At 48.0% G+C, this 119,522-nt stretch overlaps 3 protein-coding genes and 1 non-coding gene across 7 annotated transcripts; 2 read left to right on the plus strand and 2 right to left on the minus strand.

The window, feature by feature from the left end:
* Positions 1-9,452: 9,452 nt before the first annotated feature.
* Positions 9,453-13,578, minus strand: FOXJ1 (forkhead box J1). The gene is made up of 3 exons (XM_055331423.1): positions 13,540-13,578; positions 12,310-12,979; positions 9,453-10,615 (listed from the first exon to the last, which is right to left on the minus strand). Exons 2-3 carry the CDS (start codon positions 12,805-12,807, stop codon positions 9,845-9,847), a joined length of 1,269 nt encoding a protein of 422 aa, XP_055187398.1. The 5' UTR covers positions 12,808-12,979; positions 13,540-13,578; the 3' UTR covers positions 9,453-9,844.
* Positions 13,579-14,830: 1,252 nt separating this feature from the next.
* Positions 14,831-96,061, minus strand: RNF157 (ring finger protein 157). Of its 4 annotated transcripts, XM_055331089.1 has the most exons (20): positions 95,902-96,061; positions 74,117-74,235; positions 43,033-43,121; positions 37,994-38,140; positions 37,415-37,532; positions 36,897-36,963; positions 36,567-36,610; positions 36,162-36,209; positions 33,763-33,834; positions 33,100-33,259; positions 32,841-32,953; positions 29,895-30,133; positions 29,058-29,217; positions 27,334-27,445; positions 26,701-26,888; positions 26,357-26,422; positions 25,079-25,127; positions 23,190-23,300; positions 19,404-19,444; positions 17,542-17,643 (listed from the first exon to the last, which is right to left on the minus strand). In XM_055331089.1, the coding sequence occupies exons 1-19, from the start codon at positions 95,987-95,989 to the stop codon at positions 19,404-19,406; spliced, it is 2,031 nt and encodes a 676-aa protein (XP_055187064.1). In that variant the 5' UTR covers positions 95,990-96,061; the 3' UTR covers positions 17,542-17,643. The 4 variants fall into 4 exon arrangements, with proteins under 4 accessions (XP_055187045.1, XP_055187054.1, XP_055187064.1 ...); XM_055331070.1 differs by lacking the exon at positions 19,404-19,444 and having other exon boundaries at positions 14,831-17,643; XM_055331079.1 differs by lacking the exon at positions 19,404-19,444 and having other exon boundaries at positions 14,831-17,643; positions 29,058-29,166; positions 95,902-96,060.
* A 3,441-nt stretch (positions 96,062-99,502) lies between these two features.
* Positions 99,503-99,575, plus strand: TRNAK-CUU (transfer RNA lysine (anticodon CUU)). The gene has a single exon. It is a non-coding gene; the product is annotated as a tRNA-Lys (tRNA).
* Positions 99,576-111,893: 12,318 nt separating this feature from the next.
* UBALD2 (UBA like domain containing 2) lies at positions 111,894-117,444 on the plus strand. Its single transcript, XM_055337307.1, has 3 exons — positions 111,894-112,270; positions 112,564-112,626; positions 116,325-117,444. The coding sequence occupies exons 1-3, from the start codon at positions 112,151-112,153 to the stop codon at positions 116,640-116,642; spliced, it is 501 nt and encodes a 166-aa protein (XP_055193282.1). The 5' UTR covers positions 111,894-112,150; the 3' UTR covers positions 116,643-117,444.
* The last annotated feature ends 2,078 nt before the right edge of the window (positions 117,445-119,522 follow it).

Genomic DNA, 119,522 nt, shown 5'->3' on the forward strand with positions numbered 1-119,522 from the left:
GCTGGCGCTGTCACTGGTCTGGGTACCAGCCTGGGGGCCCCCCCACATGTGCAACCAGCTGCCTTCTCAAGCAGAGGGCGACAGAGAGGATTGGGGTGAGTTCTCCCAGGATGGTGTTCTGCCAGCGAGGGGACCCCAGCGGGGGACTCAGCCCCTGGGACCCTGAACCTGAGTCATGTCGGGAGTTACACACGCGAAGGGGGAGAGTGGGAGGGTGTTCATTCAGGGCAGAGGGCAGTGGTAGGAGATGGAGGGTGGAGATGGTGACTCTGAGTCACGTCGGTGAGACTGCTCCCAGGAGGAGGGGCAGATGGGAAGATGAGTGGGAGCAGGGGCAGACCTTGGTCCTGCTCTGAGGGCCTGTACGTGAGGGAAGTCAGTGCTCTCAACATGGAGACACGTGACATAGCCAGGAGTGCTCTCGAGAAGAGTCACACTAGCCAATCCCCCCTCCCGTGGACTGAGCAAGCCAGGCGGCTTCCCACCTCCTCTCCTGCATGTAACTCCTTTCCTGTCTGGTTTCTGCCACATACCCAGGTATACTCTTTTTTATTTTTTTTAAGATTTTATTTATTTATTTGGGGGAGGGATGAGGAGCAGACGGAGAGGGCGAGAATCTCAGGCAGATCTCCTGATGAGTATGGAGCCTGATGCAAGGCTTGATCCTGCGCCCCGAGATCACAGCCCCAGCAGGATACAAGAGTCAGACATTAACCAACTGAGCCACCCAGGTGCCCCTATCCAGGCCTAGTCTTTTTATTTTCTTCTTAAGATTTTATTTATTTATTTATTTGTAAGAGAAAAATCATGAGCAGAGTGGGGAGGCAGAGGGGAGAGGGAGAAGCAGATTCTCCAGTGAGTAGGGACCCAGACGAAGGGCTCTATTCTAGGGTCCCAGGATCATGACCTGAGCTGAAGACAGATGCTTTACTGACTGAGCCCCCAGGTGTGCCTACCAAGGCCCACTCTTACGAATCAATTCATGGGGGCACCTGGGTGGCAGGGAGTCTGCTTCTCCCTCTGCCTGTGTCTCTGCTTCTCTCTGTTTCTCTCATGAATAATTAAATAAATAAAATCTTAAAAAAAAAAAGAATAAACTCAGGGTAGGGGCACCTGGGTGGCACAGTTGGTTGAGCAGCCAACTCTTGGTTTCGGCTCAGCTCGTGATCTCAGGGTCATGAGATCAAGCCCAAGCTCAGCATGGAGTCTTCTTAAGGTTCCCTCTCCCTCTCCTCCCTCTCCTTCTGCCCCTGCCCCCCTGCGGGTGCTCTCTCTCTCTCTCTCTCTCTCTCTCTCTAAAGTAAATAATCTTTAAAAAGGAGGGAGAAAGAATCAACTCAGGAAAGACCAGTCAAGCATGGCAGGTGGATCACATGTGTTTGTCGTCTCTTCCTGAGGCCCATCCAGGTGAAAGGAGATTTTAAAGAAAAGCTATACACAAAAGCCTTGTCCAAGAGCGTTCACAGCAGCTGTAATCACAGTGGCCCCACACTGGGAACCGCTCAGGAGGGGCCTGGATAAGCAACCCCCGGAGCCATCCGAAGGAATACCGCTCTGCCGTAAAAAGGAACAAACCACCGATGCTCGCAGCAGCATACATTTCAAAAATGACACACTGGGTGAAAGAAGCGAAACACAAAGTACAAACTGTTTGATGCCATTTGTACAAAATTCTGGAATAGGCAAAATTGACATAAGGCGATAGAGATCAAATTAGTGGTGGTTGCGTGGGCCACAGGGGTCGGCTCAGAGAAGGGCATGAGGCAATTTCCCAGAAAGTAAAACAAAAAGATGAAGTGAGAGAAAGTAGCAGAGAAAGGACAATACAATGTATTGTTTATGCTCTGAAAATAGTCACCTCAGAAAAAACAAAGGAGGGGGATCCCTGGGTGGCTCAGCGGTTTAGCGCCTGCCTTTGGCCCGGGGCGCAATCCAGGAGTCCTGGGATAGAGTCCCACGTGGAGCCTGCTTCTCTCTCTCCTCCTGTGTCTCTGCCTCTCTCTCTCTCTCTCTCTCTCTCTCTCTCTCTATGTCTATCGTGAATAAATAAGTAAATAAATAAATAAAAATCTAAAGAAAAAACAAAGGGAAAGAAAGGATCACACAAAGACCAAGACATCGTCTTAGATTAAAAGGTCCCACCATGGGGCGTTGGGGTGGCTCAGTTGGTTAAGCGTCTGCCTTCTGCTCAGGTCATGATCTTGGGGTCCTGGGATCGAACTCCACACTGGGGTCCCTGCTCCACAGGCGGCCTGCTTCTCTCTCTTGCTCTGCCTACTTGTGCGAGCTCTCTCTCTCTCTCTCTCTGTGCCAAATAAATAAATAAATAAATAAATAAATAAATAAATAAAATCTTTTTAAAAAAAACAGGTATTTGCAGAGAATAGTATTGGTAAGGATTTGTAAGACTTTCTAAAACATTTGTGAAGAATTAGCCCTAAGTACACAGAGAAGTAGGTAAATGATGAGAATTAGGGCATGTGTGACGTTCCACGTCCTACACGAAAAGGACGATTCACGGGACACTCTCAGCTCCGCGGTGAGCAGTACATGGGACACTGTAGCATCGCATCCCTGGCTGCTCAGCGGAAAACCCCAAACCCAGGAGGAGGAGGGGACAAGTACACCTTCATCTAGGGCAGAAAGCCAGGGCGTGATGTCCACATACACTGAAAATCCAGGGCTGGTAGTGTTACCTGGAAATGCGGCAAGGAATATCTGAACAGCTGGAAAAATCGAAGGTGGTCACGGTTACTTCTGAGGATGTGCTTGAAGGACAGAAGAATTTTTGTTGTTTTTACATAATAAGTCTATTTATTTATTTATTTATTTATTTACTTTCAGTTTTATTGAGATATAATGGACATATCCAAATCAGGAGAATTTTTGTTGTTTTTACATAATAAGTCTTATTTATATTTATTTACTTACTTTGTTAGACTGAGATATAATGGACATATCCAAATCTTTTTAAATACTTTTTCTTTAAAAAAGATTTTATTTATTTATTCACGAGAGACAGAGAGAGGGAGGCAGAGACACAGGCAGAGGGAGAAGCAGGCTCCCTGCGAGAAGCCTGATGCAGGACCTGATTCCTGAATCCCGGGATCATGCCCCGAGCTGAAGGGAGACGCTCAACCACTGAGCCACCCAGGTGCCCCTTTAAAAATACTTTTTAAAAGTCTTGGCTCTGGGGAATCCCTGGGTGGCTCAGCGGTTTTGCGCCTGCCTTTGGCCCAGGGCATCATCCTGGAGTCCCAGGATTGAGTCCCACGTCGGGCTCCCTGCATGGAGCCTGCTTCTCCCTCTGCCTATGTCTCTGCCTCTCTCTCTGTGTGTGTCTCTCATGAATAAATAAATAAAATCTTTTAAAAAATAAAATAAAGTCTTGGTTCCATGCCCAATATGGGGCTTGAACTCACAACCCTGAGATTAAGAGTCACATGTTCTTCTAAGCCAGCCAGGGGCCCCCATTGTAAGTCTTTTTTATTTTTATTTATTTTTAAAAAGATTTTATTTGTTCATGAGACACACAGAGAGAGGCAAAGTCAAAGGCAGAGAGAGAAGCAGGCTTCCTGTGCGGGAGCCGAAGGCAGATGCTCAACCACTGAGCCACCCAGGTGCCCCAGTAGGTCTATTTTAAACTTATTTTTTTGAGGGGCACCTGGCTGACTCAGTCAGTAGAGCATGTGGCTGTTGATCTTGGGGTTGTGAGGTTGTTTTTATTTTTTATTTAAGATTTCATTTATTTATTCACGAGAGATCTAGGGAGAGACAGAGACATAGGCAGAGGATGAAGCAGGCTCCCTGTGGGATCAATCCCAGGACCCCAGGATCACACCCTGAGCTGAAGGCAGACGCTCAATGGCAGAGCCCCCCAGGAGTCCCTGGGTTGTGAGTTTGAGGTCTATGTTGGGTGTAGAGATTACTTAAAAATAGAATCTTAAAAAAAAAATTGGGTCGTCTGGGTGGCTCAGTGGGTTAAGTGACTGCCTTCCTCTAGGGTCATGATCCCAGAGTCCTGGGATCGAGTCCCACATCGGGCTCACTGCTCAAAGGGGAGTCTGCTTCTCCCTCTGCCTGTGTCTCTGCCTCTCTCTCTCTCTCTGTCATGAATAAATAAATAAAATCTTTAAAAAAAAGAAAGAAGGAAAGATCCACTGGCTACCAGCCGGAGAACTTACTGGGATGAAAAGACCCCGCCAGGAGTTCCGGCGAGAGGGGAGGTGGCCGAGTGGCTGTGGCGCCGTCATTCCCTGGGTGGGGAATGCAGCGGGAAGGGAGCTGTCAGGGAAGGTGGGCCGTCGGGGTGGGGGTACGGAGAGTTGGAGGTGCCCCTGGCACAGATGTGGGGTGCTGGAGAGGCTCCTGGGTGAGGCAGGAGGGTTTCAGGAGCGTCAGCTCAGAAGAGGCACCGTAGTGTGTGAGCAAACCCCGGAGAACAAAGTTCCTACCCTGACACAGATGCCTCGAGCCCTGAGCCCCGAGGGAGCCACTGTGCCTGCTCCTGGGAGTGAAGTCAGAGGTCGCATCACCAAGGCCCCCTGCTCCCCAACTCAGTGGGTCAGGGACAGTTTAGGAGAGAGGCAGGTGGAGAAGGAGGAGAAGCGGAGGAAGGGACAGGAGGGCCGCTGACACCCGCAGGCCTGGCTGTGCACCACCTCCCTCGCCCCGGGCGGCAGGGCCCGGCAACTCCAGGGTCAGGGATGAGACCACACAGGTCAACTTCCTCCTCTGCAAGATGAGGGCACTGGGCCAGCTCGCTGGTCCGTGCTACGTGGAACTGGGTGTCACTGACCCTCCTGCCTCCCCCATCAGATTTTCTCCCCATCTCTTCCTTCAGGCAAGAGCTCCCGGGGCCAGAGTTGCTGAAGTGTGGCGTGGGGGTCAGGGCGGAGATTGCTCTGTCTTCTTGACCCACTTCTTTGTGTGTGGAGGTTGTCAGGCCTACTTGGTGATTTCTCCTCCCCCACGTGGGTTCCTTCCGGGGCTGGGGGACCCTCAATGTCCTTCTGTCCCAACACAGGAAGTAGGGAGCGTAGAGAGTCCCGGGGAACATGGATGGGGCCTGAGTCCTGGCTCCCTGTGAGGTCCCCCCCTCACGCCCCCGACACCCCAACCCCTCCTCCAAAACTGGCCCTGCCTGGCCTCCTGGGAGAGTGCCGGCCCCTGGCCCAGCCTCCCAGCCAGTTCCCCGCAGGCCAGGGGGCATCTTTAAGCCAAACACTGGGGGCTCCCCGCCTCCTCGCAGAGCTCCAGGCCTCAACTTAGGCCCCGAATAGCCCAGCTCTGGGGTGTCAGACTCAGGGGCCACATGGCCCCCGTCCCGGTACGCGGGGACAGCTGGGACAGCTGACTGGGTGCCGCTCCATTCTGGAGCCAACAACAGGCAAGAGGCCGGTTGACACTGTGGGCTCGGGTGGGGTCACGAGGGGTGGAGAGCCCTGAAGGCCGCACCAGTTTGTCCACTGCAGCCCTGTCTCTCGCCCTCTGTGACTCTCCTTCCTGGGACTGGCCCCCCGGTGGGGGAGGGGGGAAAGCTGGGCCTCTTCTTTCCTCTGCCCCTTCCTCCTACAAGGGTCCCCTCTCCTGCCTCACCGGGCTCACAGCAGTCACACGTCTGCTCAGTCTCGGCTGGCGCTTCCAGGACTCCAGCCCGACCCACAGGGTCAGCAGAGGGGCCTCTTACTTGTTTCCAGAAGGGTGGCATAGGGCTTTCTCAAAGAGACCCCTGGCCTGAGCACTTTCACCCCACCTCTGTACCCTGGGGCCTTCAGGAACCTCCCAGTCCCAGCCGCCCGAGAGCCCTGATGTTCAGGGGGTTCTGCTACCCCTTAGCCAGCCACCGAGCCAGCTCATTTAGGCATTCAACACTTAAGAAGCGGGGTGCCGTCTTCGAGCCTGTGAACATAGGAATGAGCGAGGCAGGTTATCTGTCCACAGGGGCCCAGATGTGGGGGTTCGGAGGCTGAAAACTGAGGCAGGGTCTGGGTGCCACTCTGCACCCTGCCTGCCCCCGCCAACGTGGGCCCACAGTTCTTTGTAAGCAAGTTCAAGGGAACTGGGATGCCCTCTGGGGTGAAGATGGGGTTTAGTGCCCAGAGTGAGGCATGAAGCGGGGCAGAATGGCCTGGGGGTGAGGACACGGCCTCCACAGAGCCATGGTGGCTGTGAGACCTCTGGCCCTGTCCCTCCCCCTGTTAATGTGCACCCGCCTCACCCTGCCCCGTCCACACAGGCTGGTTGGCTTCTGGGGGACAGTGCCCTCCAGCTGGTCCCTGCCTGCCCCTGACACACAAGGGAAGTCCAGGCCTCAGCACCTCCATCATGGTGGCTCTGACCTTGCCCACCTGGGAGCCACAGACTGGGACAGACACATGTGCCTCAGGAGGAAGGTGACTCCCCTCCCCCAGGGCTTCCATGCAAGTCTTCACCTCACGCTGTTCAGGGCACGCACACACCCCCGGCATGGGTGGCCTCACTAAGCCCTGGCCCCTACCCCAGGGTCCTCCCCTCCCTTGTCACCTGTGTTTTCCTCCTCATCCCACAAGACTGTGTCAGCAGGACCTGGGGCCACTCTGACACCCCATTGTTAATGCAGGCCTCCCAGCCACATCCCCACCCCTGACAGGCCCAGGCCTGCCCCATGGGGCCAGCCCACTGCCCCCTGCCAGGAGTCCAAGTACACCTGTTTACCTTTGGGCCTCAGCCCAGGATGGAAGTGCACCTGACTCCTGCTCACCTCTCCCCTAGCGCTCACGCTCATGCTCTTCCTTCTGCAAGTGTGGGTCCCCGAGTGGGGGTGGGGTGCAGAGCCAGTCCTGCCCTCAGCTCTGCAGGAGGCCTGGCCTGTTTGCTCCAGGACTGCGGAAGAGTGGGGCTCGGGGAATCCCGAGGTTCTCCAGACACTGAGAGTCACTGGAGTGTGCATGGGGGGTGGCCTATCCATGGAACAGGATGTACTGAGGCAGGGACAGCAGGGCTCCCAAGGTCTGAGCTCCTGTCCATCCCTCATCACGCTCCTGGCTGGGAGGACGCTTGGGGGAAGGAGGGAAGACAAGGCGCGTATCTGGAGACAGAGGCTGGCTCCTTGCTTTGGGAAGACGCCATCCCCACACTCAAGCATGAAGTGTTCCGGGGGCTTCTCACCTCAAAGGTGGGGATCAGAGGAGATGAGGAGCCTGCTGGGAGAGCTTGGGTCATGGATCCAAAGCCACACAGCTCAAAAGAGATAGGGCAGCTCAGTGCAACGTGGGAGCCTGGGGGTGGGGCAATCTGCCAAATCTGAATGGGGTCTGCGGTCAGAGGGATCACCCACCTGCATTAGGTTCCCAGTTTCCTGGCTGTGGGGTTGGTGCTAGGCTTAGAGGGGCGTGTCCTTGTTCTAAGGAAATACAGGCTAAAGTATTTAGTGTTAGGACATCAGATCTGCAACTTACTGGCAAATGGTGTGAAATCTATTTAGATTGGGATTACACTGAATTTATAAATAAATGTGAGGTAAATAAACACCTTTGTTAAAAACCCACACAGCTGAGGGTCAGGGCAGAGATGGATCTGAGGGATAAGCTGGAGGTGCATGCTTTCTCCACACTCCCGGATGCTGTCCGCTGAGTGTGCGTGTGTGCGTGTGTGTGAAGCCCCATGGTAGGTCCCTTCAGAGCAGGCCTCTGAGTTAGGCTGCACAGTGGATGCATTCAGGGACCCTCCAACATGCTAATGCCTGGGCCCCACCCCACCTGTCAGCCCAGGGTGTACCCCTCTGTCCAGGGTTGGAGCCTGACCCCAGGGGTCACTGGAGAAGACTGGAGACCCCTTGTTCCCCTCTCCTGGAGACTGTGGAGAGCAAGGCTGGGGGTGGGGGGAAGGAGTCACGTGGGGGGTGAAGGGAGACTGGAGGGCAGATCTCCTGGGCCTGGGCCTGGGCCTGCGGTGGGGAGGGTGGGCTGGCTTCAGGGCTGGCAAGGCCCCATCCCCGCTGGCCCTGCAGTGTGCGCGTCCTCCTGAAATATTTGGAATAATTAGCAAGTGAAAGCAGCAAGTTAGCCCTGAGAATGCCAGGCTGGCCCCGAGCCAGGCTTGAGAGAAGGGAAAGAAAGGGGCTTCTGGAGAAAGGGGTCCGTGGAGGCTGGGCAGGATTGTGCGAGACAGTGCCCATTTGTGCCCCGCGTGTGGGAGGGGGCCGGGTGGAGAGGTGGGCTCCACACAAAGCTGGGCTGAGGGGAGAGTGCCACACACATTTCCTGTGCCTCAGTTTCCCTATCAGGGCTCGGGTCGGCTGTTCTGTCACGGAGTGCACTTGCTGGTGTGAGCGAGTCGGGGAGCAGGGTCTGGGCACCTGGGCTTCCCTGGTGGCCTTCCTCCTCCTCCTCCTCCTCCTCCTCCTCCTCCTCAAGCCTGCCCTGGCCCTGAGAGGGAAGGCGCCAGGCAGGGCGAGCACGCGCCAGGCTGGGGCCCTCTGGCCTCACACCCTGTCCCTCCAGGAGAGGACGGAGGGAGGGTGGTGCTGGAGACAAGCCCAGGCTGGGCCCGCAGACTCCGGCAGGCGAGCCCGGGCAGGCCCTGGCGGTCAGGGACAAGTGAGCTGAGCCCTGGGCCCGCTCGGCCCCTGCGAGTCCCCAGGGCCAGGGAGGGGGCTGTGCCTCCTCGGTCACCCACTTCCTAGGGCTGTGGGTGCAGCTCTCCCCACTGTGCAGACAGAGGTGCTGAGGCTCGGGCTGGAGGGGACCCCTGGGGGCCACCTCTCAGCCCCTTTCTCCCTGGGGACACAGAGGTCATGGGGAGTTCATCAGGGGGCCCCCTTGAGGCCCTCAGGGCCCCCACATCTTCCTCCCAGACATTCCACCTCCGCCAGCGAAGAGAAAGACCCCCACCCCCTCCAAAACTGGCCCTTGCCTTTTTCTAAAGTTGCAAGCAGGTCCATTTTCAAATTTTTTAAAATTTTATTTTTAAAAATTTTTTTTTATTGTAAATAACTTTCCATGAAAAAGGTTAAATTGACCCATAGGGCAGGAGGGTGGATGCGGGACGCAGATGTGGAGGGGCTCCGGGTAGAGCGAGACACTCCCCCCCAGCGCATGCAGGCAGGGATGCAGCCGTCCTGGCCTTCCTGTTCCCAGAGGTTCTAGCAAGCTCTGCCCCCTCCCTGTTAAGCCTCAGCTATGCTACACTCACTACATTAGTCTGTCCTCCTCCCCGCTGCAGCTCGGCTGCCCCTGTCCCCCAGCCCCTCCTCCCCGCTGCGCTCTGCCTCAAGTCAAAGAGTAGGGATTTGCACTCCCTGCCCCACCTCCAGGGAGGGGGCCAGGAGAAGACCCCCAAGGCCTCGGAAAATCTCCTTGCCCACCAGGCTCCCCGACCTCATTCTGTCTCTGCCCTCGGCCCCCTCCCACCAGCCCCCCCTCCTCCTCCCCTTCCCCAGCCCCAGGGAGGCTTTGCCCTGGAGAGGCCTCCCGGGGGTTAATTTGCTGTCACCTAATTAGCTTTTGTTGTACCTGGGAACTTTCTCTGAAAGAGACCTGGGGAGGACAGTGGGAGAGGGAGAGGCATGGAAGCCGGGGTGCCCTGGGGCGGGGCGGGCCCCCCCAGGTGCAGCTCCCACAGTGCAGGGCCTGAGCCGACCCTGGGCAGGCGACAGGAGGATCAATGAAACACTGTGTGTAGGGGGTGGGGGTGGGGGCCCCGTTCTCAGCCTCCTGGGCCGGAATCTGAGGGGCGGTGGGGGGCCTCGTGGGGCGCGCCTCCGGAGACCCGGCCCGGCCCCTGCCTGGGCCGTTGCGCCAGGGTGGGGGGAGCAGTCTGGGCCCCGACGGGGCACGGTCCGGAGGTGGCGCGGGGCCGCCTCTTACAAGAAGGCGCCCACACTGGCCCAGTCCTGCAGGTCGGCGGCCAGGGTGGCGTCCCCGGCCTCGAAGAGGGGCTCCGGCGGCAGGCAGCCACTGCCGCCCTCGTCCCAGGGATGCTGCAGGAAGGACGTGGCCAGGAAGGTCTCCTCGAAGTCCAGGCTGTCGGCCGCCTGCTCCCCCGCGGGCCCCCAGGTGGCGGGGCAGTCGATGTGGCGGCCGTGGACGGTCAGGTCCGCGTCCCCGGGCGCCGCGGGGCTCAGCGGCGGGCTCAGCTCCAGGCCCTCGAGCGCGCCCAGCTCGCCGCCCAGCGCGCCGGCCTCGAAGACGGCCTCCCAGTCAAAGTTGCCCTTGAGGGGCTCCAGCTCGCCCTGCTCCTCCTGGGTCAGCAGCAGCGTGCTGGGGGCCCGCGCGACCTTGGCCACGCGCTTGGGCAGCGGCTGCTTGCGCTTGTGGCCGAGCCTGCCCTCGCCCGCGCCCCAGGCCGCCTCCCCGGTGGCCTCCTCGAACTCGCGCAGCAGCTGCTGGGCGTCGGGGTTCACGGTCAGCGGCCCGGCCCAGGGCGCGGCGCGCGGCTCCTGCGGGGACGCCTGGCGGGCAAAGGCCGGGTGGATGTGCACCGGGGGCAGCCGCCGCTTCTTGAAGGCCCCGCTCAGCAGCCGCTCGGCGTACTGGGGGTCGATGCGCCAGAAGCCGCCCTTGCCCGGCTCATCCTTCTCCCGCGGCACCTTGATGAAGCACTTGTTCAGGGACAGGTTGTGGCGGATCGAGTTCTGGGCACGGGGGAGAGGGAGAGAGAGGTGGGCCGGTGAGTGGGCAGGGCCGGCCCTGGGGGGCCACACGGCTCTGGGACACCAGCCACCGGCGCGGGCGCGGGGAGCCAGGAGTGCTGTCGGGGGCTTTTGTTCCCTGTTGCCGGGATATGGGCCTGCTCAGTCATCCGAGCCCTGAGCCGCAGGGTGGCTCTCAGTGCCGCCCCGTCCCGCCCTCCCTCCCTTACCCCACCGCTTGCGCTTGCGGCCTCTGGCCAAAGGCCTCAGCTCCCCCAGGGCCTGGACAGCCATCTCACCCGGCCTGGGCCTGGCCGGCCCTCTCTGTTTGTGAAGTAAGTGGGTGGGTGGGTGGGTGCTGGGCTAGCCAGGGTGTGAGGGTAGGGATGAAGTGGGAGGGTCTGATGACTTTCCTTGTTTGTTGAGTGGGCTGCTGGCCAGCCTTCCCCCCCCACGGCCTCCGCCAGAGCCTCCTCCTCCCACCCAGACTATGAGGCCTCAGTTGATAATTACCCAGCCTAGAGCACAGCGCTCATTTCTGAGGCCCACTTCCTGCAGCCTGAGCTTCACAGGTAGGGTGTGTGTGTGGGGGGGTCTCTCTGCATTCTCATTAAGGGTACAAATGGCACTTGCCCCAGAGTCAAGGCCCAAGCGAATGTGGAATAGTTTGGGACTGTGTTCTCCTGCTTCCTGGGGGTGCCCCAGGGAAAAGTCTGGACGTTCTGGGGCCTCTGTCCCTAGGTAGTCCCTGATCCTGATGGTGGAGGACTCCTGTCTGCCTGGCCGCAAGTCACCATCCCACCCTGTTCATTCCTAGGTGCACAGTCTTGTTCGAACCATGCTGGGGGACAGGGCTCTAGGGCCCAGAAGGCAGGGTGGTGGGCAAGTGGTGGCCCCTGGCAGGGCTGGGGTGTTTACACGGAGGCTTGGGCCCCTTGGCTGCTCTGTGCCGGTTCCGGAGACTTGGAACACGAAGCTAGTGCGGCAGGGAAAGCCCCTGTGGAAAGCACCTGGCGCAGGTAATTGTCCCCCCAGGGAGGCTGACTGGGAGGAGGGGGAGGACAGGAGGCAGGAAACTGGGGAGGAGTTGGGGTGAGGGGCTGGGGCAGCAGCTGTACTTTAGGAAGGCACAGCCCCACTACGGGGACACAGCTGGCCTTCACACCCCACTGCCCTCCCCTGCCCCCAACGTCCACCAGCCAACTGCACCCAGACAGGATGCAGAGCCTGGCAAGGGCGATGCTCCAGCATCCGACTCGGAGTCAGGCCTTGACAAAGTGTCCTTTGGCCAGGGGGTGTCTAGGAATTCTAGGACTTGGGACAAAAATGTGTCCCCTGGTCCATCATCCTCTCTTAGGAGCCCATGTCCACACACAGTCTGGCCCTGGTCTTTGGGCTGGGTCTACTGGATGAGTGACAGGTGCTTTCCCCATGAATTTCGGGATCCGCACCCTTTCTAAAGCCCTCTAAACATCCTTCCCTCCTCCTCCTCTGAAGTCACAGGAGGGCCAGTTCCCAGCACTAGGCTCCCTTGAGGTCCTTCCTCGACGGCCTTCCTCCCTTGGGGCCCTGGCTGCACCGAGCCTGAGAGCCTACGAGGCACGGCACGCGGACCTGGGGCCCGAGTCCGGTCCGCCTCGGCGTGGGGAAGGGGGAGGGGCGCGGGGAGGGAGCGGCCGCCACCGCGCCTCCCCTACCTGCCAGGTGGGATCCGCGTGGCGGAAGTAGCAGAAGTTGTCCGTGATCCACTTGTAGATGGCCGACAGGGTGATCTTGGTGGCCTTGCTGGCCTGCATGGCCATGCAGATGAGCGTGGCGTAGGAGTAGGGCGGCTTCACATTCGGGTTGGTGGCGTAGTCCACGTCGTCGGGGGGCGGGGCCTGCAGCCCCGGGGGCGCGCTCCGCGACGTGCACGACGACGTGGGCTTACCCGGGGTGTGCGGCTGCCCCAGGCAGGCGGGATCCGCCGCCAGGGGGGACCCCGGCGCGGCCGAGCCTGGCACCTGGTGGTAGCTGTGGGGGTCGGTGCCCCCCGGCGGCAGGGCGGGGGCCTTGGCGTTCAGAATGGAGAACTCCTGCAGCCACTGCAGGCTGGTCAGGCTGTCATCCAGGGCGTCGGGCTCCTCCAGGCCGCCCTCGGGCCCGGCCTCCTCCGCCGCGCCTGCACCCGAGAGGCGCAGCCAGCTCTCCGCCATGTCTGCGGGGACTCCCCGAGGGGGCGGTCAACATCCACGGGCTGAGCCGGAGGTGGCCCGCCGCGCTCTCCGGCCCGCTGGCTCCCGCGGCTCCAGTTACAGCGCCCCCCGGACGCGCGCTTCCATCCCGCGACCCGGGGGTCGCCTCCTCCTCCGGATACGAATGCGGTGCCTGCCGGGGACCACAGCGGGAGCTGAGCACCTTCCCCCGCCCCCGGGGACAGCGTGTGCGAGCGAGGGTGGGGGGCTCTTCTAACACCGTCCCCGCTGCTGGGGGGACCTTTTCTGGCCGAGGTCTGGGTAACAGAAGCAGCGCCCACTGGGCCGCGTCTCTCTTTTCCTCTCGGAGGTTTTAGAGAAGACTTTATTAGTAGCCAAATGAGGGAAGAGGGTAGGGGCATCCGAGGCTCCCACCTTCTCCCCAAGAACGAGAATTCAACACTCTCCCCGCCCCCCGACCCCGAACAAGTGAATACGGGGCGAGGGAGCCCAGGAGGGCAGTATCACGGGGCGGGAGACGGGGAGGTTGTCTGATCTTTGGAAAGAGATATCAGGATGGGGGATAACGGGGAAGGAAGGGAACAGGATAGGAGTTATGGGGGGACGAGAAGTAAGTGTCCCCCAAACTCAGATGTCACTCCTGGATCCACCACTTCCGTCGAGGACGGATGGGAGAGCGGGCTGCTAGGACACCCTCCCTTCCCGCCGCTCGCAGCCGGCTCAGTCCCTTACCTGGCTCAGAGCGCAGCCCGGGCCAAAGGAAGGTTCTGGAAGAAGTTCCTCCCACCCCCCGCGGCTCTCTGTCCCCAGCTCGAGGGCCCCGCCAGCGCCCCTTGTCGCCCCCCCGCCCGACGGCGCCTCTCTGAGCGCCGGTGGCCCCGGGACCGGCATTAAGTAGCCGCTGCAAGGGCTTCTTCTGCTGCCATGGCGACGCTCCGCCCCCATAAACAGCTTCCGCTGCTGCTATTGGTCAGCACGTTTCCAAGGAGACCGCGGGCTCTAGCCACTCTCTCCGGCGGCAACTCTCCTGGAACTCCCTCCTTCTGCCGCCCGCTCCCGCGCCACCCAGCCCCCTACCCGCCACCGCGTCCCGGTCCGCGCATTCCCGCCCAAGGCCCGCGCAGGGCTCGGGGAAGCGCGCGGCTCCCGCCCGACGCCCCGCCCGACGCCCTCCCGCCCTCCCGCCCTCCCGCCTCGCTCCCTGCCGGTCCCGGCTGCGCCCGGGCGTCTGCGGCTCCGCCGACCGAGGCTGGGAGCGGGCGCGGGCTCCGGGGGCCTGGGGTTTCCTTTCGGATCTGGGCTCACGTTCTGTGCCCTGCCCCACCCTCCCGACCCTGACCCTGAGCGTGGCGTCGGCGCCCGCAGGCAGGTCCGCCTCTTCGGGGCTGCCGGCCGCTCGGGTCCGCAGCGGGGCTGCCCCGATCCCCCACGCCCCGAGGCCGGTGGGGTTTCCCGGTAAGCGGCTCCCTCCCCACCCCTGTACTCAGCAAGGTTCCCGGAAGCTGACTTTCCAGAGGCTTCTGCGGAAGGGCCCTCCTCCCTCCTTTTCAGATAGCTCAGGAAACCGAGCGGGTGAGTGAAACTCAGAGAAGCCACGGACTTGCCGAATTCTCCGGAATTCTCCTAGCAGGGTCATTTGTCCGGTTAGTGTCCCCAACTTTGAAGTGGCAGGGACTAGGGGTAGGAGGGACACCAGGGCTTCCTCGTCCCTTCCCCTGGCCTCCCTCCTGCCGCCAGCTTTTCTGCTCTTCAATTATTGAGGAGCTGCGGTTGTGGAAGTTCTCCGGTTTAAGGGTGAGGGTGGGGTGAGGGTGCTCTCAGGAGCAGGGGGGCAGGCTGGGAAGCCGGGCCCATGGAGTGGGACGTCAACTCCCACCTCCCACCCCGGACCACGTCCTTCTCTACCCCTTGCCCTCTCCCACTCCTCCACTTCTAGATTCTCTTGAGTAAAAATACTTGAGCGCTGGACAAAGTCGGCCAGAAACTTTTACAAATAAGCCAAGAGTACAATGAACAGCTCTCCTTCCCTTGTAAACAGTTTTATTCGTTTTTAAGAATCATGCAGCAATCCATAAATATTGCATCCTTGATGTCCTCACTGTAGTGTGCCCATGAGTGTACTCCGGGGAGTGAGAGGGGTACCCAGATGGCACAAACAGTACACACACACACACACACCAGCACACACCAGGTGTGCAGGTCCTAAAGTGAAGTGATCAACCAGCATGCCGAGATCAGGCGGGCGGGACAGTAGCTCTCCCCAGGTGAGACGGCTCAAAGTGTGTGGGTCTGTGCCCAGGAGATGCCCCGGTGTGGGCATAAACTGCTGGATGAAGTGGGTGAGGAAGGGCAAAAGGAAAAAGACTCTGTGAGGCCAGGATCACCACACCACCTCGAGGCCATAGCAGCACTCAGACCCGAGACGGGAGTTGGCAGGAAGAGCCACGGGCCTCCAGGTAGTCTGTGCTCTCTGGTGAAGAGCCAGGCCCGTCCCATTCTCTCTGGGTCACTATCGTCTAACACCATGGTCTCTAGATGATGGACTGGGGCAGTAGGGTTGGCAGCTGCCCTGTTCCCTGGTCAGGCTAAAGACCGGCTCCTTTGGATGGGATATTTCTGCTTGCCTACGAGCCAAATGAGAACAAAGGAGAGAGAGAGAGAGAGAGAGAGAGAGATGGGAGGATGGGTCTGAGAAGCAGGAGTGAAAGGGCCATTTCCAACCCAAGCATGTCTTGGTTACGGAACCAAGGCCTTTCAGAATCTTTCTGAGCCTCCTGCTGGAGGGAGGACCCAGCATGTGCTGTGAGGAAGCACTCGGGTCCTCCTCAGAAGAGGGTGATAATGGTTTCCTCTCAGGGTTCCTGGCCACTGTGGCTACTGTTTACCCTGCATCTCCTTCATCTCAGGTGACAGCACACTGTGAATGTGACCTGCCAGGAGAGTAGGGGAGGCTGTGTGCTGCCGCCCTGGGCTAAGGGAAGCTCCCCATTCCCTGGCGCTTAAACTTCAAGGAAATCAGGAAGTGGGGTTATTGCTCCGACCGCAAACATGAAAGGGGCTGGAAGAAAGCTGGGGGAAAGAAGGGACAAGGAGTCAGGCCTGAAGCAGCAGAGTCCACGGCAGGACTCAAGACAGAAGCCTAGATTCAGGCTTGGTTCATGTCACATCTGTCAGGACAATGGGCCTTCCCCCAACCAGGGCAGGACCTGAGCCATAACCACTGGGCCTGGCAAGGGTCACCACCACCTGACAGTGCAAAGAAGCCACACAGAAGGTGCGAAAGATTCCCTGGGCACCGGGCTCTCTTTGGGGTTTTGGAAATGGCCCTGAAAAACTCTTTCAGGGTAACAATTCTGAATACGAAGACAGGCCATCATGATGGACTGGGCCTAAGGCTCTACTGCATCTCAGCCTCACAATGGCTGTATCCAACTTTGCTTCCCTATCTCATGTTCCCCCCAAAGACCACCTTTTCCCAAAGCCAGTAGACAACACATCTGTCCAAGAACTATGTGGAACCCACTGGCCACACCAGTGTTGAGAGCAGAGGAGTAACTCCCAACAGCTTGCAGCCTGGCCTTGCTGTTTCAGACTTTTGTCTACAGGCCCTACACTGGGCTGATGAGGGCTGGGGGGCACATGATTTGAATGATACTTCTGAATCTCTAAAGAGCCTAATGAAGGAGTACCCCCCCCCCCGCCCCAGCCCCCAAGGCTTAGCAGAAAGGCAGGGGAGGACAACACATGGAGCGGGGAGACTCTCAGATCACCGCTGGCCCCAGCTCTGCGGGCTCCGGGAGCCTCCTGGGCACCAATTTGAGAATCACTGTTCCACCCCTCCCTCAGCCTATTTCTCAACTATGAACAAAAAGGGGTGGAGACAGGGACAACGGATATAAGAATACTACCTGACAGGGCGCAGTGGTGAAATATGAGAATATAAGACAGCTAACACAGTGCCTGGCACACAGAGGTGGCCAAAGATGTGTTTTTTGAAAAGTCACCTTAGGATGGAGTCCCAGGCCTTCATGAATGCACCTGATCATAACCCTCCTGGGGTGACCACATAATTGGGAGATTCTGGGATTCAAGGCCTCCTTCCTAAGCAGACATCACGTGAGGCACAGGAGACTAGCTCTGTGACCAGAAGCAAGAACTGTTTTTTCACCCAACCTTTTGGTTGCCACCTTCCTTGAGAAGGAGCTCCTCCTAATGCTTTCTGAGGGAAACTTGACAAAATGGCCTTCCTTTCTCACAGAAGCCATCCCCCAACCCCACCCTAAAGTGCTTATGATGTTCTAGAGACCAGATAAAATGCCGATGGGTGTTTGTAATGAAGCTGCCAAAACTCCAGGCCTTCTTGGAATGCCTCCTAGGGAGGAAAAGATGCACGAGAAACAACCAGCCTGTGGACCTCGACTCCACCTGAGGTGGATACATTCCAGAGTCTCTGCAAAGGGTCTCATGAGCTGTAGTTCATTGAGAGGCTCTGGCCCACAAGGAGAGAGGAGGCTTCTAGTTCCTTCTGGGAGGGGAAGGGTGATGGTTATGGAGGAGGCTGGGCTGGGAGCAGGAACAGGCTGACCTCCACGTCCAGCGCTTGTCTGGATGTAGTCTTCGTGGTCTTGCTGAGGACACCCAGGGGGCCAGCAGTCCCGTGAGGCCAGGATGGAATGTGGGGGCAAGAGGGAGCCCAGTTGCAGGGCTGGGGCTCTCAGACGGCCAAAGGACCCCACACACAGGGTCTGTCCTCAAGGTCCTCCAGGCTGCCAGATGATAAGCGCCGGTGCCGTGTGTTCCGACGACTGACAACGTTGTCATCGGCCTGCCAGCTCCCTGGATAAGAGAAAAGGAAGGGTATAGAAGCAGACCCCTGGCCAGGTCCAGATGGCATCTCCAGCAGGACAGCCCAGGAGTTCGGCACGGATGCTAGCAGGATGCGTGTTATCTGAAACTCCCATGTGTGTGTGAGCCACAGTGAGGGAGGGAGAACAGGGCGAGATGGGCGCCCGTGGGGCCAGGGGACTGCTGCTGTCCTGAGTACAGCCATGGCCCCTGTGGAGAGGAACATGCAAAGGTATCTAGTTGCCCTACAATCCACTCTTGTATCTTTCTTTGTTCTGAAGTTTGCCTGTATGTCATGGTGGAGGAGGACAAAGAAACCCAGTCTAGCTGAGGTTTTTGCCAGGGCAGGAAGCAGCAGAGGGGGGTGAGAAAAGTGTGTTAATTTGGGTCCAGTGTCAGTGTTTGCTGCGGGGAGCAGGGGGGGAGCAGGAAGGGGCTGGTAGCCCAGCAGGGTGCCAGGGAGAGAAGGGCATGGGGGGGGGGAGCCGGTGTGATGGCTGCAGCACCCCTCTTGCACACCTGCTGTTCTTCATCTCTCCCGCCCCAAGCAGCCTGCTGAGGTCACCAACTGCCCCAGGAGCCAGCGGCCTGAGAGCCCTGGGATCCCCCAGGCAGCATGCACTAAACTTCATGTCCTCCCCCAAATCTGCTGCTGCTTCTGCAGGATGAGCACCAGCTGCAGGTGCTGGAAGCCCATCCTGGGCTCTCCCCCCCCCCCCCCCCCCCCCCGGCCCTAGGTGCTCTGTATTTAATCCATCACTGCCTCCCATTTGTCTGCCTGTGGTCAGAAAACCCAGGCTTCACTCCCGAGTCCTGACCAACTGGCTGCGTGCTCCTGGGTAGGCCCCTCACTGGGAGCCTTGGTTCTCCCACCCATCCAGTGGGAGCATAGTGCTATCCTCACAGGACTGCTGTGAGGACAAAAGGAGGAGGCAGTGGGCGCTGACTTGTCAGATGTGCTCAAAGACCAGCCCCCGTTCTTTGTTCAGGCCACCCTCATCTCTCCCGGGGTCTCCCCTCAAGTGCCCTCCTGGCCCAGACCGGCTCATCCAATCCCTTCGTTTCAGTGCAGCGCAAAGCTCCCTGTGAGTCAGAGGCTCTGGGTGAAGACCTAACTCCATGGGGTCCACGACCCTCCCCGCATGGCCTGCCTTCACAGGCACCCCTCCCCCCCAGCCCGGTGAGGTGGACTTGCTTCGCAGGGGCCTCCCAGTCTATCCAGCTGCCACAGTGTGAGTGAACCAGGAACCCCTGGTTCCGGGGCAGGCCTGGCCCCTCAGGACTCATGCAGGGCAGACGGAGCAGACTGAGTGCACAGGGGGCCCGAGGCTCACCGTGCTTGTGTTTGAGGGGGTTGCTCTCAAACATCTGAGGTCAGCCTCATGCTAGGGCCAGCCCAAGACCCTCCAGTGGTCCGAATGCTAGGATTAAGTAGGTATAAACTGCTTCTTCCCATAAGTGTCCTGGTGTGATAATCTGGCCTAAGGCTCTAATAGCGGTCTGTGGAGGTGGGCCCCTGGGGGAGACAGGTGAGCAAAGCAGAAAACTCATAGGTATCTCTCACACCCAGATGGAATTTGGAGATCTCTCTCCCCTGGAGTCTGGGACATGGGTCAAAAGTGCTTTCTCCTCTAAGGCCGGCACTCCTGAGTGTGGCAGGATGAACAGAAGGCAAGACTGCCCTCTAGGTCAGGAACCCCCAAAATGCAAAGAGTTGTTCGTTCACTTATAGAATTTGGTAGATCTCATACCTAGTCCTCAATGTTTATGGGACAGGACTCCGGAACGGCGGCTGTTTGATGGGAGAGACCAAAAGCAAACGGTGAACAAGAGAGAAGACACACACGCACGCACACAATACAATCCACGCCGCCGCCAACCAGCGCGCCACGAGACGCCGAACCAACAGGCTGTCCCGACTCTGAATTCACACGAGTCCTTGCTACCAACTCCACCACTCTAGAATCCTTAGCCAGGGCCAAAAACCGTTCCTTCTGGAAGAGCCTTAAGACTCAGAGCTGAAGCATGTGTTCTCCCTGGCGTCTTGATTTCCCTGGGTGGCGAGAGGAGGTTGAGCAGCAATAATGAGGTACCCCTCTCCCTGCAAGGAATCTGATGGGCCCTCAGCAAAACCCTGCTGCTGCCCTCCACTGGCTGCAGAGGTGGGCCGGCACGGTGACAGGGCTTCCTGAACAAGTGCTGCCACTCTGTCCCCTCCAGCCAGACACCGGAGCTTGAGCGTGGCAGTTCAAAATCCTTTGTGGAGATAGATCAAGGTGACTTCCCTTCAATTCCCATCTAGAGGAGGAGAAAAGGGAGAGCAGAGAGACCTCTAGAGGTAGATTTGGGGAGCATACTTAGGGGAATTCCACACACCCTTTTCCTGTCTCTACACCAAGCCACAGATTAGATGTAAATGCTCTAATGGTTTGATTGTCTCAGAGAGTTTCCAGTGGAAAGAGAAACCTAATTTAGATTTTCCCTTTGTGTCTATGCGGTGCAAACTTTCCTAGCGGCATCTCCGTCTTGGGTTATGGGGCTTGAAGAGAGGAGTGAACTGAATTTCAGGTTTCTGTAGGCATTGCTCGGTTTCATTGGGTATGTCCACTCCTACAGTGTGGTCATTCAAAAACATATTTCTATTTCCACCAACAAACCGAAATGATTTTTGCTTTTCTTCCATCACATACATACTCTACCCACAACCTGTTCACAGACTTATCACTGGTTCCCTGGCCACTATGCTGCCACCTGTGTCCTATTCCACCCAGTTCCTTAGAACCATATCTACTTAGCCTGGCCTCACAATTCTAACCTGCTCATCTCGTGTACCTGTCAACTTAGACTTCCTCCCCTTGAGACCTTTTAGAACAATCTCAGAACATGCTACCCCCTTGGTCTTGGAGCCTAAGAAGGCTCAGAAGCTTCTTAGGGGAAAAGAGGCTAGCTAGCAGGACACAGGTGCCCTCTCAGTGACACTCCCATGAGTGTGATGAGAGTGGTGAGGATGGGGACCCGCATGGTCTTCCGTCATCAGCTGGGTCTCCCGGCAGAGCACGAGTGAGCACCGGGAGGGCGGCATGTGCCACAATGGAGAGTGTGGGATGCCCTCCTCGGCTCTGCTTCTCCTCAGCCCTCCATGAAGGGAGTGGCGCCACTTGGAGAGGAAAACAGACTCAAGCAGAGACCAAGTGCCTGAGAAGCTGTCCTGATGGGTGCAGAACATGGAGCCGAGCCAGCCTGCAGGTGTCTCAGTCACAGGATGGAGGTTTGAACTTACAGCTGAGCGTGAGGAAGCCTATTTATTCCACAGGACCTACCAGAGTGGATACTCCTGTTATTAACCCAACAGATGCTTCCAGAGAGTTCTCCATCCCATTGCTACCAGTGTGATGTTAACAGCGGAACCAGAGAAACATTTTACCAAGAAAGCAGACGCGCTTTCCATCTCCTGTAAGAGCCCTGTGACCTCTGGGGAGGGTCCGAGGGGACATCTCAAGTGCTTATACCTGAGTCACTCTCCCAACAGGGGTCATAGGCATTTGGTTGCACCACTAGCCTGAACTGTGAACCTAGTTTCATCTCAGCCCGCTGGCTCTTGAGAGCACCATAAGGAACCCCAGGGGTTCTTTCCTCATCCCGAGCAATCCCATAAGTGGAATAAATATTAACAAGCAGGTTGGCTGGAAGGAGTCAGGAGGAGGAGGAAGCAGAAGAAACAAGCTCAATTTCCACCAGCATGTTTGGCTAAAACAGTTCCCAGCAGCTCCCTGTGCCGAAAAATGAGGGTGGGCGGGGGAGCCCCTCAAGGGAGATGGGAGCCTAGCAAAAGGATGGTTGCTATAGAGCGGCCACAGACACAGGGCAGAGAGGACAGAGATGTCATCTTTCCCAAATAGTGACATGGGATGCTGATGCAAATCCTTCTCATAATGCTTGCCACAGAAGCATCCCCATTTTTTGTGGAGCAGGGATTTATATATTTTCGCAAATATTTTTTCTCAGAAAATCTATTGAATACAGGCCCTTGCCAGTTAGGACTGGAATCATAAGCAGGAGCCTCTGGGATGTGCGCACGCCCAGCAAGCTTGGTGTCGGGCATAGCATGGCCGGGGGTGGGGGTGGGGGCACAGTGCTGGCGCGGTGAACATAAACTTCCATACGGAGTCTACATAACATAAATGAGCTTCAAAAGAAACAAACCAGACAGACAGATTTACGTGTGGCAAAAAGACGTGAAAAACAAATGGACAGACGGACGCGAGGTGAGGAGTGGGAAGGCAGGAAGTGAAGTGTGCCCGGGCCCCACAGCTCCAGTCCAGGCCTGACTGGGTCCACGCTCCCTCCTCCACCCGCAGGCGGGAGAAGCAGGAGGACTGACATGGCATCTTTTGGCCTCACTGAACGTGAAGCGTCCTGGGCAGTATCTTCAGGACACACTAAATAGAAAACAACTGGAGAGAGGCCTTTGAAAGGCTGGAGAAAGCATCTTCTAGGAATTATGGCTTCCTTGCCACCAGCCTGTGCGGGGCCACGCAGGCGTGTGAGGCCCAGTGTCTCTCACAGGCTGACGGAGAGCGGCCACCACACCAGGCTGCGCCGCTCCAATGCCTCTAGCCGCTTCGCTGAGCGAGTAAAGCACTGGACCCATGATGTGACATGGCTGTTCTGAAGTTCAAATAAGTCTTCATCTCAGGGGATGTTGGAGAGATTACAAACACCACAGTGTGGATGACAATCTCTGCTGTGAAACCAGGAGGGCGTTTTTGACCTGGTCCACCTGGGCAAGACTTGGCTTTAGGGAAGCTGTTTGCAGAGCCCTTGAATGACCATGTGCAGTAGCAGGAAGTGAGTGCTCACAGTGTGATTAACACAGTTCCTGCGTTCAGGTTCAGCTTAGTATCAGGAGGAGCAAGGGGCATAGTGATAGTCCTGACTAAATTTAAAGTTAGGGCTCCAGGGAGCATAGTCACCCTTGACTCCTGACCTCTCCTTTGGGATCCAAGTCTAAAAAATACAATGAGACTCGTAACCCAAAGCTCACTGCCTCACAGAGCCATGTGCTAATCTAAACCGTGTAGGCTTTCAAATTCCTCCCTGCTCCTAACTAAACAAATTCCTTCCGAGGAGCTACACATCCCCTTTTTAAGGACTCAGGCTATCTTCCCAAGACCTTCTTGAAGATGGGGTCTGCCTCAAACGTCCTGTTGAAAACAAGACCAGGCCACCTGTCATGGGGCCTGCAGGATCGGGGTGGAGGGCGGCGCGAGCAGGCCAATTTGGAAGGAGAGGGCATTTTACTCCCGTCTTCCTGTCCTAATAGTCTTGTTCAGAGCAGGGTTCGCTCTCTGCACAAAGTTCAGGGGCTCTCCCGAGGCCTCCTCACTTCCTTCTAGCATCTGGCTTCCAGCGTCCTAGCACAGCCCATGCCTTCTTGCAGGAAGGGCAGGGCAGGAGATGAGTGTCCCAGGGTGAGAGCAGGGGTGCGAGCAGGGGAGCATCTCCCACCAAATTCATGTTCAGCAGCTGCCACTCACCCGGTAAGCAGACCTCAGGGCACAGCTTATTGTCCAGTGCTTTCACGCTGGCGATGCCAAAGTCATTGTTATTGTCACACTCCATACCTAGAAATGCGCATGTCCTCTGGCCTGTAACGGAGTTAACGCAGTTAGAGAGGGGCTGGCTATATTTTTCTCTACTTTGCTGTCCTTAAAAAAAAATCTTAAGGATGGAGACAAAAAAATCAAATCATATGTTAAAGAAAAGACAGTAATTAAGTGGGTAAAGAGTGGACAATAAAGGAATCGAACTGAATCAAACTGTGTGGGCCTGTCTGCGTTCTTGCCCTGTGCTGCCCTGTCTCTTGAACTGGCCCCTTCCCAGCTGGTGTAGGGACCACCAGGGAGGGTGTGGGCCCAACAGGGAGCCGCGTGGTGCGTGGGGCGCGGCTGGGGGATGTGAGGGAGAGCTGCCACTGAGGCTGCCTCTGCTCCTGCCTGGGTCTGCCAGGGCACATTGGGTGTTTATGACCACGAGGCTCTGTAAAATGATAGATACATAAAACAAAAACTAAAGGTCTCAGGTTCCATAATTTTGCATATTATTCAGGATCACCACGTTCACAAAATTATGTGTTATTTTCCTATGAAACTTAGTTTGTTACTTCAAGTATGTTTTAAGGGTCTGAGCAGAAACCTACAGACATGGAAGGGGAAGGTTTCAGATGTTATTTTTTTCTAGCTTCCCCCAAACCTCTGGTTTTCTCTTGATGAAAGGGAGAGGAAAAAACATAAATCCATCGTGTGGGTTATGGAATGTCAGGCAGAAACTGCCCGACACCCTGCATTTTTCAGAAGCAAAGATTCTATAGGGGGGAAGCGATCACAGAGGGTGACTTGGGAACCCCGAGCACTGAAGGCATCAACCGAGTCAATGAAGCACCCGGCCCTGTCTTGGGCTGGCGTGCAAGTGTGGCAGAGACACAGCCTTGGTGGCCAGGCCCTCCTTCAGGGCTACTGGGTCAGGTGAGAGTGGTCAGGCCAGCATGCACACCCCTGAACTCCCCAAGCAACGGCCAGCGCTAAAGCAGAAGCAACTAGGATGACATCTGCATCCAGGCTGGGGTCCAGGTCTGCTTTGGAGGTGCCCTTCTACGAGAGGCACCTCAGAGCAGCACAGGGCAGAGATGCTGGCTCCTGGAGCACGTGGTGTTTCATTCCCAGGGGGGCTCTCCCAGCCCCAACTCCACTTCCCTCCTTCCTTGCTCTGTAGATCATCCTTTCTGTCCCAGCCTTCCTGGAGACAAAACATTTCCATATGAAGATATAACGGAGGCCTGAGTTACAGCAAAGAAAGTCATTACAATAGCCTACCAAGATCTGTCTATGCTGAGCGGCTGATGTCTCTTTCTCGCACCTTCTCTGTGGCCGCTGGCCCCTACGGTCCCTCTGCTACTGAAACATCAGCTGCCATCTTTGCTAAAGCAAAACCAAACCAATGCCTAACAGTCCTTCCTCCCAAGTGAAGAAAATTGTTTTTGCTGCTGCTGCTGCTGCTGCTAAACATCAAAACTGCCAAGAGCAGCTCTGAGGGATTCAGTTGAAAAGCGGAAGCGGGAAGGAAGGTGATGGGGGTTGCCCAAGAAGCTTCAGAACCTAGTCCACGCAAATACAGAGCTCTCTGTGTGCCTTCTGCAGCAGCTTCATCATACATCCTTGGCGCTGAGGCCTTGAGAGAGCCAGGAAGACCTACTGTGGCCCTCAGATACCCTGCCTGCTCTGATAGTCCATCAAGAAGACAACCTTTCCCCAACAGCCACACAACTGAGTAGTGCCACCAAGTCATAACCGGTACCCCTTTCTCTATCCATTAAAGAATACCCAGGAAAGAAATCTAGTAAGAGGGAGCAAAGGACCAGGTCTTTTACCATCTTCTTGGGTGGGTGATCCATCCTCTTCCTCTATAACATCATTTCCCTAGGACAGAAGGAAGGTGCTATGAGTATAAAAACAGTAAAATGAATATATTGATCAGTTAAAGACAGAAGTAACTGGGCTAATGGTATCTCACACTGGGGCCTTCGTCAATAGCATACATTGTCCATTGTGTTTGAGAAGCCTAGGAGGCCTGGAAGATACAGATTTTGCTTGGGGAGGCATGGTCTGCCCGCAGGGACCAGGTCTGAGGCCTGTTACAGACGTACCCAGGGAATTTCAGGAATAGCTTTGGCAACAGTTTATCTCATACTGTTTCTTGAAGGTGGAAATAAATGTCAAATGAAAAAGCAGCTAGTATGATCATAACACTTCCAGAAATTCCTTAGCATCCCAAACTCTCTCCAGATACTCCCATGAGAGCATCACGCTCAAGAAAAAGTTCTAGTCGGGCAGCCTGGGTGGCTCAGCGGTTTAGCACCGCCTTTGGCCCAGGGCCTGATCCTGAAGTCCCGGGATCGAGTCCCACATCAGGCTCCCTGCATGGAGTCTGCTTCTCCCTCTGCCTGTGTCTCTGCCTCTCTCTCTCTCTCTCTGTGTGTCTCTCATGAATAAATAAATAAAATCTTAAAAAAAAAAAAAAAAGAAAAAGTTCTAGTGCCCTCCTTGTGACCTGAACATTTCATGCATTTCCTGAACATCTCCACCAGGGCATCCTCATGCTGAATTGTAATCCTGCCATGGAGCTCCTGGATGAATATATAGTTTATTTATTTTTTTAGTAATCTCTATATCCAACGTGGGGCCTGAACTGACAACCCTGAGATTAAGAGTTGCATGCTCTTCTGACTGAGCCAGCTAGGTGCCCCTGGATGAATATATATAGTCAGGGGGAGGTGGAGGCCAAAACCAAGTCACTGGGGTCTTTATGTCTTCCAGTGCCAGGAGGTGCCCGTGACACAGTCCTTCTGAGTAAATGCGAAGTGAACGGAGGATGATCACATTCTCAAGTCTAGGGTCTGGATGGGAAGAGCTCCCTCTAGGACTCACTCCACACCTTTTACACAGTGACCAGTACGATGGGCTAAGGGACCATCCACCGACCAGAATGCATGGCTACTCTTCCCTCTATACCACAGCCCGCCCCTAACTGAGCCAAGCACACCACCTTGGAAGGCTTCTTCCAGAACAGACCCCAGCCTACTGTGTCCCCCGCCAGTGCCAACAGCCCCTCTGATGGGAGGGAGCCCTGCGCCCGCCGTTGGCGGTACCTCTGCATCCTGCTCTTCAGCGGCGAGGCCAATGAAGTTGCTGTCTGGAGATGCTGCTGGTGTCACCTGCGGAAGAGCAACAGAAATCAAGGCACAGACATCACTGCTCTCCTACCCAGCCCACAGGGCAGCAAATCCAAACCAAGTCCTTGGGACAGAAGTGGCACCAAACAGGAGTCAGACATGAGGGAGTCTTTGATTCAACGGCCCTACCTTGTTTTCCAGGGCACTTCTGGGCACAGCAGGGGACTTGGCAGTATCCCTGGCAGACCTTAGGTTGAGCTACTTTGGACGCGTGTGCAGCGCACAAAGCAGCAAAGACAATCACTGTGCTCCTCCCTTACCTCTGCTTCTTCTGAGGGGGCCCTGCTGGCGGCCTGGGGTGAAGGGAGGGCCTCTCCCTCTTCTTCAGTGCCAGGGGCAATGTAGGAGCCAGACATGGAGGAGACTGTGTCGGTGCTGATCTGGGAGTGCTGGCTCTGGGAGGACACCATGGACATGACCGACTGGGCCAGGCTGCTGCTGGCAGGGTCTGTGGAGTCAGGGGCAGAAGGAAGGAGCCGGGAGGTCAGGTATGGCTTCTGTGAGCTGACCGAGGAGCAGAGCAACCTCCCCGTGCTCACGCAGCGAGGACCACAGTGGCCTCACCACAGCCTCACCAATAAAGGTCTAGGTTTAAAATTTTCCAAGGTTCTGCTCCTTTACATTTTAGGGCTCAGAACTCAACCCAGGGAGCAAGGATCTGCTTGTCCCTGACCCAGCATTGAAGGAACCCATGGTGGCAGGGCCGGGTAGCGGGGTGAGATGAGCCCTCCCCCCAGCTGTCAGCAGGACCCCCTGGCCTCTGAGAGGGGCCTGGTTTTCATGCAGCTTCGGTATTGACCTGCTGGTCCCAAGTCTGCCCACAGGAGCTATCAGGAGTGCCACGGACTAGGCTGAGCAGAAGAACATGCAATGGTTCCTGCTCCCTCATGTACCTTCTGGGGAGGAAATTGTGGAAGAGAGAGGCGTCCCTGTGCAAGACGACTGGTCAATAGCTCCCGAGGATGACAGGGTAAGATTTTCACTTTCTGGGGTTACATCACATTCCTGGAGGGAAGCAGAGGAAGGTGTAAGGGCAGGGGACTGGGTAAGGAGGAGGCGGAGGACACTGGGAGGGCCCTGGGCCCCATTGTCAGGACGTTGCGTGCAGAGCAGGGACGGTTTCTCTTTTGTCTTCCCTCCTCTGCAGCCCTGGCCCGGAATGGCTGCCTCCCAGGGGAGGTGAAAACTTCAGTCAGCACATCCTGCCTGAGGCTCAGCATCTGCTAGGGCCACACAAAGACTGCAGCTCAGGTGACACAGGTCACCCAGCAGCTGTGACACGGGAACCACCCCGGGTTTCCCAGGATTATAAACCACTTTCCTTCTGAAGAACACAAAACCAGCAGAGGCCTCACTGCCTGCAAGGCGTCTCTAACTTGGATATCGGGTTAGTCCCAGCTCTATGGACCTCACACAAACACTACCTTTGCCTCATGACCCACTCCTGACACCCAGCTATCGGCCACCTGGGCCAGTATCCTCACCTCTCCCAGGCAGATGGGGATTCTGTCCCCATACCCTTTGCTCCATGAGTTTTTTTTTTTTAAGTAGGTTCCACACCCAACATGGGGCTTGAACTCATGACCCTGAGATCAAGCGTCACAAGCTCCACCAACAGAGCTGACCAGGTGCCCCAGAGAGTTCAGGCACTCCCACCTGCCTGGGCCAGCGGAGCCATCCCGAGGCCTCAGATGCTCTCTGGGGGACCATGCTGCAACCGTGTCAGATGGGCCTTTGTGGGCAACACTCTTGCATACCACTGGTCTGCTCAGAGCCCCAGCTTCTGCTCTGTGCCTTTGCACGGACTGCTTCACCACCTGGAATGCTTCTCTCACTTTTTTCTACAAGTCTAAAAAAAGCCAAGATCCAGCTCATATGCTACTCCTCCACCACACTTCCCTGGTTTTCACTACATAACATAATCTCTCGTGTCTCTGCCACAGCACCGTACTGTCCTTTTGTGGGGGGCAGTTCTCTATAGTTAATATTCACTCATTCTCTATAGCTAAGATTCATTCATTCAGGGATGCCTGGGTGGCTCAGTTGGTTAGGCATCCACGCTTGGTTTCGGCTCAGGTCATGACCTCATGGGTCATGGAATCAGGTGCTGCATTAGGCTCCATTCTCTCCAGGGAGCCTGCCTGAGATTCTTTCCCTCTGCTCCTCCCCTCATTTGAGCACTCTCGCTCTCTCTCACACAAATAAATAAATAAATCTTAAAAATAAATAAAGAATCATTCATTCATCCAACAAATACATACTGAACAACAACTATGTGCTATACATAGTGCTGTTAGTTGTATGTATGTCTGGTCCTCAGCTAGACCCCGAGCTCCCAAGGTCAGGGGCCACTTTATCATCTTTGCCTTTTCCAATCTACCTGGCTAACTGCCATACAGAGACAGTTCTGCCACTGTTCTTGGCGTACAGAACAGTGCCTGGCACATAACATAGGCTCAATATATTGTTGAAAGGATGAATGGAATGAAGCTTTGGCTCCTGTCTCAAAGAATGTTCCATAGTACCTGAGGAGCAAATGAAAGCAGATGGACCTGGAGAGGCTGGTGAGACAAAAGTACCCGCCATCCAACGTCCGAGAAATGGAGACTGAGATTACCTCTTCCAGATGCTGGGCTGATGGCCTCTGAGAGAGCTGGGTGTCTGACTCACTGCAAGAACGCTCATCGTCCTCTTCATGCAACACAGAAGAATTCTGGGAAACAGACCTGCAGAAGTCCAGGGAGAGGAGCATCTGAAGCCAGTATCCCTGTAAAGAACTGAACCGGCCTGCACTCTCATTAGCCTGCTCTCACAGGAGGAAGAGGACCCAGAGGGCTGGGTGGGGGACACCCAGGTCTTCTGAAGGAGGGCGTGTTGAAAAAGAACACTAAGAAGGGAGTGAGCTTTTCTGGGGGTCAGAAAATCGCAGTTTTGCTTTGAACTCCTTCAATACCTTGGGTCTGGACTGGGGGAAAAAAAACACTGACAGTTTTAGGGTCTCAATATTTTTACCTAAAAACATGCTCCTTAACTCTGCCACAGAAAGCTTTTCAGGACTTGTGCCCAATTGGGTTTCAATGCATAAGAGGTACAGGTACAGAGCACAGGGTTCCTTCACTGTTTAGACTAAGCGGTGCCCACCATGGGGTTCCCTGATCCCAGGGATGTCCTCTTTCCCCACCCCGTCCCCCCACCCAAGAACACCTGCGATTTGCCTGCCTGGATTCTCCGAAGTACCCACATGCTACCTTATCTCCCTCTCCTAAAGGATGGGATAACCTCCTGCCTGAGGGGTAGCCCCAGGTCTTCAGTGAAACCAAGCTGGGAACAGCCTGGAGGGTCTACACTGCTCCAGTGACCCAGGACGTGAGCCAGTACCGAGGAGGCAAAAGACAGAAGAAAAGCATATCATCAGGGAACCCAGGGTAAACACTGTTGAACACCAACCACTCACTTAGAGAGACTCTTTTTGAGTTTGATTCCTTGGCTGCTGCAATCAGACAGGCGGTCGAGCGGGGAGAGCGTCCTGACTGGGGGCAGGTGGCCATCGCTGCCATAGGAGGGCAACAATCCTGAGAGGTGGCCATCTCCAAGCACGTGGAGTGCAGGGACCGCTGGGGATGGGGTGAGGGGCCCATTGAGAGCTTCCAGAAGAGACACCACTTCATAACCTGGTGGAATGTTCTCTGAGGACTGGGGGAATCAGAGACAGGTTGAAACATAATTAAGTACTCTTTGTTTTATGGCACGATCATGTTTCCTACTCTAATCTGAAAAAAATGTTTTCTTTTACATCTGATCTGGCAAGAAGAGCTTCTGTAAAATAAGCCAAAGGATAATAAAATGTCAAAGAAACACACAGTCCTAGATTCCACTTATAGATGAACTTTTTTTTAAAGATTTATTTATTTATTCATGAGAGACACACAGAGAGGCAGAGACAGAGGCAGAGGGAGAAGCAGGCTCCTTGCAGGGGATCCTGGATCCCAGGATCATGCCCCGGGCCAGAAGGCAGATGCTCAACCACTGAGCCACCCAGGCATCCCTACAGATAAACTTCTTCCTTGTAATATTTATTTTTCTAACTATAATGGAAATATATGTTCATTATAGGAAACTTTCAAAACACTAAAAGGTAAAAAATATTAAAGGTAGAAAAGGGGGGTAGGGGTGGAAATAATCAATAATCAAAGTAAAACTTTTATTACCATTTTGGTATGTGTTCCTCCAACTTTTTTCCCTGCTCAATTTACACAGTTGTACTCTGTAAATAACAATTTTATATCCTGCTTATGTCAGCAAACATAAGTATTTCCTTTCATACATGTCCCCTTTTCATAGAGTCCATGTTTCCTACTTACTCTATTTGTGCTGGGGATTTAGCTGCGTCCAAAATTTCCTACTGCAGACCACATTTTGAAGAATATCCCTGTGCACGAATCTTTATTTTTTTTGAAGATTTAATTGGTTTTATTAAATGATTCGTGAATTGGGCAACATTCATCTAGCAAGTAGACAGATGCTCCCACAAACCTTTTCTTTTTTTTTCAGATTGTCTTCTTGGTATTAAATTCTTAGATCTGGGCAGCCCGGGTGGCTCAGAGGTTTAGCACCACCTTCAGCCCAAGGTTTGATCCTGGAGACCTGGGATGGAGTCCCATGTCAAGCTCCCTGCACGGAGCCTGCTTCTCCCTTGGCCTCTCTCTCTCTCTTTCTGTCTCTTGTGAATAAATAAATAAAATCTTTAAAAATAAATATAATAAATTCTTTGATCTTAGATTACCAGAGATAAATGTTCTTAAGGCTCTTGATGTATATAACTATTCTGTTTTGTTTCTCCAACAATCCTATAAGTAGTACAAAGAACCTATTTTAACTGCTTCTCTGCCAGCATAGTCTCTCTCTTTTTAAGATTTTATTTATTTATTTGAGAGACAGAGTGAGCACCTGTGTATAAGTGAACCAGGGAAGGAGCACAGCAGGAGGAAGAGAGAGAGAATCTGAAGCAGACACTGTGCTCAGCGCTGAGCTCAATCCAAGGCTCTGTCTCATGACCTCAAGATCTTGATCTGAGCTGAAACCAAGAGGCAATGCTTAACTAACTGCACCACCCAGGTACCCTTCATGGAGTCTCCCTTAAAAAGCTTTAGAATCTGAAAGGTGAAAAATGGTATCTCATTTTAATTTGCATCTGTGGGTTTTTAATGTGGTTAACTTAAAAAAAAAAAAGATTGTTTAACCCACTAAACAGCCTCTTCTGAGAACTTTTAAAAGTATCCTTTGTCTATTTTCTGTTTGATTCATAGGAGCCATGGCAAAGTTATTAGCTTTTCCTCTGATATAAATGTGAAGATATTTTTTCTTTAAATTATTTGTTGTTTGCCTTTTATTTTTTTTAAAGATTTTATTTATTTATTCATGAGAATACACACACAGAGAGAGAGAGAGAGAGAGAGAGAGAGAGAGGCAGAGACACAGGCAGAGGGAGAAGCAGGCTCCACGCAGGGAGCCCGACGTGGGTCTCGATCCTGGGTCTCCAGGATCACGCCCTCGACTGAAGGTGGTGCCAAACCGCTGAGCCACCCGGGCTGCCCTGTTGTTTGCCTTTTAATTTTAATCTTTATACATCTGAATTTTAAAGTTTTTTATGTGGTAAAATCTACACATTTTTTTGGTAATGTCCCTCTGCCTTTAAGCTTAGAGAATCCTCTCCCATTGAAAGTCAACTAAAGAATCGTCTAGAATTTATTCTGTCTTTAATGTTTGGTTTGCTTTGCTTTAATATAGTTAACTAGTTACTCCATCTGGAATTTATTTGTTAATCTGGTAAGGAGTGAAGTGCTAAGCTGATTTTTCCTCCCTAAATAGCTAACTAATTATGCTAATACCACATACAGAATGAAGGCCCTCCTCTACCAGTGTGTGGATCTGAAGGCGGAGGCAGCTACACGGAAGTGAACTATGTCATCCACTTGGTTCCCTGTTGCTGGAGCCATGAAACAGGGTAAAGAAAAAGTTACCTTTTCCAGGACTTGGATAAACACAGTACATTGTATTCAAATACAAAATAATCACCCCTTGTTCCTGCTTGGGGGGAGTTCCCACTGGGATGAAGCTGCAAGGGGACTGACTATTCCAGGCGGGGTAAATATTAACTGGATGCCAATGCCGAATTCCCAGGGAGGAAAAGAGGAATTTAATGATCAGTATCCAATTTTCCGTTGTAATGCTGGTTGGTTTTAATACAACATGACCTCAGCCAGCTTACTAAATACTACAGCGTGCCAAGGTTTAATTACTTGTTGCAAAGTCAGGTAAAGAAGGATGAAAGGTGCAAAAAGCCAGCAAGGAGACCAGAGCGCTTGCTTCCTGGGCAGTCCCCGTGCTCAGCCCAACTTACCGAATGCTCTTCCGAGTCAGACGTCTGGGATGAGATGATGGGGTTAAAGCTGGTGGGAGACAAGGGACCCAATTTTTTCCTCATGGCCCGGATCTGAAGCAGTGCCCGAAAGGCTAGAAGGAGGAAAAGGGTCATCAGACCACCCTGATGCCAAAGTCAGGGTGAACAAGAGCCCAGGCAGAAACCACAGCCCCCCTCCCGGTGCCGGTCAGTCTGCAGACCCTCCCGTGGGGTCTGGGCCTGAGGCTCTGGGACTCACGCAGTCGGCAGATGGGGCAGTTGTTTGCCTGGTAGCGCAGCGTGTCAGCGCACGTGTTACAGAGGCAGAGGTGGCGACAGGGCAGGATCAAGGTGTCCCGCACATCTGAGAGACACACCACACACTCAGCACTGTTATCGCTTACTTCATCCTCAGCCACCTGTCCCAGGAGACAGAAATGTAGCCAGTGATACAAAGACCCTAGCGTCCTCTATTTTCTTTATAAGCAGCTTGCCCCAAGAGCCGAGACAAGTAGGAAGAACAAAATCTGACACTCACTTTGGACTTTACAGTTTAGCAAGTGAATTCGCATACTCGGTTTCTCTTATTCTGGGAGCTGTTTATCTCCAGCTCATCTGCGGGGGCTCAGAGTGTTGGGGCGAAACACTGGGAGACCACACAGGGAAGGGCAGGGGCCAAGGGAGAACCCTACCGGGTAACCGAGTGGCCAGGGCTCTCAGAGGAACTAATCCAAACCTGCCAATGCTTTTCATTTCCAAAGTGATATAAGCATAAGCATCTGGAATGAGGAAGAAAATACCCTCTTCGGACCAAACTGATTCCAGAGTTTGGCAGGCTAAATCCCTAGATCCTAGCTTTATCGGAGCATTTCTCTCTCTGCCTCCCGGGAAAAGCACATCCAGAATTTTGGATAGAACTTGCCTTAGAATCTTGTGTGTTGTACTTGTTTTCAATTCCATAGATCTCCTGAAGGAGGTAGCTGACACCATCTACCTGAAGAGCAAACAGCAAAGTTCAAGGGCAGACTGATTCACCCCAGAGAAAGTGGGAACTCGCCCCTCAACCTTCTCTGGTAACCAAGGACTACTGATTCACAATGAAAAAAATCAAAGGCCTAGACAAATAAAGGATGCTTTTATTTACTTATGTTTTCTCTTTGATGGGGGTGGGGAGGGGTGTAGAAAATCAAATGTTTAATTCACCCACCATTATACTCAAAAGGGAACATAAAAGTTCACAGTACAACGCGTACTGCAGCTCATGGTTACAGATAGTTAAGAAAGCATAGTTAAGAAAGGCACAGACCAGCAAAAACGGTAGAGGAATATTCATCAAAATAAGAGCCTTAACAATGTAATAGAAGTTAAGTGTGGACCTTACAAAAATAAAGGAGTGGAGGGGTTCCTGGGTGACTCAGTCAGTCAAGCATCTGACTCTGGGTTTTGGCTCAGGTCTTGATCTCAGGGTACTGAGATCCAGCCCTGCACGGGGCTCAGTGCTGAGCCAACAGCCTGCTAAAGTTTCTCTCTCCCTCTCCCTCTGTCCCTCCCCACCTTGCTCTCTCTTTCTCTAAAGTAAATACATAAACCTTTTTAAAAAATATTTTATTTTTCTTTAAAGATTAATTAATTTATTTTTAGAAAGAGCGAGCACAAACAGCAGGAGGGGCAGAGGAAGAGGGAGAGAGAGAATCTCCAGCAGACTCCACACTGTGCACGGAGCCCGATGTGGATTTGATCCCAAGACCCTGAACTGAAATCAAGAGCTGATGCTTAACTGACTGATCCACCCTGGCACTGCATAAATAAATCAATCTTTAAAAAAAATTAATAAAGGAATGGAAAAGAAAAAGAGAGGAGAAGAAACAGGCAGGGGAAAGAGGTGAACACATTACAAGTATAGAGGAACAGTAGGACCTTGAAGGGGAGGCTAAGCCCCTCCACCTGCACGAGCCACCCCACTGCCCAGACAGCCAGGGACCCCTCCTGGCCCTATTCCTTAAAATCCCAACTTTAATGCCCACTTGCCCTACACTGGGCCTTTCCTGTTTCTTTGCGTGAGCCCATTCCACCTTCTGCTTCACCTGTCTCACTGGTCCCCTCCCCTAAGACCTAGCTTGTCACTGATTTCATATCTCACGATCCAGCTTGACAGACTCTGTTGCTAATGCCAATTGAACAACAGGAAAATAGATAAACTGTTTACCCTGAGCTACCCTAGCCTTTCCATCCTATCTAGTTGTCCTAGAGAATGAGGCCTCTCCACAAGACAACTCACCAAGGCCTGGCCTTCCCTGGGCTCAGGACGTGTTTTCTCCTCTGCTTCTTACAACTCTTTTTTTTTTAAATTTCATTTATTTATTCATGAGAGACACACACACAGAGAGAGAGAGAGAGAGAGAGAGAGAGAGAGAGAGGCAGAGACACAGGCAGAGGGAGAAGCAGGCTCCATGCAGGGAGCCCAATGTGGGACTCGATCTTGGGTCTCCAGGATCATGCCCTGGGCTGAAGGCGGCGCAAAACCACTGAGCCACCTGGGTTGCCCTCCCTCTTACAACTTATTTCAACCTACTGATTGATTAGATTGGAAAGGATATTATCAACAAATTCATACTAAGGTGTTATTGACTGCTACTGACCTCATGAAGAGGGGAGAGCACTTAACTCCAATGAATGAATAATGCAGAATTTCAGACATCACCCATCTGCAGGGGGGCCTACCAATGCCACTGGCACTACTCTTCCCTCCTCAGTCTCCATGACTGCTCCCACCCCTGCAAGAGTGGGAAAGAAGGGCTGGCACACAGCAGGGGTTAGGACTTCAAGCAGACATACACATAACTTGCTGGTCATTCTGGAAGAGGGCAGATGGCCAGCAAACCTGGGATGTTAGAAAAGCAGTAGTGGGATGAATTAAGCCAAGGGCCCTAACTGGCTCTGAATTGGAGCCCAACACTTTATCCTTTAGTTTGGAATGTTTCTCACCCTGGCATTTTGAATAAAAGAAGCTCTCCCTAAACCTAATGTCAAGAGACAAATCTTGTCCTTTCATTTCTCAAGTCCTTTGCTCAGATAGTGGCTGCCTCAACACCAACAATTCTGGAACAATAAAGACACCAAAAATCAGTATTCCTTTCAGGCCACCCACAGAGTCTCTAACACAAAACCATTTTTTTTTTTTTTACTTTTCTTTGATTTAAAAAAAGGGGGATGGAAGAGAAAGAAGGGTGCTTAGCAAAAAGGAAAAAAGAGAAAGAGAGATTAAAAAAAAAAAAAGAAGGGTGGGGGGACGCCAAAGACCCCTGGCCATCAAATACTTACCACTTGTTTCTGTTTGAGGGGCTTGACACAGAAGGTTCCATCAGTGTGCTGAAATGAAAAAGGACAGTTATGACCGGGAAGGAGGGGCAATAAGGCACCAGGTGTTCTCGTTACTCCTCTCAATTACACTTGCGGGCGATTACAGACTCCTCATACCCGCGGGGTCTTCCAAGTACCCAGTCGGACCCTTCCACGTTAAGAAGAGGAAACCAAGGCTTTGGGAGCTGCAGGTTATGCAAGTTGACAGCAGGGCTGGAACTAGACCCAAACGGAAGGAGCCCCCCACAGGGGACCCTGGCCTCCGAGCTGGACTCATCCTGCTGTGCTCAGGCAGCCAGCTAACAGGACTGCACATGGCCCTGCACAGTTAAATGTAATAAAGTAAGGCCCTGTAAAGTTACTCACCTTTTCAAAAGTGCCCAGCAGTACATGGCAATGGCCAAAATACTCTGAAAAAACAAAAAAATAAAGGCATAGGGATGAAGAGGAGAGCCCAACATCACACCATGATGCCCGTTTACCTTCCCGGATTCCCTGCAACTGGCAAACTAACGCTCTGGGCTGTCAGGAGAAGGGGTGCATTCTGTAACCCAGTGCTGCTCTAGTCAGTCTAAGGAGACTGCCTGCCGGGACACCACAGAGAGGGCATGTTGGTCCAGGGCCACAGTAGCTGCCAGGCCTGTGCACCACAAAAGGGCAACGTGTACAGCAAAAGAAGACAGAAGGTGCCATTACCATCTCCTTCATCCACCACGGCGTGGACCACTAAAGGGTAAACCTCTCGGTCCAGATCAAAGCCAAGCTGAAGACAAAGAAGAGGGATAAAAAAGAAAAAAGACTTAACATGTTGAAATGGCACAGTAGTCCACCAGAGAGGGAGGTGTCGTCAAGAAGCATTCATTTCATCTCTGCTCTTACTCATCAACCTCGTGACCAACTAAGTCTGTTTAATGGAGGCCACCGTTTCTAAAGCCTCGTGGCTATAAAGCCCTCTAACTTGCAGGTTCATTTCTTTGAACGCAGCTTTCTCCAAGTATCTGAGGTGAATGGGCTACTTGGGAGCAGAAAAATGAACGACATTAGGTCCATCTGCTTAAGGGCACGAAGGGGAGCATGGCCTCCAAGCATCCAGGCAGCCCGGGCACTGCTGGCTGCAGTCCTGATGAGGCCCTAGGCCACTCTAGGTCTCCATGAGGAACCTGGTCCTGTGCTTCCTCCCAGCAGCCTGTCACCTCGTCCAGGGGGCAGCTCACCTCCTCCTCTGCCCACTCCGAGGGGTCCACGGTGTGGGAGGGCAAGCAGAACTGCTGACACACCCCTCGCTTATAGTGCACCGTCTCCGACTGGAGGCTGTTGTCTCTGGGGATATAGCTGTTGAGCAAAGAGGGAAAGCAAAGCAAAAGTCAGCATCTAGTCCAGATGGATGGGCCGTTTCCTCTGTCCCATGCCTGGTCCCAATATCAACAGGCTCTAGGTATAAAGAAGAAAAGGAAAGAAAATATTTCCTTTATAATCCATTTCCTTTGCTCTTGCTTGGTCAGGCCACTAAACTTATCTATTCCACCCATATATCCACAGAAATGTAGCTTAATAGATTTTTTTTAAAATAGTATCTCGATGAAATGAAAGGTTTTGGTGCCATCTACCACAGCACAAGATGGCACGATTTGAAGGGGAAAGGTGAGGAGGTGGGGGTCTGCAGAAGAAAATCCAAATTCAGGAGCCAGATCTCACCTGGTGGTAAAAAAGGTTTTCTTCCATGGGTGAGTGTGGAAGGCGTGGACTCTCACGCATCTGGGAAGGATGCGGCTCCCCTGGGCTCTTGTTCTTACCTGGCAATCCCATTCTGGAACTCTTCCGTGGCCTGATAGTAGATGGTGATGGCCACCCGAGCATCAGTGTCAAAGGTGAACTCCACGTTGTAGTGGACTTTAGCTCTGCTGGCCTCTTCTCCAGGGGTCTTCACTTCCTCGGCACACCTAGAGAACCACAAAGACTCAGCATTTTGGGGATTGCAAATCAGTATTTTTAAATTCATTTTTTTACTTTTTTTTAAGATTTTATTTGTTCATTCATGAGACACAGACAGAGAGAGAGAGAGAGAGGCAGAGGCACAGGCAGAGACAGAAGCAGGATCCCTGCAGGGAGTCAGATGTGGGACTTGATTCCAGGACCCCAGGATCATGCCCTGAGCCAAAGGCAGATGTTCAATGGCTGAGCCACCCAGGCGTCCCATATCTCTATTTTAAAAAAAGATTTTTAGAATTTATTTGAGAAAAAGAACGAGAATGAGCAGGAAGGAGGGGCAGAGGGAGAGACAGAGAGAGAAGCAAACGCCCTGTTGAGCAGGGAGCCCAACATGAGGCTCGAGCCCAGGATTCAGAGATTACGCCCTGGGTGGAAGGCAGACACTTAACCAAATGAGCCACCCAAGTGCCCTCTCTCTCTCCTTTTTCTAACTTGATTCGTTGTGAGCTCTTCTCCATGGCCACAGGCTTAGGCCTACATCTTCATTCCAAATGATGGCCAAATACCTCAGGACCACTGTTGTGGAGCATTTAGGTGGTATCTGATAACTTCGAGGAGCTACAATGAACACTTGTACATTGGTCAGACCTTGCTTCCCCCCCCCCCCCCCGTAATCAGAGTTACTAATCATAGTTTACCTAGTTTCCACAAGGCTTGTCACAAAACCAGCAGGCCCCTTCCTCTTCCTCCTCTTCAGAGACCATCTCTACCTCTTTTAGCTGCTCATTTTGGCATTTACCTGCATGTTTCTATAGAACATGCTGGATGATTCTTGACTTTTCAGTTTCAGGCATTATCCACTGACTTTCTACCATGGGAGCCAAGATTTCTTTCTCTTTCACCACGCTGCCCCATATAACTACCCCCCACCCCACCCCACCCCAGCGAATAATGAGCTACATCATGATTCTGGTAGTTCATGTTTGTGTCTGCATTACTGCGATTATATTAATGTGATTCCCAGCTTAGCCACAGAGTAATCTCTGATTATTTTTATTTTCCTACATCAGTTTTTCTTGGGAGTTTATGCTCATTTCCTTTCTCAGTTGCTCAGTTTTCTGTGTCCTTTCTCACTGATCCAAACCCTAGCCCTCAGTTGGCTGGTTAAATCTCTCTGTGTTTAGAGGCTCTGGGTGCTCTGTACATTTAGTCTTCTTGCAGAGGTCCCCTCCAGACCCCAGGCACTCTCTCCCTGCACACAGCCGCCCAGAGCCACCCTCTCCTGTTACCCTGGGGAGTCCTACCTCTTTCCTGCATCTCCTGTCTTCTTCCTCATGATACACTTTCATTGTGGCTGGGCCCCCCTTCCCCACTAGCCTCCTGGAAAAGGATGTGTTGGAGGGATAAATTTTTTGAGATATTTTATTCTATAGTCACACTGCATTGAAAATTTGGTTGAGTAAAGAGTTCCAGGTTATAAATACTTCTAAAAGGCCATTTGAAAGTACTACTACATTATCTCTCAGCTTCTAGTGTTGCTCTCAAGAAGCTATTCCAATTGCTGGTCCTGTTTTCCTTTGATGTAAGATGTCCACCTTATCCATTGAGGTGGGCATTCCAGTGGTCCTTGCAATTTAGCAACTCAGGCCCTCTGGTTCTGGGAAATTTTCTTAAAATTAGTTATGTCATTAATGATGACTTCCTTCCTTCTATATTCTCTGTTCTCTTTCTAGAATCATTAGTTGGATGTGGGGCTTTGTACATAGGGACTCTATTCTTTCTACCTTTCCTTTTCTGTTTTCTGTATCTCAACCTTTTCACCCCACTTTCTGGAATATTTCAACTTTTCCTTCTTCACCCTATTGACTTTTTCATTTCTGCTACCATGTTCTTAATTTCTGAGTCTTTTTTCCTTGTTGATTTGTACTGCCACTTGCCACTATCTTTCATGTATAGGCATCCTTACACATCTAAGAATCTTTGGTTGTCTGCTCATATGTAAGAAATTTAAAACCCCAGAGTCACCTGGGTGGCTCAGTTGCTTGAGTGTCTGACTCTTGGTTTTGTCTTAGGTCATGCATGATCTTGGGGTCCTGGGATGAGCACTGTGTTGGGCTCTGCACTCAGCAGGGAGTCTCCTTCTCCCTCTCCCTCTACTCCTCCCCCTGCTTGCATGCTCTCTCTCTCTCCCAAATAAACAAAATAAAATCTTTAAAAAAAAGAAATTTAAAACCCCTGATTGGAACTCTCCGTGCATGGTGTGGTATGGGGACCCTGGGCTTCCGTAGGGTCTTTGGAGGAATCTTCAAGGCCCATTTCTTTGGTCTTCCCATCTAGGAGGCTCCAATTCCTCAGAGACAGCGTTCCTCTCTTTGGATGAGGGCCTGGGGAGACAGGCTGGAAGGTTCAGCATCCAGTGTACCTGGATTTTTAGTGTACCCCCCCTTTTAGTACTGAGATCAACCTTAGCTGTATCTGGGTCCCCCAAATCCAGAGTCTTTGTTTTAACTTTTCCATTGAAACTCATCTGTCAGGGGAGCCACTGAGGGTGGCTCAGTGGTTTAGTGCCTGCCTTCTGCCCAGGGCGTGATCCTGGAGTCCCGGGATCGAGTCCCACATTGGGCTCCTTGCATGGAGCCTGCTTCTCCCTCTGCCTGTGTCTCTGCCTGTCTCTCTCTCTCTCTGTGTGTGTCTCTCATGAATAAATAAAGAAAATCTTTAAAAAAAAAAAAAGAAAGAAAATCATCTGCCAGCCTTCCATCGGGGTGTGGGGAGGGCAGCTCTGGCTGTGCGGCCTAAAGGAGGGGATCTGATGGCCTCCTCAAAAGGCTTCCTGCCAATCCTCTTCATTTTAGCCATCCACTTCGGCGTCCAGAGGTACTGATACTGCCAATTCCTGAGCCTTTAGGGGCAACAGTTCAACTGGGTGACTCTTGGCTTTTCCTTCTGCTTGCTCAGGATTCTGACTCCGGGGTCTGCTAGGTTATTTAACACTTGCCTTTGTTCTAGTCCCTAAACCACATTGGTGCAGCTCCTTTCCCATCTCCCCAGTTCTTTTGGATTGATGCTTTTAGTGGCTTTTGCTGGAAGCAAAAGATGTTCAATCCTCCATCTTTACCTGGAAATCTATGGATCTGAATCTACCCTATTCCCATAATCTCAGAAAAAGACAGCAAGAACACCATTCACTCTAACAGTTATTGAATAGCAGGTGTTTTTCCTATTATCTTGTTGGAATTCTGACCATGGCCATGAAAGGTGAAGTGTGGTGTCGCTCTCTACAGATGGGAAACTTGAAGCTCGGGACTTATGTGAGCATGGTGCTTGCAGAGCTGGGAAGCAAGCTTGTTTTCGGCTTTCAGGTGGGGTTCTGCTGGCTCTCTGCTGGAGCTGTGGCCAGGCTGCCAGGCTCAGAGGCCAGGGCCAGGACCTCTCTGCAGCTCAGGCCTTTGAGCCATAGCTATCAGGCCATGTGTGATTAAAGAAACAAGGTGCATAGAGTGACCTCAGGAGCCTCAATCCATTCTGCTGCCACAGGAACTGCCCCAGGGAGGAGGAACTACCCTAGGGAGGGCTAGTGCCAGCTGCAGGCTGCTCCTTGGTAGAGCACCTCCATGGCCGCCTAGCCCCCAGAGCAGACTCCAGGGCTAGGGGAATAGTTGGAGAAGCAGTCAAAACTTCTGCTTTGACAAATGAAATATAAAAGTTAAGAAGAAATACAGAAAGTAAATCAGTGGTTGCTTAGGTCTAGAAGAGGGTTTCAGGGAAAATGTGGAGTCATCACTAATGAGTTTATGATCTCTTTTAGGGGTGATAAAATGTTCTCAATTTCTTTTTTTTTAATATTTTATTATTTATTTATGAGACAGAGAGAGAGAGAGAGAGAGAGAGAGAGAGAGAGAGAGAGAGGCAGAGACATAGGCAGAGGGAGAAGCAGGCTCCATGCAGGAAGCCTGACGCGGGACTCAATCCCAGGACTCCGGGATCACATCCTGAGTTGAAGGCAGACACTCAACCACTGAGCCACCCAGGTGTCCCAAAATGTTCTCAATTTCAATGGTAGTGATGATTGCACAACTCTGAATATACTAAAAACCACTGAATTGTACACTTTAAATGAGTGAATTGTACAGTATGTAAGTTGTATCTTAATAAAGTATTAAAACAATGTGTAGAGAGAAGTAAACTTCCTAATGCAAATAGGACTGACCTATACAGGCATAAAATGGACTCAGAGTCATCTTCCTTGTCCATTTAGAAATATCTGGGACCTGTGATTTGCCCTAGCCAAATCTGTCTTCCCAGGGGACCAATGAGCGCATTAGCAGACTGGCGTACTATCTGGAGGGCAGCCTCGGTGTCAAAATTACACTATTTTAGAGCCTACACAGAGAACGCAAGTGTTGATAATAATATTGATGATGATGATTAACCAACCAGCTGAAAGCACAAGTTCCTCAGAGGAAGGACACATGAGGTGATGAGTAAACATAACAATAAAAATAAGGACTTTATATTCCAACTTCAAATATCCCATTTTTCCCTAGGCTTGCTGAAGCATCTGCAAGATTTACTTTTTCCCTCAATAATTCTTCTTTTTTTTAAAAAAATAATAAAACAAGGATAATAAGGACTGCTTCCAGGAAAGGGAAAAGTCCTTCACAAACACAGATGCCAAGTTTTGAATAATCTAGATGTGGGAAGATCTAAACTCCATGGACGGGCGGGGGGTGGGGGGGGTGGCGGGGGGTGGCGGGGGGCTGCTCCATCAGTGCCAAGGCAGGTCACATCCCTGAGGCCCGGGGATCAGACTCCAGACTCTGGGTCTGCCAGGAACAGCTTCCCATGTCTCTGGATCTTGTACCCAGAACCTGGCCCAAGCTCCGCCCCGGTGGGAACTTACTTTACAAGTCTTAGTGTGTCCTTCCGGATGTTGATCAGGCTTCTCAGAGTCTTCACGGGTTCTTGGGGAGGCGGGGCAGCATAGGGAAACTGTCAGAAACAAAGTGGGAGAAGGTAGTGTGTTTAGAGACCAGTCACTGTTCCCCGCTGGTACCAAGCTTCATGGCTGACAAAGAACAGCCTTCTGTAGTTAGATGGGAAGGCACCACACTCTCTTAAGTGAGGACACTGGGACCCGACATGTTAAGTGAATTTGCTCAAGGTCACAGCCAGTGGCAGAATGGGGGATTCGTTTTGGCATCAAGAGGGCTAGATTTATCTGCTTTTTCCATTATAGGCAGCTTATTTGAGTCAGCATTCAAAATGTGGATAACTAATAAAAACTCCTACTGAAGTTCCAAATACCAAAGGACACACTGTGGCCGAGTTAATCACAAAAGGCTTTTCCATCTGACCTGAGACAACAGGGGAGCCAAGACCCGCAAGGGTTTTCCTTCAGTGAAGCCACATGGTGTCTTCGGAATTTAGGAACTGCAAATAAAAGAGCACCCCATCATGTGTACAGAGCTGAGGCTGCAAACAGTGAAGAACAAATTTTCCCTGCAGCTGGTTATATAAAGCAGAGTTCTTGAAAATGTGAGCCAGGAGCTATTTTGAGGTCATCAAAGGTTTATGGTCGTCTGCCGTTTCCCTTACGTTTTCACTCTTTCCCCATTGAGATGTGGAGTTCTGCATGATGATAATGAGATAAGGAAGGGGACATAGTACAAAATTTAAGTGTGTGTGGGGGGGCTTTCAGACACTTAAGAACAATTTTAAATGCCGCCAGTATTCTTCTAGTGTTATCTGGACAATGAACATTCTTTACACATAATTTACAGAAAACCCACCCACCAGTCTTTGTAGCTTGGCAAAACTGCAGTACTCCTAGCTCTAGAAGAGTCTACCTCCTAGTGCTGGGATCAGAAAATAGGACACCCACATGATACTCTAATTGCGCCTTCATAGATTTTTGCTGAATATGGTTCTTTTTCTTGGGGAACATAATTTAACCTATGGTACATCTGATTTTATGTATTCAGTATGATTGCTGATAATTCCCTTGTATGAATGTGACCCTTAAGCACATACATTCAGTCTACCTTATGAGCGTTGGCTTTTCTAATTACAAAGCAATACATGTTCGAGCAAAAAATCTGAAAAACACACAAAAAATACAAATCAGCCACAATTTCACCGCTCAGCAATACCAAAGTTAATACTGCAGAATGTGTCTCTCCCGATAGGAGTCCATCCCCTCATCCATCCATCCATCCATCCATCCATCCATCCATCCAGCTACTCACCTACCCTTCTCTGTATCTAGGCACGGTTTCAAACTGTGCCCACTATTTTATGTTCCTTCTCACTTAGAAAGATGTGGTAAACGTTTCAAGAGTCTACAATCTGGCAATAGGACTACACACATTGGAGAAAGGAGCATACTTTATTTAATTAATTCCATAGTATTCAATGTTTTCCATTAGTTTTACTCTTTTTAAAAATTTTTGTTTTTTGGGGTTTTTTTTGGGGGGGGTTGTTTTTGTTTTTTGCCGATACAAATGTTATGGTGAGTGCCTTGTCCTGATATTTCTGTGTGCTTATTTGATTACTTCCTTAGGACAAATTCCTAGAAGTGGAATTACTGGATCAAAGAGTAAGCATATTTTTAAGACTTTAAAAAATATTTTGCCAAATTGTTCTCCAGAAAGCTGATTCCAATTTTGCTCTCCCACTGGCAGCATATGAGGAAGCTTTTCTATAGGAAAGCTACAATTCTAGTTCAGATCCACTCTGTGGCCCATTTCCCCACTCCCCACTTCCCTAGGCTGTCACACTAAAGGAATTTAAAACAATTTTAAAATAAGCTTAAGCAAAAAGTAATTAGGCAGGAAAATCCGACACAAATGCTAGTCTATTCTAAAGCCAAAATAAATGACTTTGGGATTAAAATTTTTTTCTGGAGTAGCAAAGTTAATCACATTCATTTGCACAGGTACTTGGGAGTTATCCATAACTCCTACCTGAGTTTTTTTCTTTTTTTTAAGGCAATTCTTCCTTCATTCTTCACCCTTTTCCCCCCAAAGAGAAAAATAGAAGGAAAATGAAAAAGAAAGATGAGTGTTCCTCATCTTCCACTTAGAATAATCCCAGAGTCTCAATTCTCTGTCAGAAAGGAACTGACCTCAAAGGTTTGATCCAGTAGTCCCTGAGCAGTCCAAACTTTATTCTCTGCCTGCTAGTCTTTACCTAAAGCCTGTCTTCATTCTGAAAATTGAAACAGAATTCCAGAAACTGCTTTTAGGATCCTTCATGAGGCTGTTCAGTTATGTACTCCAGAATGATATTTGAGAAATGGGAAGGAGTTCCATTAGGCCACCTTGAACTTGAAGCAAGAAGTCAGGATATGCCTTACAGAAGGCTTGGCGGCCTTCCTCCATCTGTGGGCCTGGTGGCATGTTTTGTACTATACAGAAAAGGCCATTTCTTCTCATTGACTGGCCTGGTTGTGCCAGGGTACTTGTCTCTAAGAGAAAACACTCTGGCCCTTCCTTGTCACCACTCACTCTCTAACTCAGTGGATGTTTACAGAGTATCTACTATGTGCCAGGATCAGGCTGGGTTCTTTAGATAAACATTTCTAAAAAATTTTTACTTAATTGTGGCAAAATACACATAATACAAAAATTTTCACCCTCACCACTTTAAGCACACAGTTCAGTGGCCTTAAGTACATTCATATGTCATGCTACCATCACCACCATCCATCTCCAGTTTAGACACATTCTTTTGGGGCACCTGGGTGGCTCAGTCAGTCAAAAGTCTGCCTTTGGCTCAGGTTATGATCCTGGAATCCTGGGATTGAGCCCCATGTCCGGCTCCCTGCTCAGTGGGGAGTCTGTGTCTCCCTCTGTATCTGCTCTCTCTTATAAATAAATAAATAAATAAACAAATAAATAAATAAATAAATAAATAAATAAAATCTTTAAAATAAATAAGTAAATACATTCGTATTTAATATGCTTAACACTAAAACATGCATACAAAATTGTCAGGTCCTTGAGGAACTAAAAAATATGTTGGTTGATTAGACAAATGAAGAGTATCAGTATTAACAACCTTATTTTACAGATAAAGAAACTGAATTCATTATATTTGTGTAATTATTGAAGATCCAGGGCTATTGAGTAGTAGCATTAGGATTTGAACCCAGAATCAGGAGTTGACTCCAAAGCCACATTCATTACCTTGCAGCTGTCTCAGCTAGTGAGAGGCAAGTCTACAGGCTGCTCTGAGCCCCGGAGAACTCTAGAAGCCCAAGGAGAGTGTAGAGTATGACAGTCGTAAACACTTGCTGCAAAAGATATCAAATCCTGTTCAGGTTCTGGAAGCTAGTCGAAACTCTGGATTATATTCTTTTGCTTAGCCAGCAGTACATACAAAAGCTACCTAATGCCACACTCCTTTTAAATTTCAACAGGAGTATCTAAGGTCTTAGAGAAAAGCTTTCTTGGAGCACAGCATGACAAAATCCTTTTGTTTGCAAGATCTAATGGCACCAGCAGAAGGCATGAACGTACATCCGCGGTAAGGCAGTGCCAGAGAACACTTCCAGCAGCAGAAGCAGCCACTGTTCACCTGCTGCCCGAGGTGCTCAAATGCGTGGCACTGACAATTTCTAGAACACAGTGGTTTCTCCTCTAAACTATTTTCAAAGAACAAAGATGTGTACCCATGCATTCAACACTCTCACTTTGCCCTGAATCCCAAGCTGGGCCTGGGATTCAGTGAAGGACTGGGCTCACCCTCTCCTGGTTCTGTCTGTAGGGGGACCAGAGCTATGACTCAGGTACAGCACTCTCTTAGGACTGACCTGCCATGTCTGTACTGAAAATAGCCCAAATCTCAGAATCATTTAATTCCCAAACACCTCAAGTCCAGGAGTAAAGAAAAGGTCAGCCAAATGAACTCTTTCAATGGGCCCCAGGGAACTCCCCATCGAGATTCTGAGTGAATACTGACCAAGTTCCTCTTTGGCCTTTTATCCTAGCGCTCATCAGTTTCCTTTTACTCTTGCCTGACACTGGCCAAGTGCCACCTAGTGACCAAATGAGGAACTGCCAGCTTAGACTGAACGGAAGAAGTGTGGCTGAGTGTGGCTGTGTGTGTACACACACATACAAAATATGTGTATAGACACATTTATGTGCATATATATATCAACCATATAGCCTAGATTATTTTAAACCATTCTAATTTCAAACATTTTGTTAAACTACCCCAACAAGGTGCACTCACATTTTGTTGTAGAAAATATGGTCACAATGCATATGTGGTCATATCTTATTTTAGTTGCAAATGATTGGGCAATTTCCAGTAGTCTATAAAAAGGACTATAGTCATTCAGAAACATAATTAATTAACTTGAATAAAAAGTGTTTTTTTTAATAAAAAGTGTTTTTGTAAAAATATAATTTGCTAACATTTCCTATTAGCTTCAGGCCTAGCCATATGCACACAACATCCTAAATTTGGCCGTCGGGGGCTCTTTGGCATTGGCTACTGTGTCTTTTTGTATGCTTCCATCATTTTTTAGCACTTTCTTACTTTCTAGCACCACAAGATATTCCCATTAATCTTATGTTTTTCTCCAATCCCTGGAATCGATTATGTCTCCAAAGAACCCTGTTTTTGTTTTTATTTTTTCAGAGAAGTCTACTTCATACCATTATGTATTCACTAATCTTTCACTAATGGTCTGTTTCTAGTTTTCACTATTAGAAATAATGATGCCATGAACATTCCTTGAAGGGAATCTTAATAGGAGAAAAGGGGAAAAAATAGGAGAAAGAAGGGTGGAGGAGAAAAACAAATTAAAATGCACTAACTCAGTTTTTACTTAGAAAAGAAAATGCCCCAAATGCCAAATCTCTGCTTCCAAAGAGAAAGGATATTATTTTAGAGAATCTATAATTAAAATAGAAAAGTACTCATTTTATACATTAGCAGACATGTAATATTTGTGCCAAAGAATCAAATAATAGTTACTATGGAAACCAACATCTGGGGTCATATGAATAACTCATTTACAGCACTACACAAACCTTTTCTTTTATAGATTTTAGGGCTTTTATATTTAAATTTCAGTTCCTTTTTATTTGATGTCTGCTTATTTTCTCAGCTTTCTCTACTTCCCCTCTTCTCAGATGTGTAGTGTGTCCAAGACTTACCAGTGGGTATTTTTAGACTGGTGATGCTTTAGAACATTTTCTTAGATCAGTGTCGGGAGAACAGTTTAGTCTCGGCTTGAATGCTGTGAAATGAATACAGATTTGCCTATTTAACCAGCTGCAGCCCTGAGACAGACTGTATTGTGCCTGCTGCAGACCAGAACATCAAATGAGCTATATTTACAACAGTAAAACCCCTTTTCACTCATTTCCCATCCAATCCTCATGGGGAGTCAATCAATCACTAGTGTAGAAAGACTGGTGATCACAAAGCTGACAACACGCAAGACACTCTTTTCACTTATATAAAGATGTGAGGGAGACACTAGGAGGGTGTCACAGGATGACCTTAACACAAAGATGCTTGGTGTTCAGGTTTGGTTACCAAAGGAATCAATCCAAGAAGGCAGTCTATTTATAGTCTGTTAACTCCCTGCAAGGTTCCCTGGCAGGAAGCACACAGGGCCAATGTCATGGCTCTGTGACATCACATCTAATGTTGACCTTTTTCAAAATATTTAAACCCTAGGATGAATATACCCAATTAACCAATTCTCTCCAATCACCCTAATAGGTGATAAGAAAAGCATGAAAAAATCCACTGCAGAATAAAGCATCCACCATAAAATCACACAGATTTAGGTCAATGACCATTGCTATGTACCGCTTTGGTGACAAGTGAAACTTATTCAACTTTCAGTTCCCCACTGATAGAAAGCTCTCACCAAGACACAGCACCCTCTCCCCACCTCCAGCAGGACCAAGATAAAGCACAACCCACTCATACTGTGCTTCTAAAATAAAAGTACCTTCCTGAGGATGAGCTGTTTTTAGATATAAAGGATTTTGCCTAACACTACCTAATTTTAAGGGGGGTTAAAAGGGAAAAAAAGAAGTACTTTTATTAAAGCGACACAGTCATCTTTTTCCTTCAGCAAGTTGGTAAATAATGACTAATGGTCAGAGAAACTATTCCTTACAGACAAGCACTCCATTCTAGACGTCTGACTTCCGGATTTCATCTGGTCAGAAGACCCACAACCCAGCACACAAATAAGAATCCACTTTTCATTTAAGAGAGTTTGAAATTCCTGACACTATCTGTAAAGAATGTGCCCAGAGAGACAAGCACCAGTATTCGTCGAAACAGGTATTTAAAAATATACAGCACATATTTTTTCTTTCCCCAAAGAAGCGTATGAATGTTCTAATGTCACCAAGTGTTAGTTTTCCAGTCATTTTTCAACAGGCCAATTACTAAGACGGGCAAGGGGAACAAAGTCTTCTTCATTCCATATTTCAAAAACAAAAAACCATAAGCTAGTCTTCAAATTGAAAAACTGCAAGCTGTCTTTCTGGGCTCGCACTGAAATATACTGACTCTAAACAACATAAATAAGGTCCAAGATTAATTATAAGAGCTGTTAAGTCTCCTCTCATAGTCCTGGAAAGAAAATATGCTCTGGCTTGAGAAACAGAATAACAGTATGAAATACAGAAAGTTAAGTTTACAAGCCAATCGACTGCAGGATTCTCAGCCCTGGCAAGGTCTGGTCACTTTGGCTAGGCTCTCTATTTGCAGATATAGCCCTAGGGAGAAAGCCATTATTCTGAATCAGTAACCTTATTGAGATTTTATTTTCTTTAGCTAACCATGAGATTCGGAAATCCCATATAATGAGAATAAACTAGTATACAATAAAAACCTATAGCATATGTCTTGGTAACTTTCATTTCTAAGTTATTAATATTATGATCTGTATTCTGCAGCTAATTTAACAAGGTGACATTTGTTCCACCTTGCCCTGCAAAACTTCTGAGAGCTCTGATTATTCTTTGGTCACCCTTTAATAGCAGTAAATACTCAAGGTTATATAACCCAACTGAGCTACTTTATTTGGTTCATATGAAAGCGTAAGCTCATTTAAGTTCTCTATATAGTGAAATCTAGCAGCTAGAACTATAACCTTTATGTCCTAAGATGGTGAATCTCAGAGACAAGATGCACATACTACAATATGCCATGTGCAGAGTCTGACTCCAAGGTTGATTTTTGTCACTGGCTTCCCTGCATCCTGTTCCAGCACTTCCTTGGCTCCCTACCTGAGATCTCTACATCTCCCCATGTCTGCCACCTGTTACCCCTCAGCCCATCCTTGCAAATCTCCACTCCTTCAGCCACATTCTTTAACACCTCTAATTTTCCTAACCTCAGCTACTATGTCTCTATGGCTCTTCCTCTTTTTACTGATTTCCCACATGCTATTAAGACTTGAGCTTCTAGGCAGCCCGGGTGGCTCAGCGGTTTAGCGCTGCCTTCAGCCCAGGGCCTGATCCTGGAGATCCGGGATCGAGTCCCACGTCGGGCTCCCTGCATGGAGCCTGCTTCTCCCTCTGCCTGTGTCTCTGCCCAGCCCCTCTGTGTGTCTCTCATTAATAAATAAATAAATATATATATATATATATATATATATATATATATATATATATATAAAGACCTGAGCTTCTGATCATCTTTCAGGCCTTATCGGGTGATTCCAGCTCATGAAGAATAAATAGGTCTCCAACCACTAACCATAAACCTTCTGAGACTATAAATAGCCAAGTTCCAAGTTTAAACAGGGTACAAAACAAAGATAGTACAATGGATAATAGTTCCCTAAGAAGCAATACATGGCCACATCTAACATAATTAATTTGCGTCCTAGGATTGTAATTCCTGGCCTTTAATGCAAAGATTCCTTTTTTTTTTTTTTAAGATTTTGTTTATTTATTTGAGAAACAGAGAATAAGAGAGCATGAGCGGGGTGGTGAGGGGCAGAGAGAGAAGCAGACTACCATCGAGCAGGGAGCCCGACGTGGGACTTGATCCTGGAACTCCCAGATCATGACCTGAGCTGAAGGCAGACGCTCAACTGACCAAGCCACCCAGGCCCCCCAATGCAAAGATTCTGTAAGTGCTAGTTAATGATCTGTTAAGAAAGTATAGCTCTGTAATTAAGCGGGATGTCAAAAGTTCAGCAAGAGGATTTAGTGACTGGCTTCTAACAAATAAATTATGGAAAAGTAAAGATGTATAGTGGGTAAGCTTGACAGACACCACCTTGACCAAGTGATCAAGGTCACCATCAGCAGTAACAAGTCACCAGCTATCATGGACCTCTGAGATGAGGCAATCAGAGGAGCACTTACCTCTGTGGTATTCTTCCCCTAAATCCCTGCTCTAATCGCAAGAAAACAGCAGAAAATCGAAATCAAGGGAAGCTCTACAAAATACCTAACCAGTACACTTCCGAATTATCAAGGTCATGAAAAATAAGGGAAAACCAGGAAACTGCCACAGATTAAAGGGGGTGAGGAAATGTGACAAGAAAAGGTGAGGGGGAATCCTGGATTCTATTCGGAGCTGGAAAAGAGAAATGAGTGGAAAAACTAGTGTAATCCTAATAAAGTCTAGTGTGGGCTTGGGTTTTTTTGTTTTTGTTTTTGTTTTAGGCTTTTTTGGGGGTTTTTTGGTTTGGCTTTTTTTGCGTGTGTGTGAAAAGAAAGCTGAGTAAAGTCTGTAGTTTTAAAAAATAGTAAAATACCTATGCTAATTTTTAGTGGATTAAATGTACCATAGTCGTTTAAAAGGTTAACGTTAGCAAAAGCTGGATGAAGGGTATATGGGAATTCTCTACTACCGATGCCACACAATTATTAAAAAAAAAAAAAAAAAAAGAGGTTCAGCAAGAGAAATGCTGAGATGCAATGGAAAGCAGAAGATCTCAAAATAGAAGGCGTAGGTCTTGGCTCTTGTACTACTGGTTGTATAATTTCTGACAAATCACGCTACCTCACTAAGTCCCCACTTCCTTGCCAGTAAAATATGTTTAATATTAGCTACCTCATTATTGGAGTGATTAACGGCTGTCCAATTAGGAAAACAGAAACCACATTGGTCATTTTAATGGAGAGAATTTAATATAAGGCCCTGATTCAATAGGCATAAAACAAGAGAAGGGGATGCTGAACATCTGAGGGAGTGACCTCAGGAAGCAGCTCCCTCCCCTTGGGGCTGAGGGAATAGAGGGGAGTGGTGGGGGTTTTCAGATCCCAGAGGCTGGCTGAAGCTAGGGCTCAGAATTCTTCTTTTTGAATATAGTTGACAGAAAGAAACTGAAGAGGACACAGATAGATGGAAAGACAAATATTGCATCCTCATGGATTGGGAGATTCAATTTTGTTACAACGTCCATATTACCCACGCAATCTACAGATTCAGTGCAGTGGGTCTTTCTGAGGTGGGTCCTTCTCCTACTCCAGCTCTTCCAGTGTCCCTGTTGGTGGAGCCTGGTGGGGAGCAGTGGGTGATGGAGAAATATGACCCCTGGGCCCCAGGCCCAGCATCTGGGGGTGGTGAGGGGCCAGGAGACAATGGCTTAGCTATTTAACTGTGAAATAACTTTGTACACCATCACCTCTGCCTACTGGTACTTATTACTATCATTACTTCTATGGAGTGCTGAGGCCAACCGCATGCTTTCCTCTTTCTTTTAAACATATTTTAAGGTATGGGTTAGCTGAGGGTATACACTGCTGGTGTTTACAGCATTTAAAATTTTAATAAATAGAATATATGGCTAGGAACTACATTCTCTTCTATTATTATGGCAACCTTTACTGCAAAGCTCGTTTATTGGTATACTGCCTTCTAAAGATCAAGCACCTATCTGATTGACTTCTGTAATCATCAGGGCTGCTATTTTACTCAATGGGCCTGGCAAGACCATTTTATTTTTTATTTTTTTTAATATTTTTTTAATTTTTTTTTATTTATTTATGATAGTCACAGAGAGAGGGAGAGAGAGAGGCAGAGACACAGGCAGAGGGAGAAGCAGGCTCATGCACCGGGAGCCAGATGTGGGATTCGATCCCGGGTCTCCAGAATCACGCCCTGGGCCAAAGGCAGGCGCCAAACCGCTGCGCCACCCAGGGATCCCGGCAAGACCATTTTAGAAAATGCAATAAGTGTGCTTCTTGGGGACACTATTACATAATGTAATGAACTGTTATTTGACTCAGAAGTCTTGGTTTTTGGGGAATCCCTGGGTGGCTCAGCGGTTTGGCACCTGCCTTCAGCCCAGGGCATGATTCTGGAGTCCCGGGATCGAGTCCCGGGATCGAGTCCCAGGATTGAGTCTCACATTGGGCTCCCTGCATGGAGCCTGCTTCTACCTCTGCCGGTGTCTCGGCCTCTCTCTCTCTGTGTCTCTCATGAATAAATAAATTTTTTAAAAAAGAAGTCTTTGGCTTTTATAGAATTTGTAGAACAGTTTCACTACAAACTAAGGCTACTATGCATATCTTTAAAAGCTGAAAAAAAATTTTTTCTTTGAAATGCAACAGCAATAAGCATAGTTTCCCGTAAGGTGGCGTGTATGATGACAACAGGAAGCAGAGGTGAGAGTATGTACATTTAGCTTCAGTATGTTTCAAAGAAATTTCGAGGAAATTCCTACAATACAGATGCTTTAGTTTCACTGCTGAATACCACAGCAGATCTTTGTGTTCTGGTTTAAGAAACAGCATTAAACAACAAACCACAAGTTCAAGTGTTTTAGTGCCACTTTCCAAGTCAGCAAAACTTAAGGTCATAAAGTTCCTTTCTCAGAGCTTCTGTGAAACTGTGCAACTCGTGTATCATGTCCTCCCCATGTGTGTATATGACTGATCTTCCTGCGAGATTATAAACTCGAGGAAAAAATTCATGTCAGAGTTGTCTTTGTTTCGCATAGAGTGATTAGAACAGAACATGTAGAAGATAGAGATAGATATCTGTAGCATGAATACATGAATAAGATCTTCAGAAGAGCACAGCATGTGGCTGCGATGACTCTCAGGGTTCTGAATAATTGCCCCTCGGGCAAAATGGCCAGCTGGGACTAATAATGTTCACAAAATAACTGGAAAACACACACTAGCAAGTGTTTTTTAATAAAGAGTTTGTGCATCAATATGTATTAGCTTTAACTAGAAGCTAAGACCCACTGGTCTTGCCAGTGAACTGCATGCAATACCAGAGAATGAAAATGAGATTATTTAATAAAGTGGTGGCACTACCAGGGTCTGGAAGACCCAGTGTCGGGCCTCAGTTCTTGCACTTACTGATAAGTGAGACTTCGGTGAGTAATTTATCGTCTCTGGGCATCAGTTGCCTCATCTGTAAAATGGGATTTATAGCCTTTATCTATCTACGAGAGTGGTTAAAATCAAATAAGAAATGTTTTCTTTTAAGATTTTATTTATTTGAAAGAGAGAGATGAGCCAGAGAATGAGAGCATGAGCAGGGAGGAGAGGCAGAGGAAGAAGCAGACTCCCTACTGAACAGGGAGCCAAATGTGGGGCTCAATCCCAAGATCCAGGATCATGACCTGAGCCAAAGGCAGACACTTAATGCACTGAGCCACTCAGGCACCCCAAGAAATGTTTTAAAGATCATACAGTGCTATGAAAATACTGGTGATCATTTGATTATCATTAGTGATAATACTATCTTCTTCTTTTTTTAAAAGATTTCATTTTATTTATTCATGAGAGACACACACAAACACAGAGAGAGAGAGAGAGAGAAAGGCAGAGACACAGGCAGAGGGAGAAGCAGACTCCATACAGGGAGCCTGACGTGGGACTCGATCCCAGGTCTTGAGGATCACACCCTGGGCTGAAAGCGGCGCTAAACCGCTGAGCCACCCAGGCTGCCCCTATCTTCTTTTTTTTTATACTTTTTTTAAAATTTATTTATGATAGTCACACAGAGAGAGCGAGAGAGGCAGAGACACAGGCAGAGGGAGAAGCAGGCTCCATGCACCGGGAGCCCGACGTGGGATTCAATCCCGGGTCTCCAGGATCGCGCCCTGGGCCAAAGGCAGGCGCTAAACTGCTGCGCCACCCAGGGATCCCCCTATCTTCCTTTTTAAAAAAGATTTTATTTATTTATGATAGAGGAGAGAAAGCAGGGGGAGGAGCAGAGGGAGAGGGTCAAGCAGACTCGGTACTGAGCACTGAGCCCGATCTGGGGCTCAATTCCAGGACCCTGAGATCATGACCTGAGCCAAAACTGAATCAGACACTCAACCGACTGAGCCATCTAGGCACCCCAGTAGTACTATACTCTTTAAAGAATTCTGCCTGTAATACAGTTGTGAACGCAGGCATACCCCGGAGATACTATGCCTGTGCATTCAGGTCTAGACTGCTGCAATAAAGTGAGTTGAATGAATGTTTCAGTTTCCCAGTGCATACAAGAGTTATGTTCACCCTATGCTGTAGTCCGTCATGTATGTAAGAGCATTGTGTGTAAAAAAAATGATGTGCATATATTAATTTAAAAATATTTTATTGCTGGAGCGCCTAGGTGGCTCAGTCGGTTAAGTGTCTGACATTGGCTCAGGTCATGATCTCAGGTCTCGGGGTCCTAGGATTGAGGTCTGCATTGGGCTCCGCTCAGGGAGAAGTCTGCTTCTCCCTCTCCCTCTGTCCCTGCCTCGCTTGTGCTCTCCTAATCTCTCTCTCAAGTAAGTAAATAAAATCTTTAAAAAATATCTTTTATGCTAAAAAATGCTAACCATATCTGAGCTTTCAGCGAGTCAGTAATCATCACTTATTCCAGATCACATAACAAATACAATAATGAAAAAGTTTGAAATATTGTAAGAATTAACAAAATGTGATGCAAGACATGAAGTGAACAAATGCTGTTGGAACTCACTCAACACAAGATTGCCACAAACCTTCAAATTGTAAAAAACTCAATATCCGCGAAGCGCAATAAAATGAAACGCCATAAGACAACGTATGCCTGTACTTAGAAAAAAGAATGTACGAATGAAATATCAGCAATTAGATAAACCTCTCTTATCTGGGAATCCCAGTGCGCTTGGGGTAAATACCATTAGAATGTATTTCACGGGCAGCCCCGGTGGTGCAGCGGTTTAGCGCCGCCTGAAGCCCGGGGTGTGATCCTGGAGTCCCAGGATGGAGTCCCACGTTGGGCTTCCTGCATGGAGCCTGCTTCTCCCTCTACCTGTGTCTCTGCCTCTCTCTCTCTGAATAAATAAATAAATAAATCTTTTTAAAAAATAGAATGTATTTCACTTTGTTGTGACCCAGAAGAATTACTGTAAATCTGTCACATACTCTATTGGAATATAACCTCTCATGAACAGCAGGCTGCTGGGGAGACATAAATTCCCACCACGGTGACTGGAAGGCTCTTTGAGGTTCTCAGCTTATGACTGGAAGGCGATGGAAGACATTCCATAAAGTAAAATGGGAGTTAAGCAAGCTCCCCTCTTGCTGTTGTGGCCCTAGCGGTGTAACAAACAGCATGACACAAAACAATGAGGAGCCAGTGAAGAAAACCAAGCATCCGTCTGCATGAACAACTTCCGTGCTGCAGTGAGACATATGCCACCACCGGGGAGCTGGGATTAACTACTGTGGCTGACGGCTGCCCATGCAGAGCAAGGCTTGCCCTGCCACCCCTCCTAGCACCATGGGCACACTCAGCTCTGTACTTCTCTGTGGTATCTGCCCACGAACAGGGGCGCCCTTAGCTACGTGGAGACCAGGCTTCAGAGAGAGCACTGGCGTGTGTATGAACCATTCCTCCTTCCCAAGACATATTCTCTCTCTGTTTTTTTTTTCAGTCAGGTTTATTGAGATATAATTTACATCAAAAGTAAAATTCACCCTTTTTAGTGTACAGTTCTGTGAATTTTGACAAACACATAGCTATTAATCATCGTAATCAGGATACCGAGCGTTTCCATCACCCCTAAATGTTCCTTCACATCCTTCTGTAGGCAACGCCTCTCTGCATCCCAGTCCCTGGCAACCATGGATCTGTTTTCTATCTCTATAGTTTTGCCCTTTCCAGAATGACAAGACACATTCTTTACAACACTTACATAAAATACCCAAAGGCCTCTTTCAGTGCGACACAACACTGTGTGTTCAGTTGTCACATGAGCCTCTCGTGTATATTAGGAAGAGAGGGGAGCCCAGGGTTTGAGGGGCACGAAGGGCAACAAAATTCACTGCAGCTTGAGATGCCCATACACCCTCTACTGAAAACAGGACACATTCTGGGGAGATGGGGAGCAGCTCTTTAAAGTCTGAAAACAAAGGCCTCATTTTAAAGACTTTATTTATTTATTCATGAGAGACAGAGAGAGAGAGAGAGAGAGGCAGAGACACAGGCAGAGGGAGAAGCAGGCTCCACGCAGGGAGCCCGATGCAGGACTCAATCCTGGGACTCCAGGATCATGCCCTGGGCTGAAGGCAGGGGCTAAACCGGTGAACCACCAGGCTGCCCAGAGGTCTCATTTTAAACCACCCCCTTATAAAAACATCCTGGTTTCTTCTTCCATGATTGTACAGCACTAGACACAACTAGATTTCCTCCCAGTTTAGATGAACTTCTGGTGTTAAAGGAAAATACGAATTACTGTAGTTGGAAGTGGGTATGGATGAATAAGAAAATTCTGTTAAAAGTGAAAAAGCTTGAGACGCCTGGGTGGCTCAGTGGTTGAGTGTCTGCCTTCGGCCCCAGGGTGTGATCCTGGAATCCCAGGATCAGGCTCCCCTCGAGGAGCCTGCTTCTCCCTCACCTATGTCTCTGCCTCTCTCTCTCTCTGTCTCTCATGAATAAATAAATAAAATGTTTTTTTAAAAAAGTGAAAAGGCTTGAGTTTCAATAGGATGTTCTTCTTGTCAGATCTGGCTTGAGCTCACATTGAGTTATTTGGGCCTCACAAAATACTGACGTTTTGCTGAATTCTGCAGGAAACACTCAAGAGCTATGATGGGCTTGGGTTAGGGTTAGGGTTCTCCACTATGTGACTTGATAGAGGTGTGAGCTAAGACTACAAACACATATAATCACATAAATGTATCAGATCAACACACTGTATATCTTAAATTAACACAACGTTATATGTCAATTATATCCCAATAAAATACACAAATTAGAAGAAAAAGAGATAGTGAAAGGCAAGCAGAGACTGGGAGAAGACATTTGCAATATATTTATCTGAGAAAGGACTCCTATTTTCTCAGTATTTCCTTACCAAGAAAGAAAAACCAAATAAGCTAATAGAAAAGATTTGACCTGACATTTCACAAAGGAGGAATCCAAATGGCCAACAAACATATGTAAAGGTGCTTGGCCTCAGGAATCATTAGGAAAGCGAAAATTAATTCTACACAACCACCAGAATGAAAAAACAAACAAACAAAAAAACAACCACCAGAATGAAAAAGATGGAAAATACTAGGTGCTGGGACGCTAAACCATGCTGGCTGGAGGAAACTGCTTAGGAATACTGTTCAGCAGGATCTATGACAGCATACTCCCATCCCATGGCAATGCCAATCCTAGGAATACTTGGAATGGGGATGCCTGCTTAAGCTCCACAAAATACATGCAATAGGATGGTCACAGCAGCACTGTTTGTAATAGCCCCACGCAACAGAATGCCAAAAGCCATAAACCATAGAGTGGATAAGCTGTGGTATGCTCCCAAGGGGAGCACATATGCAATAGAATACATGGTTATTCTATGTAGAGATAAAGCAAATTTCACAAATATTCTATGTAAAAGGGACCAGACATACATGGGCAAGTATATATGGTTCCACTTACATAAAGATCAAATCTGGAGAGAAGACAAGAAAGCAGTTACCCTGAGTTAGAGGTAGTGATAGGAAGGGGTATCAAGGGAGCTTCTGTGGGGCCTGGCCATATTCTAGTTCTCAATCTGGACACTGGTCATAGAGGTGTGTTTGCTTTGTGAAAATCAATTGTACATGTATGATTTATTACCTTTCAATGTATCTGTTATACTTTAATAAGTACAATTTTTAAAAAGGACAAGCCAGGGGTGCCTGGGTTGCTCAGTTGGTTAAGCGTCTGCCTTTGGCTCAGGTCGTGATCTCTGAGTCCTGGGATTATTGAGTCCCACACCGGGCTCCCTGCTCAGTGGGTAGTCTGCTTCTCCCTCTCCCTCTGCCCCTCTTCCTGCTTGTGGTCTCTCTCACATAAATAAATAGATAAAATCTTAACCAAAAAAAAAAAAAAAAGGATAAGCCAGCTCTATATAAATAGGTCTAGAATGATCTCCAAGATGTGCTATTCGAATAAAAAGCAAGGAGAAAAAAAAAAAAAGGCAAGAGAAGTGGGAATGAATCCTCTAGCGATGCTTTCACACCCCACCTCCACCCCCTTACTTCGTTCTCGTTCTCCAGCTGCTGAGAATGTTGGCCACAAACAGCCCATAGCTGCTCCTTCTCCAGGAATTAGGAACCAGAGCCTCCTGATCCAAGAAAATGCCCCTGATTTCTCCTTCATCATACCACCACAGGGCAGTGAGCAGCCAGTGAGACGTGAGCAGGGCGTACAAAAGGCCAGGCCCCTTGCCTTGAGACAGGGCGACTCTATGGTACAAGTTGTACTCCAAAGCTTTCCCGAGGGACCAGGCTGAAGGGAGTCTCTGCCAGAACCACGTCGTTGTTCAGTTTTGCTCCCCTGCCCCATCTGGCTACTATTACCCTATTCCCAGGAGAGCCTTCCTTCAATAAACAGCTTTCACAAAGATCTCCATCTCAGGTTTGTTTCTAGAGAACCTGGTATCAGGAGTTGCCTAAGGATGTGGACTCTGTGGATGGAATTGGGGGTAGGTTACGCACCAGCCAGATGGCAATGAGGACCCTCCCCACCCCAGATGGTCCCTGGAGTATTGTAGTAGTGCGACACATGGCAGGGGATGCGCTGGTTGGTTTACTGTCTCTGGTACAGGAAGTACAAGAGAAATGGCTACAGTAAAACTGTACAAGTGGGCGGCTGTTATTAAGAGCCATCCATTCATTGAAAAGGGAAAAAACCAGTCTCAGATACAGCAGTCAACAATTTAAAGCCAAGTATGACAGTCAGCCAGCCTCCTGTGGCAAATTTTAAAGACAGTCGTTTCCTATAGGCATGGGACCTAATTTTAAGCAGTGGCTAAACCAAAAAGAAGGCTGAGCTCTCAGTGCAGGTAAGTCAGGGCTCTGATGGGAAAAGAGCAGACTCTAAGGCTTGAGGAGATGTCTATGTATATTCATCTGAGAACCATGAACCCCAGATTCCCTGGGCCTGCAAAGTAGCTGGCTCCCTCTCCTTGGAAGACTGGGGAATTCCCCTTGCTTGAAGATGACACAGCAGTCTCAGACAAGACAATGCTTGCCCCATATGGGAGCTGCCCCATCTTCTCTCCTGGCCATAGACCATAATTAGGGTCAAATCTCAGTATTATTCACCTGGGGCCTGCTAGGCCTGCTAAGAGAGAGGGGGGTGGTTATTATGCCAAAGAGATGCAGGCCCAGGCTAACAGACACAGGTCAGAACTGGAAGCATATGTGGGAGTGGTCCAAGGGTGCTGGCTCATGGGGTGTGGAATATAAAGCTGGATGAGGGAGAGCCTGCTGGTATGGGGACATACTCTCGTGACACAGAACTAACACCTTGGCAAGGGTCCTGGGTCTAACAGGTGCTGGGGAAAATGGCCTGTTAGAAAAATCAACGGACCGCACTAACAGATTCCAGAACTGACACAGCAGTTGTTGGAAGAAATGATCAAAGGGCTTAAAGGAGCCAGTACGCTAGGATGGATCTACCACACAGAACAGGAAAACCCACCAGCTGGCCATGTCCTTTGAGGGGGCCTGTAAGATCGTCCGATTACCAAAACCTAGACTCTGTTGCTCATACTGGTTACCAGCATAAATCCTGTCCCATGAGTCAGGGCCATCTTTTTCATTCCCATTGCAACCTGAGATCAGACTTCCATTGAATCTCATATGGACTACTGGTTCTCTGTCCTTATGACCCTCTAATGCATCCTCTATACTACCGTCTGAGCAATCTCTCAAAATGTGTATTATAGGACACCCAGTCTAAAACCGACTAGTGGTTCCCCACGTCTACAGGAGAAAAGTCCAAAGCCTGCTGGAAGGCACACAAGGTCCCTCCATAGGCCTGACTCCACAGCCCTCTGGATGCTATGCTTTAGTTAGATGGAATCATTGGGAGCAGACCTCACCTAGTTTAGTTTGTTTATTTATTTATTTATTTGTTTATTTATTTATTTAATTTTTTTCCCCTCACTTAGTTTAGACGCCTGTGTGCCTTTGCTGCTCAGCCCCTCCTCCAACACGTTCATGCCTCCTGGCTATTGGAGAAGTTCCTAGGTTCAGGGACTGCATTTTATCTGCCTTTGTATTTCTAATGTTTAACATTAGCCTGGACTATCACAGGTGTTCAATAAAATGGTAAATGAGGGGCACCTGAGTGGCACAGTCAGTTGGGTGTGAGACTTTTTTTTTCCACTCAGGTCCTGATCTCAGGGGCATGAGTTTGAGCTCCATGTCAGGCTCTGCACTCAGCATGGAGTCTGCTTGGGGTTCTCTCTCCCTCTCCCTCTGCTCCTCCTGCTGGTGTTCTCTCGCTCTCAAAATAAATAAATCTTTTTTAAAAAATGGTAAATGAGGGGCGCCTAGGTGGCTCAGTTGGTTAAGTGTCTGGCTTCAGCTCAGGTCATGATCTCAGAGTCCTGGGATCAAGCCCTACATCCAGCTCTCTGCTCTGCAGGGGGCTCATTTCTCCCTCTCTCTCTCTCCTGTTTGCCCTGCTTGTGCTCTGTCAAATAAATAAATAAATACTTTTTTTTAAAAATGGCAAATGAATGAAGGAATGATTAAGTCAATCAATCAATGATTTGTGTAATGGGCGGAGGGGATCACAGTGGGCATGGCCTAATGATTAGTAAAGAAAACTATCTACTTAGCCAGCACAGATGCCAAATTTAAGGTAAGAACAGAAAAGTATTTCCTCCTTCTCCTCCTCTACTTCCTTCTCCTTTTATAATTCTTTCTCTTTTATAAGCCAAACTGATTTTGAAATTCTTATACAGAAAAGGGGGCAACCTAGGTGGCTCAACAGTTTTGTGCTGCCTTCAGCCCAGGGCGTGATCCTGGAGACCTGGAATCGATTCCCATGTTCAGGCTTCCTGCATGGAGCCTGCTTCTTCCTCTGCCTGTGTCTCTGCCTCTCTCTCTCTCTGTTTCTCTCATGAATAAATAAATAAAATCTTTTAAAAAGAAAAAAAGAAATTCTTATACAGAGAAGATAACCCACCAGAGGCCAACAGCTACTAAAAATTGCTCCTGGGGCAGCCTGGGTGGCTCAGAGGTCTAGTGCCACCTTCAGTCCAGGACGTGATCCTGGAGACCCAGGACAGAGTTCCACGTCGGGCTCCCTGCGTGGAGCCTGCTTCTCCCTCTGCCTGTGTCTCTGCCTCTCTCTTTCTCTCTCTCTCTCTCTCTCTCTCTCTCTCTCTCTCTCTGTGTGTGTTTGTGTGTGTGTGTGTGTGTCTCATGAATAAATAAATAAAATCTTTAAAAAAAATTGCTCCTATTCCTCATTCATCTCCAGCAAAGTTTCTTCTCCAGAGAATTTCTCTCCTCTCTCTCATCATTTCAAGTTACACTGCAACCCTTTTCTATAGCTTCTTTTTTTTTAAAGATTTTATTTATTTATTTATAAAATTATTTATTTATTTATTCATGAGAGACACATAGAGAAGGCAGAGACACAGGCAGAGGGAGAAGCAGGCTCTTCGCAGGAAGCCCGATGTGGGAATTGATCCCAGAATTCCAGGATCATGCCCTGAGCTGAAGGCAGATGCTTAATGGCTGAACCACCCAGGCATACCAAGATTTTATTTATATTTTAGAAAGAGAGGGAGAAGAAGAGAGAGAATCTCAAGCAGACTCCTAGCTTAGTGTGGAGCCTGACATGGAGTTTGATCTCATGACCCTGAGATCATGACCTGAGCTGAAATCAAGGATTGGACACTTAACTGATGGAGCCACCCAGGCGCCTCCCTTTCCATAGCTTCTATCCATATAACTATACCCTGAAATTTACACACCAGAAAGAAAACCACGATCTCAAAGCAATGTAGTAAATCTAATATGGAGCATCCTATTTCACTAGACTTGGCCAATGAAGCATATTTAGCTAAAGAAAGGAGCAAACTTAGCTGATGCTTTTCACCATTAAAAAAAAAAAATCTAAGCTGTAGTTTCAAACTATCTTCCCCAAGATACTTATTAACAACAAAGAGGAAGAAGGTAACTCTACCATGGAGAAATTCATGGTGAATTATATCTCCATAAAGCTGTTATTTAACAAAGTAGTACAGATGCAATCAGGGTCAAGCACAGGGAAAACTTCTAAGGTGCTGGCCATGTTCCACTTCTTGATCTGGGTGGCAGGTACAGGGTGTTTGTTTACAGTTTCTTTAAACTGTAGATAAATGGTTTATATTCTTACATATAAATATTTCACAATTAACAATTTTAAAAAGTGAGAAGAAAAGCAATAGAAAGTAAGTTAAAAGGACAGGTTTTAAAAAATGAAAGTTAAAAAAAAAAAAAAAAGGACCAGGTATGGCAGGAACAGCCATATCAAAGGATCTGACTTCTCTCGTAGCAACCCTTCCTGAGGTCTTTGTCACTGGGGATGTCAGGGTGGAGCATAGCTGCGCTCACTGACTTGGCTTGCTGGCCTCCATCACACTGCTGCCTTCCTACAGCCATGGGACTCCTGTCTATCTGATGACTGACCTACTACAGAAACCCAACTCGGTAAAACAGAGGTATCAGGTCAGAAAATTCCCAGAAGAACAAAAATCCCCTTTTCAAAGCAAAATTCTTAAAGTAGCAAATTCTTTTTTTATTTTTATTTTTATTTTTTTTAAAGTTGAAATTTTTTTTTAAATTTTATTTATTTATTTATGATAGTCACACACAGAGAGAGAGAGAGGCGCAGAGACATAGGCAGAGGGAGAAGCAGGCTCCATGCACCAGGAGCCCTATGTGGGATTCGATCCTGGGTCTCCAGGATCGCGCCCTGGGCCAAAGGCAGGCGCCAAACCGCTGCGCCACCCAGGGATCCCAAAGTAGCAAATTCTTAAACTCAACTAGCTTCCAAAGTTGTTTTTTTTTTATGCTATAATTTATTTTATTTTTTTTTTGAAATTATTTTTTTTAATAAATTAATTTTTATTGGTGTTCAATTTACCAACATACAGAATAACACCCAGTGCTCATCCAGTCAAGTGTCCCCCTCCGTGCCCGCCACCCATTCATCCCCACCCCCCGCCCTCCTCCCCTTCCACCACCCCTAGTTCATTTCCCAGAGTTAGAAGTCTTTATGTTCTGTGTCCCTTTCTGATATCTCCCACACATTTCTTCTCCCTTCCCTTATATTCCCCTTCACTATTATTCATATTCCCCAAATGAGTGAGAACATACACTGTTTGTCCTTCTCCGATTGACTTACTTCACTCAGCATAATACCCTCCAGTTCCATCCACGTTGAAGCAAATGGTGGGTATTTGTTGTTTCTAATGGCTGAGTAATATTCCATTGTATACATAAACCACATCTTCTTTATCCATTCATCTTTCGATGGGCACCAAGGCTCCTTCCACAGTTTGGCTATTGTGGACATGGCTGCTAGAAACATCGGGGTGCAGGTGCCCCGGCGTTTCATTGTTTTTTATGCTATAATTTATTTTCCAAAGGTATAGTTGACTTTACACATACTGTTGAGTTTCATATTTTAAGCTCTTATTTACCTCGAAAGAAAGAAAGAAAGAAAGAAAGAAAGAAAGAAAGAAAGAAAGAAAGAAACCCTACCCTGCTCTCCATATAAAAGTAACCAGCTTTTTTCTTGTTATCTCTGGAATCAAGAGAGCTGAAACTAACTCTTGGGGGGGGGCGGGTGGCTGGCCCCATCAGTAGAGCGTGTGACTCTTGATCTCAGGATCCTGAGTTCAAGCCCCACGTTGGGCATAGAGTTTACTAAACAAGCAAACATACCAAAAATAAACCCCACTCCAACTAGAATTAAATCTACAATTAGATTATATTCTCTTGGTATTTGAAAACAGTACTATATTATCTTCACATTGCAAAATAGTTTGTTTACACATTCAGTATTTACTCACTATGTGGGAGGAAGCAACTTCCCCTAAAGAAGGTATTTGAAATAATTTCTTCATCTTTATTAAGGATAAAAAGTAATATAAATGGAATATGTTTTTGGCCAAAACATAAAAACCAGTTAAATTTCAAGACTGAAGACCTACAATGATTTCATTTACATAATTTTCTAAAACTGGAGAGTCGTTTCATCCCTAGCAGGACCCTGGCATCCACATATGCCCTAAACACTGAGCCTGACACCCATGCTCTCAACAGTGCTATTTACAACAGTCAAGAGGTAGAAACAACCCAGCTGCCTATCGATGCATGGATGCATGAACAAAATGTGGTCTATGCACACAGTGGAACATTATTCAGCCTTAAAAAGTTAGGAAGTTCTGGGCAGCCCCAGTGGCCCAGCGGTTTAGCACCGCCTTCAGCCTGGGGTGTGATCCTGGAGACCTGGGATCGAGTCCCACGTCGTGCTCCCTGCATGGAGCCTGCTTCTCCCTCTGCCTGTGTCTCTGCCTCTCTCTCTCTTCCTCTCTCTGTGTCTGTCATGAATAAATAAATAAAATCTTAAAAAAAAAGCTAGGAAGTTCTGACACCTGCTACAACATGGATGAACCTTGAAGATATTGTGAAATAACCCGGACACAAGAGGACAAACACTACAAGATTCCACTTACATGTGGTAGCTAGTCAATTTCATAGAGACAGAAAGTAAAAGGGCAGGTGCCAGGGGCTGGGAGGAGAGGACAATGGGGTCTCAGTGTTCAATGGGTAGAGTTTCAGTGTTAAAGGGAAGTGTTCTGGAGATTGGTTGCACGACAACCTGAATACACTTAACACCACTGAACAGTACACTTAAAATGGTTATGATGGTACATGTTATTTTGTTACAATTTTTAAAAAATCTACAAGTAGAATAAAAGGTTGAGAAGATCATTTATTGAGCTGAGCAGGGTGGTCACCTCTGAGCAGCAGAAGCCAGGAGACCTGTATTAATAAGGAAGCTGTTTTTAAAAATCCTTAAGTAAAACTGTTTGTAAAGCCCTAAACCATATAAAGATGGGATTATCCATTCCCTGGTTTAGATGTTTTATGGTCTGGGTTTTCTTTTACTCTCAGGTTATTAAAAAGCAGGCTTTTTATGTTTCGGAACATACGAATCTTATGTTTCTAAAGGTAAATCATTGCACATTGGCACCAGGGCAATGAAGCTACCTGGTTCCAATTCTCACCATGCTCATTCTGATCTGTTATTCTCCACAAGGCCACACCCTTCCTGTAGTTCACTAAACAATTAAGCCATTATTTTGTGAATTTCCTTAACTTTTGTACTCCGTGTATTTTCCTAGAACTGTCTCCTCCCCTGCTCAGCATCAGTCCCTTTTCCTATTTTTACCGAAAATGTTAATGCTTCCATTTTAACAATAAAAATGTGCTCACTAGGAAAAATATAAATTCAAATTCATATTCCTTTTTTTTTTTCAAATTCATATTCCTATAGAAGAATACAAAGTCAGAAGTAAGTACTTCCCCTCACTGATATACTCCAAGAGTTACTACTGTAACAGGGTGAAATGGTTTTCTGACATTTTATGTACCTACAAATATAAATACATAAACATACATATATTGTGACATACTGTTATTTTTATCAGAAATTGAATCAGATTCTACATTATACATAACAACTTGCTTTTCTCAGCAAACCATATGGTTATGGGTATATTTTCATCTCAGTGGGTACAAATCTACTTTATTTTTGGCTAAATACCAGTTCTTAGTGTAGACACACTATAATTTATTTAACAATTCCTGCCTGATGTGTGCAAGGCCCACGTCTGGTGTCAAAAGTGAATCAGTGTTGCAGCAGAATACAAAGGAGTGTGTTTCTCCTTTACACAGAGATTCAGAGAAATGAAGTAGCTTGGCATGAAGGGCATGCACAATTAAAAATGTAAATACTGCCAAACCAAATGCCAAACACAGTTGTAGTACAATTTATTTATAAAGGAAGGAAGAAGGAAAGATGATAGCATGCAAAAGGCAAATAACTCAATCTCAAATAACTCAATGCGCACCCTCATACACATGGAAAAGAGGCATGTTCCTGCCAGGGACTCTCTTATGTCCCCTGAAAAATTCCTATGTTAAAGGCCTAACCCCCAATGGGACTATATTTGGAGATGAGGCTTTGGGGAGGTACTTAGGGTTAGATGAGGTCATAATGGTGGGCCTCTCAAGATGGGATTAGTGCCCTTATAAGGAGATGAAGACGGAGACAACACTCTCCAGCATGTGAGGACATAGCAGGAAGCTGGTCACCTACAAGAAGGCCCTCACCAGAGCTAAATCTGCCAGCACCGTGACCCTGGCCTTCCCAGCCTCCAGAACTTTGAGCAATGAATACCTGTTGTTTAGACACCTAGTTGATGGTATTTTGGTTTAGCAGCCTGGGCAGACCAACACAGGCACTAAGGGAATATACGCCAGGGTGCCTGTGCTGTGGCCTACCATCTGATTACACTGGGGCCCAGAGCACAAACCAAACTGCAGATAAAACCCACACACAGAATCCAGTTTAAGTGTTAGATGTCCCACAGAGGCTACTACTCATGTCCATAACTACTCCCTGCCTTCAACTCATGCTGCCCACAATTCTTAAACCTGCACCATCTTTATTTTTAATGCCACTATTCTAGCTCAGGCACTTTGTATGTTCTTTCTTAACTAAAACAAACCGCAACCTAACTGGTCCTTTATTTTGTCTTTCCAATTCACTCCCTACACCGTGAGACAGATTTAAAGAATTAACTTTCTGAAGAGGAAATCAAATCATAATACCTGTCATTTTTTAAATCTTTTAAATATATCTGCAAGATAGGTATTTTTATATATGGGGAAACAGGCTCATTCATGATCAATACATTAGCCAACACCATGAAGCTAGTCAGTGGCAAATTCATCACGATGACCTTCTTTACTGCCTTATAAAGAAGAGCATAAACTCCTCAGTACCATCCTTATGCCCCTTCAAACATGGGCCCAAATTGTCTTTCCAACCTCATCTCCCGCCAACATTGCTCATGACCCGGTCCTGACAGCCTCACTCACCCTTCTGGAAACACAACATGTACATCTGCTGCTTAGTTACTTCCTCATGTTGCTTGTTAATTCTGCCTTAATGACCTTCCCGATATCCACTTGGGAAATCCTGCTCACCCTGCCCAGTCCAAAGAGTCATCTCTCAGAGCCAGTGCCCTGGGTGGAGAGCCTCCTCACTCCTCTCTGCTCTCAGAGCACCCTGGCCATGTCTCTCACACAGTCACATAGAACCTACCACAATATGTCACAGTCAGGGGCAATCTGCCTACCCCATCATACCAGGAGTTCCTCAGGGCAGGGGCCAGGTCTTTTTCATATTTGCACTCCCAGTTGCTAGCATAGTATATGACTTACAAATATGTCTTGAATGAATGAATGGTACCATGACTGACACAAAGCTCTACATGTGCAAAACTCTACTTCACACATGGATATAGTCAAGTCCCTTTAATAACTTGCTCTCCCTGCATACATGTGAATAAAAGGGCTCAGATGACATGGAGTATCAGGGGCTCAACTAAAACTCAACTACTTTCCTGAAGGTGAAAGGATACATTTGAACTCAGGTAAAGTCAAAGTATCACTTGATTCTCTGACAATCCTCAGTTCACTGAGTCTCTAAATAACTTAGAGTTTTACCAGTAATTTACCTTGACAAAAGGAACCCTAGCTCAGCAAAAGAGCAAAAAATCAGCACCGGCCCTTCCACCACATAGGAAGGGGAAGGATGGTCGGTCCATGGACCACAAACACAGTGATCTTAGCTCTTCTAGATACAGGGATTAGAGCAGAAAGATCTTCAGAAGCCCTGTTTTGCTACTTAGGATGGTTACTTAAAGATCAGTGCATATTCTTTCCATCCAAAACTATCAGTAGCTGTATAAATAACCAACCAGAGGGGGTAGCAGAGTAGCCACCATTGCTCTGGGCTTCTTTTTATCCAGCAATTCCAAGGTATTTTTCAATCATCACATTCCTATACAGTCAAAACTATTCCCCTTTACCACTGGGTAATTTGAGAGCCTTATGATAGATTTGCCAAGGTTGCAAAGAGTTTAATGGTAAGATGTAAACAAAACCTGAAATCTTGGGCCTCTATTCAACCATCCTTCTATGTTTATGCACACTCTCATTCTCTAAATCAGACCCTTAGGGCTCGATACTAAACTTAATTTTGACAGATTATCCTAAATGGTAGATCAGCAGGGCTCCAGTATAAACTATAGGCCGAGTGATACATTTGCAGGTGATACTTTAAAAAAAAAAAAAAGATGTATTTATTTATTTATTTATTTATTTATTTATTTATTTGAGAGACAGAGAGTGCTAGTGGGGGAAGGGACAGAGGGAGAGGAAGAGAGGGAATCTCAAGCAGACTCCCTACTGAGCATGGATCCCCATGCAGGGCTCCATCCCAGGACCCTGAACTCATGACCTGAGCCAGACGCTTAATCACCTGCACACCCAGGCGCCCCTACAGGTACTTTTTAGTTTGGTCAGTAAGAAATGACGGGAATCACCACAGATCCCATAAGCCAGGAAGTCTGTGGTATTCATATTTTATATAACAATGTATTTCAACATCTTTCACTCCCCATCTTCATTCTCTCTGGAAGGAGGAGCTGCTCGATGGCTTTAAAAGGCAGTTCTCGGGGATCCCTGGGTGGCGCAGCGGTTTGGCGCCTGCCTTTGGCCCAGGGCGCGATCCTGGAGACCCGGGATCGAGTCCCACGTCAGGCTCCCGGTGCATGGAGCCTGCTTCTCCCTCTGCCTATGTCTCTGCCTCTCTCTCTCTCTGTGTGACTATCATAAATAAATAAAAATTTAAAATAAAATAAAATAAAATAAAATAAAAGGCTGTCCTCTTTTCTCTGCAACCGGATGCCCCGTTATTGACGCGGGAGACGTGTTACTAGAGAGTAGAAGTCAATCCCTCAGAACTCACGCTCCAAGTCCCTCTTCACAATCTCTGGGCCGTCCCCTAACCAGGTGTGATGTGCAGTAACAGCAAAACACAGAGGTCAGAGCAGCAGATGGAATTACACACCAAATAGCAGCTCTCTCAAGAGATACTCCAAGAGAACATGTCACTGCCACTCGGTCTACTTTTAGATCTCTCCTCGCATCTCACAAATTGTACTTGATGACCGAGTCAGACAGACTTGCCGACATGATGTGGGCAGAGCTCCTGAGCCTACACATGGCCTGACTAGCAGAAACAACAGAGCACTTCAGGCTCCAGGGCTGGACTGCTAGGTTCAAATCCTGATTCACTCACTTATGGGCTTGATGATCCCTGCTTAAATTCTTTGTGCCCATGTTCCTCATCTGTCCAGTAAGGACACTCCTCACAGGGTGTGAAGACAAGAGGAGAAAACACTGTAGAGCTTAGAACAATCAGGTCTGGCAAATAGGAACCGTTCGATAAATGTCAGCTGTTACCATTATGGGATAATGTGTGGGGAAAGAAAAGGAAATGTGCCACATTCGTTCTGTATACTATAATTCTAGCTGCCTGTCTGAAGTTGCCCTGATTTTCTTTCTTAACATGAAATTATGATGTCTTTTTGCCCTGATTTGCTTTCTTAACATGAAATTACGATGTCTTTTGGAAACATTTACTCAGTACAACATCAAGCATATTTAACGATGACTACATAGAAACAACAACAAAAAGTCCAATGTTGATGCTCCTTTGGAAAAAGTCTCAAATGTAAGGTCAAGGCTGCTCTCCAGGGCTTTGGGAAGAGCTCAGTCCTTCTCGGGCTCACAGAGAAGGGTCAACAAGGCCACTGAACTGGGAAGGTGTGCCAGCAGCATAAACCTCCAAATGAACCCAGAGAAGCATTTTCTTTGTGTTTAAATAATCTTTATGGCCTGAAAAAGTTCAAAATTAAAAAACAAAAACGAAGTAACTGATTCAAATGTCAAGTCCCCATAAGAAGAAAGGGCCATATCCAAGCATGAGCTGACTCCCAGCAAGGAAGGCAAAATTCTTACTGGCTCTATCAAAAAAGAAAGATCCTTCTACTCTAACTGATAAGGCATCAGTAACTAAATCAAAGAGCAGACATTGGGATCCCTGGGTGGCGCAGCGGTTTGGCGCCTGCCTTTGGCTCGGGGCGCGATCCTGGAGACCCGGGATTGAATCCCACGTCGGGCTCCCTGCATGGAGCTGCTTCTCCCTCTGCTTGTGTCTCTGCCTCTCTGTCTCTCTCTGTGTGACTATCATGAATAAATAAATAAAATCTTTAAAAAAAAACAAAGAGCAGACATTTGATGAGCATTAGCTGCATGGCTAATGTGAAGCAGAAGGGACAGGGTATTATGAAAGCACTTGTGGATTGTGAATTAGAGGAGGGGGTTACTCTAGATACAAAGGAAGAAAAAGACGGAAAAATCACATACACAATTTTTTTTTTTTAATTTTCTTCAGGTCACTTATCTGCCTAAAAACCTTCACTATTTCCCATGGCCTAATGGAAGGAGTCAAAAACCTCTGGAGGTCATGAGGCCCCACCTACCTTTCCAATCCTGTTCCACCATCAGAAAATATCCACTCCCACCAGCCTGGCTTCCTTATTCCAGAGAGGAACAAACCATGCTCATTTCAGCTTTGTATCCCCAGTGCCTATCACAGTACCTGGCACACAGCAGTTCCCCAGTGAGTATTTGCTGATTCAACAACATTGGGAATGCTTTAAGGCCTGTACTCTGCACTTCTTTCCTGGAAAGCCCCTTCCCCACCCGGCTGGTGAAAACCCAGGCATCTCCATAGCCTCATTCCAACACCCTCCACCTCTTCTCAACACCAGTGCAAGCGATCCGTGCTTGCCATCCTCCTCTCCCGCTCTCAAACCTCACAGTATCAGAACTAAAGACCTCTACTGCTGTTCAGACATTTCCAGTTCCTATGTTTTGCCTGCCCCACTAAACCAGGAGTTTCTGGAGGATAGCAGGACATGTTGAAGAAGTGAGAAGCAGTGGAAAGGTTATCGATCTGTGGCCAGGCAGACCTACTTGTTTGACTTTGGGAAAACTTTATATAAACACTTTGAACAGCGCCTGGAACATAGTATTCACTTTGCAAACACTAGTATTGTCATTATTTATTTCTTGGAACCTCAGTCCTCCTTTTTTAAAATGGAGTTAATAAAAAAAAATGGAGTTAATAATAAATCTTCCGGGGTGCCTGGCTGGATCAGTTGGTACAGCACATGATTCTTTTTTTCAAGTTTTTAATTTAAATCCCAGTTAACATACAGTGTAGTATTAGTTTCAGGTATAGGATTTCATGATTCACCACTTACGTACAACACCTGGTGCTTGTCACAAATGCCCTCCTTCATACCAGAGCACTCTACCCTTGATCTCAGGGTAGTGAGTTCAAGTCTCACACATTAGACATGGAGCTTACTTTAAAAAAAGTTAAAAAGAAGAAGAAGAAGAAGAAGAAGAAGAATGATAAGTCTGTCCGGTGGTTTCTGATAAAGATTAGGAATAATAGGGGATCCCTGGGTGGCTCAGCGGTTTAGTGCCTGCCATTGGCTCAGGGCGTAATCCTGGAGTCCCAGGATCGAGTCTTACATTGGGTTCCCTGCATGGAGCCTGTTTCTCCCTCTACCTGTGTCTCTGCCTCTCTCTCTCTCTCTCTCTCTGTCTCTCATGAATAATAAAAAAAAAAGATTAGGAATAATAACTGAAAAGTCTCTAGGACCTTCCTTAGCACACAGCAGCCATATGACAGCCATTCTTCCAAAGCCTCCAGCTGGGTGCAGAGAAGATGCTTCATAAAAATTTATAGAATGAGTTGAGTGAACAGAGACATAGTCTAATATCAATTCAGATATCAAGGGAAAACTTATCAATCATTCATTCAACAAATCTTTTAAGGGCTTGTCGGTATGTACCAGGCTTTGTTCTAGGTGCTGGGATGCAACAGTAAAAACTGTCCCTGTCATGTGAAATTTCCATTCTAAAAGAGAGGGCAAAAAATAAAAAAAAAATAAAAATAAAAAATAAAATAAAAGAGAGGGCAGATAATAAACAGAAGGCAAAATAGAAATAAAAGCCTACATAGTGTTAAGTACTATGACGAAGGGGATCCCTGGGTGGCTCAGCGGTTTAGTGCCTGCCTTCGGCCCAGGGCATTATCCTGGAGTCCCAGGATCAAGTCCCACGTCAGACTCCCTGCATGGAGCCTGCTTATCCCTCTGCCTGTGTCTCTGCCTCTCTCTCCCTCTCTCTCTGTGTCTCTCATGAATAAATAAATAAAATCTTTAAAAAAAAAAAAGTGCTATGAAGAAGAAAAAAAGCAAGGTGAGGATGCGCTAGCCGAGCTGGGAGGGGGCTGTCTGTGGAGGTGGCATTTAGGCAGAGAGAGGAATCTTTAGGACAGCTGGAGAGTGTGAGATGTCCTTGCCTTTAGGCAGACTCCAGCAGCCTCTCCACAGGGTCAGCCTCCAGTGACAAGAGACCCACCGCCAGCAAAGAGGCTGTGTGCGGTCTGGCTCCCACTCACACCAAGCTACAGACACTGCTGAGCCACTGATTACAAACTTATTTTTATAAGACTGTTTGAATTGGCCACTGAAGCCCCACATGGAAGCAAATAGGTCATAACCATACCGCTACTGGTCTGTTCCCCAGAAAGTTCAGATCACTGTTCTCTCCAAATAGGTAACCTTCGGGGTGTGTGGAGTCAAACTTCTCTCCTCCCATAATGAAGTGGCTGGCAAAATAGCTTCCTGGACAGGGAGAGACAGAAACATTAAACAGAAACCAGTCAAACTAAACCAAGTAAAAAAAGTCGACTCAAAAAAGTTAACTCTTCAAACAAATAATTAGCATAACTGTTAACCCCAAGAGAATTTTCTCTTGATTTGGGACCGTGGCATAAATGAAATAAAATCATAGCAGTGAGAACTCAAGATACCCAACATAAATAGATCAATTTTCCTTTTAACATTATTGATTGAAGCCTTATCATGATCTGCCTATAATACTATCAACCAAAAGACCAGAAGGCCCCGTGATGCACATTAATGAACATATACATGTATTTTGTTCCTGATTTTTTCCCTTAAAACTTTAAGTGGTTACCTTCTATCCTCTGTACATTCAGAAACCTTAACTACAGATATCAGCCTGTATACACACACATACATTTCTTTGCCTAGATATTCCTAAGCCAGCTCATCCTTATACACAGAAGTCTCGGTACCTGTCTACCTCTACGTATATACCTCCATAACTCTCTACAATGAAGGCTCTTCCTTTTTGATATTTGCTTCAAAATTATTGTTAACAGGAAAATAAGAATTTAAATAATACAGGTGTCCTATGCTTTACCTACAACACAGACTGTGGAGTTTAACAGGGCAATAGTTTAGTGCTATGAAAAGATACACGTGCATGCACACGTGTGTACACACACATGCACGCACGCACACACTCTAAGGCTCAAATTCACTAACTGTGAATGGCCAGGGTTCCAGGGACATTGGTCATGGCAGGTGCTCTTAGCCCCCCACCTTGGCTAGCCAGGAGGCAGGGATATTTTTAACACCACAATAACTGAGGCGATCAGCAGTCAAGGGTCAGAATCCCCATCTGCTCTGTCCAGACAGTCAAGGAACTGTGCCAGGAAGTGACGACACTGATAAGTCACCATGGGAGGCTTAGGTAATGCTGCAAATTCCATCTGGGAATACTTTCCAACCTAGATGACTAGACGAATGCCTCTTAACCCAAATTCTATAATCTAATACTCCCAGGAAGGTAAGCCATCTGAAGGGAAGGATTTATACCACAACCTGCCTTCGCCCAAGTTCTCCTCACATACCCCAATTCCTGGATTAACATAAAGAATTTATGAAACAGCGAGAGGCTTTGTCCTCATCTGTCACACAGCAAGGGTATAGATAAATTTTCTAAACCAATTTAAACTTTAAAAAAAAAGATTTTATTTATTTGAGAGAGAAAGAGCAGAAGCAGGGGGAGGACAGGGGGAGAGAGAGAAGCTGACTCCCTACTAAGCAGGGAGCCTGATGCAGGGCTAGATCCCACTTGATCCCAGGACCCTGAGATCATGACCTGAGCTGAAGGCAGACGCTTCACCGACTGAACCACCCAGGCGCCCCTCCAATTTCAACTTTTGTTAAAGGTTTACAGCAAACTAAAAACAATGAGATTCAGCACTTTCAGCCTGTGAAGAAGCCATAGGAAGGAAGACAAAGAATATTCTAACAAAAACTGAACCAAATATTCATCTTTGGGTTTCTCCACATGGAGCTTTAGTCTAGAAACACTTATTACACAAAGCAATGTGGATAAAATCACTCACCACAAAGTGAGGCAATTCTTTAAACAACAAGTAGGAAAACATTATTTGAGAGTAAAAGCAGCCTAAATCAATCACTCAGGAAAGTTACCCCCCAAAACTGAAAAAAATACAAACATCAGCCATCTGCAGTGATACAACAGTGAAATTCATCATTTAGGAAAGCTTAATTATCAATTATTTATGTCGAGCACTTGCAAGCCCTATTTTCCAAGTGCATAATTTATAGAGGGGGGAGGTGCTGAGTTGCCTTAAGTAGAAGCAGCCATCTCAAATAATTTAAGTCACTTACTGTTGAACCTTACCAAAATATACTTTCTATACACTAGAGATTATATATTTATTATACATTAGCTGAAATTTTAAAAGTTAAAGATTTTGGGGAGCCTGCTGGGCTCCGTTGGTAGAGCATACGACTCTTGATTTGCAGGTCGTGAGATCAAACCCTGTGTTGGGGACAGAAATTACTAGAATAAAATAAAAGAGTTTACATTGATGGATGGCTTGCCCAAGTCACGGATAAAGAACAGAGAGAGGCAGGTTTGGTGTCTAGAGCTATATGGTTCAGTTCAGTGTGGGATGTGCTGATTTCTAGTACCTGTGAACAGTCACATGAGGGATGAAGGGACAATGAAATCCAGATAATCAACTTACAGATGGCAGTGATTGATCCTAACAAGAAGAGAGCATTAGCAGCTTGGGAGGTATGGGGTTAAAGATGGCAAGAGGATTCTATTGGAAATGCCTTTTTTGGGCCATAATATTAAAAGAGAAGAAATGATCAAGAAAGTAATATAAAGCTAATTGTAGTTTTGCCTTACATTAAAAAATCAAGAACACAAATATACAAAGATTTAAAATTAGGGTCAATATTTGAGAGATGAAAAAAGGACTTTTCATTTGAGTAGCAGAGTTGGTGCAAAATTCCTTTAAAAAGATGATCTCCCTTGGTGCACTTAAAATACAAATACCTTACCAGTTAAAAAAAAGAAAATAAGCTTAAGGCAACCAAAAGTTTGCTTGTTCCTTTTTCTGAAATGGACCCCTCTAATAACCTGCCCCAGACAGACTAGTGAGAAAGAACAAATCCGCCATCTGCAGCCTGGATAAAGCTTTCTCTCTGCCCCAGCTGTCTAAAGGGACAAACCAGTGCAGTCATGTACAGCTACCGTATCAGCAAACAGTAACACCTAATGCACTAACTGACCCTGAAAAAAATGCCTTTTGGACTGCTTGTGCACATTTTTTACTTCTTAGCGTAAACCATGCTCTAAAATCAGAAATGGCAGGGAAAAAAGTACTATGCTACAATGCTTTGCCTATTTGCTAATGGGAACATATATGACAAATAGATAAACTGCAAGTTTTTCATTATTAGTTAGCTGGAATTTCTTTTGGGAGGGGGAGGGGGAAGGCCAGAGGAAGGGGGAGAGTGAGAGAATCTTAAGCAGGCTCCATGCCTAGCATGGAGCCCAAGGCAGAGCTCACTCTTACCACCCTGAGATCATGAGCTGAGCCAAAATTAAGAGTTGGATGCTTGACCGACTGAGCCATCCAGGCGTCCCAAGTTAGCTGTAATTTCTTAATCAGAATTCATATTCAATTTCTTTGTGAGATTTAAGAAGGCACATCTTGTGGTAATCACTTTATAAGATAGATATATATCATATCATTATATTGTACATGTTAAACTTTACAGATACCCTAAATGTTAACAGAAATTCTAATTTAAAAAAACAACTTTTGTTTACAAATCTCTGAAATTACTGAAGTGTATCTGCCTATAGACACAGGCTTTGGAAAAAAAACAACAATTGTCTAGGCCTCTAAGTAACAGCAGTTTATTTACTGCCATGGCACAACTGCAAATCAAAGATTTTAAGCTTTTTAAGTCATGGAAACTTTATGTTTTATATAAGTAAAACAAAACTCAAAAATGTTGAGCAAGCAAAAAATTTTGATAATTTGTGTGGATTAAATGATAAAGTAAAACGTATTTGGGATTTTAGCCACTACGTTATGCTAAGTAGGAGTTTTTATTACAAGATTCATAAGTAATCTTCTCTTTCTAAAATTTAAATACGGGGATCCCTGGGTGGCTCAGCAGTTTAGCGCCTGCCTTTGGCCCAGGGTGTGATCCTGAAGTCCCAGACTCCCTACATGGAGTCTGCTTCTCCCTCTGCCTGTGTCTCTCTGCCTCTCTCTCTCTCTGTGTGTGTCTCTCATGAATAAATAAATAAAATCTTTTAAAAAAGTAAATAAAATAAAATAAAATTTAAATTCAATTAATTAGGGACACCTGGGTGGCTCAGCAGTTGGACGCCTGCCTCTGGCTCAGGTCATGATCCTGAGATCTGGGATCGAGTCCCACATTGGGCTCCCTGTGAGAAGCCTTCTTCTCCCTTTGCCTGTGTGTGTGTGTGTCTCTCTCTTTCATGAATAAATAAGTAAATCTTTAAAAAATAAATAAATTCAATTAATTAACATATAGTGCATTAGTAGTTTCAGAGGTAGAGTTCAGTGATTCATCAGTTTTACATAACACCCAGTGCTCATTACATCATGTGGCCTCCTTAATGCTCATCATCCTGTTATCCCATCCCTCATGTCCCTCTCCTCCAGCAGTCCTCAGTTTGTTTCCTATGGTTTAGAGTCTCTTATGGTTTGTCTCTCTCTCTGATTATGTCTTGTTTTATTTTTCCCTCCCTTCCACTATGCTCCTCTGTTTTGTTTCTTAAATTCCACATATGAATGAAATCATTTGATAATTATCTCTTTCTTATTGACTTACTTTGCTTAGCATAATACCTTCTAATTTCATCTATGTCATTGCAAAAGGTAAGACTTCATTTTTGATGGCTGAGTAATATTCCATTGATTATATACATACCACAACTTTATACATTTATCTGTTGATGGACAATGGGGCTCTTTCCATAGTTTGGCTATTGTGGACATTTCTGCTATAAACATTGGGGTGCAGGTGCCCCTTTGTATTACTACATTTGTATCTTTGAGGTTTATACCTAGTAGTGCAATTGCTAGATAATAGGGTAGCTCTATTTTTAACTTTTTGAGGAACTTCCATACTGTTTTCCAGAGTGGCTGTACCAGCTTGCATTCCTACCAACAGTGTAAGAAGGTTCCCCTTTCTCTGCATCCTCACCAGCATTTGTTGTTTCCCGACTTGTTAATTTTAGCCATTCTGACTGGTGTGAGGTGGTATCTCATTGTGGTTTTGATTTGTGTTTCCCTGATGCTGAGTGATAGCATTTTTTCATGTGTCTGTTGGCTATTTGTATGTCTTCTTTGAAGAAATGTCTATTCATGTCTTCTGCTCATTTTTGACTGGATTATTTATTCTCTGGGTGTTGAGTTTGAAAAGTTCTTTATAGATTTTTGTATACTGACCCTTTATCTGATAAAACATTTGCAAAAATCTTCTCCCATTCTATAGGTTGTCTTTTGGTTTTGCTATTTCCTTTGCTGTGCAAAAGTTTTTTATTTTGATGAAGTCCCAATAGCTCATTTTTGCCTTTGTTTCCCTTGCCTTTGGAGATGTGTCTAGCCAGAGGCTGCAGCAGCCAAGGTCAAAGAGGTTGCTGTCTGTGTTCTCTTCTGGGATTTTGATGGATTTCTGTTTCACCTTTAGGTTGTTCATTTTGAGTTTATTTTTGCGTATGGAAGAAAAGGTTCCAGTTCCATTCTTCTGCATGTGGCTGTCCCGTATTCCCAACACCATTTGTTGAAGAGACTGTCTTTTTTCCACTGGATATTCTTCCTTGCTTTGTCGAAGATTAGTTACCATAGAGTTGAGGGTTTATTTTGGGTTCTCTATTCTGTTCCACTGATCTAGGGGTCTGTTTTTGTGTCAGTTACCATACTGTCTTGGCAAGTATGGCTTTGTAATATAGCTTGAAGTCCACAGTTGTGATGCCACCATCTTTGGTTTTCTTTTTCAACTTTCCTTTGGCTATTCAGGTTCTCTTTTGGTTCCATACAAATTTTAGGACTATTTGTTCCAGCTCTGAATTAAATGTTAATGGTATTTTGATAGGGAAATAATCTTTTCTTCTTTTTGTGTTCTTGTTGATGACATAGTAAAGAAATATTCTGCCTTTAAGTGAAAAATATTAATCTTCAGCTACCTGCTTTTGAACTAATAGAGCTATATACTTGAATACTGCAGAAAATGGAACTATATCTTAAAATAATTTTATACAAAATTAAAATATGACAAAATTGGCTATGGGAATCCTATTTTCGTGTATTTGAAAATCTTTACCTACATGGTATTTCAATAACATACTTTAAGCTTTCAGTCACAAAAATGAAAAAACTGAAATTTTTTCAAATACCTCTATTTGACTCAATTCTAATACTACAGCACTCTTTTTGTTATTCATGCATGCATTTATTTATTTATTCACTTATTTAAAGTAGTCTCCATGTCCAGTGTGGAGCCCAATGTGAGGATTGAACTCATGACCCTGAGATCAAGACCTGAGCTGAGATCAAGAGTTGGCTGCTTAATAACTGAGCCACCCAGTCACCCCATCCATGTTTTTATTTGAAAAATCACAAGAGGTGCCTCACTGGCTCAGTTGGTGGAATGTGGGACTCTTGATCCTAGATCAGAAGTTTGAGCCACACAGTGGGTGTAGCGATGACTTAAAATCAGATCTTTTTTTAAAAAAAATTTACTTATTCATGAGAGACACAGAGACACAGGCAGAGGGAGAAGCAAGCTCCATGCAGGGAGCCCGACGTGGGACTCAATCCCAGGACCCCAGGATCATGCCCTGAGCCAAAGGCAGGCACTAAACTGCTGAGCCACCAAGGGATCCCCAAAATCAGATCTTTAAAAAATTATGCAAGTATAACATGCCTTTTGCAAAAAGTAAAAAATAAATATACATGGAAATATATAATTTAAAAAGTGATAATCCAACTCGACTCCGTGAGAAGTAATTCCACTATTAACAACTTGTTTGTGGCCTTCCAGATTTTCCTACACATATATACATATACATGTTCAGGTTTTCTGTTTTATTTATTTTCTTTTTTAATTTAATTGGGATATTACACATATTGATCTGCAAGTTACTTTTTTCTTTTTTTTTTCTTTTTTTTTTCCCTAATACACTGTAAGCATCCTTCCACGTCTGCACTTGGGATCGAACTCATTATTCCTAATGACTACATAACAATAACCTCATATTGAGGACTTACTCCATACCAGCACTGTACTAACATAGGTTATCCCTCCCGCAACCCTGTCAGGTGGGTGATACAAATTCTTTTATTTTACAGAACCAATGATAAATGCACAGAGAAAGCAAGTTATTTATCCAAAGTCACACAGCTAATGAAAGGCAATGTCAGGTCCCAAATCTAGCTATTTTTATTCCAGAATGCCTATGTGTACTCTTAACCATTACACTATATTCCCATTGAGTGCCCAGATTAACTGGTTCCCTACTAATGAACATTCCTGCTCTCCAGTTTGCATTGCTTGCTTGCTTTTTTCCCTCCTGCGTGGTGTTATTGTTGCTATTTGATTGTTTTTACATCTGGAATTTGTCCTTATGGACTGTGTTGGATAAGGGGTTAATTATTTTTTTCCAAACAGGAAACTTTACTAACACCAATTATTGAATGTTCCATTACCCCCACTAAATTGAAAATCTATTTTTATCATGCTATATATACCTAGCTCTCGACTCTATTCTATTCTGAATGAGCACAATGAAGTTTGTGTTTGAGTACAATATAGTTTTAATAACTGTAGCTTTACAGTATTAGAAGCAAGGCACACATCAACAGATCCAAACCTTCCTCCCATTCCCAAGGTCCCAACTCTGACCCCTCAGTCTTTCTTCTACTTTGTGACATTCCCTCAAACCCCTCAATATTACACAAGTTTCAACACCTTGCAACTTCCCTATATTTCTATCTGTACTTTCTTCTGGTCTCAAGAAGATAGTTCTTCTCTCCCTTTTCCAAAGTTAACTTTTTCACTTGAATTCCTATCTCTAACAGCCTCTACTTCTTTGAGACCTCATCAACGACCACTCTCTTTCTCAATGTTTCTATTCCTCTTTCCATTGTTTTTTTGCTTGCCTTGCACTGCAAGCATATTCTGGTCTTCCCGACTTAAAAAATACAAAAAGAGTTCGTGTGCCATGCCTTAAAATCTGCCCACTGGACACCCATCTGTCATTGCTGTCTGCTCCCACCTACATCCAATGACTCCTCAAGCCTTTGCAGGGCTTTCCACCACTCTACTGAGATTTCCCTGGAATACCCGGCAGGCCAAGTGCGTTCTCACCCTTCATTCACCTTATGAATGCTCAGAAGACTTCCACTCATTTCTGAGGCTCTTTTTCCCTTGGCTTTCAAAATCCTCATGGTTCTGAGTCTTTTCCTACCTACCACGTGTTCCATGCTTTCACGCAGCCCACAAACATGGACAGGTCTCTAAGAGCTCAGGTCTCTCATTTTCTTTCATTCTTTCTCTCTCTCCCTCATAGAACCAAAGCAGAGGCTCTGATTTAGACAGAGCTGGATTTCATCCCGGTGCTGCCTTCTACCATTGTGTGACTGAGGACAAGTTTTTTAACTTTTGGGGGCTTTGGTTTATCTATAAAATGTATAGTAACACCTCTTTCAAAGGACTGTTGTTAGGCCCAGGGGGCAATTAACACACATCAGCTTCTCTTTTCCCTGCTCCCAAACACTTTCCCCTGATCTTTCTTTGGAGTTTCAGTCCAATCTTTAACCACCTACAATATCTTTTCACCTAGATACTCCACCTTTGCTTCAAATTCAGTGAATAACCCTTTTTTTCTGGGAGAAGGACAAATAAAGAGCATCTTATCTTAAGAACTGTCACAGAACTCCTCTTATCAAAGGCACAATCTTTTTTTGGAATATACCTTAATGAGCTACTTAGGATGGAAAGCAACACATCAAGGGCATAGGCACATTTGTTATTTGTTGATACAACTTGACCTGCTTTGTAATTTTTCTTCTCAAAGGGAAGAGTAAGGAGAAGTAAAAGGAAAGAAACAGCATGGAGAAAGGCTCCAGTCGGTAAACTTAAGAGCCAGTGAAACTCCTAGCTGAAGTACTGTTTAGGGTGATGATCTTCACTATTCCTACAGAATTTCTGCAATGTAAACTCAACTTCATCAACCTCCACAAATCTTTAGTAGAATTTACATTTTGAATACTTTACGTGAATGGAATTTTTTGGAGAAACTGAAGAATGGACTGAAGTCACATTTATTGGGGGGCAGAGACAACAAGCTGGAGCTCATGAGCCAACATGGTTGTCCCACTGCTCATGTGGGAATTCACAGAAATCTTGGAAGGGGCATTAGAAGTCTATACTCTATGATTTGGGACAGTGGGTAAGTATCTAATTTACCTAGATCTTAAGGAACAGTAAAGCCCAAGCTGACATTTGGGATTCACTTATAAGCAGTTTCTGCCCCAGATTCCCAATTTCTGTCAATGGTGCTTACTTCTCTGGTCACCCAGGTTAAAAATGTCAGCCATCAAAATCACAAAAACATTGAATGTGTGCTTTGTGCAAAGCATCCTTGTCAAGACCTCAGCCCTTTCGTAGTTTGATGACAGTGGATTATCAGATTATAGTTCCCTAGCAAATCTCTATGCTTCTAGTTTTCTCCCTACAACCTATACCTCTAAGGGATAAATCTTCTTTAGCACACCATCTGGTTCCTCTCTCTTTTGGCTCCTACCTCCCTCCCAAATCTTGGGGTTGGGAGTTCAAGCCCCATGTTGAGTGCAGAGATTACATAAAAATTAAAGTATTTAAAAATTAAAATAAAAACTTAAAAAAGAAAATTTTTAAAAAGCACGCCAGTAATCTCCAAGGCCACTACAAATGCTATTCCCCACTTTGGACTATTTGGGAGTCCTTCGATGTGTGACGTGTTCATAGGAGCCATTGCTCCCAAGAACTCTACACTTTTTGATCAAGGTCTTCTCTGTATTTTATTCAGTTGGCATAAACCCCTCTGTACTGTTATTTTTAACAGCTTTATTGAGGTGTTATTCATCTATCGTACAATTCAGTGACTTTGGTAACCATCACCACAATCCAGCTGAAAACACTCCCACAAACCCAAAATGTTCCTTTGTGCCCATTTACAACTAATTCCTACTCCCTTCCCTACCTGTAGGCAAACACTGCTGTTTTCTATCTCTATAAATTTGCCTTTTCTAGCCATTTCATATACCGGGACTCATAACACAGCCTTACATCCAGTCTCTTGCACTTAACACAATGTTTTTGAGGTTAATCCGTGTAGTGCAGCATGTATCACTAGTTCATTCCTTTAAATTGCTGAACAGCATTTTATGGTATGATTATATCTCATTTCATTAATCCATTTACCTGTTGATGAACATCTGGGTTATTTCTCATTTTTGGCTATTATGAACTATGCTGCTATGGATATCTGCATACATGCCTGTGTGTAAATCTTCTGGATAGATTCATGGCAGTGAATTGCTAGATCATAGAGTAAATTTATGTTTACCTTTTTAAGACTCTCCCAAACTCTTCTAAAGTGGCTGCTACCATTTTACATTCCCATGGGCAATGCACAAGGATTCCAATTTCTCTACATTCTCACCAACACTTGACATTGTCTTCTTTTATTGTAGCTATCCTAGTGGTTATGAAGTCCTATCTCATTGTGGTTTTAACTGTATTTCCCTAACAACTACTGGTGTTGAGCATCTTTCCATGGGTTTGTTGGCCATTTCTGTATCTTCTTTAGTGATATCTTTATTTAACTCTTTTATCCATTTTTATTTATTTTTTAAGTAGGGTCCATGTCCATGCCCAGTGTGGAGCCCAATATGGGGCTTGAACTCATGACTCTGAGATCAAGACCTGAGCTGAGATTAAGAGTCTGACACTTAACCAACTGAGCCATGCATGCGGCCCTCTTCTGTCCAGCTTTTAATTGGGTTGCCACATTGATACTGAGTTGTTCAAGTTCTTGGTATATTCTCGATGCAAAGCCTTTATCCGTGTATTTTGCAAATATTTTCATTCAAAAGGTGGCCTGTTTTTTCATCTTCTTGTCTTTTGAAGCAGAAACATTATTAATCTTGAAGAAATCCTATTTATCAGTTTTTTCTCTTCTGGATTGTGCTTTTGATACTCTATCAAGGAACTCTTTGCCTAATCTGAATCAAATAAATATTTTTTCCTATGTCTTCTTTTAGGGGTTTTACAGTTTTCATTCTAACATTTAGGTCCATTTTTAAAAACAGCTTTATTGAGATATAATTCACACAACATATAATTCACCTATTTAAAGTGTACTATCCAATGGTTTTTTAGTATATTCACAGTTATGCAACTATTCAGCACTAATTTTAGGACATTTTCATTATCCCCAAAAGAAACCCATTATCAGTCACTCATTTTCCCCTCCCCCAGTCACTCACATTTGCTAATCTACTTTGTCTCAATGGATTTGCCTCACAGATATTTGGGATTATACAAGTTATAGCATTTTGCATCTGGCTTCTTCCACTTAACATTAATGTATCCAAAGTTCATCCATGGTGAAGCAAATACCAATACTTCATTGCCAAATTACTTGTTATTGCCAAATAATTGCCATTACTTGTTATTGCCAAATAATGTTCCATTGTATAGACTTATCACATTTTATCAGCTGTTCCACTTGCCAGTTGATAGACATTTGGGTTATTTCCACCTTTTAGCTATTATGAAAAATGCTGCTACTGTGAACATTCATGCACGTGTTTTGGTGTGGATTTATTTTTTTTCCTCATTTTTCTTGGGCGTATATATACCTAGAAGTGGAATTAATGAGTCATTTAAGGAACTGCCAAATGTTTTCCAAAGGAAGTGCGCTGTTTTACATTTCTACCAGCAGGGTACCACAGTTTCAATTTCTTTATATCCTCACTAGCACTTGTTATTAGTTGTTATATTGATTATAGCCATCCTAGTGGGTGTGAAGTGGTATCTAATTGTAGCTTTGATTTGCATTTCCCTAATGGCTAATGATGATGAGCATCTTTTCATGTGCTTATTGTCCATTTGTATACCTTTTCTGGAGAAAGGTCTATTCAAGACCATTGTTCCTTTTTTAGTTGGGTTGTCTTTTTCTTTCTTTTTTTTGGGGGGGGGTGTCTTTTTCTTACTGAATTATACATGTTCTGTATATATTCTATTTATTTTATTTTATTTTTATAAATATTTTATTTATTTATTCATAGAGACAGAGAGAGAGGCAGAGACACAGGCAGAGGGAGAAGCAGGCATCATACAGAGAGCCTGACGTGGGACTCGATCCAGGGTCTCCAGGATCACGCCCTGGGCTGCAGGCAGCACTAAACCGCTGCACCACCGGGGCTGCCCTATATTCTATTTTTTTTTAAAAAGATTTTATTTATTTATCCATGAGAGACACAGAAAGAGAGGCAGAGACATAGGCAGAGGGAGAAGCAGGCTTCCTGCAGGGAGCCTGATTTCAGACGCCATCCTCAGACCTGGAATAATACCATGAGCCGAAGGCAGATGCTCAACCACTGAGCCACCCACGCATCCCTCTTTATATATTCTTGATACAAATCCTTTATCATATATACAATTTGCAAATATTTTCTCCCCCTCTGTGACTGACTTGCGTTTTCATTCTGTGATCCATTCTGAGTTAATTTTTGGTGATGTGAAGAACTAAGTCTTTTTTGGTTTTTGCTTATTATTATCCAAATGTCCCAGCAGCATTTGTTGGAAAAAAACAAAAACAAAAAACTATCCTTTGCCTCTTGAAATGTCTTGGTACTTTTTTTTTTCAAGACTTTATTTGACAGAGTGAGCACAAGTGGGGGGAGGGAGAGAGGGAGCAGAAGCAGACTCTGCTGAGCGCAGAACCAGCTGTAGGGGCTAGGCTAGACACAGGGCTCAATCCCAGGACCCCAGGATCATGACCTGAGCCAAAGTTGGACACTCAACTTACCGAGCCACCCAAGGCACCCCTTGTCTTGGTACTTTTGTCAAAATCAACTGACCATAAATGTTAAGGTTTTATTTCTGATTTGCAATTCTGTTCCATTGATTTATATACTTTTTTTTTAATCTATATAACTTTTGTTTGCCAATACCACACTGGTTTTATAATAATTTTTTAAATTGGATAGTGAAAGTCCTCCAACTTTGTTCTTCCATTTCTTTTTTCTTTTTTAATTAAGATTTTATTTCTAGGTACTCTCTACACCCAGTGAGTGGTTCAAACTTACAACTCAGAGGTCAACAGTCACATGCTCTACTAACTGAGCTAGCCAGGCCCCCATTTTTCCTTTTCAAAATTGTTCTGGATATGCTAGATCCTTTGTATGTGCACATAAATAAAAGAATCGGCTGGTCAATTTCTTAAAAAAAAAAAGTCTGCTGGAATTTTGACTCAATTTTTAGATCACCTTGGAGAACATTGGCATCTTGACAATACTGAGTTTTCCAACATGAGATGTTTAATTACTTAGATTGTTTTAAACCTCTTTAAAGCATCAATCTCAGCAACATTTTAGAATTTTCAGTGTACAAGTCTTACACTTATGTTAAATTTATTCCTTAGAATTTTATTCTTTTTGATGCTATTGGGAATGAAATGCTTTCTTTTTGTTTTTTTTAAATGCTTTCCTAATTGCATTTTCAGATTATTGCTTGCATGTAAAATACAATGGATTTCTGTATGCTGATCTTGGAGGTACAACCTTCCTAACTCATTAAGTGTTGTAGTATTTTTGTGGAATCCTTGATATTTTCTGCATACAGGATCATGTCATCTGTAAATAGACAGTTTCACTTCTTCCTTTATAATCTGGGTGCCTTAAAAATATCCTTTTTAACGTGTATGTGTGGGACTCCTGAGTGGCTCAGCGGTTGAGAATCTCCTTTCAGCTCAGGGCATGATCCTGGGATCAAGTCCCACATCAGGCTCCTTGTGAGGAGCCTGCTTCTCCCTTTGCCTGTGTCTCTGCCTCTTTCTGTGATTCTAGTGAATACATAAAATCTTAAAAAACAAAAAACATGTGTGTTTATTTATTTTGCCATACTAGTTAGAATCTCCCATCAACCCTGAATGGCAAAAGCAGACATCCTTGCCTTGTTCCTGATCTTAGCAGGAAAGCATTCTGTATTTCACCATTAAGTATATTAGCCACGGGATTTTCATAGATGCCCTTTATCAGGTTGAGGAAGTTCCCTTCTATTCCTAGTTTGCTGAGTGTTCTTCATCTTGAAAAGTCTAGATTTGTCACATGTTTGGTCTCCACTTATTGAAATGATCATATGGTTTTTGTCCTTTGTTGTACTAAAATATTAACATTGATATTAAACATTGATATATAAAATATTAACATTGCTTTCAGATATTAAACCAACTGCAGTCTCAGGATATACCCCACTTGGTTATGGTATAGTCTGTATTATTTATCTACATATGCCCACATTCTACCTCTGACACTAGATGATAAGTCCTGAAATTCTGGGAGAAGTGCAAGTTTTAAATAATCATTTTTAAAGGCTGTAATTTTTAGATTTTAGAAAAATGTTTTCATAGCACAAACACTCTTTCAGCAACTAAAACCTTGAGCTTAGCACCTACGTTGTAAGGATAATTAGTTAAAATAGGAAGCCACTATGATTGTTAAATTTTATGTGTCAATTTGGCTAGGTTATGATGCCCACTTGTTTGTCCAAACATTAATCTAGATGTTGCTGTGAGGGTATTTGTAGATGTGATTAACATCTATATTTAGTTGACTTTAGGTAAAAGAGATTACCCTTGAGAATGTGGGTGAGCTTCATCTAATCAGCTGAAGACTACAAGAACAAAAACTGAGGTTCCCTAGAAAAGGAATTCTGTCTTAAGACTCTAACACAGAAATCCTGCCTGAGTTTCCAGCCTGCCAGCTTGCTCTACAGATTTCAGACTCAAGACTACAACTCCTGTCTGAGTTTACGGCTTTCTGGCGGGCCCTAAATATTTTAGACTTGCCAGCCCCCACAATCATAGGAGCCAATTCCCTAAAATAAACCATTTTATTTTAAGGAATAAACATATATTTTTAAATGTACATTTATTTCCTATTGTTTTTTTTTAAGATTTTATTTATTTATTAAAGAGAGATACACAGAGAGAGACAGAGACAAAGGCAGAGGGAAAAGCAGGCTCCCTGTGTTGAGCCTGATGTGGGACTCGATCCCAGGAGCCCGGGATCATGACTTGAGCCAAAGGCAGACATTCAACCACTGAGCCACCCAGGTGCCCCCTATTGATTCTGTTTCTTAGAGCATCCTGATTCTGTCACCAAATAGCTTGTATTGTTAATACAAATAGCTTGTACTGTTAATACTCCCTTCTATGACCTCTATCTTAAATTACAAAGTTGATTTGAAGACTATCCTGCTACTTGGCAAAGGAATCAATCACTGAGCACAAGGATGAAAATCTATATACTGGTGCATAGCAGGTGCTCAATAAAATACATTAATGGTAATAAAGAGAGTCTAAAGAGCAAAAGAACATAACCATATCATATAAGGAAATCAAAGGCCCTAAATCTGCGGACAAAATCAAGAAGTCAAAGAAATCAGTCTGCTAATAATGAAGTGAAGTACAAATAAAAATATTAGAGGTTTCAAGAGGTGGGTGCCTGGTGGCTCAGTCTGTTAAGCGTCTGCCTTTCCTCAGGTCATGATCCTGGGGTCCTAGGATGGAGCCCCACATGGGGCTCCCTGCTCAGCTGGGAGTCTCCCTCTGCCCTTCCTCCTGCTCATGCTCTCACTCACTCTCTCTCAAATTAAGAAATAAAATCTTAAAAAAAAAAAAAAGAGGAGAAGTACTACTTTTTAAGTGTTTAAAAAATAATACTGGGACACCTGGGTGGCTCAGCGGTTTAGTGCTTGCCTTCGGCCCAGGGTGTGATCCTGGGGACCTGGGATTGAGTCCCACATTGAGCTCCCTGTGTGGAGCCTACTTCTCCCTCTGCCTATGTCTCTGCCTCTGTGTGTGTGTGTGTGTCATGAATGAATGAATGAATGAATAAATAAATAAATAAATAACATCTTTAAAAAATATAAACAAGGGATCCCTGGGTGGTGCAGCGGTTTAGCGCCTGCCTTTGGCCCAGGGCGCGATCCTGGAGACCCGGGATCGAATCCCACGTCGGGCTCCCGGTGCATGGAGCCTGCTTCTCCCTCTGCCTGTGTCTCTGCCTCTCTCTCTCTCTCACTGTGTGCCTATCATAAATAAATAAAAAATTTAAAAAAAAATAAACAAAAAAATAATACTAGCATTTGAGGGGCCCTTAGGTGGCTCAGTCCATTAAACGATCAACTCTTGATCTCAGCTCTGGTCATGACCTCAGGGTCATGAGATTGAGCCCACATCAGACTCTGTGCTGGGCACGGAGCTTGCTTAAGATTCTCTCCCTCGGGATCCCTGGGTGGCGCAGCGGTTTAGCGCCTGCCTTTGGCCCAGGGCGCAAATCTGGAGACCTGGGATCGAGTCCCACGTCGGGCTCCCGGTGCATGGAGCCTGCTTCTCCCTCTGCCTGTGTCTCTGCCTCTCTCTCTCTCTCTCTGTGTGACTATCATAAATAAATAAAAATTTAAAAAAAAAAAAGATTCTCTCCCTCTGCCTATGGCCCTCCCCTCTACTCCTGAGCACATGTGCACATGCGTATGTGCGTGCGTCTGTACTCTCTCTCAAAAGAAAAAGAACACTAGCATTTGAACTCTTGATCTTGATGACTTCATCATTAAACGGAGCAACATTTAGGTTTTTTGTGGTATTAAATATATTTACTATGAGTTTCAGGAATTTACTTAATTTTGAGGTATCAATCAAATTGTGCCAGAACCAAACAATTCTTTATTCTGTAGTAAGTTCCAGATTCTTAAGTCCTTGGTTTCAAAACTAATATTGATGTTCTTAAAAGCTAAGAGAGACTTTCATAACTATGTGGTGGACAAAGACATTACCCGTGCTTTAAATACCGCTCTTGCCATTGGACACACTCACGTGATAACATATATGTACTCCAATATAACAAAAATTTGGAGAACAACAATGTTAGCTGCTCAGGACTCTACCATTCTGAATTTTTTTTATTTTCTTTTATTTATGATAGTCACACAAAATGAGAGAGAGAGAGGCAGAGACACAGGCAGAGGGAGAAGCAGGCTCCATGCACCGGGAGCCCGACGTGGGATTCGATCCTCCGTCTCCAGGATCGCGCCCTGGGCCAAAGGCGGGCGCTAAACCGCTGCGCCACCCAGGGATCCCCCATTCTGAATTTTTATAATAGGTTTAGCTCTTAGCAACCTGAGCAAAATGAATAATTCTTGTTATTTAATTTATTCAGATACACAGAAAGAAATAAACTAGATTCATTAAGTGCTGAAATGTAATTAATTAAATTGTCTTTACAGTATGCCCATATCTTGCTGGATAGAGAGAGCAGACCTGATGACTTTTATCAATGTGGATACCCCTTTCAAAAGATGAGCAGGTGTGCATAAAAACCATGTTAGCAAAGCCATTCCTTTGCTAAACAAATGCTCATGGGCTTTTAAAGAAGTGAAGATCGGGGATCCCTGGGTGGCGCAGCGGTTTAGTTCCTGCCTTTGGCCCAGGGCGCGATCCTGGAGACCCGGGATCGAATCCCACGTCGGGCTCCCGGTGCATGGGGCCTGCTTCTCCCTCTGCCTGTGTCTCTGCCTCTCTCTATCTCTCTCTCTCTCTCTCTCTCTCTGTGTGTGTGTGACTATCATAAATAAATAAATAAATAAATAAATAAATAAATAAATAAATAAATAAGGAAAAAAAAAAGAAGTGAAGACCTTAGAGAAGAATTTAAAAGCAAGCATAGCTCCTAACTTAAAAATTACAAAGGTACAACCAAATACAGAATAGTGCTATAAATAGCTTTCTATGTTAATGCAAAAATACTATATAGAAATGAGCTCCCACCATGCCTTGCTATTTAAATGATTAATAGTCATATATTAACACACTAAATATCACCTAAGAACATATGTATAACATTAATCATTGCTGTACTGTTCGCAAGAGTGTAAAAATTGGAAAAAATAAAAAAAACACCTGCCAAATGTTCATCAATAGAAAACTATGTTGGGATCCCTGGGTGGCGCAGCGGTTTGGCGCCTGCCTTTGGCCCAGGGCGCGATCCTGGAGACCCCGGATCGAATCCCACGTCGGGCTCCCGGTGCATGGAGCCTGCTTCTCCCTCTGCCTGTGTCTCTGCCCCCCTCTCTCTCTCTGTATGACTATCGTAAATAAATTAAAAAAAAATTTTTTTTAAAAAGAAAACTATGTTAAACCAGGGTATTGGCATACAAAAGAGTATTATATAGCTGTTAAAAAAAAAAGACAGGGATCCCTGGGTGGCACAGCGGTTTAGCGCCTGCCTTTGGCCCAGGGCGCGATCCTGGAGACCCGGGATCGAATCCCACGTCAGGCTCCCGGTGCATGGAGCCTGCTTCTCCCTCTACCTGTGTCTCTGCCTCTCTCTCTCTCTCTGTGACTATCATAAATAAATAAAATTTAAAAAAAAAAGACAAAGATACTCTCTAATACGGAAATAATATAAGAAGATCTCTAATATCTCTAAAAGTGGGGGTGGGGGGATGCCTGGCTGTCTGTCAGTAGAGCATGTGTCCTGATCTCGGGGTTGTGAGTTCAAGCCCCACACTGAGTGTAGAGATTACTTAAAAATATAAAATCTCTTTTTAAAAGTGGGGGAAAAGTGCAGAACAGTCTAAATAGCATGTATGCTTGTATTTGCACAACAAACTCTGGAGAATCCCAAAGAAACTAAAAGTAGTTATAGAGGAATGAGAGGTGTATGGGGAGAAACTGGGTGGATGAACAATGCAGTGAAAACAGGATTTTCACTGTATGACTTTTCATTCTATTAAACTTTGAAACATAGGGGCATGTGGGTGGCTCAGTCAGTTAAGCATCTCTCTTGATTTTGGCTCAGGGCATGATCTCGAGGTCGTGAGACCGAATCAAACCTCTCCCACTGCCCTCAGCAGGGTGGGGAGGGGAGGTCTGCTGGAGATTCTTTCTCTCCTTCTCCCTTTGTCTCACCCCACCCCACCCCAGCCCCACTCTCTCTCTAAATAAATAAAATCTTTTAAATTAAAAAAAAAAACACTTTGAATCATGTAACTTATATTACTTACTCAAAAAATAATTTTCAAATAAATAATTTTTTAAAGAAGTCCCCAATGCAAGGCTTGAACTTACAACCCCAAGATTAAGACCTGAGCTGAGTGATCCCTGGGTGGCGCAGCAGTTTGGCGCCTGCCTTTGGCCCAGGGCGCGATCCTGGAGACCCGGGATCGAATCCCACATCGGGCTCCCGGTGCATGGAGCCTGCTTCTCCCTCTGCCTGTGTCTCTGCCTCTCTCTCTCTCTCTCTGTGACTATCATAAATAAATAAAAATTAAAAAAAAAAAAGACCTGAGCTGAGATCAAGAGTTGGAGGATTAATGGACTGAGCTACTCAGGCGCTCCCCAAAAATAATCATAAAAAAATTTAGGCTATTTTATTTCTACCCATCTCTAAAAAAAGAAACCTAAGTTTCAACATGAAATCAGCTGTTCTCAATAATTTCTAAATGTTTCCAGTTCAACGAGCATACAAAACTAAGGGGTTCCTCTAAAAATATAAAATAAGGAAAGCAATTCTGCTGGGCGCTGTGACCATCACTGCAGGGATGGATGGCAGAGTTGCTTTTGGAAACTATTCCACAGGCAGCAGAGCCTGAGACTTTCCAGAGAGCCAGAGGTCCCCAGCTTAGCCAGTCACCTGAAGAAAGTGGACTCTGTCATTTGCTTTGTTCTATCAGTATTAAAGGTAAGAAAAGTTCTCAAAATCAGCCTGGTCTGACTCCCCAACAAGGACGGGCCTTTGAGTTTTGTCTCAGTTCTGATGCAGAACAGCCTCCTTTCCACAAATCACCACAAGTCCAAATCCTTGTGAAAGGCAGAGGCTGGTGGCTTAGCAAGAACAGCACTAACTGGGTGGGTGACCTTGGTCATGCTAATTTATTTCTCTGGACTTCCATTTTCTTACTGGTGAAATGAATGGGTCTTGGGCCAAATTCCCAAAGGTTCCTTTCAGGGCTATGATACTATCATCCTACACAATTTAAACATCAGCTGAAGGGTGGGAGATGCTTCCAGACTATAGCATACAAGTTCATGGAAATTCTCAAGTACACAAAGGTTTGCTGACTGGGACCTGAATGTTCTGATTTTTTTTTTTTTAAGATTTTATTTATTTGAGAGAGAGAGAGAGAGAGAGAGAGAGAGAGAACCAGCAGAGGAGAGGGGCTGAGCAAGAGGGAGAAGCAGACTTCCCACCAAGAAGGAAGTAAAATCATGACCTGAGCTGAAGGCAGACTCCCAACCGACTGAGCCACCCAGGGGGCCCCTGATACTTTTTTTGTATTTTGTCTTCAACATAAGTAATGTGGTCCCCCTGCTATAAATATTTCTCACACACATAACTTCCAATTAGAAGTGATTCACAACTAGTTAACACTTTTAAAACATGGATGGAGTGGAGAGAATTAATTTCGGACAGTCAACCACTGAGAGTGTTGGTTAAGAAAAGTTTTAATTTGGGCCCGTTATCCTTTTATGATCATCATCCAAGATTCACACTTGTATTAATATCCTTTAGGGAGCAGCCTTCTAGAGATTTACCTATGCTAATTCCCACACGTGAAGGGAGGGTGAATCCTCTTCTGAGACTGCAAACTGCTGAAATCTCCAACCTCAGCAAAACATGCTCTATATTCTAATCAATAAAAGCTAAGTGATTTCAGCAAAAGAAAAAAAAAAAACAACACTCCCAAATACTTGTGCATATTTTTGTCTATTAAAAAGCAAAGTGCATGCTTCCTTTGGCATTGGTTTCATACAGTCATAATTAGAGTTTTATTAAAACACTAAAGACCCGCAGCTTTATCTTAGACTGTTTTAAAACAGCTCTTAATCATATTCATCTAGGCAAGGATTCATTCTTTGGCACAAAGGCAGCGAGAGACACAGCTCTCAGCTCTCGGCAGACTCTCTGCAGGGTGCAGGTTCATTGTCTGGTCCCTGCTTCCACCTGGCACAAACCGGACACACTGCTGGGAAACCAGCTCATCTCATTAGCATGTCTTTATTCTAAGGCTCCAATTCTGACACCTCTCCAAGATCACCAAAATCCTCATCGGGTCCTAGGCCAAAGAGAAGAGGGTAGCCACCGGTGCCCAGAAGTCTTGGGGGGGGGGGGAAGCAATGAAAAATAAAGAGCAGAGAGTTAGGTCATGCACCCGCAGTTCAGAATTGGCTGGCGCTCAATCCACTTGCGATCCTCTATCCTTCGCTGTCAAAAATCCCTCCTCCGCCTCCGACGCTTATGCCACAACCCGGAGGCTGGAGACGCTTACCTTTCTTAAGGATTCTGAAAACAAACCTTAACACTTCCATACATTTTAAATACCTGTGCCCCGTCCCCGAGCTATCCCCATCCCAAAAACCAGGTCTGCCGTTACTCCGGCAAAGGCGCAGCCGGGCTGACTGGGATACTCCGATTCCCAAACATCGTCTCACACACTTCTGGCGCTGCCGACAGCCTCTTGCACCGCGCCAGCCCTGCAAGCGCATCCCGGGCCTCCATCCTCCGGCAGGCGGGGGCCCTTCGCCCTGAGCAGCCGACTTGCAGCCCGCGCCCGTGCCTCCGTCTCCAGAGGCCTTGGGTGCGCGGACCCCGCCGGCCGCCCGGCACCGGCGCGGGGGCCGAGGCCAGGCCCACGTCCGCGCGCCCCCGGCTCCCGAGGGAAGGGGCGCACCGGGCGCAGGGGAGGGGCCCCGCCCCCCGCCCCCCGCCCCCCGCCGCCGCCCCTAGCCCCGTCCCGCTCCCGGCCCCGGGGCGCGCCCGGCCCGCCGGCCCTCACCGGACTTGGGCGGGTAGCGGTACACGGAATTGGACGGGATGTCCACCTCCTCCACGCCCGCGTGCTGCCGGCTGGTCAGGGCCCCCATGGCGCTGCGCCCGCGCCGCCCTCGCGCCTCACCGCGGCCGCTCGCCCCGCGCGCGGAGCGGGGGTCGGCTGCCCGCCGCGGCCGGCTCCGCCTCGGCGCTGCGGCTCTGGCGGCGGGGAGCCCCCGGCGCGCCGCGCACCATCCTCCGCCGGGCCCCGCGGCGGCGCCTCTGCGAGGGGGCAGCGGGTCGGGCCGGGGGCGCCGCCGCCGCCGCCGCCGCCGCCGCAGGCCGCGTGATGTCAGCGACCGCTCGCGCGCGGGGCCCGCGGAGGCGGCGGCCAATGGCGGGGCGGGGCGGGGCGGGGCGGGGCGGGGCGGCGGCGCCAGCCAATGGGCGGCGGGATGCGGCGCGAGCCGCGGGGGTCCCCGAGCTGGGAGCCCGCAGCCGGCCGGGGCCGGGCTCCTGCGGACCCCGGGGCGCCCCGGTCCCAGCCCCACGAGGGCGGTGCGCGGCCGCCCGGCGGGGGAACGGCTGCTCCAGCCGCGCCCCTGGCATCAGAGTGCGGGCAGGCGGGAGCCCGCAGAGCGGTCCCCCGGGCCCCCCCAGTGCATCCCGAGCCGAGAGAGGGCTGCGTGGAGGCAGCATCTCTCCGCCCCGGAGCGCTCCGCTGATCCCACCTCCCAGGGGTCGGGGTCGCGGAGGTTACTCAATGCTGGTGACCCGCTAGGGAGGTGACACCATCCCTCTCACGTAGCTCCGAGCTCTATCCCATGCACCATGCACGCCGTGGATGGGTCCCTGAGGCGGCTCCCGCAGCCCCGAGGTTTGGAGAGCATCAGCCCAAGATAAAGATCAAGACGTCCAACCTCTGATTGCATCTTTTGGAAACTTTGGAGGCCTGCGTGCGAAAAGTCAGCGCAGGGAAAGGAGCTCGGGGCCTGGCCGAGCAAGAGAGGCCTCCTCGATGAAAGCACGCAAGACAGTGGGAGGCTCGGACAGGCGGAAGGCAGCACTCTAAAAGCTTAATTATAGACATCCGTATTTTAAGCCTTTTATTTTATTTGTGGGTCTGGTGTTTTATTTTTGTTTTTGTTTTTGTTTTTCCCCCGAGAGGGTGGACTCATCAGCAGAAATTTCAACTGCTAGAACATGACTTCAACAACTTTTCACAATCTTTAAAGTACAGTTTCTGGAGTGTCCAGTTCCCTTGATTAAGCTCGCAAATCCTTTTTTTTTTTTTTTAATAGAGTCTAGCACTTTCCTGATTATGTTTTGCGGTTTTCATTGCCCTCTTTTCAGCAGTAGCCAACAGACCTGGTGCTAAGGGTCCGCACGTAGGCCCAGTTGCCTTGGTTTTCTCCAGAGTCCCGAGCATGGGACACCTGGGTGGCTCAGTGGTTGAGCATCTGCCTTTGGCTCCGGGCGTGATCCCCAAGTCCTGGGATCAAGTCCCACATCGGGCTCCCTGCATGGAGCCTGCTTCTCCCTCTGCCTATGTCCCTGCCTCTCTCTCTTTCTCTGCCTCTCATGAATAAATAAATAAAATCTTTAAAAAAAAAAAAAAAGTCCAGAGCAAGGCAGGAACACATTTCCATTGTTTATATTGACTGATGGCTATGAGGAGGGCTTGAGTTACAAGGCAAGTCCCTGGCCCAGACAAGCTGGTGGGCAGCCTTCTCTCCAGCACAGGGCTCCCTGACAGAGTTCAGAGCCCTACCTCCAGCCCCTGGCAGTAACCACTAGAAAGCATCCAGACATAGCTCTGGGACGGAACTCATGTCCTTCATGTTACTCCTTTCCCCAGATGCAGGTCCTACCTTATAGTACCAATAAAGTAAAATACGAGTCGTAAAGAATCTAGAACCACCTCAAGATAGAAGGCCTTCAGCACATTGCAAAGTAAAATGTAGCCTTATAATCTTGGGCTCCACTCAGAAACTTTTGTTCTTCTTGCCCTCAACATCCCACACCATCCTCCTATGGGCTTCTCCATATTTGAGGGTTTCGGTCAGAGCCAGCCGGGCATGTGGCTCAATAGGGCAGCTCAGTTCTGTCGCTTGCAAGCATCTGTTCTGGTCCCAGCTCAGCCTGCTCTGAGTCTGAGAAACAGGTTCCTTCCTCATCCTAGATAACACTGTCCAAGCCTATAACTTGGTTCCTCCTCCCACGAATGAGTCAGGAATCCAAAGCTTAGACTAGTAAAGAAAAACAAGGGATAGTGGATCCCTGGGTGGCTCAGCCGTTTGGCACCTGCCTTTGGCCCAGGGCATGATCCTGGGGTCCTGGGATTGAGTTCCGCATCGGGCTCCCTGCTTGGAGCCTGCTTCTTCCTCTGCCGGTGTCTCTGCCTCTCTCTGTGTCTCTTATGAATGAATAAATAAATCTTAAAAAAAAAAAAAAAAGAAAAGAGGGATCCCTAGGTGGCGCAGCCGTTTGGCGCCTGCCTTTGGCCCAGGGCGCGATCCTGGAGACCCGGGATCGAATCCAACGTCGGGCTCCCGGTGCATGGAGCCTGCTTCTCCCTCTGCCTGTGTCTCTGCCTCTCTCTCTCTCTCTGTGTGACTATCATAAATAAATAAAAATTTAAAAAAAAAATTTAAAAGAAAAAGAAAAGAAAAACAAGGGATAACACAATAATATTAGTGGACGTTTATTGAACACTCTCTGTGCCCAGCGCTGTTTTGAACGCTTTACATACTAAAACATTCATCTTTCAAAGCTACCCTATGAAGTATGTGCTATTAACACCCCCATTTCACAATTGAAGAAACTGACACAGAGAAAAAGCACTGATTTTGAGTTGGAATAATCAAGACCCCAGTTAGGTAACTTTGGACTAAGCTCTTACCAATTTTCAGTCTCCTCGTCTGTAAAATAACCTGGCCCCGGAGCCCCTGGCTGGCTCAGTCCATAAAGCATATGACTCTTGATCTCGGGGTTGTGAATTCAAGCCCCATGTTTGGTATAGAGATGACTTAAAGATAAATTCTTAGAGGCGTCTGGGTGGCTCAGTCAGTTAAGCATCTGCCTTTCGCTCAGGTCATTATGTCAGGATCCTGGGATCAAGTCCCACATTGCATCAGGTTCCCTCCTCAGCTGGGAGCCTACTTCTCCCTCTCAATCTGCCTGCTGCTCTGTCTACTTATGTTCTCTCTCTCACTGTCAAATAAATAAATAATATCTTTTTAAAAATAAAGATAAATTCTTTTTTAAAAAGATATTATTTATTCATGAGAGACACACACAGAGAGGCAGAGATATAGGCAGAGGAAGAAGCAGGCTCCCTGTGGGGAACCCAAGGCGGGATTTGATCCCAGGACCCTGGGATCATGCCTTGAGGCAAAGAGAGACATTTCAACCACTGAGCCACAAAAGTGCCCCAAAGATAAATTCTTAATAAGATAAAATAAAGTAAAATAACCTAACCCTCACTGGCTGTTTGTAAAGAAACATAAGTCAATCAATGTTCAGTTAAAAAGAAATAGTAGGATAAATTAAATAAATAAATAAATAAATAAATAAATAAATAAATAAATAAATAAATAAATAAATAAAATAAAAGCAATAGGGTTGCCTGGTTGGCTTAGTCGGTAGAGCATGTGACTCTTGATCTCAGGGTTGTGAGTTAAAGCCTCACACTGGGTGTGGAATCTACTCAAAAAAAGTCTTTGTAATTAATTTTAAAAATAAATAAGAAGTGATAACCAGCCCTCTAGGCTCCCGAGACAGAAGAGAAAGGGATAGGGGATAGTTCAGAGAAAATTGTAGCTTAAAGAGACTTCCTGGGAATTGAGTTCAAGTCTCACCTTCTACAATGTAATCACATGGTGTCGTCGTTTGGGAAAAGAGAGCTTCAGCCAGTGCCCAGGGCGGAGTTGAGATATGCAACCAAGCCTTTCAGCAGCCACCTTTGCGGGGCTAGTCCTGCATTCCTCTCTGGTCCTTCCGTGGCGCCACTTGGCTTGCTTGCCAGGGATCTGGGCCAGGGAGAAGGCCTGAGGGAGAAGACGGCGCAGACAAAGGAAAAATCCAGAAGCGATTGCCATCAAGAGAGCCATAAAAATGCTTTTAACTTGAATAAATGGTTTGGTGAGGGGTGGCACCACGTGCGTGGGGATGTTACATGCAAATACCAGGCATCCTTTGTGTAAATAGCCTCACAGCATCCTCTCCATTTGCATGCTACAGATGCAGCCCTTGGGAGAATCTCCGCTAAGAACCCAGCATTGAAGGGTCTCAGGGGCTTCCTCTAAGCATCCACTCAAGGCTGGGAGGTAAAAAAAAACACACACACATCCAGCTTTTCTCAACCTTGGGTCTAAGGGAGAAAGGAGAAGCGGGTGGGGGGAGCACGGGGATGAGTAATTTCGAGGTCAGCTCGTCCCTTAGAGCTTTCAATTTTGTTCATTTGGGCTGTCCTGATTTCAGCTCAGATGTGCGTTTTCCACCTTTGTGACACATCCACTCATTTGAACGATTCTCACAGATTCCTCTAACAGGAAGGAGAGGGAGCCTGCAGGTGAAAAGCTGACAGATGCTGCCCTGTTTGTAGCACAGTGTTCCCAAGACAGCCCTGGGGAAAGTGGGGGTGGGGGGGTGGAGGGCCTCCAGGACCCAAGGGGCTGGGGCCAGGGCAGGCCCCTTCTTTGCTGCTTGCTTGGCCCTTTTGTCCCTGCTAGGCTAATAGGAAGATTAGACCTCTGGCTCTTTTGAGTGAGTGCAGGGTCTCTCCAAAAGATAGGGCCCGTCAGCAACACATGGCCCCTGATACCTCTCTCAAGTCCTTGAGCCATGGTTTCAGTGGATTAAAGCTAAAACAACCAGAAACGAATTTCACATCCTATTCCCCATCAGTGGACTAGCCTGACACCGACAGAGGGTCTGATCCTAAATGCTTTCGAACCCTGCAGATGGTTCCTCTGGCAACCTACTGCTCTCTGTTGAGGAAAATAACCTTGTCCATTAGGAAGCCAGCAATCAGGCTTTTCATATTTTGCTTCTTGCCAAATGTGAATTCCTCATTGTTAGTTTCCTCCTCAGCTGTGTGCCACCAACAAAGAACTGTTCACACGGCAGCAAACTTCAGTGGGGTTTGTGGCTTCTTAATCTACTTTTCCATTTAAGACCGAAGTGAAAGATGATGCTTACACGGCCCAGCGTGGCCGAGTCCAGGGTGAGCAGGGTAAGGTGCTAGGGTGCGTGACCTTCACGTGGCGCTCACACTCACTGCCTTGCAGGCGTCTCAATGGTCTCTCCCTAGCTTTAGCCCTGCTGCCTGGGCATCTGGCATCTGCAGAAATGAGGGACCTGGGACCTTAATCCTATTCAAGACTAGTTTAAAGAAATTAGGATGGGGTGCCCGGGTGGCTCAGTGGTTGAGCATTTGCCTTCAGCTCAGGTTGTGATCCGTAATCCGGGGGTCCTGGGATTGAGTCCTGTGTCAGGCTCCTTGTGGGGAGCCTGCTTCTCCCTATGCCTACGTCTCTGCCTCTCTGTGTGTCTCTCATGAATAAATAAATAAAATCTTTAAAACAAATTAGGAGAGTCTGTTCTGTTGTACTTTATTTTAGTTTACTACCATTAAAGATTTTTCTTTGTTATTTGAGAGAGACAGGGAGGGGGATCACGAGTGGGGGGCAGAGGGAGAGGAACAAGCAGACTCCCCACTGAGCAGGGAGCCCCATCACAACCATGCAGGGCTCAGTCCCAGGACCCTGAGATCATGACCTGAGCCCAAGGCAGATGCTTAACCGACTGAGGCACCGAGGTGCCCCTATTTTCCTTTACTTCCATATCATTCTATCAAACAGCAGACCCTGTAAGGTTGTCTCAGTACACTCACTTCTGCCTTCATCCACTCAGCCCTGCTTTTGGTGTTGAGCTCAGCCCCCACCTGGGGCTGCACATTCTGCGCGATGAAGTCAGTGTGAAAAGAATGCACCGCTAGCATCTCAGCCCAGCATTGCCCTTCTCCGGTAAACACACCAGGCAGGCAAAAAGCCCAGCCTCTGTCTCCTGCGACCCAGAGAAACCAGAGTGTGAAAGAGGCAGCCGTGGTGACAGCCCCTATGCCCCTCTTTAACCAATGATTGACTGTGGTTACTTAGAAATTCAAAGGAAGAAAATGAGAACGAATTTTCATCTTTCTCCTAGGGTTTCTTAACCATGTGTGTCCTGGCTGGAGCATCAGATCTGGAAGAGGCCTAAAGGTCATCTGGTCCAGCCCCTTCACCTGACAGATGAGGCAGCTGCAGCCTGGGGAGGGCAGGGAATTGGCCCAAGGCCATACAGGTAGCAGCATGGCTCAGAACTCAGGTGTCCCAGACTCCGTGCACTGGGTCTTGCTAAGGGAAACTCGTACTGCTGGTTTGGTTTCTTTTTACTGCAGGGTAGGCTGTCTTCCAGGGCCAGGGTAAGAGGATGAATCCACTCAAGGAAAAAGCTCAGAAACCCAACACAGGCGGCGGGGATGTGATGCACGATAAACTGCGTTTGCATGGAAGTTGTCCATAACCATGCTTTGGTAGGACTTAGAAAGCCATGGAGCTTCTCTCAGCAGCACTCCCTGCCTCTACTCCTCGGAAACTGGAGCTGAAGTCAGACCCGTCACCTAACTCCTTGCAGGCCCAGGAACCACAGCGCAGATGAGAAGAGGGGAGTGAGAAAGAACAGCCACGGAGGGTCAGATCAGATTCTTATCGAGGGGGTTACAAGTGTCCTATAGGCACTCCTGGTGCAGCTCGGCTAAAGCCTGAGTGTGGGCTAAAGTCCACCACAGGCCAGTGATTCAATGACTTCATTTACAGCGACACATTTATTCCTGAGCTAATTGCTTGTTTATTTAAGTGATAACTGCTATCCTCATTAGGGCCCTTCAAAGACTCTGTGTTGCGCCCGCCTACTAATAAACAGAGACACTACCTACTGTTGTGGTTCTCACAGTACTGTTGGAAGCCCTAGATCTTTTTTATGCACCATGAGGTGTAGATTTATTATATTGCTTAGTTGTATACTGTTATCTTTTATTTATTTATTATTTTTTTTACTGTTATCTTTTATATTCCAAGATGAAATCCGTGTATGAAATCTGTCTGGCAATTTCCTTAGCTTTCTCTCTGCTCTTCCCATCTCTTGGTCCTGCTTCTAAAAATCACTCTCTGGGGATCCCTGGGTGGCTCAGCAGTTTAGCGTCTGCCTTCGGCCCAGGTCATAATCCTGGAGGACCCGGGATCGAGTCCCACCCACACGGGCTCCCTGCATGGAGCCTGCTTCTCCCTCTGCCTTTCTCTCTGTGTGTGTCTCTAATGAATAAATAAAATCTTAGAAAAAAAATTCACTCTCAGGTTAACTTTCCTGGTATGTCATTCCCTTGCCCATATATACCTTCAGTGGCTCCCTATTACTTTGAATAAGACAAGTGTTTTACCCCTGAGGTATTTCCAGCCTCTTCTTCTCATGTAACCTGTTGTACCCTGAATGCAGCTATCATTCCTACTCATGTGTTTGCTCAAGGAAAACCCTTCCATTTGTGCCATTCCTGTCTGCAGAGGTGAATCCCCTCAGCTGAAATCCAACCTTCTTCGCGAAGCTGCCCCTGAGAATCCTGGCCCACTGTTGACTCTTCTTTCTTAGAAGTCCTATTGCATGAATAAATTTCTGTATAACTTGTTTGACACTTACATACAGGACAAGGTTCAAACCCCAGCTCTTCCATTATTGTCTGTGTGCCCTGAGAAAGTTCTTCAATTTCCCTGAGCCTCAGGACGCCTGGGGGGCTCAGGTCATGATCCCAGGCTCCTGGGATCGAGTTCCACATCAGGCTCCTCTTGGGGAGCCTGCTTCTCCCTCTGTCCGTGTCTCTGTCTCTCTCTGTGTCTCTCATGAATAAATAAATAAAAACTTAAAAAAAAACAAACCCTCCCTGATCCTTACTTGTCTATAAATGACATGAGAATAGCAAAGCACTGTTTGAACATTCAGTTAGACAAGGCATAGAAAGCCCTAGCACAGTTCCTGATATACAGCAGGTGCTCAATAAATGCTAGCTTTTTTTAATTAAAAAATTTTTTTGTTCTGAAGTGGTTGAATTTCCAAGGTGATTTTTATGTCAGAATTCCAGGATTTCGGGCAGCCCGGGTAGCTCAGCGGTGTGGCGCCGCCTTCGGTCTGGGCCCTGATCCTGGTCACCCGGGATCGAGTCCCGCGTCGGACTCCCTGCGTAGAGCCTGCTTCCCTCTGCCTGTGTCTCTGCCTCTCTTTCTGTCTCTCATGAATAAATAAAAAATCTAAAAAAAAAAAAAAAAAAAAAGAATTCCAGGATTTCGTATGATAAAACCCCATTGGCTAGAGGCAGAACCCAGAGATTGGATTCTCTGAGATAGCATCTTTCCATACCCACTGGAATTCAAAATGCCAGAAACACAGTCTACCTATCACGTTTGTGGTGGCTACTAGATGGCCAGAGAAAAGGCCAGGCTTTTTCCTCCCCAAAATGCAACAGCTTCAGTCCCTGCACTCGAAGGGACTGGCACCCCTAAATGGCCCGCTAGCTCCTAAGACTTGGATCAGTCTTCTGTGGACTGGGGGAGGAGGGTGTATCTGTGAGTCGCTATTGTTAACTTTTCACTTATAAGTCATTTGCTAACTAGAGAGAAAGCTCATTGGGTTGGGGCCGGGTCTCTAAAGCTGATTGTTCAGGACTTTTGCCAGCCAATTGTTAAACTGTTAGTAGCTTGAAATTGGCCATAATGAGACTATTTAAACCACAGAAACCATCAAGTGCTGCCCATCAGGGCTTTACCCACTCCCTGAGCCAGTTTACCTGCCACTCCTGATCTTTGGTTTCTTTGAATTCCTGCCTCCCACCCCACTCTAGCCAACCAAAGGTCTGGATACATTATTTCCCATATGTGAGTGCCTATGGCTATTGATATATATATATATATAAAGAATAATGATTTTTTAAAGATTCTTTTTTAATTTTTAAAGAGTCTCTACAAGTCTCTACACCCAGTGTAGGGCTCAAACTCACAACCTCAAGATCAAGAGTTGCATACTCTACCAACTGAGCCAGCCAGGTGCCCCAATGAATAATCATTTTTTTTAAAGATTTTTATTTATATATTTGAGAGAGAGAGAGAGAGCACATGGATGTGTGCACAGGAGGAGGGGCACAGGGGGGAAGGAGAGAGATTGAGTTTCAAGCAGGCTCCCCACCGAGCATGAAGCCAATGCAAGGCTCGATCTCAGGACCCCAGATCATGACCTGAGCTAGAACCAAGAGTTGGCCGCTCAAACGACTGAGCCACCCAGGCACCCCAAGAAGAATCGTTTTTGAGCAATCACTCCATCCAAGCACTTCTGAATTGATTATCTCATTTAATCTTTAAAACAACCCTAAGAGATAAGCATTGTTATTGTTCTCATTTCCTGGATGGGGAAACCGAAGCTCCCGCAACTAGGTATAGGGAGCAGGAACTTGCCTGAGGTTACTCTGAGTCCCAAGCCCCCTGAACGGTTCTGTCTGTTGTGGCTCCAGTTGTAAAGGGCAAAGCATGGAGATGTCCCTCCAGCCCCACCTAGCCTTGCCTCCCTACATGTTTAATCTGTCTTCCTTAGCCTACCCACTTCCTTCTACATCATCTTCTTATCTGAATTAGGACCATTTGTTGACAAGCCCTTTGATGCTCTGCATCCTCTTGTCTACAGAAATCCTTTTTAGCCTTAAACTTCTCTCCAAGAGCTCTGGCAGATGAATAACCTACCTTCCTATAAACTCTAAATATACGCCCTGGGCTTTGTAACTGCCTTGGGGCCTAGACAGACGCCCTGTCTCCTGGAGCAGGCCCTTCTGATGAGTGGGCTCCATACAAAGTCTGCTCAGTGGGGCAGCCCTGCCTTGGGGCTCCCAGAAGGCAGGATACAGGATTTTCTCTGACTGTCCTCAGGCCCCAGGGCCATGCTAGGCATGGGCGCCGCTGGCGATGAGGCACATTCTGGTGGTTTCCCAATTCTGTTGTGTACTACCCGGTGCTCTCGTTCTCAGTAAATATTTCCTTCCTCTTCACGCAGAACGCTGCCCTGTGTTTATTTCTAGCCCCCGTGCTTGGTCCAAAAAAATGATCTGTGTGGCTTGGGCTTTTGGGGTCAGGAAAAAGCACACATCCCAAGGCGCCCTGTGTTTCTGAAGGAGAAGGGCACCCATCACTGTCAAACTTGCAGAAAAAAAAAAAAAAGATGAGGAACTTTATTTTAACCAAACCCATCTCTTCCAGGACTTGCCCTGACTTCCTGTGTTCCTGAAAATTCCTGAAACCTCAAACAGTATCTCATCAGAAACTCCAGGCCTCTCCAGCATTGCCCTATGCCCCGCTGAGTCCTATGCCAAGTAAATTCCCTCTGCACCTCTGAGATTTAGAGATAAGCAGGTGAAAATAGGCTCATTGTCACTGCCCCCACAGCCTGGGACTTAGTTGGTTAATACTGACATTGATACCCTGGTCTCCTCTTTTTCTTGCTTCCTCCTGGGTTTGGAGAGGCCGTGTGGATTCTTCTGGACCGTGAACAGAAATGTGTTACTTGTGGGCTAAAGCACATAATTGCCAAGGCTCGACTCTTCAGCACTCTCTTGCCTTCTGGCATGTTCCACATAGTACAAAGGACAGATAGGAAACCTTTCAGGCTTTGTGATCCATACTGCAATAACTCAGCTCTGCTGTAGCACAAAAGCAGTCAGAGATACTACATAAACAAATAGGGTAATTGTGTTCCAATAAAACTTTATTTATAAAAACAGGCAGCCACCCAAGGGCTAGAGTTTACCAACTGGCAGCTAAAGATGGTGGAAACTCCCACATTTTGGGTCATCACATCATTGCCCAGAGGGCAGTTCTTCTTGAGAATCACCAAACTGCAGCAAACTTCGTATTGGTGAGAAGTAACAATTTAGAACTGTACTTACCCGAACATAACTTCTCCTGACCTGATTAATTTGAGGAGACGCTGCACCAGCTTGAGACATTTTGTGGCATTTTGGGGGGATTAAGGGAAGGATACTAACCACCCCCTCCTACCCCACTGCCCAGAGGAGATCTACTCTAACCCTTGCCTGAGCTTAGTGTTCCCCCCACCTCATCACCTCCCAAGAGATGCCTTAAACAGTCCTTGCTATGAACTTGTTTTCAAAGTAACTCTGAAAAAAAAAAAAAAAAGCAAACAAACAAACAAAAAACAAGTAACTCTGGGCTTTGGTTCTCACTGTTCTTTTCTGAAAATGCCTTTCATTCTCCTTTTTATCTACTTCAATCCTTGCCAGCTTCGCTTCTTCCTCCTCCAAGCAACCTTCCTGACTATCTCCTTACCACCTATGATTGCTAGTTTGGACCAGAGTTACTGTCTGGGCTCATGGAAAAGAGAACAAGAGAGCCAGTCCTGTTTGCGAGAGAGACCCATGTTGGTAAGGGCAGCTCCACGGAGCCCACCCAGCAGAGTTACTGGAGAGAGGGATGGGGCACAGAAGGGGTGAGCCATCTACGCAAAGGAATCAATCTGTCACACGGTGCATTGTTTGGAGATATATATGTACAGAAGTACATGTCAAAGAAAAGCAAAGGAATGATTTTTTTTTTTTATTTATTTATGATAGTCACAGAGAGAGAGGCAGAGACACAGGCAGAGGGAGGAGCAGGCTCCATGCACCGGGAGCCCGACGTGGGATTCGATCCCGGGTCTCCAGGATCGCGCCCTGGGCCAAAGGCAGGCGCCAAACCGCTGCGCCACACAGGGATCCCCAAAGGAATGATTAATGCAAATTTGAGGATAGTGAGTCTGGGGAGAAAGGGAGGTATGTTTTTGGGGAGGCTCATGTGAGAGCTTTCAAAGGTACTAGCCTTGGACATCTTAAGTTCTATGTTGGGTACGTGGGTGATTGCTCATTGCTCCTCAAACCATGCATAGGTTATACACAAACTCTTGGTGTGTATGTATTTCTCAAAAAACAAAAAAACAAACAAACAAACAAAAAAAACCACCCAAAACAAAAAAAAGGGTGGGTCAGGTAAGAAGGCTGCCCCCGACAGAACCTGAAGTCAGCAGCTGCCACAGCAATGGACCTTCTGTGTTTTGAACGCAAGGGCGAGGCCACAGAGGCCCAGCTCCATGCCAGTCAATTCCTAGACCATCGAAAGTGGCCAGGAGCCTGAGTCCCAGTGGACAATCGAAGGCCCCTAAGAAGAACCTTCCTTAGAAAGTTGCCTCTCTACCCTGCCTTTCTCTCCCCCTGGGCGAAGACCCAGCCTCTGGCGTCCCTTCGAAAATTTGCCAGACTCACCTACCATGAGACACACCTGGCAATCAGAGGCAGGGCCACCTTATCACCAGGCTGACAAAGGACAGAGAGTACAGGCCACCAGTGCTGCTTATAGGAAATGCCATTAACTGTGTTGGGAGTGGTATGGCCTTTGTCCCTTGGGGGACATGTGATATTTGGTGAAAATGGAGCTGGTATAAACCAGCATGAACTCATCACTTGTGAAATGGCTTTGACCTTCTTGCTGCTTCCCACAACACAGACACCCTTTTCTGTCTCTTTAGTAACACTGAGGGAGAAGAGAAGATAAGGTGGATTCCAGGGGGGAGGCAGGGAGAGAAAGTAGAACATGATATTTAAGAGCACTGGCTTTGGGTGCAAACACATGTACCTGAGTTCAGAGCTCAGCTCCACCTTGAGCTAGCCTCGTGCCCTTGAGCAAGTCACTGACCCTCTCTGACCCTGCTTTTCTCACTTCCTAACTGGGGATATGCACAGTCCCCACCTCACGGGGTTGCTGTATTATATAAGATAATTCAAGCAAAGGATTTAGCACAGAGCTGAGTTCATAGTACATCCTCAATAGACATAAATCTCAATTATCACAGAGGGGAACTGGGATTTGCCTGGAGTAGAGGAAGCACTCCTGCACTAGCCCCCATCCTCTTTAAGGAGAAAGACTAGAAAAAAATTAATGCTCCGAAGCAGCAAGGTGCATCTAACCCACTATTTAGTAGAAATAGCATCCATTTTCACTGGAAAGTAGTAGCACAAAATAGGTTGCGTTAAGCAAACAAAAGCTAGCAGTAGCATTGGAAGTCCAACTGGGGAAGGGAGCCATCCACCTGCCAGCACCTGAGCCCCCCTTCCTGGGCCTGGACCTTCCAGCCTCAGCCAACTGCCCCCTGGGCATCCAGCCCACCCTCCCTCGCCTTCCCCCAACTTCTCTCCCCTTCTCCTGGCCACTTGTCCCTTTGTCCTGGCAACTTGAAGGAGCAGTAGGGAAACAAATATGAAGCTATCGAGACAGCAGGTGGCCCCATCCCCCATGGAGGCCTCACTCATTTTCAAGGAGCCCCACTGCAAACCCCAGGGGCCTCGATTGCCCTTGGGTGGAAAAGGTAACGACTCCAGCACGAAGGAAGGCGGTGTGCTGTAAGGGGTAACCTCGAGGTTATGGAACTAGACTCAGCCAACACCTCACCCCGCTACTTGGTACTGTGACCTCCGGGAGGCTCCTCCCCACCGGTGTGCCTTGGCCACCTGGCTTGTGAAATGGGACTCTGGATTGTTGTGAAGACTGAAATGAGTTCAGTGACATTAAACTCTTAGAAAGGTGCCTGGCTCACAGGAAGTGCTTGGTGGGCGGTGGTGGTTTGTTGTGGTCCAGCTATTGTCGCCTGTCTCAGCAACCCCTCGCCTACTTACATTCACAAGATCTTTGGGAACCGCCAGAGGAAACCCTGGTGAAGAGACTCTCTCTTCCAGGTGCTGCCTCATGGCTCATTCTGTAGCTCAGGCCATTGATGGCACGAAGATTTTCTTCCTTCTGAGGCTACTACTGTTTTACTTGTTCTTGATGGGCATGTTTTTATTGCTCTGTTTTACCTGCTGCACATTGTGCTCTCAGATTAAAATAATGATACCTTCGGTTAATAATACCTCGTGCTGGGAGGGTTGCTTTCATCCCAGCAGCTCAAAGCCCTCTACAAACATGACCTCATTCATTCTCTCTGTGCTCCCAGGACAGGGACACTCCTATGTAAGCTGGCCTGAGAAGGGAAGCCCTACCCCCATTCATCTCCAACCAGATTCTCAGAAGCCAAAGTATGGACTGAGCATTTCCACCTCCGGCGGCCACAAATCAGAGACGGAACTGTTACTCTCCTTCTCTCTCTGCCTAGAGTGACCTTAAGCCCACAGAACCAGAGTCCCTCTGTCTTGGGGGTCTTGTCCTCCACACCTTGCCCAGGTGCCCACAGCTGTGATAATGATACCTGCAAATGGTAAACATTAAAGAAATCTTCAGAATAAACCACCTTGATAGCCAGGGGGGGGGAAAGGTTTGGCAATTTTGGCATTTTCAGGATGCTTGTCTTTCTGGAGAATTTCTTAATTAAGACCCAAGGGCTCCCGAAAGCTAAAATGCCTCTGCCCAGGTAAATCCTACTACTCATGGTCCTGGCATGTTTGCCACCTGTATGTACTTGTGAGAACCGGAGCCCCACGATGACAGTACTTCCTTGTTCTGGGGCTGCTTGTGGCCTGAGCTCCCCAGCAATACAGGCTGCTGGCTGCTCACTTTTGTTTTCACCTTGCAATTACTGGAAGGGAAGGGCTGCAAGCTGTGCTCAACTCTCCAGCCACACTCCGGGTCTCAGCCCACGTGCATGCACTTCATTAAGGCACGAGAAACAGTCAAAAAGCTGACTCCTTCCTCTTCAAAATAAACAAACAAACAAGTAAGCAAACAAACAAAAGGACTAACTAAATGAGATAAGCTCATTACAAAGCCTGAGGCTGTTTTTCATCAGTACAGAAACGTTGGGTGTAGTTTCTCTTATTTACATTTTATTTTTTATTGTCTCAGAGACTTAATTCACTCTAGGCAAAATCAAAATAGAACCATGGCTTGCTTTCTTTTAGCCTCTTTATTTGGCAGACCCTTATGTAATTTAAATATACTGTGTGATTGGTGTTTCAGATCCAAAACTAAGTTTTTCAGAAACAAATTCTAATGCTAAGTTCCTAGTAATATTTACCTTCCTGACCTCTGTGCCCCTTCCTCAGTCGGCTTAAACTCCTAGCTCTTTCTCCACCCCCACAATTCCCAAACAAAGCCCAGAAAGTCAAATCGTTTTTTTTTTTTTTTAAGATTTTATTTTTAAATGATCTCTACACCCAAGATGGGGCTCGAACTCACAACCTGGACATCAAGAGTCACAGGCTTTTCCTACTGAGCCAGCCAGGCGCCCCCCAAAGGTCACTTCCTTATCCAGAAGATGGAAGCTCAAGAGCATATAAACAAATCTTGTTTCTAAATGGCTGGGGTTTGAGAGCCAATGAGAGCAAAGTTTTTGGTCTGAAAACCAGGAAGAGACTGGCCTGTGGGGATGGTAGGGATCAAGAGGAGGTAGAAAGCGGGTAGCTTTTATTTCTATAACAGGCTGAAAAAGTGGGGGGGGGGGAGAGATGCTTGAAAGTTTAAAAAAAATAAACAATTTTGAGACTCGAGCAGCTGCAAACTCTCTGTTTTCTATTTTGATCATTCTGTTTCTCGAGATGACCACATCTTTCAGAGGAAATGAGTCAAAGCCACTCTGTCTTGCTTTTCCAGCTGAGCATGTTCAGTTTCAATGAAGTAATGAATGAACTTGGCCGCACCACCCCCAAGCCTACAACAGCAAACACAGGGCGCTCGGCCAATCAGCAGACACTCAAGGTTTTCAAGTTGAGTTCAAACGGGCGCACGGCGGGCCAATCAGCGCGCGCGGCCCCGCCCCAAACTCCCGGGCCTGGCCAATCACGAGCCCGGACGAGCCAAAACACAGCGGCCGGCCAATGCGGGGCCGCCCCACGGCGCCGGCCTCCGCCAATGGGCGCGGCCGGGCGAAAAGAGAAACAGTGCGGGCCGCAGGCCGCAGGATTCGAATCGAACGTCCGCACCGGAGCCGGGCGCAGGCCGAGCGGCGCGGGCCAATCAGCGGCGGCGGCTCGCGGCCCCCGAACGTTGGGACACCGGCCCCGCCCCGCGCCGTTGTTTGTGGTGTCGGCGGCCGCGGGAGCCGGACCGGGACACTCGCCGGGCGGGCGGGCGGCGGCGGGGCTCCGGGGCTCCGGGGGCGGCGAGCGCGAGCCGAGGGCGGCCGGTCTCCCGCGGCCGCCGAGCCGGGATCGCGCGGCGGCCGGAGCCATGTCGGTGAACATGGACGAGCTGCGGCACCAGGTCATGATCAACCAGTTCGTGCTGGCCGCGGGCTGCGCGGCCGACCAGGCGAAGCAGCTGCTGCAGGCGGCCCACTGGCAGTTCGAGGTGCGCGCTGGCCGGGCCCCGGGGGCGCGGGGGCGCGCGGGGGGCGGGCGGGGGCGGCGCGGGGCTTCTATTTCTGCCTCCCGGCGGGGCGGTCGGCGGCCGCGCGGGGGGCGGGCGGGGGCGGGCGGGCGCGGCGCGGAGGGCCCTGCGGGCGGGACCCCCCAGCACGCACCCCAACGCCGCGCGGCCCGGGGGGACCTCGGGGGGGGGAGGCAGGGAGGGGGGGGAGGCAGGGAGGGGGCCGCCCGGCCCGGCCCCGTTAACCGCCGCCCCGCCGCCGTGTGTGTCCGCAGACCGCCCTGAGCACGTTTTTCCAAGAAACCAACATTCCCAACGGCCACCACCACCACCAGATGGTAAGTGGGGCCGGGGGCCGGGGGCGCGGGGGCGCTGTCAGCCGCCGGCGGTGACAGCCATGTTGCCGGGGAGCGCCGCGCCGCGATGTAAACAAAGAGCCAAAATGTCTTCCAGGAAAGAGCGGCTCCGGGGCCGCCGGCTCGCCGGGCTGGGTGGCCCTGCCTCCCGGGCGGCGGGACCCGCGACCTGGGGCGGGCGGGGGGGCGGGCGGCCCGGAGTGGGGAGGGGGCTCGGATGCGACCCGTCGCCTGGGGCAACTGGGAAGCCCAGGGACGGGCCCCGGGGTGTCCGTTTGCGGGGAGCCCCCTCCTGCCCCCCCCCCGGCCCCCGCAGCGCTGCAGGGAACAGGAAAGGGCCAAATCCAAATCCACCCTGGCTCCGGGCGCGGGGCTCTACCCAGGGAGGTACGTTCGCTCTTTCCTGTTGTTGGGAAAGGGACGTGCCCCGAGCGAGCGAGCGAGCGAGCGAGCGCGGAGGACGGTCGGACTGTGACAAGATGAGGACGGGAATTTGCATGTGATCTCAGGAGGTGAAGACCCTGTAAAGTACGGGGAAACCGAGCGCCTCAGGTCCCGATTTGCTTGCTCTCCGCGGCCCCCCTCGGCCTGAGCCTTTGCCCTCCCGTTCAGTGGGGTGTCCTGCCTTCCAGGGGCACGGGACATCGCTTTGCTTTGGAGGCTTGAATGCCTTCCCCTCCCCTCCCCACCCCCCCCTAGTTACCTATTAGCCCTGCTGGGGGAGGAGGGACTGGCCTGGGCCATAGGGACTGTAAGACATTATTCCCCAGGAGATCTGTTGTGGCTTTTGGAGTGCATTTTTGGCATTTTTAACACTTGATGTCCTTGCCCATGCCTCCCTTCCCAGAGCTGCTGCCCTTCCTGGAGGAGCTGCAAATGGTCGCTCTGCTGTCTTGTCCTTGGTGCCCTGTTTTCACCTAGTTGCAAAGGACAGGTGGAAGGGTCTGTCTTGACCTTTTAACCGGCTTTTTGCTCCCAGTGGCTCATGCTGTGTACAAATCAAAAGACAAACGCATTGGAATACGATGGGAGAATTGTGGGGGCTCCGGGGCCGTGGCGGCTAAGGCCAGGTTCCTTGAAAACCAACAGGGGTCATCTCTAGGAGACCCCCCTCTGCACCTGACCGTGGGAAAGCTCTGGCTCCCACCTTGCCCTAGAGCCTGGGAGCACCCTGCCCCCTCCCCCCCTCAAAAGGGCCTTGAGGTTTGCTCAACCAATTTCTGGCCATTTGAAAAAGCCCAGGGGCTTCCAGCTCAGCCATTCTGTGATGCCATGAACGGGGAGGCTGACTCGGGGGAGCTGGGATGACTGGCTCCTTTAGACCTTGTTCCTTTTCTGCAAATCCCAGGGGAGTATAGTCAGAGTGTCTCTCTCAATCTCTCCCTCTCTCTCTCTCCCCCTCCCCCACATTTTTTTTAACTTTTGAAGTTTAAGTCATCTCTATTCCCCACATGGGGCTGGAACTCAGGACCCCAAGATGAAGAGTCAAGGGTAGCTTGCTCTCAACTGAGCCAGCCAGGCACCCAGGGATTATAATCTCTTAAAACTTCCCTCAAGGCAGGTTTTGTAACAGGCATTATAATCGGTGTATCCATCAATACACCGCATATTGAGTATGTAATCAGCACAGAGGAGAATGCCGTTCCTGCCCTAAAGGAGTCTGTAATTTTTTTGAGAGAGAATCAATCAAAGGAAAAAGTTAAAAGCAGGAACAGTAATGGCATAATAGCAATCCCAGAAGTGGCCCAGGGCACGAGTAACTGAGAAATGGTTGTCCCGTAAACTCCTGGACATTCACAGTGGGAGGCATCCCAGCGAGGGGTGCTCCGCTTTTAATTGGGGAGCACTGAGAAGAGGAGCAAGGCACTCGATTGGAAGCAACGTGCCGTGGACACACTGGGTGTGCTTGAGGACTGGAAAGCTCTATCCATAGTTGTTAGAAGCAAGGAACTAGCAAGGAACTAGAGGGGCTTTGCAAACATCGGGTCCAAACCCCCTGCTTTTACCAAAGTAGAGAGAACCTCGGAGAGGCTAAGGAACTTGCCCGAGCCCACACAGCCAGGTGGGCACAGGATGCTCCTGGTCCAGGCGGGCCAGGCCATTCTCTGCAGCAGGGTGGTTGTTGAGACAGGCCTCACTGGCTCGGTCAACTGGGGAAGTCACGATGCTGTGATGCAATTGGCCTCCACCCCCACCCCCCATTCATTGTTTCCTGCTGCGGAGAAGTCAGCCCTGGGGTGGGGGGCGGGGAACAGCGAAGGGAGGAGGGAAGTGGTCTGGGTGGGGCCAGGCCTGCTGGGACTCCTGTGGCCGCCCCTGAGGAAGACAATGGTGGAGCTCCCTAGCTGCTCATAGGGTGCTGGCCCAGTTAGCAGGACAGACTCGCCTCCCTCGTCTCCCTCCCCATTTCTGGCTGGGATTTAACTGCAGAGCTGTGAAAAGCTCCCTCTGCGAGGTGAAGAGCCCTAGAATCTTGCTCCCCCAGCCCGGTGCCTGGGGGAGGGGCTGGTGTTGCTAAAATTAGGAGAAATTCAAAGAAGGACTCCCGTGGCTTCCTGGGAAAGGGAGAAGCTGCTGTGAGGTCAGAACCGGCTTTGTGTGGGCCCTGCTCTCTGCTGCCTCTTCCCCATGGTCCTGTGAGAGACTTCTGGGTGACACCCCTGGCCCCATCCGGAGAGGGCCAGTCACAGCGCAGCACCCTAACCCCGCCCTTGCAGCACCCTAACTCCGCCCTTGACCTTCCGGGCCGGGTCCCTGATCAGAAAGTGGGGGGAGGGACACTGGAGATTTTGGGGAGTTTCCCTCCCAGGGTAGTGGCAGAAAACAGATGTTGGGGTGTCTGCCAGTACCCCCAGGAGGAGGGCTGAGAGGACCCAACAGGCTGAGCATCCCACCAACACAGCATGGGGGAGATGCTAGAGACACACAAACCCCAAATCCCTGGTTTTTGTCCTCGGGGAGCCCAGGAGCACAGAGCTGGGTAGAGAGTGAGGAGCTGGGGCCTGCAGCTCTGGGAGCCCCCACCGCCCCGGGAACCCGAGCCCAGGAATCCCATCCTCTTAGCCTGTAGTCTGCAGCGGGTGTGTTTTGGTCAGTGACTTGCGCTCCGGGCCTCAGTTTCCTCACCTGTGTCCGGGCGTTGTGACAGGTGAGATCATGAAGACCCAGGCTCCAAGGCCTGCCGCCCGGTGCTGTGCGTGGAGCGAGCCCAGACGCTGAGAAGGTGCAGCTCCTCCTCCGGCCGTCGGTGGAGGAGGGAGACCCTGGGTCTGGCGGCCTTCCTGTGACCAACAACCTCGGAACATCTGAGGGCGGATTACTGAGGGAGCCAGCTGGTTTCTTACCCAGGCCCAGGCGCTAAGCGGTGGTGTCCTGGGCTGCTCTCTTGTCCTCACTTGAATCTGACACCCTGGCCTCTGGTTGGAATTAACCCTTTGCGGCAGACACTCCTCCAGGCATCCCTGCCCGGCATCCAGGAAGCTTTCTTTGGTTTTGATAAAAATCATCAGGGTTTGTCCTTATATTTTGTTTGTGTTGGTTCAGGGTGAGAAGGGTCCGTTCAAGCTGCCGCGCAACTGGGAACTGGGCTGTCGGGGGCTCTGTGGGTCCACCGGGCGCAGCTCAAAGCTGGGGTGGGGGTGAGCTGGAACCTTCCCGACACCTGTGTTCTCTCCCTGCAGATGTGCACTCCGAGCAACACACCTGCCACACCGCCCAACTTCCCCGACGCACTGGCCATGTTCTCCAAGCTTCGTGCCTCCGACGGCTTGCAGAGCAGCAACAGCCCTATGACGGCCGTGGCCTGCTCCCCCCCGGCAAACTTTAGCTCCTTCTGGGCCTCGTCCCCACCCAGCCACCAGGCCGCCTGGATCCCGCCCTCCTCCCCCACGGCCCACAGTTTCCACCACCTCCACCACCCGCAGCCCACGTGGCCCCCCGGGGCGCAGCAGGGGGGCTCGCAGCAGAAGGCCGTGGCTGCCATGGATGGCCAGAGATGAGACTGGGTGCTGCCAGGCGCTGGGCTGGAGCTGGCAGGCAGTCCAGGGCCGTGGGGACACAGGAGGGCCGGGGAGGGGGGAGCTGGGGCGGGCGGGGGTTTCCTGAAGATCGCACTGGAAGATTTTATAAAAGAATTTTTGTGGGTGGGGGGGGATAGTAAACTTCCTGAGCCACTTGGGCCCTTCAGGAGTTTCTCTTCAGACAAGTTTTTCTCTTTTTAATATATAACTATAATATATATGAATATATAAATATAACTAATGTATGTGAGAATGGGGTTGGCTGGCTGAGGCTTTGGGGTTGGCCAGGAAAGGCCAGAGCATCCCCTTGGGCCAGCACTCCTTCCACCCCTCATCCCAGGGCAGGTGCTTGGAAGCCAGGTGGGGGTGATCCTGTAGTCACGAGGTGTCTGCTGGCTGCCTCTCAGAGGTCACGCCTTCTGGAATCAGGAGGCCCCCCCAGGGTCCCCTCCAACGCGGCTGAAGGCGTGGAGGCCTGGCCATCACGAGCTCTCCCCACCCGGACTCCTCAGCGGCCCTGCAGCTCTTGTCTGTCCCGGTGCCTCCTGTCACCAGCCGGATGAGCGGGGCTGGTGCAGAACTAAAAGAGCCTGCTTGGGTCAAAGGCTCCGGCTCTGCCTGGCGGGGGTTCTGATTCTCCGCCGCCACCCTGCCTCTCCCACTGCGTCCCGCCCGCATGGATGACCAGAGTGGAGAGCTTGCCTTTGGATTGAGTTCCCAAATCAATCATCTCACCAGGGTGAAATTTTAATTTAAAAACTTAAAGAGACTTTTCTAACTACCCTAAGTTTGTGGTGCCTTTATTTGCCTTGAGAGGAAAAGCGCTCTCCCGGGGAACAGAGTTGGTTGGGGCTCCCGCAGTGTTGGGATTATGGGGCGGGGGGATGGGCTTCCTTGCCACTGGCTGGTCTGGATATTATGACGGGGTGTCCAGACCGGGGGGTTGATGGGACAGGCTGGGTCCAGCTGAGTATGGGCAGGAGAGGGGGATTCTGGGCCTGATCTCTCTGATCCTCTCCCCATCTTGACCCTTGCTGTGCGGCCTGCCTCGGGCTGGCGCTTACCCCTTACCCCGGTGCTTACCCCCTCCCTAGCCTTTGTCTTGTCTGCTGTGGGGGGGAGCACTCCTTCATCTGGTGGCCCATGGCACCCCCTCCCCAAGCTGCCCCGCCTCCGACATCTTACAGCTGGCTCCATCCCTTCTGTTCCTGTCCTCTCTGGGGTAGCCTGTCCCTGAATGCATATTGAGTGGCTGTGCCCATGAGGTCAGCCAAGGCTGTCCAGGATCCACAGAGACAGGGTGGGTCCCCAGAGGGACTGGCTGCCTTTCCCTTCCCACCTTCCCCACAGCCGCCAGCCATTAGAACGGAGGCAGTGTTGGCAATTCCTGGCCCAATGGGGCCCTTTCTCAGGTGATCCTGCAGTGCCGTGAGGAGGTGAGGCAGGAGGAGCCTGTGTGCTGGCTGGAGGGGGTGGTGGCTGGCCTCCGGGTTGGGATTCCTACAGCCTCCTGCTGGGGAGGAGGGATGCTACCTTGCAGCCCCCCTGCCCCCCAAGACCTCTTCAACATGTGGGCGGGGCTTTTTTCCCTCAGCAGCCAGAGCACCATAAGGGACCCTACTCTGGGTTGGGCCTGGAGGTTCATACCCAGAAGGCTTGCTTCCCCGGTGCCCCCCAGCTGCCCTCAGCCCCTCTGCATGTGATGGCTTACTTTGAGCCTGGGTTAGTCCTTTCAGTTTTGTTTCCTGGTTGGAAACCCCTGGGGCACCTCCTGGCCTCCCCGCTCCGCCAGCCCACCTGTGTTTTCCCGGGCTGCGAGGGGAAGTCCCTGGAGGGGACGTGGGCGGCCACACTGGGACCACAACCTGGTGAGGGGTTGGGGGGCCTGGCCCAGGTGCAGGGATGGGGGTTGGCCTGGGCCGCTTGGGGAATGTCCTCCACAGGGCGTGGAGGGCTGGGCTGTCCTGCTCCTGCTCCTCCCTGCGAGCTGGTGAGTTTGGATTCGAGGCCAGGGACACGGAGGAGCCAGCAACCTGCTGACATTTCTCAGGCTGGGTGAGACAAGGGAGCCCGAGCAGGAGCAGCGGGCTGGACCTGGCTCTGGCCCCTGCTCGAGGAGCACAGGGCACGGGGTGTGAGGGGTGCCTGCCGGGCCCCCGGGGTTCCAGCTGCTCCCTCCTCTTGTCCAGCCAGAGCACTGGGTCATTGCCTGAACATGGAGGGATCTCAGCCTGTGGGGAAAGTAGGGGGAAGCCCCCCCGCCGGGGAGCACCTGCCCTACCCCATGACACCCCCAGCCAACCCCACCCTCCTTTGCCCACATGGGACCGGGGAGAAACCCTTTCTGGGCAGTTTCCTGCCACACTTTCCTTTCCTGTGTGATTTGTCACCCCGTTCCCTCACACCTTAAAGCAGGCCTCTTGTGTCAGACACCCCTTTACCAAGTCAGGGACATGGGGGCTGGGGGTGTGGCCCCCGTGAGAACAGACCTGAAGACAGGAAAGCTGCTTCTAGGGCACCAGAGGCCTCAGGGGGAAGGCTTTTCTCCCCTGTCCCTGGGGGTCCGGCTGGGCGCAGGGGCTGGACCCTTACAGTTTCCATACCTGCTGAGCCCAGCCCCCCGGCCTCGCTCTGTCCCTCAAACCTGCCAAGACGTTTCGCACAAGGAACTTTGGATAGCAGGCAGCCCTCTTGCCTGTTTGGTGCTAGTGGACTGAGGGGGCTGGAGCAGGACAGAGGCTGGGCCTCGAGGCCACTGGGCAAGTGGCAGTCACCTGGCTAACCCCCCAACACACACTTCTGCTCTACCTTCCTGGGGAGCGAGGAGCGGAGCCGGAACCGGCCTAGGCCTGGCAGCCC

This window comes from Nyctereutes procyonoides, unplaced genomic scaffold, assembly GCF_905146905.1.
Source record: "Nyctereutes procyonoides isolate TBG_1078 unplaced genomic scaffold, NYPRO_anot_genome, whole genome shotgun sequence".
Lineage (NCBI taxonomy): Eukaryota > Metazoa > Chordata > Mammalia > Carnivora > Canidae > Nyctereutes > Nyctereutes procyonoides.

Coding starts and splice junctions, on each gene's coding strand:
- UBALD2 (XM_055337307.1), top strand. CDS start 112,151: ATGTCGGTGAACATGGACGAGCTGCGGCACCAGGTCATGATCAACCAG. Junction 112,271..112,563: donor CGGCCCACTGGCAGTTCGAG/GTGCGCGCTGGC, acceptor GTGTGTCCGCAG/ACCGCCCTGAGCACGTTTTT. Junction 112,627..116,324: donor GCCACCACCACCACCAGATG/GTAAGTGGGGCC, acceptor CTCTCCCTGCAG/ATGTGCACTCCGAGCAACAC.
- RNF157 (XM_055331070.1), bottom strand. CDS start 95,989: ATGGGGGCCCTGACCAGCCGGCAGCACGCGGGCGTGGAGGAGGTGGAC. Junction 43,122..74,116: donor TGGGGAACAGACCAGTAGCG/GTATGGTTATGA, acceptor TGTTTCTGACAG/TTTCCCTATGCTGCCCCGCC. Junction 29,218..29,894: donor CTCAAAAAGAGTCTCTCTAA/GTGAGTGGTTGG, acceptor AGGCCGGTTCAG/TTCTTTACAGGGATACTGGC.
- FOXJ1 (XM_055331423.1), bottom strand. CDS start 12,807: ATGGCGGAGAGCTGGCTGCGCCTCTCGGGTGCAGGCGCGGCGGAGGAG. Junction 10,616..12,309: donor ACGCGGATCCCACCTGGCAG/GTAGGGGAGGCG, acceptor CCCCGTGCCCAG/AACTCGATCCGCCACAACCT.